Raw genomic sequence first — 118,011 nt, 5'->3', positions numbered from 1 at the left:
ACTCTATTCATTATGTGTACGTGCACCTACGTGTAATATTAATAAAAACATATTTAATTTAGCAATCGGATTTAATTAATAACTATTATTAATTGCTCACAATTACTCTAAATATTTACTATATTACCAATGATATATAAAATAAATAATAAAAATATATAACAATTTATTTATTAATGAAATGGACATAAAATTATTAATTTATTATATAACATATATAATAATGAAAAATATAAATTTTAATAATTTATTAGTATTGAAATTTAATTTAAACAATTTGTAATTAATTAATCAATGTTAAAAAGTAATGTAATCTATCTAAAATATAACATCAACTACTAACTCGTGAAAAGAGCTGATACAAATAGACATTGTAACATTCACTGAATACTAACAGTTAATAATTATAGAGCAGATGCGAATAAACAATCTTATCATTCATCCTATACTCTAATTCAACTGTTTGAATATTTATAAGCTATAAATTAAATTCAACAAGAAACTAATAACAAAATAAAACATTTGCCCCCCAAACTCTTAAAATTAAAATAAGTTCATACTATAATTTTCACAACATAAAATAATAATTGATTATTAAACTAAATCTGATAACAGGGACAAGAAAATGATAAAAGCAATAGCGAAAAATAACCCTAAATCTATCCACGGAATAAGAGTGCCGAAACAATCACCGATCCAATAAAAGGGGAGAGAATGGCAATTGTTCACACTGGAAGACAAATTTACTCCCACACTCCCTAGTTTAACAGCTTCAAATACGAGCTTTACAGCCATACATTTGCCCACTCGTCTTAAAAATATATCGAACTACTCAGAAAATATCATATTGTCAAAAAACAGTTAAACAATAGGGGAAAAAAATGAATTACTTCTCATTATGCCAAAAATAAATAAATTCATATTTGATTGCAGAGCTGAAGATTTATGTACAAGTCAGTAAAAGTCAACAAATGCCTCCAGTATTCTGAGTATTGTTGTACAAAACCTGTACTCTCCGTCCTTTTTCTGTACATAAATTATAGGAGTATTCCATCTGTTGCAGGCATGTCCCTTGCCTCCCCTTCAAAAAAAAACATCTGGACGTAAAGAATGTTTGGTTAACAGTTCATTATCTTACATGCATCCTACTACATTTTAACATCCAAAGAATGTGCCTACAATCTTTCATACACCAACTCCAGGTTAAAGTGCACCTACTCTCAAAGAATTGACAACCATAGAGTAGCTTTCGCCCTTCAAAGAATAAATCTAGATGCCAGATACAGAATTACATGACTGGGAAGCCTCCCGACACCCCACCTCAACTGGAGACGTAAGAGAAAAAATGTCAATATGGGGTGGGTGAGCTCTATCACAAGAATGTTGCATCTCATATTCTTAATGGTCAAAGCTTCTTGATGCCACCAATCTATTCCTGGTATTCATAACATATCCACCATCCAGTGATCAGCAGACATTCAAGTTAGATCGCACGTTAATTGCACACTACAGAATAATTTCTTACCTCCAAATGGAAAGATGGTGGATTAAGGTGCCCACAACTTACTCAAAGCGCCCATCTCCCAGCAAAAAATCACAGGAACTGATCCAACTAGAACAGATATATTGCAAAAGCAGTATATCTGTTCATCCAGTCCAAGCATCCAACATAGACGCAGCACTTCAAGCTTGTTTAGTGTTCTGTTTAGCAAATGCAGTCAGTGCAGTTGGAGTTACAGTTGCGCACTTGTTTCATATTGTGTTTTAGCAGATGCAATCGAAGCATAAGAAGCCAACGATCAAGGACTTCCTGGCACTAAGAGACAGCATCACAACTGTCCAGACTCAATGACATTGGGCGGCTGTCCCAAATACCAAAAGAATTATCACATATTTATCAAGACGCCTAGGAGTCTCTCTTAATCCCAGAAAAACTTTGTTTCTTTTGCACACCATAATGCCAGGCATCTCTTGATTTATCACCTGATTGATCAAAATCATCTAATGAATTGTCCATCAGCGGCTTGAAGGGCCTATAACTCCCATTCCTAGAAATTGCAGGTGCACCTGAACTATCATCATCTTCTGATGGCGTTCCTGATCTGGACTCCACATGGATATCCACAGATCTATGTCTTGGCCCACCTAATCTCGAACCCCTTGTATTGATGGATTTTCCCTGCATTCCTTTTGCAACAAGAAATTCTTTGGGGAGAGAGTCCATGTCCATATAGCAATTTCTTGCTTTAGCATCATCTATCAATGCAGCCCAATCATCAGACTGGACCAGAGAATTTGCGTTCCCCATAACCTGTTGGCACATCAGTTTAAAACTTAAAACAACTAGAGAACATTAGGTTGCATGTGTGTGTGGGTTTTTTTTTTGGTGTGTGTGTATGTGGGTGGGTGGGGGGTGGGGGAGGGGAGGGAATAACTCAAGGCAATGTTTGTTAGGCCATAATGCAATTAAATCTGTTATTGAATTCAATAAAAAAAATGACTGCATTCTAACACTGCAACCAACAATTTAATAATAAGGGAATACTTAAAAAAATAGAATTCCATACCCATAATGCCCTTCTTGCACGTGTGAGAGCAACATTCATTCGGCGGATATCAGCAACAAAGCCAACACCATGATTTGAGGCACGTACGCAAGACATAATAATGACATCACGTTCCTGGCCTTGAAAAGCATCTACAGTATTGATATAGATATCTTTCCCTTCTTCCGACTTTAAAATCGCTGAAAATTCATGTTGAAGGCATTTCAATTGCAGCTTGTATGGCGTGATTATGCCAACCGAGATTCTTCCCAGACCAAAGGACTTCAGAGTTTTCTGAAGATGCTCATACAACTGAAGACATAACTGTGCTTCATGTATGTTCTGATATGATACGGATCCACCCCTGTGGGACTCTCGTCCATAAGTAACATCATAGAAAACATATGGTCTAAGTAAAGGGTCCTTGTAATATATCTCATCAGGCAAGTTAACAACACTTTCACTGTCAGTAAGACGACCCTGGTAGAAGTGCCTCGAAGGGAAATCTCGAATTTGAGGATGCATCCTATACTGCACAGATAATAACATCGTTGGACATCCAGCTTGTTGAAATCTTTCAAAAAGACTTCTACTATACATCAAGGTACCAGCTGCCTTGCTGATAACAGTCGCAGGCAGCTGCTGGGGATCTCCTACAAGAACACAACGTGGAGCACCAAGAGCTAGGGGAGGAAGAACACCTACTTCACTGGCTTGGGCAGCCTCATCAATAACTACCATATCAAAACCATGTGTAAGTCGAGAGAACAACTTGCGACCACTGCTTGAGACAGTAGTGAAAACAATTTCAGCCTCGTTGGCAAAACTTGCCTCCAGACTTGAGCGGGCTTCATCCAGATTGAAGTTGCTACCACCACGGAACCTGGCCTCTAAAATGAGAAGGCGAGAAATCTCAATTAGAACTTTATCTCTGCTTTCAACAGCAGCTGCAAGGTTCTGAAGCAATGCATCTCGGTTTTGATCACGAGCCATAAGAACATCAGGATCAACACCAACCGATCCTTGGAAACGACCATCAGCAGCTGCCATGGTAAGTTTGTTTTGAAGGTCAGCTATTTGCCCAGAGAAATATGCCTCCTGACCTCTTAAATCTTGCATCCATTTTGAGACTTCCTCACGACTCTTGATTAACAACTGCTCAGTTCTCCTCTCAACTGAAACTGCCTGTGCAGCACGCGATTGTGAATCAACCCCAACTCTAGCCACATCAGGTCGATAAACTTTCATCTCACCATCAATAAAACCACGATCAAGAACACGAGCAAGAAGCTCATCTGTTGCAGCATTAGACGGCGCACAAACTAACATCCTGGGTTTTGGACACAGCTTTGAAAGAGAATGGAAGAGATTCTGATCCATGTTATGAAGAACTTCATCAATTGAACCTATTGTAATGTTGTTAGAATTGCTCTCATTGGCTTGCTTGTAGCTGTGGGGTGCTAGTTTCTTAAGCAAAGAAGTGTAGTAATGTTGATATTGAACCAAATGGATGACATTTAGCATCCCCCAGACCGTGTGCGTCTTACCTGTTCCGGGAGGCCCTTGAACAAGAGTAAAGGGCCATGGATCTTGCCTCTTTGTCATACCACTACTTGTACCAGCTGCTGTATGCATTGCAGCCCATTGTATTGCTGCCAGCTGAGGTCCATTAAACGTCCTATGCAAATGATCAACAAAATTCTGTGTGAAGCATTCAGGCATGGCAGGAGTCTGTTGCTCATATTTTGGAAAGTGTTCAGGACTTGGCTTCAAGATTGCAGTTTGCATCTACACAAACAGAAAATAAAACTTTTAGGCTTCTCATGATACAAGTCTCATTAACTAGAACAAAAGGTTAGAGCAATTGAAAGAAAATTTACCACCTGTGGATTGAGACGGCAAAATGCATGCAAGGCAACATACTCTCGCTGTGTGGTAGCAAGAGAACCAAGCACAGTTAGATACCAGGTGCCCCTGGGCTGGAGTTTCCTCAGAATATGATCTTCATCAGCCTTACTGTTGAAAACAAATAAATAATGAAAATGTATTTAACAATAGAGTACAAAAATACAAAATCTACTTAAAATATTGCAGGAGAGTTGGTTAGAGCGAAATCAAGGGTAGAATGTGGATGTTAACCCTTAACCTCATTTGTAAGTATTTTAGGATGTGAATGAAAATTAATGAAGGTTAAATATTTATAACCATTAAACTTCAAATACTAATTTTCCTTAAACACCGATTTGGTAGTTAAAGGGTGGAAAGATTTAAAGGTTGTAGATCCATTAACCTCCTGTTTAGGATAATATAAAATAGATCTCCAACAAACATGGTGAAGTTAATTAACCTCCCTAACATTTCATTTCATACCCTTCCTCACTTCCATTTTCATTCCAACATTTTATACTGCCATGCACTGTGTATTTAAAAGAAAATTAGATATTGATCAAACAATTCTGGAAGAAATTATAATTTATGAAGTAACCTGTAAGGGTCATACGAATCTCCAACAAAAAAATGAAGGATGGCCCCAGGAGGATCACGAGTATCCAAAGGGATATGCCGTCTAACAGTACCAGCTACACGTCCACTAATTTCAGGTTCATCATCATTTTCATTTGATGAGGTGTTGCTTCTCTTGGATCTGACTGCTTGACATGAAGAGAATTAATATTTGTGGACTACGAAGCCAAATGAAGTTAAAAAGATAAACGAATCATAATGACACATATGCAACTCTTATAACAAACCTGTTCCAGGCCTAGGGGTTGAAAGAACAGCAACATCACCCTCTTTGAATGTAAATTTGTACTCGCTCACTGGAAGCACTACAACATCGTACCATCCTACATATTCATAAGAAAAAATTTCAAGCAGTCAAGCAAACTGAAATAAAAATGTAAACTGATATACAGAGAATAAATTATCCTCATACCTCTTTCTCGTCTTTCAATGCTCTTTACACGAACCATTACATGTGCATTTGTTTCAGTCAACTCTTCCCATGTGCTATAAAGTTGTGCTCGGCATTCTTCAAAAAGCAAAGGCTCAAATACCTTGACATATTCTTCAACAGATTCAAACCGTCCAGGAACACATTGAAGCTCAGACTCCTCTGATGTACATCAACATTAACATATCAGATCAGTTACTAATGCCAAACAATGAAAGAGAAAAAGAGAAAAAGAAAATAGCTCTCATGTAAGAGAGAAACATAAATCATTAAGAACAACATAGTGTGTGAAACAATTGCAAAAAGAAACAACTACTACAACAAAGTAAAGTACAATCATGGATGTATATAGTGATAAAACTCAAATTACTCGCACAATAGAAGCAAAAGCTAAAGGTACACACAATGATCACATCCTAAAACATGCTAATTGGCTAGCAAACCAATTCCTAACTTGTTTACAATTTATACAACCAAATGAAGACGTGAGGCTTTTTGTATGTAGCAAACAAAAAATATCTAAAATTAGAGGTAAACCATGCTACAGAATTAGAGAAAGCGATGAAAATTTTGAATGGCAATAACTTAAAATCACAAGCTTATTTCATCTTGCATCCAACAAGCTCTCCGGACGGTTGAATGCCGCCCACCACATGTAGCTGTAGGAATCTCCTCTGCTATGCATGGGCCTGAGCAATACAAACATCAGCTTTTACTTATTGAAGGAAAAGCAAAAGAAATCGCAAGTGACCCACAATTGCTCTCCTATAGAAACCAATGATATAAAATGAAACATAGCTGTCCTAAGTTTTCAATTAACTAGCTGACTATATCTACTGCCAGTAATATCTCTACTCTGTTCTCTACTATTCTGTTATGAGGTTACCATGTTCTTGGCAATTAATTGCAAAACCTCCTTTCCTCAAATGATAGATCCACAAGACCCAAAAAAAAGGCAGGATGTGAAATAGTCACTGTAACACATAGAAAAGAATAGACACATGCATATTCTATATATAATACCTGGGTGATGCCAAAACTTCTCATTAGTCACCTCCCTTATGAGACGTTCCACTGATGTGTCTTGATATGGGGTACTCACTAGAGCTGGCTTCTTGGCAGGGAGGTGCTTCTTGTTTCCCAACTTCGAATCTATGGAGCTTTGGCTCATCAGAGCTGGCTTCCTATTAGGATATTGTGAGTTTTTTGGCTGCCTCAAGTCGGAAGGCTGCTTCCACGAACTCTGTCTTGGAATGGGCGGTGGGTATCCTTCTCCAGAAAAATCAGCATCACTGTTCAGCCTCCTAGGCTTCACTTGTTGTCCAGAACTTACATCACCATTACTTTCATTTTTGGCCTGGCAGGACTCCAACGAAGTACCCCCTTCATTGCATGATAGGTCAACTTGCTTCTGATCTTTAATCATCGGATTGACATGCTTTTCCCCAACATGTTCAACAGGTGGAAGGACAGTGCGAACTTCCTTCACAGTACGAATTGTAGTTGGCTGCCTTCTTGGTGTTGAAGATTTCATAGGGCCTGCTTGCTTGACTTCATCTATATTAATTAACATGGTCTGTCTATTCCGCTTCTTTCCTAGCATTGCTTCTTTATGTTGGTCCATCTTCCTCTTGCCCATATTATTGGCACACTTGAGTGCATGATTTGCTTCAACACCTTTAACTTCTCTTGCTTTTGGAACTAATGCAGTTTCTTCCTGAACATCCGTGGATGCATGACCATTAACATTGCTATCTGAATTTCTAGTGCTGTTACTTTTCTGATCATTCAGATCCTGATCCAGCACCTGTGAAGCATGCCCACTGATTTCAAACCTGTTATTATCAGTAACCCTTGTACTGCCAGAACTGTTCTCAAAACCCATACCAGAAGCACTACATTGCATCAACTCAGACTTGCCTTGATCTTGTGAAGCTTTGCCCAGCTCATAGAGACAATTGCCAGCAGATGCATCAGCAGAGCCTTCTCTGTCAGACCACTCACCTTCTTCTCTTTCCACAGCTACAGGAACTGCAGAACCTGAAACTAATGATGAAGACGTTTTTGCATCATCACCATAATTTGACTTTAAAGATGATGCCAACTTGGAATTCTGATCCTGTGTTTGCTTTTGTTCAGAACCTGCTTCAGGGCCATGGTCAACTTTGGACCTCACGAAAGGCTGAAAGCCTGACCCAGAAGACGCATGGGAGAAAGCATTGCAAATTTTTATTCCTTGGGGAACTACTGATTCTGCAAACAAGTCAGAAGGGTTTGGATTTATAGAGGGAAGTGCCTTCTGTGGCTGCATGCAGATGACTCGATCAGCCTCCTCATCATCCTCAGCAGGGGGTTCATTAAGATCAAATAGTGGCCTTCCTCGAGAACCCATTTCATATGTAAATGCACACAAAATAGGATGTCCACCAAAGAGTATATAACTGTCTGTATTTGTATTTTCTTCTCAGCAAAAAATGCCGAACTTAAAGACATAAAATAATTCTCCAACAAACCAACCGACAAAGTCCTAAACACTTCCTTAGCTCTGCGAATAGAGGTAACAAAGGCAATATCTTAATAAAGAACTGCAATAAATGCAAACAAATGAGATAAGTATGACATGCAAAGAGGCACTTCAAACAAAGAGCTGGCATATAAGTTCAGAAATAAGTCCCCAAGAAAAATAACTCTAACAACTCACTCAATCTGATAAGCAAAAGATGTACATCTCATGCACTTACTCCCAAAATATGCATACAATCAATGAAGCTCCGGACTCCAGAGAGCCTAGGATGCTAGACATTGAAAAGAGATGTGCATATTTTAGGCTTAGCACATGAATAGATCAAATAAAAAAAACAAATCAAAACAAAATGCAAGGTTTACAAGGTACAGTCTCCAAGGATCTATTTCTTTCAATATTGATCTGCAATATTATGATTTAACACCACCAACAGCATCTAGCAAATTTTTCACCCGCAAAAATGAAAAAGAAAGCATGCCATAATGTGACCAATGGCCTTCTTTTTCCCTTTCCAGTCAACAATCAACCAAAGGCAAGTGATTACAGCACTCAACAACATTACTTCATTGGCATAATCTACATTCAAAAAAAGAAATATTCATTACAGAACAAAAATACTCATCAATGGCTCTCCACAAACAGATTCATTTCAATGAAAAATTGACATAAACTGATAAAAACTGTAAGTATAAAGCAAACCAATTACCTCATCAACAAATCATGCAGCAAAACAGCACTCATTACCTTGATAATATAACATTGAAAATGAAACCATATTAAGACGTTTAATTCCAAACCAAACAAAACAAATCTACAATTCCAAGCGCATAATCCTTGAGGTAATTCCATGCAGTTTTTAGGGTTTGAATAAAAGAAAAAACTTATCCTCAAAATAATCCATTAATCTCTCCTTAAAAAAAATAAACATAGAACCAATCAACGCTATCTAACATACTAATCCTTCAAATATTAATGATTTGTCTTCACATTAATAGTAAAATACTCATTTTACTCTTCAGTCTTCACATCATTTTTAAATATTTTTCCTTAACTTTTGTAGTTCTAACTAGAAAATAAATAAATAATATTTAAGAATTTAATATAGGAAAGCAATCTGATACTTGTTTGGAAGCTACTTAAATCTCTAGAAAAGAAAATGCAAATATGAAGGGAGAGAGGATGTGGTTTTGGATTGATTTCCTCTTAACGAGCCACAACCATAGGCTGCTTTTGCTTGCAATGTTGAATTAAACCACTAAAGCGGCTCACTATTACCTATATAAACCTAAAACCACAGCCTCTCTTCCTTCATATTTGAATCTACCTTTTCCTCTCTCTACTGAATGTCTCTATAGATATTCAAGTAGCTTCTAGACACATAACAAACTTCCTCTCCAACACAATTATCTTAAATATTATTTAATATTATCTATTACTATTTATTTTTGAAAGAGTAAAAACCATGGGGAATTTAAAAAAGAGAAAGGATGTAAAATACTTAATCAACTGTTTGACTATGAGATTAATGCAAAAGAATAATTACTGATTTAGATAAAAATTAATCGGCTATGTGATTTTTCACATTTTTTTAGTGTTATGTGTAGAGATTTAGTTGATTATTTTGAGTGTTCCACATAGGATTAGCTTAGGGATTGTATGGTTAGATGTTGAAGTCTTATTTTGGTTTCAATTTGTGATGTTATATAATCAAAATAGTGAGTGTTGTTTTGTAACATCAACAGAATAATAATGAAGTTATTGATTTGTTAATAAAGTAATTGATTTTGTTCATACTTAAAGTTTTGGTCAAGTTTGGGTTGAAATTAAGGAATATCAATCTGACTTTATAGTCAAAGCAATGAATGTTTTCTTTTCTATGGTAAAGAAGTTATTGGTTTGTTGATGAAATAAGTGGTTTGATTTATGCCTGTAGTGCTGATCAGGTTCTCTCTAAATAGAATATGTCATTAGATTATGCCAATATGAAGGATATTGCTTTCTCAAGCAATGCAACCACGTGCATATAGTCAGTTCTAGAAAAAAATTATTGATGACATTTTTTGTTTTTAGGCTTTCTCAATTTTGGGAGTGGAAAATTGTTGGATGTAGAATTTACAAGATACTTGTTAATTTTGAATCATAGAATTGGAGACCACACCGAGAGAAATAGACTATGGAGTTGGTTATGTTGAGAGTATTTGTTACCAATGTCTAGCGTGCTAGGCTGTATAGGGCTTCATCGCATGCATATATATGTTGAGAGTATTTGCATGACATGTGAATCTTTTAATTCTCAAATTCAGATAATAATTACAATTTTTTTTTTTTGAAAATATAGTAGGTCGTTGTTAACTGTATCTGCATGTACACATTTTAAATCAGATTTTTGCTATTTTTAAGGTTTTACACATTTTTAATATTTCCGATAAAATACACAAGAACCAGGGACGTCCTTTTAGATCTCCATAGAAGATAAAGACACTAAGCAAGGATGCATTTGATTTGTGATCATCATACAGCAAGCAACATTCACATTTATACCCAACAACAAAGACAGATTTTTTTTTCCAAATAATAAAAGACAGATTTGTACTGATGATTCCCATTAAATCCCTAACCTAGTGAATAGGTGTAGAATCTGTACATACGAATTCTTCCATCTAGTTAACGGATTAGACAATCAAATAGATGATCAACTTTCAAATCTATGCTAGGCAGTTGATAGCTTAGCTCAACCACAACCAAAACTCATAAAAACTCAAATCACAAACCAAACCCCAAAAAATTCAAAATCAGAAGACAAAAACTCAATGTTGCATCGGCTAATCCAATCTATAGCTAATTGCAAATAAAAATAAATAAATAAAACTCATAACCGAACAAAATAATATTCACAGATCTAAAACGAATTCGCAACAATAACACAGCATCAGAGCTCCGATCGAGCCAAAACCATTTGAATAAAAAAGAGACACGCTACAGAACTCTAACAAATACAAACAAACGAAGAAGATAACCAAAAAACAATAAGAAATAAAAAACGATTAAAATAAAAACCGAATTTAATCGATTGACTCAGAAATTTACCTTAGAATGTAGAGAAACTATGAGTTCACAGAAGGATGAGTCTCTGTTTCTGCGTGCGTTTCGCGTGAGAGATTGAAGGATGCGTTGTGGGAGTGCAGGGCTTTCATAGCGCAATGAGGTAGAGAGAGAGTGGGTTTCTAGGTCAAACTTGGCCTCTCTCTCTCTTTCTTTCTTTTTTTCCTTTTTTCCTTTTTCTGATTTTCTCCAACCGACTTGTATGTCTATTAAAAATATATGTTATTAATAAAAAAAATGTGTATATTAAAATTAAATTAAATTATATAATCATTTCATTGTTTTTGTTTTGTTATCAATTACATATATTAAAAAATATTTAAAATGTTGCTTTTATTATATATTAATTTTAAAAATACAATAGAAAAATAAAAGTATATATTTCTCAGGTATGATGACCATATATTAATTTTTATTATAGTATTAAAGTTGGAAAATAAATCAATTAATTACCATTATATCTATAATTATTTCTGTCCTAATAATAAAGATTTATATACATATTCAAAAAATGATTTATATACTTTTATACAATAATTATATTAGCTTAACATTCTAATTTTAGATAAAAATTAAAAAACAGTTTAAATTTAAGATAATTTAAATTTTATTTATCAAACTTATAAAATTTAAAATTTTATTATCCAAATCCATAAAAAAAATCAGGTAAATGAGTAAAATTTTATTCTTAATTATTAATTTATTAAGTTTTTTAGAATATTTAATTACCATAATTGGTTTTTTCTATAATTATATTGGGTACAAAATTTTGATTAAAATAAACACAATCTTTTTTTTCAAATTATTAATTTTAATTTCATAATTAATTATATTTAGCTCCTATTTTATTATTTATATTCAAAATTATAAGTAATGATATATGAATTTATACAAATTTTCATGGTATTATAGTTATTTATGATTACTTATCAGTCTAATAAAAATGTTAAATTTATGTGGCAAAAATAAAATAAACTTTATTTTTAAATAAATCACTATTTGAAATAAATTTGTAATAATATGTATTTGCATCATGAAAATATTTATTTATTTTATATATTACACAATTTATTTATATTTTTATAATATAAATTTATTTTGCTAATTTATTATATTGTGCATGATATTTTATAGTATATATATATATATATATATTATATATGAAACTTAATTTCAAGAAGTAGAATAAATATCTTTAATTTTTTAAAAAATATGAAAAAAATGTATATTTTCAAAATTAAAATAATTTTTATTTAATTCACAATTTTAGCTGTGAAAAAAAATTATTACTATTATTTTATATATAGAAATATTTTGATTGGGTGGAGGCATTTGTGGAAGATGATCCAAATAGGATAATTTGAGTGATGAGGCAATCAAGTATATTCTTGGTGTTGGGGAAAAGAGAAGGTTCAAATTATAAAAAGCTTGATGAGTGGAGGTCATTCTTTAGCCAATCATTAAAATTCTTTTTATTTATAAGAAAATAATTTAAATAAAATTTTAGAAAATTATTTTTTTAAGTTATAAAAGAATCGATTAAATTAAATTTTTAGAAAATTATTAACTCTAAAAAAGAGAATAATGGCAGTAGAGATCTTGAAATGTGGAATCATTTAATCCTCTCAAGAACTAAGAGAGAGACTCACATCCTATTTGACATTGTAATTAAAATTAAAAACTTTTTAAATTATTGTTTCATGAGAATAATTTTATTATTTAATTTTTTTGATTAAGATAAAATAAATGAATTAATAATTTTTTTAATAAAAAGACTAAATAGTTAATTTTATAAAATATAAAAATAGTTTAATTGATTGATTTTGAAATAGGAAAAATAATGAATTTGCTAAAATTTAAAAAGCCCATATTTACATCTAGCAAAGGCCAGTTGCTGTTATTGATCTCTCTGGGCTTTGGGCTGCGGCCTCCGATCAGAGTATGCCAGAAAAAGAATTCTTCATTTGCTTGTAAAACTGTGCAAGAAATTATTTTCCAGGAAAAATTATTGATTCAAGCATTCGGCATTCTTAAGCAGAGGATTATTTGGGGATTTTTTTGGATTAAACCTCAAATTCACCTCCCTTTTTGCTGGAAAATCCACCAACCATCCAAGCGAGTAAAAACACTGAAAAGGCGGCATGTCATCAAGATCTCTAAATCTCACTCAAATCAACCTCAAGGTAAAGGGCTTTTACAAATCACAAAAAACCGGCCAAGAGTGGAAGGAAATCCATACTCCATACAATTCAATTAAGAGAAAACTTACTTACACGATAGAAACGTAAGAGACGAGGCTCCCAGAAAAACGAAAGAAGGAGAAGAAGGTTGTGGTTGAAATCACCGCACAAGCTTCCCGGTTTAACACGCCCACTGTTTCTGATTTTGGCTTCACATTCGTTGTTTGAATTTTAAATTCCTCCTTTAATTTTTATTCTTAAGAAGCATGTGGCCATATACAAGACATATTCAGATTTGCATACATTGATATGAGCTGCCTTGGTTGCATCAAACTGACATTGTAATTCTATCTTGAGATTGGTAATTGTCTTAGAAAAATGAGATTAACATAGCTTATATCCTATGTTTTTTGTTTTTAATCCCTTCACATGCTAAGCTCTTCATCTATTGAAATATTTGCAGTTTATATTGTATTTTTTTTATAATTATCATTGTCCAAGTCTATATTTTTATGAACATTAAGAATCTATTTGATATTAAAAAATATTTTCGTTTCATTTTTATAATTCAGTTTTCATTTATTTCAATAAAATTACACAATTTTACTATTTTTTAATAAAAAATATTTTTAAAAATTTAGAAAAATATTAAAATGAGTAATTTGACGCTTTTAATTTTTAAATAAAATTAAAAATTTTATTTTTGTAAATAAAATAAATATTTATTAAAAATATTTTATTTTTTAATAGATTGATTAGTTTAAACCGACTAAATGAAAAAAAAAAAGTAATTTACTGTAATCAAAATAATCCTAATTCCCAAAACACCAAAATCTCAATGTCCCCTTCACATTCTACGTTGTAGCTTTCAAAAGCAGTAAGGGATCCCAGGGATAGAATGAAGCTATTTATTTATGGTATAAAAATAAATGAGACTACCAACAAAGTCACGAGACCTCCCATGGCCATAGCCAAATTCAATGCCTACTCTCAACCGGTTTGGCTGGTAAAGGCATAATATTCCAAGTACAGTAGTGGTGCATGTGTTCTCTGTCTGCCATTATTACAAATATTCTCTTTTTCTTGTTTCAGAAATACCCATTATGCTCTTATTATGAGCCTTCTTTTAGAACAAATCCTTTCCTTTTTCTCTTTTTTTTTCTTTGCAGAAAAAGTGGAAAGCAGTGATTTCATTTCTCTAGTCTCCATGACATCAAGATATTCTTACTAAAACTGAAATACACACTCACATCACTCGCTGGCTTTTTCAGGCAAATCTGCTAAAAAGCCAAATCTAAATCAAAGATTCACAAGTACACCACTCGACTGCTCTCTAGACCAGAACAAAATACCTAATAAAGTCTAGGGCTTAGTAGAGATTATCAATGAAATTGGTCCCAGCCCCCAGCACCAGCACCAGAGGTTAAAAAGGGCAGTACCCATCTTGTCTCTGCTAGAATGGAATCCATTTCAGACTTGCTGCCCAAGATCTTATCAGAAAATACTTAAAAGCAATATAATGAATTAACTCTCCTGTTGTGCTCTTAAGGTAATGACTAATTACAAAAAACAAAAAAGAAAAGATAAATCGTTTGAGAAAGATAAGTAAACAACACCACACAGACAGAAACCTTAAAACACCATCATCATTTTCAAGAACTTAAATGCCTAGCAGTAGCAGTATTTCAACCCAAAGCCTATTCAGATTGGGGACCCTAGACACCGCTCAGTTGTAGAGAGCTCGGGAGAAACGAGAATTTTACCATTTTAGCTGAAGACGAGTAGTGACATCCTCACCCATATATCGGGGGTCAAATTCAGGAAGGGCGGCCTCTCTCTGAAAGAGGACACTGGCATATCCCCCCACTGCGGAAACGCCAAATATATCAGGACAAAGGAACCAAAACTACTTCTCTTAGATCTCTGCTTTTCAACTTAGCATAGTAGTTTTGCATGTCACGCAATGGAATGCATGCGAGGATATCGAAGATTTTGACAGTCCAAATTAATATAAAATGTCAGAAGATGTATTATATTATGAACAAGAACATTAAAACTAAACAAATTGACAAATGGACATTAATTTAATTACTTGCAGCATTAAACAAATGAGTTGGGTAGGGAGGGACCATCCTTGTTGAGAATCAAATGCACAAATAGACAAACAGAGTTGCAATAAATAGAGGGGGAAAAGGGGAAAAAAAGAAGAAAGTAAAGATAGCCTCATCAAACCCAACTTGTCAAATCTGCTACAGCATCCTCCACAAGCTCTGTCAGCAATTTATCTTCTATTTCCTTCCCCAAATTATCTAATTCCGCTCTCATATTATCAGACCACCCTTTTCCCACCACCTCCTTTCTCACCACCCGCTCCACCGCCAGCCTGGAGCTGTCCCCACTGTCCTCCAAAGTACACCTCACTTCACCACAAAACCATTCCTTCATTTGGGCCCACAAGTGCTCCACTAGCATGGGCGATGCCCCTTGTGCAAGCCTGGTGTTAGCCCCAGTACATGGCATGCCCATTGGGTTCCTGTCCGATCCACAACCAGCAATTTCCATGAGTGCTGCATTGACACAGTCAAACACAAGTTTCCTACTTGATCTCCTTTGCCTTCTCTTCGCCTCATGCAGAAGTTCTTTGTCATTTAGGCTAGCATACTTGTTTCTCAATGCTTTGTCTAATGGGCTTTCAAGTGAATGCCATCTGACAAAAAATGAATCTAGTTGCATGTTGCCATCAAGGCCAGCTGCTGATAACAGCAATTGGATGAAGGCAGGCCAGTCCTCCTGTTCTTCTTCCTCGGCACAGGAAGAGATTGATGAGGGTTTTAATGAATATGGTGTGGCCGTCTCTACACAAGAATCATCCCATGACAAAGTCCTCGCAATTGATTCTATAGGTGGTGACTTGTCGATCAAATTTGACTTAAGAGGCACCTCTGCTCCTGTTTTAATAAAAGATAATAATAAAATGAAAAACTCATGAGTTTAAGATGGCCAAGGCTGTGGTAAAATGTAACGAAAATTACTCGAGTTCTACAAGGAAATATACCATGGCGATTTAGCCTGAAATTGCTAGAAAGCTCCGGAACTGTGTTGTCATCCTCTTCAAATGGGGGTTCTAAAACTGAGATTGGACTTGGCTGATCTTGGTTCTCACTCAAATTCCCAGGCCCTGCAGTCTTTGCCACTGACAAGGGTGCCTGCAAATAGTTGATTTTGTCACCAGTTATTCAAGGTTCAACAGTCGGTTACTAAGATAAAATAAATAGGGATATTCAAACACTTAAAATCAGAAGCATCTGGCTTATTGTTGCCATAAGCTGGTTAAAAAGGACACTGAAGAACTCCCAACATTACTCTGGTTAACACAAGGATTTTTTTTTTAAAAAAACAGGATAACGAAATATGGCTTAGGAGAGGCATCTCAGTTCAATAATTCATTTTCCAGACTATAGTTTCAAGGGTCAGGGCAGAACCATGTCAAATAAGGACATATACAAAGGAAGCTCAAGGATTTTGGCACCTACAAGGCCATTTTCAGCTTACATGGTCTACATACTCCATAGGAATTACTGTTGCATCAACCGCACCTATTTAGCAAACCAAAGGGACTCAGAAATAGAAGAGGGATTTGGCAGGGAACACGTCCCTCAAGCATTTATTAATATATTTATATTCCTCAAATGAAGCAGATAAAACTGCCTAGTGTAGAACTTTGACAACAAGTAAGAAACTACCGGCATCGCCCACAAATCAACAAATAATAACAACTAGGAAAATCAGGGAAGAAAGAAGAAGAATGAGCAATATGTACCTCCCGGGAAACCAACCCTTGCTTTGTTGCCATGTCAATCAAATCTGGACAAGTAGTTTTATTTGATGGTCCTCGTGAACCAGAAGATAAACAATCTTCAAGGCCATTGCTATTGGTACACTGAGATGAATCATCACCGACCTTTCCAGGAAGAGGTATTGGTGAACCTGGTGTTTCAGGAGTAGGAGAATGATTCTCATCTTTAGATTGAGATCCACCAGATTTTTCTTTATTGGATTTCTTACTTCTTGAGAAAAATAAACTAGAAACTTTTCCCTTTAAAGATGATGACGTGCTTTTTGCCTTCCTTAGCTCTTTGGAAACTTCTTTTCTGCCTGCCTGTGAATCTGAAACCTCAACATTGAGCCCAGCACCATATACCGTGGACGACACAGGCACAGACCTGGACCTCAGGAGGCTTTTAGGCGAATCAACCATGCCTTCTTCCTTGTTTAAATTACCAGTTAGGCATGAAGTAGATCCCCTCAGATCTTGTTCCATGTTAGAAGCCTCTTCCTCAGACCTCACTGATTTCTTTGTATCTGAAAGGGCAAGCATCTCACCCAATGTGCTAGAGCTTCTTCGATTATTTTTTTGTTCCTGAAAACTCCCATTTGAGGTCATCATGGCCCATCTTTCAGAAAGACGCTTTTTTGCTTCTCTGCAAACAGAAGACTCTGGAGAACATGATGCACGGCTGAAAGAGGAACAAGAATAGGGGCTACCAAACCTGTTGATATAATCCCATGAGTGCCTGGAAGTTGGTGACATGAGTTCTGAATCACTGAGATTTCCCACAGCATACTCATTTTCTGATTTGTTAAAGGAACTATCATCACCAATATAGCCGTTAGAAAAAACAGAAGAAAGGAGAGTTTCATCCCTCCGATGACCCAAAAGATTTTCACGCATCTGCAGTGTGATCTCCTTGGCAACCTCTCTTGATTCTTGTCCTTCATCATGTTCGGGTTCATCATAAAACTCTTCACCCTGTAATATGCTTGGTGATGAAATAGGTGGTGAAACCCCAGCCTTAATGTCATGAGTCTTCCCAGGGCTAGGCTTCAATACTACAATTCGTGTTGGCTGAGCAGGATACTCTTCAAACCTCTCATTAGCAAAAGTAGGAGAACATCCAGTGTTATTTTTGTCACACAAAGTAACTTGGCCAGCATGAACTGGTTTATTTGCCTGCTTATCATACTTCGCTCCTGATCCTGCAAACTTTTCATTATCAACAGCCTTAGAAGGTCTTAGGACAGTGATGCGCTTTGTCTCAGGAGGCGGATGGATAGAGTGCATATCATACAGACGTGGAGAGAACATGGAATTAGGTTCTTGCAGAAACTTGAGGAATAGATCTCTATTGGAACTTAAAATTTCTAATGCATCTTGGAATTCTTTGGACTGGCGGCCTTTCTCATCTGTGGCCAAACGCTTTGCTTCCATGAACTTCTGGCGAACAATGACCATCTTTTTCTCATTTGTACTTTCATTATGCCTTCCTTTGTGTGGTGAACTATCTCTTACATTTGTCTTTTGAGATTGCTGCCAGATCTCATATACATCTTTGTATTCATTTTGTTGTTCATGCTGCGTTCGCTTGTCCAAATAACCATGATCTTGCTCCCAGCAACCCACTAGTATCTCTGAGTGACTTAAAGAACGTCTTGAATAACCTTTTGAATGGCTTCTTTCTGCAGCTGAATTAGACTGTTGCCGTGGGAGAGTATCTAGTCCCATCAACTTGGCAACAACATTTGGTGGATTATGTCTGGAATCCACTTCTTTGGACATTTCTTGGGCTATGAGTGTCTTCATTGGTGTTCCACTCGCTTTCTTGTTTGAGGAGCTTCTCCTCAACTCGGACACGATCTACAAACCAACATACCCCCTGTTAGGACACTATACATGCTCCAATGCATATAAATTCTGCATAGAATTTGTTTCACAACTATCTATAATTAGTATTGCCAATAAACAATTATTTTACCATTTTATCTTCAATCTGATCTGCAAAGGGTGCACTTGGCATCCTTGCCACATCTGACCGACTCCTTGGGAGTAAAGAACCTACCAACAACCAGATCCACATGAATTACAGCTGCCAGGATGATATTTAAAAACACACACAGCTAGAAATACCATGAAGCAGATGTCATCATTATTGCTAAACAGGAAGAAAGATGAATCTTCATTTTAGTTTTTCTAGAAAATTTACAAGAGAACACAGAAATGAGAAGACTGATCATTTTGAACGTCATTTTAGCTAGAAAGACTAAATACTAGCAGAGAAGACTCAATTTGACAGGGCAAAGAAACCTGTGCAAGGAGGGAGTGAACATCAACCAGAAGAAATTCAAGCCCTAAAAATAGGCAATTAGAGAGATTTATCGAACTCGAGATGCTAAATAATTGTTACGAAATTGGAAATGTATATGTCCCCCATATGTGAGCCTAATGAAGCTTCTCTGCGTTAGCTTCCCTAATCAACATAGTATAGTCCTGGTGATGGGAAAATAGTGACCAGCCACACAAATGAATTTAAACAGATGGCACGTATGCTAAACGATCAATTTCAATAGCCACAAAGTTTCTATAATCACAAAAGTAACGGATTACTAAAGCTCTTTCACAGCAGACAACATTTACATTCTGAAAGGACCTAAAAAACTAAGCAACAAGTATCATACATAGTGCCTAAAGAGACCAAAACATTTTTTCCCTAAAAAGTAAATAATGAAGATATAGACAAGGAAATCACCATGACCATGTGGTTTATCTGTAAGCAGCCTGTTTCCAGTTGCACCATTGCTTAAATCAAAAAGGTTTACCATTCTACCCAAGCATCCCGGAATTGGTTTCTCTATATTTTGAGCCTGACTGCCCTGGATCACATTCATCTCGACACCTGTTGTCCAACAATTCACAAGTATGAGGTCAATTTCACCTCAGAGAGAGAGAGAGAGAGAGAGAGAGAGAGAGAGGAAGGGGCGCCTCTAAAGCAAATTTTCTTTGGAGAGAGAGAAACCGTATAGAAAGAAAGAAATGTTCCTAAAAGAAGATGCAGAAAAACTATACAACAGCAAAACTAATTACAACAAGAAACAAAAGCAGAAAACCAGAACCGAGCTCTACAAGAAGACAAAGCACGCCAGGAAATGGTTAAATAGGAGTGCATTTCACAAAAGGATGAACCCTGTCAAAACTAATATAGTAATACATCAAAAGTAAACACAAGAAAAAAGGGGGAGGAAGAAGAAAGAAAGGGTAAAAAGGTACCTAACTCTAGATCACCCCAAAAACATGTACACATCAAAACCAGACCCACAGTACACTGCAAAAGAACTTGAAGCTAAACACAAATTCAAAAAAAATGAGATAAAAATAAGACCCCATACCCTTTTCTCCTTTCCTTGCCCCCACCCCACCCCAAGCAAGATGCATAAATTTGAGAGGTTAAAGGATATTGATCCTTGAGTGAAAAAATGGGTAAAAATTGGCACGAGAATCTAAAGAGGGAAACCTTAAGTAAAAGGGAAAACCTTTTCTTAAGAAAGCAGAAGAAGCCAATAAATCGTAACAAAGGCCTTGATTAAAGAGAAAGAAGAGAATAAATGGATACTATTCTTGTTAATACAGAGTGTGACTCCAACATATTCTCTTATGATAAATCACATCAAGTGTGTCCAAATGTTAGCACAATTAAACTCAACAAACTTCCATTTTTGCTTTTGCTTTTGCTTTTGATTTGATTTTTTAAAAAATTAAATTTAAATTTAGTGATCAAAGTCTCTATGAACTATCACTCATTTAACCTAAACCAATTGCCATCAAAATTCAAAAGCACAAAAGTTGTTGCGCAAAGGCGAAATAAAAGCCGGAAAATAGCAGAGAGAAAATCCCAACTGAAAACTTAAAAATAGCCTCAAATCGCTGAAATCAGAAGAGCAATTAAAATACTATAAGAGCACAAAAAGATCAAAGCTTTTGGATTCAAAATCAGTACCAGCAGAGCTGAGATCAAAGTGCACATTAAAAACAAAAAGAAAATGTGCTTATAACAAGCATAAACAACTCCCAAAAAGCTCCACTTTTCACTGTGAGGAAAATCTAGCAAGTGAAAGAGGAGGCAGCAGGAATTAGATTCTATTACCAATTCAAGGGAGCTACAAAGAGGAAATCCATTCCTTAAAAAAAAAAAACCGAAAGGGCATTGAAGTGAGCGAGATCGGAGAAAGGACGCAAAAAGTTGAGAGCCAAGAAAAGTGATCATGTACTCTATTGAACAGAAGCAGAACCATCCAAAACAACTGATGCGAAAATGGAAACAGAGAAAAAGGGAGTTATATTAGCTGAGGCAATTTTGAGAGAGAAAGTGCAGAGAGAAGGAAAAAATGAGGGTAGATAAGGGACCTGGTGGCCGGAATCTGACATTCCGGTGGGAATGTGGCCGAAGATTCGCCGTGGACTGACGTCGTTTGGAGATCTGCAGGTCTGTGTAGTCGTTCAGTGCGCGTTTGGGGGAGAGAGAGTTAGTGAGAGCTGTGCTTTGTTTTTCTTCACCGACAGAGTGTCGGACTTGAAAAGGAATTTGTTTAATTATGATTTATTTACGTGTTACGATTACGCTGAGAGGGAGAGGGGAGAGAAGATAAACATACTGAGGGAGAAATTGTACATATAAAATAATTATTTATTTTTATATTTATCACTCATTTTTAAATAATATTTCACCGACTATAATTCTACGGAAAACTGATTTTTTTTTTAATTTATGATAAAAATTTTAATAGGTATAAATTAATTTCTCCTTCACTTTAAATATGAAAATTAAACTAGATCTATTTTATTAATAATTTTTAGAAAGCGGTGATTTTTGAAAATTTTTTTTTATAAAAATTAAAAAATTAAAATATAATATCTCTTATATTTATTTAATTATCATCGTATTAAATTTAATATATTTTTAAAATTAAAATTTTCAAATACTCTTATAGTAGAAAAAATCAAAATTTATGATATAATTTTTGTAAGTACTATATTGTAATGATGAGTTACTTTACTAGTAGAGACATTATTTGAAATTTCAGAATAATTTAATTTAAAAACTTTGAAATTTCAAGAAGCATTAAATTTCACTTATTTAATTGATATTTTTTATTTTTTTTTAAATAATTTTCCCACTTTCCCTATTAATTTTTTTAAAAAATAATATTTAATTGTTATATTTATTTTTAATTTTTTTAAAAGGAATTTAAAATTTGCTCAACATTGATAAATTGTGAGTTTCATGATTGAATTCTAACAATAAAGTTTTTGTTGCTTTTAAAGTTTTATTCCTCTTTGGAATTATAGTTGAAATGATGACATGTCATTTTTCTCATTTAAATTATTTTCCATAAGTCAATATGGAAAAGCAAGAGGAGCCAAAATATTCAACATCAACATTTGCTGCTGCTTTTTTTTTCCCTCTGTTTGGAAACATGTAAGAGAGGAAAAGAAAATAAATAGGAAAAATAATAAAATTTCCCTCTGTTATTTTCTTACTTTATTTGGATTGGAGATAAATAAAATAAATAAAAGAAATAAGAAATATTTTATAAATTTACTACTACACCCTTCATATTTCTAAATATACTTTAAAATACAATGAAGAAATAATATAATTTCTCTTCATTTACTTTTTATTTCCTCTCTAAATTAAAAAGATAAAAAAAATAAATTTATTTTTATAGATTAAGGAAGAATCCCAATCCACCCATTATTTTTCTTTCCTCTAATGGAAAAAATATCAATACCACTTTTGTGCATGACTTGGAAAAAGCTATGAATTATCAATCTATAAGCTGGCCAAATCACATAATTAGAATAATTTACGATTAACATCATCTTTCCTTATGGATAATTACATAATTTATTGGAAAAGCTAGCCTAGCTAGCATTAATAACACTAGTGACTTTTTTGAAAAAAAAGCTAACAATTTTTTGAGATTCAATGTTGGCTGGGCCTTTGTCAGTCAGCTGCAGGTCAGTCCTAGTAGAAAAGTGAGTCTGTAATTCATAAAGGTTCAACTTAAATTTATCATCACGTTTGAATTGGAATGATCGAATCTAGACCTGATAAAAAAAATTCAGCTCATCTGACTTAATGAATCAGTAAGAGAACAGATTTGTTTATTTTCAAAATCCTGTTAGCATGAATGCCAGAAGAAATTAAATAGTTATCTGACTATAAAAAAATAGTACGTATAATTTTATATATTATAACAGAATAACAGTTATATATTATTAAAGGATAAATAAAAAAATAAATAAAAAAAACATAAATTATTTAAATTAAGATCACTCACGCATATTAAAATACTACTCTCGTATGCATCTCAAATCATGAAGGTTAAATACAGAAATTTGATACTTGAAATTTTGATTTTTTTTAATTTTTTATTGATATTTATAAAATATAACTACTTAATCTATAAAATTTAATATTGTATAAGTCAATTCGCATAAATAAATAAATAAATATAATTTTATAAAAATGAAGTGTCCAAAATTAATAATGAAAAAGTCAGAATGTTAACTGATTTTTTCTATAAAAATTAAAAATCAAATTATATATTCAATTTTTTATATACTCATATTAATTATATTCTTTTATTTTTTTTATTTTTAAAATAAACTCACACCCATTATAATAATTGGAAGTTGTAGCATGATTGGCATCTTATAATATATATATATATAAAGTATACAATGGTCTTGCCCTATAATGTTTAGGTATACTGCCTCTTCACTGTAGCTTTCCACCTTGTCCCTCGACTCACAATAAAATAAATAAAATAAAATAAAATATTCCACCTCCTTTATAATTAGATATAAAAAAAGTAAAAATAAGAATATATTATAGTTTTATTAATTTTTTTAAAAAAATCCAATAGCAATTCTCCTAAATAAAATAATATTTTTACCAAATTTTAGTCTTAATTTGTAACATTCTTAAATGCTTTAATAAGTTTGAATGTTTATTTTGTTCAAAGAATTTTCTCTATAAAACTTGAAAGTATGACACTAGTTTAATCAAGCAATAAATAAAATTTCGCCATCTCAGTGTTATTTTCTTCTTTTTGTTTAAATGGGTGCTATGAATAGTTAGATAAAGCACAATGGATCAGAGTTCCGTAATTAGGGCGAGTAGTATTCGGTTCAAATTGAAAAAATCGATCGAACCGAATTAATTTTAAAATTCGGTTCAGTTTTTTATTCAATTCGGTTCGATTCGGTTTTTAATTTTAAAAATTTTGATTATTTAAGTTTGGTTCTGTTTTAATCATAAAAAAATCGAAAAAATCGAACCGAATCGATTAGTAATAATAATATGTTATTTTTAATAATATAGAGAAATTAAATTATATTAAAGTTAAAATATTTTAATTAAATTTTAAAATATAAAAAATAAAGTGTAAAAAATAAAAAAATTATTAAAAATCGAAATCGATGAAACCGAACTGAATCGAACCGAAACAGACCGGTTCGATTCAATTCGGTTTTGACCAAAATCGATTCGATTCAGTTTTTATAAATACTAAAATTTCAATTTTCGATTTATTTAGTTCGATTTGGTTTTAAATCGAACTGACGGAATGCTCACCTCTAGCCGTAATGTTAATACTGAATTAAAAAATTTTAATAAATAAATTAAATCAAATAAATTAAATAATTTAATTTAATTAAAATTAATTCTACTTATAGATTTAAATCGAAAACTGCTCAATAATGATAACCTCCAAAGGTTGGATTTGTTGAGTGATGAAATTGACTATACAACACAAGCAAAAGATATATAATATCTTGAGATTTAGAGAGGTGGAAGAGACGTATGACCAACCTCCATGGCCATGGCCTCACAGCAAAATCTTCCTTGTCCAAAATTAAAGGAGAAGGTGACTAATTCAATTCACCCCCCCAACCACTTTATATTTTCTTTGGACATCTCTCTTTCATGGATTTTGACTTTCCTTAGGGCCAAGCTATTGTGGAGGAAGTTGAATTTCATTCTACCTACATTGTTAGTAACTAATTAATCTCATTAAATCACTAATTAGTACTTTAATTTAAGAAAAAATTAATATTTAGTCATTATAATATAATAAAATTCACTAATTGATCCAACAATTTTAAAAAATATATTAAAATATCTTTAAAATTTTAAAAATTTTACTAATTAGTCTATCCATTAGTTTTGATCGTTAAATATTAAAAAAATCTAAAATATTAATTAATATTTTTTTAAAATTTCTAAAACATAAAGTGATAAAATTTTTAAAATTATAGGAATTGAATAGTAAAATATTTAATAAAAAATTAATAAAGAGATTAATTAATAAAAATTTTAAAATGTTATTGGTTAGAAATATTTTAATATAATTTTTAAAATTGAGAATTAATTAGTAAATTTTTTGGATTAAATATTATGTTTTTTTTTAATATAAGAGATTGAGAGAGTGGTTATTAAAATTTGGATCAACACAATTAATTATAAATATTTATTAGTAAAAATAAAAAGTTATTATTTAATTTTTATAATTTAATGAAATTAATTATTTAATATTTATATTTAAAAAATACTTTAGTTAGTCCCTGCTTTTGTAAACAATTAATTGTTTAGTCTATCACCTAAATTACAATTTACAAAGACAGAGTAATTATTATTTCAAAATTACAAGATTATTGTGATTTTAAAATTATAAAAATTAAATAATTATAATTTTAAATTAAAAAATTAAATTTTAAAATTATGTAAATTAATTAGATATAAAAGATATTTTAGTTATTTTATAAATTATTAAAAATTTAAATAAATAAATAAAAATTAAATAATTAACTGGTTGAAAAAACACAAATTAAACCTTTAACGATAATAAAATGAAAATAATTGAATTTCATTTTTTTAATAATTAATATTAAATTATAATGGATAAGTGGTAATAAATTATATTAAATATATTTTAGATATTCGGTATATTATGTTGATATTAATAAAATATTAATTTATTATAAAATATATATGAAATAATTTAAATCATAATTTTTAAAATATAATTAATTTTCATGCATTTATATATTTTTTCTTCTATACTAATGAGTATCGTAGCTAATTTAATTATTATTTTATAGTATTTTTAATTTATTTAATATGTTTAATAATTTTAAATAATTTATTAATGTAATTGTAATTTAAAAATTACAATTAGTAAGTTTTAAAATGGTAATATAATCTAAATATAAAATTAAAGTCAAATTAGCTATTAATACAAAATGTTTTGAATCAATCAATTATTATTATTTTTTTAAATTTACCAAACACTTTAATTTAACGTCTTTCAATTATTTAATGCTAAACCTAATACCTTTTAAAATGAATAAAAATAATTTTTTCAATATTCAAATAATTGTTTTGATAATTTAATTTCTTATAAAAAATATATTTTAAAAAATTTTATTTAGAGTAAATTCAAACGAATATTTTAATTGTTTTTATGGTATAAATTCACGGACAATTTTGACCATTAGAAAAAAAAAAAAAAAATCTTGGATGGACCATTCAACAACTCCATTATCTTGGTCGAATGAGTGCACATGCAAATGAAAACGACACGAAACGTTTCTTTCCATTGCTTGACTTGTAATTTCTTTTAAAAAGGAATTTTTACTTACCAATAATACTAAAAAAAAAGAAAAAATTATAATGAAGGAAATGGACAAACTAAACTCATTAAAAAAGAAATTAGAAGAAAAAGTCTATATCTTATGATTACATAAATCTGTTAATGATATGAAAATTGCACAAATTACAATTGCATATGCATCCAAAGTTTGGAAAGAAAAGAGGAACTAGCTCCACTAATTGCTATTCTGTAATTGTCTTTACATGTTATTTTCAATATCCTTTTCTTGTATTACCAAATCTAGCAAACTTACAAAATCTATTACCTGCATTAAATATAAAGAAAAATTACTATTTACTCTTTATAGTATGAAAAAATTTACTAATTGATTCATCAGTTTTGCAAATTCATCAGTTTTGCAAAATACATTAAAGTGTTGATAATATTTTAAAAAATCTACTAATTAGTCGCTCCATTAGTTTTACCCATTAAATATTATAAAAAAATTAAAAAAATTAATTAATAAATCTTTTAAAATTATAAAAACTAAATAATAAAATATTTAATGATAAAATTAATAAATAAACTAATTACTAAATTTTATTTAATATTTTAATATATTTTTTAAAATTGAGTAATTAAGTAATGAGTTTTATTATATTATAAAAATTAAATAATAATTTTTTTAATATGATTGATAAATTGTACAGCTAAAGATAACCACTATGAAAAATAAATATCTAAAAAATAAGTATATCAAATGTATTTAATAATTTTTTAAAAATATATATTTTTTAAAATAAAAGTTCCAAACTCAATAGTATGATCTCAATGAAGAATTTAGATATATGTCTCAGAGAAAAACTTATCTATACTCCAAAACATAATAAAATGATAAAATTTATATAAAAATTAAATAAAGTCCACTTATTTATATATTGAATTTTCTATAAACAGTGTTTAAGAAGAATCGACATTTGTGTCTCATCCCATAGCCGTGACAAATCATTCCAATTCGGAAATTCTATCAATTTCTTACATAAACACAAACGAGTTACGAAAGAAACAGACAGAAATTAGGTAAAGCTATTAAATGTCCTTCACCTAATTTGTTGATGAGGAAACATAACATCCACACCATTTTTAAAATTACCCGATATATATAACTCATTTTTCCTACCTAAAAAAATTTTAAAATATTAAGGCCTAGTTTAATTTAAAATTACCTATTTTCAGATAACTTAATTTTCTGAGAAATATATTTCCGCGAAAGTTAATTTTTAGAAATATAATTTAGATGTGTATGGTTGATATGTTGTTTTTTAAAAAGTAAATAGAATATAACTATAAAAATAATATAAATATTTCCAATCTAAATATATGTATAATAATTAAAATATAATATTTAATTTAATAAAAAAATTATATATCGACAAATATTCAAATTTTAAAAATTAAATATTCAACTCACATAATAATTAATATATAATTTTTTTATGATAATAATAAAAAATATTTATGTTTAATTTAATTAATTTCTTTCTTTATTTGAATGAATATATAACTTAAATAAAAATTTTCACATATTATTATTCATCAATAAATATAATTTTCAATTTTCTACTAATTTTTATTTAAATATTTAATTATAAAAAAATAAAAAATAAAGAAAATAACTTAAAATTATTTTAATTGGAGAGGAGAATTTAGTTTTCTTATAAAAAGAAAGTAACACAAATCAATTTTTCGAAAATTATAAAATCACACAAACCAAACAAATCAATATTTTATATTTTTTGAAAGGTTAAATTTTCCTTACTAAATTATTCCGACTAAACATAGCCTAAAATTGAGTATGCAAAGGATAATCAACTTAGAGGCAGCGAGGGACCTAACACCTAAGGAAAAGGGCAGTGAGCAGTGAGGGAAGATTCGTCGGGTGATGGGAACAAGTGAAGGTGGGTAGTTACTAGTTAATGCAAGTAACAGACAGAAAAAGTGGAAACTATGACGTGGCAAACAGAGATCACCGAGGTTGGAACAAGTTAACGTAACAACTGCCGGGTTTTGAGGAAGTGGGCTGTTACGGATGGAGAAATTGGTGAAGATTCGAGAGGTAGCTGGAAAAGAAGGAAAAGAATCACCGAGGCCGAGACTTGGGCCTGGGGTGGTCAGTGGGGCTGGAGCCAGGTGTCTTTGTCTTTTTTTATGATGATTTTAGGTATAGTTTAATGCAACTTATTTAGGACATTGATTGTGGAATCATTAGTTTTTGGTGAAATGCACTTTTAATTTGCATATCAGGCCACGAGACAAAATATTCTATTTGTACTGGGCTATTAAGTGTGGACAACAATAAAGGCCATTTGCATTTAAAGATCGATGGTTAGGTGACCATAATCCATAAGCAATTCCATCTACCCAATGGAAAAATTAGACTTCTTAACTAACCTTGTTAAATGTTAAACAAATAAGTTTCTATGTGGAGTTATGTGAGAGGCAAAAGAAAGAAAGAAATCCCAAGCAAATGGATTCGGTAATAAGATTGTAGAGTAAAATTGTTACTATTGATATTCAAATTATAAATTATCCTCATGCAGGAACAAAAAATAGTACTCAAGTCGATGTGATAATGAAATTACCTTAATTTTGTTCACAAAATTGTACGAATAGAACTTTATGGCTTGGTGCTTAATTGCACAGAATTGGGCTTACCATGAATGCGCCATTTTCATGCTGGCTTCTATGCTCATGACCTTGCCTCCGAATCTTCTTTCATCCTTGTGTTTGCCAAACAAAGAACCAATGTAATTTAGATTGGTAGCTGAACATAAAATGCCAAGCCCCACAACGCATTGGCTCGAAGGTATAGCAATAAATCATGCATTTAAGCTTCCTTTTTGAGCTTTAAGAATATTGAAATTTAGTTGAAATGACTAGCCAACTATCAGACCCAGAAACTCTCCATCAAAGCAAGGACCACCATACACAAAAGGGAAGCATCAAATTTTCACTTTATTCTCATAAGAATGTGTTTCTCCTTCAGATCCATCAAGCAGCAAGGGAAATATCTTCTCTTTGTCGACAGACATCTGAAAATAAAAGGGTGACCAGTCATTGATATCAATCATATCTTCATGATTCATGACTCCTTTGTGACTTGCAACTTCTAAAAATAATTCACATTCTCATCTCACATAAACAAACCGTGACCAAGCCTTTGCTTTTGGGTAATTCAAGAGCATAAGTTTATGGACGATGATAGCCTGAGGAGCCACTTACTGGTATTTGTGTTTTGGCCCTAAATAAAAATTAAGACCAGAGGAAAAGACGGCATCCGTGCCAGGGCAAATTAATGCTGCTCCTCATTCAGAACCTCTCATAAACCAAAGGAGATCTTGAAGGAGAAAGGACAATTTTTAAGAAAGGTTCGCATATGGTGTCAGTCTGAATATTCATCCAAATTTAGATGGTTGCCGTGTTTTTTATGGAAAAAAAAAGAAAAAGAAAATTCGTAATAAGCCGTGTTTTTTATGGAAAAAAAAAAGAAGAAAATTCGTAATAACTGCAACTATATCATCCTTGACTTCAAAAAAACATTCTACAAAACCATGGCTCCTGATTCTAGGTGAACGGGACAACTCAAGTGAGGGTAGAAATGGAGGACATTATGAAAAGAAGGAATTTAATCCACTCTCAGTAAGACCGTTATCCAGCCTCAGTTTCCAATTGCCCTGTATTTAAATCCTCAAAACTCTGCAAGAGAATTACCATGGCTATATTACTAACATAGCAAAAATTCATTTCATCTCAGAAGCTAAAAGAATCATACCTTCTCTTGGCTGCTCACAGGAACAGCTTACTGAGCAGCAAAAATTTCTTATCCAGTCCATTATTACAAAACAAAGAAAATGAAAAGGCTTGCCTAACATTGATGTGTCTAACCCCTTAGGACAGAGTTCATCAAACTTCAGGAATTGAGATATTTGCAACCAACTGATGCGTTTTCCTCTTCTTTTCAGACAAAATGACAGCAATCTATTAAAATATAGAAACTAACGATATATTATGAACTGTACACAAATAGCCATAGTTGCAAATCCAATTCAGCACTGAATTCAAATCCAATTTAGCATTGAATTGGCCAGAGGTCTGGGGCTCCAAAGGCGGGCTTAGGGCAAGAGCCCAAATTTTTTAAAGACTATTTTATTTTTTTGTATTTTAACTGAACTTAATATTTTTCTAATATATTCTATTTGAAAACTCACATAGAATTTTTCTAATATATTCTATTTAAAAACTCAAAAAAAAAAAAGAAATCTAACCATCGTGGATATAGCCAAATTGGTAAACAAAATTAAATTTGTGTATTGGTTGTGTTGATTTTTTTTCGTACTTATTTTTTGAATTATATAATTGTTCGATTCTTAACACAATCTTGGCTGGGTACCAGAAGATTCGATACAGTAACTGGCATAGCAACTGGCATAGCAAATGATATAATCTTGTTATATTTAAGATGATTGCATGCGTAGCAAAAGGAGAAACGGAAACAGCAAGAAGAATGTTGCAGGTTTGGAAAATGATTTCAGCCAGCTAATACGGTTTTAAACTTGTAAAACGAAAGAGAATATTAAGATCAGAATTTTCAACATATTGACTATTTCAAATATACTCTAGCATGGTCACTTGATATGAACTAGTAAATGAGGTAGATATGACCTGCATCTCCCTTTAACTTCATAAAGAAAGCATAATCTGATATTTTGAGGTCACCAACAACATTTTATGTCAACTTATTCCTCCAAATAAAAAATTTTATAAAAATTTAATTTAATTTATTTAATTTCTATAAATTTTCTTACTTGGAGTAAAAAAAGTAATTTATTTTTTAATTTGCAAGATTTCATTTTTAAAAAGACATAAAATAATGCATGATTTTATAAGATTCTTAATTTTTTTTTTTTTTTATAAAATGAATTATGCCAAAAGAAAAGAAGGGATTAGAAATCCAAACTCGAATTCAATTTTGGCATCAATAACAGTGTCCGCAGAAATAAAATTACATGTAGAGATGTAAAAGAGTACTTGGAAATTGTAAACTCACATCTTGGAGCATAATTTCTCTGTAGAGCAACCGTAGCAGATTCCTGTAATTTATCATTATCAAGATCTGTAAATCTTACTCTTACTTTGCAGCCGATCCTACAAGAAAAGTTGAAAACGAAATAAATTTATCTGGAATCAAATATATAAGTGGGCCTTTTTCAGTTCTAAACGAGGGAGGGTTCTACATCTGAGATTTTCAACTGATAAATTCCAGAGATTCTTTTTCCATGCCAAAAATCTCCACGGAGACCGACATTTGAATACAAACCTAAATAAGAATTCGCAATAAAATCGGAAATAACACAATTGAATTGTGCATATCAAATGGAATGAAATAGCGAGAATCCTTTGTTAAGTGCAGAAATTAGAAGGAAACGAAATGCCTTGGGTATCTCAAGATGCTTTAGCCTTGAATCGAGTTCTAGAGGGCCGAACACTGCAGAAACCTCTGGGAAACGAATGGCGGGTCGGAGATGGAAGTTCAGAGCTAATTTGAGAACTCATCCTCTTCATCGAAGTTTAGGCATATGAAATTGGCAGCTCCACCGATTGAGCCAAAATCGCAGCCTCCGGTGCAGGTGACTCTAGGTGGATTTCGTTGATCGAAATAGAGTAGAAGAAGAGAAAGCATCAAACTCTTTCAGGCGCCACAAATCGATTCAATTTGAACTTTTCGCGGAAAAATTAAAAAAAGTAGCTACTCATCTATAGCTAGCCACAAACCGACGTCGTCTCTTGAAGTAGGCTTTCGGAGTTCAAGCCCAGCCCACTATACCACTCCAGTTAGTAGATTTCTTTTTTCTTTCAACTTTAGCACTAAATATTTTTAATTTAAAATTTTAATTTTAAAATTGATAAAAAACTTATTATGAAGCCTATTATAGACATGGATGAGGTCTTGCTCCATCATAGGAATCGACTGAAGAGTTCTCTTTGAATTTAATTTCGATTTCTATTTAATTTGACCTATGTTAGTTTCATTAAGTTGATTAAATTAAACAATAAAATTTTTTATATTTTTTTAGAACTTAATTTCATTTAAAATTGTATTAAATCAATTGAAATTCACTTGCTACATTGGCTATGGTTAATAATTGTTTTTTAAAAGTATCACTATTATTTAAGAATTTAAAAATCTTCAATCTTCCATTGAAAATTGATGATATAATCTCTTATTTTAGCAACCAATTTCATAGCACGGTGAAGGCACTTATAAAGGTTGACAGTAGCCTTTTCTTCCTCTTTCACCGGCGTGGATGTCTAAGTATCCCTAGAGACGGAGCCCTCCTGTCTTGATTTGGCTTCCCTTCGCATATTTCTCGCCTGATAGCGTTGTCTGGGCGTGGTGGTTGTTTCGCTGCTCTAGTCTACTGGATCACAATTGGTGTTTTGGTGGTCGACACCTTGTGGCTGGATTGTTGGGTTGGTTTGTTTGCCCAGTTCTAGCTAGGGCTTCATTTTGTTATGGGTTGAGTTGTATTTTTTTGTGTCTGGAGTTTTGTAATGCTCTTTGGGCTTTTTAAGCCTTTATTAATGAATTGTTTACCTTTGGCCAAAAAAAAAAAAAAATCGCAGCACATGCCAGAATTAATTAAAGGGGATTAAAAGATTTTTTCTAGGCAAAGAAGGGACCAAGTTCAAGAATGAAACCTGAGAGAAGTACATAGGTGTGGGTACTCAGTTTGCCCAATGCCCATCATCCGAAATATAGAAGAGGATGACTTGTGATCACATTATCCAAACAAATGGGATATGGTGCATATGTGGCAACACCCTAGTGGATGAAACTACTGGCATTGTTTTCCAAGATGAGATAATTTTCCCAAAATCAAAAAAGAAAGAAAGAAAATTCTGTGTTCATTAATTCAAAGCCTCTCAATCTCTCAGTCGCTGTCTTTCCTTTAACTCATTAACTTTTGTTTGCCATTAGAGAGGAGGGAGAGAGAGTGAGTAGTGAGGCAGAACATGGCTAGCTGCAGCATGGCATCTGCTGCTTCAGGTTTCTTGTTAACTCCTAATGTTGCAGCCAATACCAATTCAGGTTCTAGGAGCAGCAACTTGGTATTCTTCCCTTCAAAGAACAATAATCCAAGGCTTGTTGTGAGGGCAGCTGAGGAGGATGCAACACCAGCACCACCTGCCACCGCCGCAGCAACACCTACTACCACCACAAAACCAGCTGAAGGTGAAGCTCCAAAACCTAAGCCACCACCGATTGGACCCAAGAGAGGAACCAAGGTAAGTTCAATGGTTCAGTCTTAAATATAAAATCCTGCTGCCACCAATAGACAACTTCCATAGAACAGTCAAGGATGATTCCCAATTTACAAAACAATAGTACACCACTTGAACTTCTCTGGTTGAACGATTACACTGCATAAGAAGGGTCGAACTCGAGCTCTTCCAGCTCCAGAGATGACTCTAGTACTAATAAGATTTGCTTGTTGAATGATTACGCTGCATAAGAAGGACAAAGAAGATGCATATTACAACCACATAGTCTAGCAAATAACATGAAACTGATGTTTAAATGTGTCTGAATACACAGGTGAAGATTCTGAGGAGGGAATCTTACTGGTACAATGGCATAGGATCTGTTGTAGCTGTTGATCAGGTTAAGCTCTCTTCCTCTCCCTTTTTTGCTGTAAAATTTTAGTTTTGGTGTAGTTATTTACTGCTGATATTGCATTGGACAGGATCCCAAAACTCGCTACCCAGTTGTGGTTCGATTCGACAAAGTTAATTATGCTAATGTATCAACAAACAACTATGCATTGGATGAAATTGAAGAAGTTAAATGAGCGTTATGTGTTCTTACTGTAATTTTGATTTTTCATATTACTCCATTGTCTAGCTTAAGCTTTGTCTATGTCATGAATCTGTATCATATACTCACTAGCGATTCTGTGTTTTTTCCTTTGTTATGTTGCATTTCCTGCTGCTGCTGCCAACTCAAATAGAGAACTGCTTAATTAGGGACCTAATTGAACAAGGTTTACCGTTTTTTTTTATGCAACCTCTCAAAAGAATTGAATGGAAAAGCTTGCAAAACTAGTAACTCTAAATTTGGATAAAGGGATTGATGTAGGAAAACTAGGAATACTATAAAACATTTACAGTACAAAATTTGTAAGTTCTTGTTCATGTTTATTGCAGAAAACTAGGATGTGCTTGATTGTGCTTCACAATAAATTTGTGAGATATTGTTCATGTTAATTGAAGAAATCATGGCCTAAGTCTCTAAAGGATGCTCTAGAAGCATATGTTTGAGTATCAGGAAGTCATGATATAGTCAAAATTCTGCTAGGATTGAGTTAGGATGGGCTTTACAGTATATGGAAGACCGACTTTTTTTTTTTTCCGACTATATTGAAATTTGACATCTCTCTGCCCCCGAGATGACTCTAGTTCTAATGACCCAAAGCCCATTGGTCCTAAAAGGGAGTGCAATATAAGAACTTCTTAAAGAGGTCACGATTTTATTACTTGCCCAAACATGTTTAACTTCAAAATTTTGTTATGGATTAAAAATTTTCCTATAACCCACCTGCTAAGAAAGGATATGTTGAAGCTATTCCATCAAGTGGGTTGAGGTCGATTATCTAAAAAAAGAGTGATTAATATAATGAATTAATTATAAAATTTGGAGGCTCTGTAATTCTCTAAAGCCATAGACTATGCAGTGTGCTGTTTGAATATCAAAAAATTTCTTCAACTGCTGAGTAGGCTCTCTCTTCTCAACAAGATGGTATGGAGACCTATGTGTCTGTTTTGCACAAGTACATGGTCAGTGCCGTGGGGAAGTTGCATTGATAATAACCTAACGCCTCCATTTTAAATTTCTGTTCAAACGTACTCTTTTTCTCGTCAACCAAGCCTCCATTTTAGACTGTCAAAGCCATCAGCAATCCACTAGACAGTCAAAGTAGTCTATCAGAAGGAAAATGAATATGATTCTTCCAACCAAAGCTCCTAGACACAAGTATAAAATTGAGGTTGGCAAGGGAGAGAGGAGAAGAACAAACATCTGCTTCCACAAAATGGAAGCAGTCAAGCTACTGGGAGCTTGGCCAAGTCCCTTTAGTTACAGAGTCATTTGGGCTCTGAAACTCAAGGGAGTGAGCTATGAATACATTGATGAGAATATCTTTAACAAAAGTGAGATGCTTCTACGGTACAACCCAGTTCACAAGAAGATTCCTGTGTTGGTTCATGGTGGGAAGCCGGTGGCTGAGTCCATTGTCATTCTTGAGTACATAGAAGATACTTGGCCTCAGAATCCCTTGCTCCCAGAAGACCCTCATGAGAGAGCAATGGCTAGATTCTGGACCAAGTTTGAAGAGGACAAGGTAATTATTTTTTCTAATAAATTAGAATTCCTGAGCCTTGAATGATCTGAAATCAGCTAATTTATTAGTAATTTGAGTGTTGCAGACCCCAACTTTCTTTGCTTTCTTTCGAACTGTGGGAGAGGAGCAAGAGAAGGCTGTAAAAGAAGCAAAAGAACTGCTGGAAATCGTGGAAGAGAATGCTCTTGGGGATAAGAAATTTTTTGGTGGTGACAAGATTGGATTGGCTGATATAGCATTTGGATGGATAGCTGGCTGGCTTGAAGTCATGCAAAAAGCAGTCGGTGTAGAGTTACTGGAAGCTGACAGGTTCCCTCGTTTACAAGCTTGGATGAAGAATTTCAGGGAAGTTCCTGTCATCAAGCAAAACCTTCCTGACTATGATGGAATGCTAGCTTATTTCAGATGTCGACGAGAAATGTTTATCGCATCAGCAAGATCACATACAATGTGATTATTTCACAAACAAATTAATCTTTTATCATCTCGATGGGTAAAATGCATGTGGGATAGAATCACTCTCAATATGAGACAATGACTTCTATGTGTTTGATAAAATTCTAATATAACTATTCGTTGTGATTATAGCTTTGTGTTCTGCAGCCCCTTTTTGACATTCTAATGTTATCAAGAATTTTCTATCATTTCCGTTTTACGAAATAAGGGTTAATTTCATTTATTAAGTATTCAATGCCTCTAACCCTTCTTGATCATTGCATCCATTGATTTTGGTTTCTGCCGAAGTGACAATAAACATCTTATAAGGTTCTTTCTCAACGTTGTTCAAACTGTGAACAATAAGTAAATTCTAAATTTGTCAAGTTTTAGTACTTGAAGCTGTCCCTGTTTTTTACATCAATAATTAGGTAAATTATAATTTAATCTCTAAAGTTTAAAATAATTAATAAATTGATCTTTATATTTTTAAAATTAAATACTTAAAATTTTAAAATTTTATCGGAGCTAATACTCATGCAATTTTGAGAGGTAATTTTTCACAATAAAGACTAATTTTTTTATTTTCCATATTTTGCCGATATGGGACGAGGAATGTGGAAAAGCAATTAAATATCCTGCTAAATTTGTAATGTTCTATATTAAATCGGATACAATTATTAAGTCAAAATCGAATCCTTTCGAATACAATTGTCAAGTTAAGACTGAACTCTCGAATATTATGGTTCACTAGTATTTTAGATAGTTTTTTTCAGAGTTTCACTAGCTCTACATAATTTTAGGTGGTTTTAATATCAATTAAAACAGTGTAGCCCAAACTTACTTAAATAATTTTTAAACATATTTTTCACTTAGTGTAAAATCATTAATTCAAATTATTTAATATTTTTTTTGCTAGTTATTATATATAATTTTAATTTTTTATACTTTTATCAATTTTAATTTTTCCTACTTTTCGTGCGGTGGCCAAGCAGCCGGTAACTATTATATATAATTTTAATTTTTTATATTTTGCAAAAACGTGGAATATGAGTAAACAGCAGAATAGCAGAATATCACATAATGTATTAAACAAAATTATGTTATATAATTTACAAAAGTATTTATTGTTTATACTTAAAATTGCATATTTTGACCCTCAATTGCTATATAATGTGATTTGGCTTGATACATTTGTAAAATTTTAGTATTAAAATTATATAAACAACAAATACATGTCGTGCGATATAATATAATTAAATTTCAATATATTTGAATGTAAAAAGTTAAAAGTAATAGGTAATATGCAAATTGAGTGATTATCTTATAATTTAATAAGAAATATTCATGAAAACAAAATATTTAAAATAACAAAATCATTTTAAGGAAAATAGAAAAATATGTATTTAAAAATTTTTATTTTGAAAAATATGATTTCACCTCATACCATAACAAGCTTAATAATTGTTATATTAAATAATTATATCAAAATATATACATAATTAATGCTATGTTCACATGAAAAACTTCTTTCCAAATTGTTGCTTTCAATTGTCGCTTCCAATTCTGAAAAAAATGCAGGTGGTCCAGAAGTATTTATTTATACGCTCAAGAGACTAATAAAGGATGCCAATAATTAAGAAACAAAAATGGAGAGTTACGTTCAATGTGGAACATCATCCTTGCTGCTTCCTTTGTCCTTCACTGTCTTAGCGCTATGCTTCATCATCTTCTTGTTGAACCGATCTCCACTAAGAAGCAAGAAAACCTTACCACCATCTCCACCCGACTTTCCAATTATCGAAAACCTCCACCAAATTGGGTTGCACCCTCATCGCTCTCTTTGATCCTTAGCTCAAAACCATAGCGACGTCATGTTGCTTCACTTCGGTAGAGTTCCAGTTCTTGTTATCTCATAAGTTGAAATGGCACGCGAGATTACGAAAATCCATGATTTTGTGTCTGCAAATAGACCTAAAACAAAAATGAAAGAGAAACTTCTCTATGACCATAAGGATGTGGCTGCAGCTCCTTATGATGAGTATTGGAGATAGATGAAAAGCTTATGTGCTCTGCATCTACTGAGTATTAAAAGGGTGCAATCGTTTAGGGGCGTGAGGGAAGAAGAGAAGGCTTATATGATTGAGAGCTTGTTCTTCTTCACCCATCAATTTAAGGATGTTTTTGTCTTTTCATTTATTTTTAATGGTTTCTAGTATCAGAAAAATTCTGTGAAGGATATTTTAATATATTTTTAAAAATTCAGAAATTAAATAATAAAATTTTCTAGTAAAAATTAAATAATAATTTTTCTAAAATATAAATATTATATTTTTTTTAAGTTAAAGGATTAAATAAGCCTGTATGCTAAATAGCTAGCTTATAATTAGCTTAGCACGTAGCATTTACTTCGAGCGAATTTGATTTTTTTAAAAAAAAATTTACATTTATATTTATATATATATTTATTGCGGATCCTATTTCATCTAATAACCTTCTTATAATTTCGTTAAAAATTCGATAAATATAAACTTTACGAGCTTAATTAAATTTAAAAAAGTATTATGGGCTAAATTGACAATTGAAATAACATGCAGGGCTTTTTCGTTTTGAGAAAAGCTTGGGCCGTTGAAGGCGAGGATTCACAACAGGAATAGAATGGGCTTTAAGAAGCGTTGGGCTGAAGAGGCTGAACCGAAAGAGCAATGAGGATTCGGTCCATTTCCCAATTTCATTTCCCGCGAAAGTTCGAAGCCGAAGTCTTGGCGCCACCACTCGCGGCCGAAGAGCCTCCGCTGTCAGATTATGCGACGCCCACCGGCAAATCTGTGCGCCTCATTCTTCTTCTGCTTACGTTTCTGTTCTATTTTTATCACTTATTAGGTTTAAATTCTATTCCAGTTTCTCAATCTCTTAGGTTTAGGAGATCAAGTGATCTTTAGATTTTGTTCTAATTACATGTCACATTGAGTTGATCTCATTCTAATTTCCATATCAAAATTTTATGTGTAAACCTACGACATCTAGTTAGGTTTTGATTGCTTATGGGCAGGCAATTATCGAGTCCAATTGCATAAACTTTGTTAGCATCTAATGCTTTGTTGTGATTTCTAATTTTAAGATAGTTCATGGGATGCTAGATCTTCGTTTTAGGTTCCTTTCTCAATTTATGTTTACCTAAGCTTCATTCTCAGCATTGGGTTTGTTTCAAGTGGAGAGAAACTAGAAACTGAGGATAGGTTTGAAGTTTGAAACTTGACATCGGGGAGGTACTTAATTCATAGTCTGTCTCGTGGCTCAGTAGACAGGGGCGAGTTCATGTTCAATTTTTATCACTGCCATTGTATTTTAAATGTCCCAAATTTCCATATGAAATTTACTCTTAACATTACTCTTTTGTTCCTTTTCTCCCTCTTTTCTGTATTGTCACATCCTATCCTGCTTAGTACCCACTCTGTGAATTATTCGAACCTGTGATGATCTGAAATCATTCTATCTATTTCATGATTCCATTTAGATTTTCCTTCACTTGTATCTTTCCCAGTATTTGCAGTATTATTAGAGACATGTCCTAGTGGCTTTGCAGTTTCTCTTGCCTAGTAATTTTAAACCAAAACCCTGAAATAATGCACTTATGTACTTTTTTGACAAGACAAGAGATCTCCGAGGCTAGACTGGTTGCTTGGTCGTAGCTGGCTTGTTTTGAGTTTAGCAAGCACCTTCATGCTTTTAACTGTACATATTGTCCACCTGAACACAGCTTGTGATTCAGCGATATATAATATCAGTCCGCTGTCCTATCTGTACAAGAGGTGGCCTTTTACAACTTGGCATGTCAAAGAGGCTATGGCGGCCTTGATTGAAGGGGTTCAAGTTTGTCGATTTGCCTATTTGTACTTTGCATTGCAATATTTAGTGTTAGAATACTGGATTATGACATCTCAAATACAGTAGGCTGGGCATCATATGTTCGACCACAGTGACCAAATCAAGGTTCTTGATTCACTTGTCATCAGAATTAAGAATAACCTAGATGAATTTTCCCCCCTTTTCTCGATGGAAAAAATAAGTAGAGATGTTAAAATTTTTGGAATAAAGTGTTGCCCGTGAAGAATTGATAAACAAGAAGATGTAGATGTTGAAAAAATAAGATAAAATAATAAAATTTGAGTCGTGTTCAGTCTTAAGGATTTATTTTGTAATCTCTAAGGATTAAACATATCATTTTGAAATTTAATTTTCAGGATCAGGACAACAATTTATCCCTACTTTATAACCCAACAGAAAAAAATGAAAAAAAAAAAAAAAAAATAAAGTAGAAAAATAAAAATCAGATGGAGGTTACCGACCATTATAAACGGTTATAAAAATCTTGAAATAATATAATAAAATCATAATTATTAAATTTAATATTATATTTAAATTTTATAAATAAAATTTTTAATAATCATAAAATCTTTAACACTATAAAAATTTTAACTACCATAAAAATTTTAATTATTATAAAATTTTCAATTATCATAAAATTTTCGGTTACCATAAAATATTTAATGATTATAAAATTTTTAACCAACATCAAATCTTCAACTATCATGAAAGTTTTCAAAATTTAAACTAATTTTACAATATAAGCTTTTGACTCTTCTCCTCCTCTCCATATAAGTTAATTGAAAATTACATTAATGGGTAATCCAAAAACGGACAACAAAGAAATTTCAAGCAGTACGTCCATATATAATTTAGTTTGTCAATGTATTTTTATGGAAAAACATAACCATTAAAATAGATAATCCTACTACACTTAAAAGTACCATAAGATTATTGTACTGCGGTAGTCCTAACAGAGTACAATGGCCTTCAGGGAAACATGATACGTATTTCTAATAAAAAATATTATAAAAGAGTCTTGTTTGTAATAGATAAAGGTTAGGTTTTTCTGAATTATCATGAAGTAGATCAACCATGAAGGTCTGCAAATGAGTTTGTTGCGTCACATGTTTGTGTCTAGTAGGGACTTGGGCAAGTGGACCTGGAGCCTGGAGGATCCCTAGGTTAAGTAAAATCAGAAATGCGATTACTACATAAGCTGAAGCAGTTGGGCCCGTGGTGATGATACTGTGTTAAGGGAGGATGGTGACCATCCCATGTGTTCCATTTACTTTTGTAAGTAATGCTCAGATGAGTAGGAGTTGAAATTATACACATGATCCCAAGGAGAAACGGACACAAAACTGGAGCTGTGAGAGGCTGCCAGGTTTTGGAAAAAACTGAGTTGCTGACTTGAGGAGGTGGTGGTGGAAAGAATGAATGGTATCGACTATCGAGTGGGAGAAACCCTTTTGTAATTTCTGAATCATTGACATGGGGCTCATGTGCGCTGTTTTTAGGCTCTGACAAGTTCGAACTCAGTGGACTATCTGTGGGCTTTTCTTTCCCAATCCTGTTTCTCTAGGATGACCCATAATATACTGATTGGTGTTTGGTGACCTTACTGAAACTCTGGTTTCGTTTTGATAGAGGCTAGTCGGAACTTCTTGATAATATCTGTGATAAGTCATTTACAATCTTAAATATTTGACTGACAACTGGAAACTAGCTAGTTTTTGCACTGGAATTTGAGATACAAAACTGGTTGCTCACTCAAACTAGGACCTAGTCCACTATGCTTCTTGAGTTTCAGTTTAAACTTCAGAGACACCAATAATGCCAGTAATAGGCTTTGGGAATTGGGATCGTGTTTTTGTGGGACTTGAATTGCTGAACCTGCTAGCTCTTGGAGTATGAAAATAGTCATCACCCACATAATAGATAATACATTATTAGAATGATTCATTAAAGCAGAATTTGCTAGTGAAACCTGAGCTTTCCTCTCATTGAGTGGGTGATGTAATTTAATTTGTAGTTTGGTATTTTACAAGTGATGATTGTGTAGAAAATATGATATGATAGAATTAGAATTTTTCTACCTGCTAGAATGACAGAGGAAGATAAGTTGGACTTGTCTTTGAATGAAACAGAATTTCAGGGTTGGTTTAGTTGGTACACCTAGAAAGTTGGAACTAAGACATAAATTATCACATAAAGCCCCCTAGAACAACTGGCTCCTCTGTCTAGCCATCCCCTCAGACTCTACACACAGTTACCCTAAATCTAATACTTGTAGTTGTAGATGGTTGCAGACGCCTCTGTCAGGCAAATATGCCGCTAATTTAGGCATTAACATCCCCTAAACATTTGTTAAGAGTAGAATTTTGCTGATGATCACATTCCCCCTAGCCATGCCTTTTTCAACTCTTCTTTTTCTTCCTCTACTTTAGGCTGCTGTTCGTGTCGCGTTCAGTAAAAACGGTATTTTGTTTTTGCTTTGGAACAGATATCAGTGGTGTCGTGGTGTAGTTGGTTATCACGTCAGTCTAACACACTGAAGGTCTCCGGTTCGAGTCCGGGCGACGCCATTCTCTTTTTTTAAATTTTCTTTTTCCTTTCAGTCTGAGAGTTTATTTTACTTTTTATCTGATATAATACATTGTAATATTATTATTCCTCCTGTGAACAGAAAAGCCTGTGATTTCTTCATGGAGAGCTTTGCGGCTGTATCCATGTGCAAGGCATTTAAGTATTATTATTAATCATAAGTCAAACTAAAAAAATAATGTTAAAGGGAATAGTTGTGTGAGAATGAGTTGGATGTATACACTATTAATAATGCAATAAATTAATATATAATTTAAAATTAAGTATTAAAATTATATTCTACTAGCTAATATATATATATAGTAGTTTTAAGATAAATTTAAATTTATTAAATTTTATTCTTTTACTAAAATTATTAATAAATTTTACTATTATTAACTAGGTGTATCAACTTTCGATGACGAGATAATACAGATTCGTATAATAATAGCAGTAGTAATAGTATTTTGGATTCATATAATAATTTCCCTTAGCGCATCTTGGAACTAGCTATCAATATCATTAAAAGTGGGGGATAAAAGCAAGGTGGTGGAGCTAGGTTTCATTGCCCTTCATGGACCCTACCCATCTGATGATTGAAGTTGATGGGCAAGTTGCTAACCACAACATCTGAATCAGTGGGCCTGTTGCTGGCAAAACTGTGATTGGTTTGGGAAGAATAGGTAAAAAATGTCATGTACCTTAAAAAAGCTATAATACTTGAGGCCGTTTTTTAATTTGAGGATGATAGAACTGAAACACAATTAACATGGGAGGTCTAGTTTCCCTGTAATTAGAGTAAAATAGACAGAATATTCTTTCTTATTTGTTTAAACTGTTTGTCAAACGAAGAGTGGATTTGATTCTTGAATTATTAATGTTCAATTTATGAAATTTAATGATAACTAGGAGAATAGGAAATTCAAATTTCCTGGCGTAATTTGATCCTATTACCTTTAATTGTGTAATAAACATCCTTAGTTTCATCTTTGGCCTTAGTAGCAGTAGAGAATTGGCAAGTTGAGCTTTTATTCCGAGTATGGTGCTTGAAACTTATAGAAAATAGGAGAGCAATTGATTTAAAAGATAAAAAAAAAGAGTCATTTAATTTGCTAACTACAATACAAAAAAAAAAAAAAAAAGAAGCCTCGTCATCCTAAGTTTCAAAAATCAAAATGCCCAAAAATATCAAAACTTTGGGCCTTCGGAGAGGGCTCTGTCTCTGTGCTATCTGTTTTCTTTTGTTTTTTTTGGCTTGTGTATCATGTAATTATTATTTTTTTTACAGCAAGGAAACTCCTGTCTGGTTAGAAACTTTTCTTTTCTCTCTCTTGGGTAGATGATTTAGAACTGTGAAATGCAACGTCTATGGCAAGCTGTTGTTCTCTTCTTTTGGTGCTTAGTTTCATCCTTCCACACCTTGCCAATATCTTGTGCTATTCTCATGGCATCAGAGGATGCACCAGAAAGCCCTCTCCTATTGAACCCAACTGCATACAGCCCAGCATTTCCTTTCCAGCCATTAGGGAATGGTGCCTTTGGGAACCCATTCTTTGAGAAGAATTCACCTTCCTGTACATTATAGAACCAAAGCTAGATTAGTTCATTTATTCAAATAATATTAGAAGAAGCTTCTAAAAACAGTTTTTCTTCTTTTAAAAATGTCAGGGAAATAGGACAAGATTCTGACATTTTTCTGATTATGGGTATTCAAATTTTTGAAAGAAAAGGAGATATCAATATGTTTTTTTTTTTTTCAAAGTCTTCTATCATTATCTCTGAACAGAAGAATTACAACATATTCTCACCTGAAGCCAAGAAGGGACATTGCTGCGGTATCCAGTAGCCAAAACAACTGAATCGATATCAAGAGTTTCACCATTAACAAGTTCAACTTGTCCACGTGAAAACCTCTTGATTCCAGGAACCACCTTAATATCTCCAGATCTGATTTTCTTCAATGCACCAACATCCAGTACAGGGGTCTTCCCCATGGTGTTCTTCAGCTCCAAAGGACCCATGGATGGCCTCTTCAGCCCATATTTTTCTAGGCTTCCGAGAAATATCCATGCTAAAATCAACAAGATCTTATCAACCAGCCAAAGGGGTAGCCATTGCATTAACAGAACAGCCAACTCAAAGGTCGATTTCCCAAGCACTTCTCTTGGCAAAACATGTACCTGGAAACCAAAAACATTAGAACATTCCTGTTAGAATCCTCACTTGGAAGCCACTTTTTTTTTTCTTCATTCACATATATTATTGACAAAAAAAAGAACTAATTTGATAACCTACCGAGCTTCGAACTACCATTGATGGAGAGGCATTGTGGTTGCTAAGATCAAGAGAAACTTCCATGCCAGAATTTCCACAACCCACAACTAACACTCTCTTTCCACGGAATTTCTCACCGGATTTATAAGAACAAGCATGAATAACATCACCTCGGAATTCATTCAATCCTTCAATATCAGGCATTACACACTCTGCATTCTCGCCGGTAGCCACCACTAGCCACCTGCAAATGTACTCAAACTCGGTACGAGCGGAACCACTTGTGGTCTTGACCCTCCACAAGCCACTGGTCTCATCGTACCTAGCTGATTGTACACACTCATTGAATCTTGGGTTGATCTCAAATTGCTTGGCATATGACTCGAGGTACTCAATGAACTGTTTCTTAGTAGGGTATTCAGGGAAGTCTTCAGGGAATGGGAGCTTTGGAAGCTGGCAGAATTGTTTAGGTAGGTGAAGTTTCAGCCTGTCATAGGTTCGTTTTTGCCATAGAGAGGCTATACATTCTTCTCTGTCGAGGACAACGAAGGGTACGCCCTGCTCTCTAAGGCAAGCAGCTGTGGCGAGCCCTGATGGTCCAGCACCTACTATGACCGGACCATTAACCCAAATGCATCGACGAGAGAAGAAATCTTCATGATCAGCTAGGCGAAACAAGTTCTCCATAGTGAAGACTATTACTAAAGATTAACTAGCACAAGGGGTAGGTTGAGAAAACAGTATGGTTTCTGAAAGTGAGTAGGTTTGGAGGATCAAAGAAGAGTTGCAGATAGAAATGATTGTTGGTTATTGTTGTTGCTGTTGTGAAGTGAAATGAGTAAGTTTGGTATGAAAGGAGAAGAGGGAGGTGGGGTGTCCTTAAATAGGGGAGGTAGGATAGAGAGGGTGGGTTCATGTGATGGGAAGTGGAGAGAGAATGCTTTTTGGGGAACTCAAATCATAAGCCTATAGCTGCCTTTTATTATTTTATCAAGGTCTGGTATTATATATTATTGGATCTTATTGTATTATAAATGTACAAGGATTAGCATCTTTTCTGAGTATTATTTTATTCTTTACACAAAATGTGGGTATTTCAATGGTTTTCTTCCTCTCCTTGAATTTCTTTTTCACAATCGTTATTTGCATAATAATAATAATTTAAAAATTAAGTCTTTATTTTGTTCATAATCCATCATCTCCTGGAATTTATGTGCTCAAAAGAGAGAAATGCAGTAAGAATCTTGGACAAATTGATGCTCTTGTTTTGTGTTTTATGAGGGTAAGTGGCAATGGAGCGAATTGGGAGATTGCTCCCCTATTTGAAAGTGACAAACTTTCATCTTATCTGATCTTCGATTTTATCAGACCCACAAAGAGCTAGCAAGTATTGAAAGCTCGATACAATAAATAAATATTTTTTAATGAAAAATCTACTAGAAATAGACATCATGGCAGATGGGAAATGCTGACTAGGACATGCATGATACGCCCACGTGGAGAAGATCAGCCTAGTTGATAAAATGGGGGCCTCATGTGTCAACATCTTGGACCCAAGCATTGGGATTGCAACCTGAAAGGCTGTTTCGGCCCACAAAGCCCATTCTGCCAACCACTCTTACCACACCAAACTGATGCCATGTGGCTCTATATTCTTACAAATTCTATTTTTTATTATTATTAATTTTTACTAGTGTTGTCATTATCATTATTATAATACATAGATATATATCTTTTCTACCTTTCAACCAAACAAACTGTTCTACTTTTTATTTGCGAGTGCCCTCAAGCCTCAGGCCTGTAAAAGTAAAACCCTAATCTTTACACTTGCAAGCTAACTAGGGTTTGTCATTTTGTTTTCAAAAGCTTAAAAGCTAAAGTTCTATGGATAGGGATTTTCCTCAATCAAAATTTTTTAACATTTTTGAAATAACAATTAATGGAATTAAATTAAATTATAAAAAATAAAAACACAATTAAGATCAAAATATTAAATAGTTATAACTGTAATTAAATTAATAGGAAAATACAATATTTTGCAATAATAAAAAAAAGTATATACATATATTTTTTCTTTTATGCTAAAAAAATAAATATTATAGTTTTTAAAAAATAATTATCAATTAAATATACTGCAAAAATTAATAAAATTATTAATATATTGTTAATGCAATTATAATTTGTATTTATAATTCTTAAAAATTTTAATTAGTAGATGTAACTGAATCAATAACAATAATCTTTAAAAATCGTTAATTAAAGCAAATCAAAATGATTAGTATTTAATTTATCAAAATAATTTTGGTTTAATTATTTAATTATAATTGGACAATGTACACACTAATTCCTTTTGTTTTTCTTGTCAATATTAATTGTTTAAGTAATTAAGATTGTGAAAAGATTCATCTTACCTTTTCTAAATTGTAATTAATTATTAGATGATATTAATCGCAAAATAAATATCAATTAAGTAAATTTTTTTGTTGAAATCAATTAAGTAATATTCACAGACTCTTCAGAAGATTTCTAAATATATGATCTTAGAATTTAACTATGACCAATGTTGAGGCCTCTCTCTCTCATGGGTAGTTTTAGGGTTGATGAATTCTCTTAAGACATGTCACGATCATAGTCTATTATAATAATGTAAATAACTTTTAATGGATGAGGATTTTAGGTTGATTTAAGATTAAAATAATAAATTTCGAGAGCTATCTCTACGGATAAAAGCTCAGTTAAGTACTTGACAACAAGGTTGGCAAATATATAAATTCTCTTTTAATTGAAGTGTTAGGATTAAAAGAGAGAATCCTAACAGAAATATTTTAAACTGTAAATAATCAAGAAGGTGTGCATAACTCTTAACTCAAAACAATGAACCAAAGTGCATTATGTTATTCACAAAACCTTGATGTCTGTTCTTCTCTCTTTATATATATATACATACATGGAAGTTGCTAATTTGCTTTCGGTAATCCACAGAAGAGAAGCCTTATCCCCTTTTGGACACGTGTCCTCATCATTTACAAGTAAAGTGGGTTGTTTGCTAGTTATATATATATTAGGGTTAGGGTTAGGGTTAGGGTTAGGGTTTTGTGTACTTTTGAGACGTGAAAGTACAAAAACTTGGAGATAGGGATAGTGCATGATAGAGCTTCGAGTTGGAAAAATGAGAGATGATGATGAATGAGTGCCCCCACCAGTACCAAGGCCACTTGCTGCTGCATGCTCTGAGCATGTGCATGAAACCCTATTCAATCTCTTAAAGAATTCTCTCCTTTTCAGAAAAGATTTGGAGCTATGGTTTTGGAGTTTCTTCTTTTTTTCTCTTTGGAATGAGCAGCAGCACTGTACATGTCATTCTTCCTCTTTCGTATCAAAATTCTTTCATTTTCTTTAAAGAAACAAAGAAAAGAAAAGAAAAGCTCCAAATGGAAAATGACAAGTGGATATGATTGAGAAAGAGGATATGCGCAGAGAGTTATTATCCCATGCATGAATGCTTAATTTATATAAATCTCTCATGGATAGAATAAAATGATACGAGTTTATTTTACTTTAATCAGAAATTTATATTCCAATTTTAAATATAAAATATTTTTAAAAATATTTTATTTTTAATAAATTTATATTTTTAAATAAATTTATCGGTACAAATCTAAATTAGTCCAACTAATAAATTTAAAATACTGAATAATTTATACTATATATATATGACCACTCCACAGTCACCACCAGCCTTGCACTGCTCCACAGCCAGCTTGGTAGCAATTGATGAGACTTATTTTCTCTCTTTTTCAGGATGAGATGGAATAATTTTCTCTCTTTTTCCTTGATTTTCTGTGTAGTCGGCGCTAGCTATACTCGCTAGGAAGGAGAGATAAAAAGGAAGAGAGCCTGCAATTAATTAATGAAATTATAATTTTTTTATTAAAATAGTACTAAATAAATAAATAAGTAGTGATTATGCAAAAGTTTTTGAGTATATACATATTGAATCAGTCACGCGTTGAAGAAAAGTTTAGAAAGGCCAAATCATTACCATATCAGAGAATTTTAATTAAATAAACAATTCTTCTAAGAAAAATTAGGTATTAATAACTAAAATAAAAGTAAATTAAGAAATTAAATTTTTTTAAAAAAAATTAAAAAATATAACAATGTTAATATAATAATATAAATTAAATAATGAATTGCCCAACTTAATGAGAACAAAGAGTTTTTAAGTTCTAAGACATTCTGGAAAAACGTAACGGTTGGCTAATAAAGTAGCAGAAAGTTAAATCTTTGGTTGGAATAAGCAAATTGGCGGTGCCACTTTATATTTTATATTTCCCACTCCTCTCTCTCCTATCTCACTATTTTTTTTTTCTCTATAAATCAGTATCCAAAATTTATTTATTTATTTTCAAAATGAGATTGAAAATTGAGATTTTAGACGTAAAACTATATTTATTATCAGATGAGTATTATAAGAAATTTATTATTTTTAATTTTGAACAAATTTATTAAAAAATTTTAAAGTTAAAAAATTATATTTAATTTTTATAACTGCTTTAAATAAAATAAATAAATATTTATATATATACGACTCAAAAATATGTATGAAGAATAAAAATATTGGATTGATTCATTGATTATTATTTACATGATTATTGGCATATGTAGGAATCTATGAAGAATAAATTTGTAAGATGATGAGAAGTCTGGCTGGCTAAATATTCTCCATTATTAATTTGTCCTTTATACAAGATTAGCTACTCGTCTGTATCATCCTTCTATATATATTGGCAGATTTTTTTATTAATATTAAAAATAAATATATTAAGTTAATTTCAAGTATTATTAGAGCATAACATTAAAATTGACTTAATTTAATTAATATTTTTATTAAAAAATAATCAAATTCAAGCAACACTGATACTTTAAAATAATTATAATTAATCACTATTAAAAAATTAATATTTTTATTTCTATTATCGCAATTGTTTATTTATTTTTTTTATAATAGATTAAAAATACAGCTAATATTATCATTATTATTTTTATTAAAATATATTATTATATATAAAAAATAAAATTTTTTATAATAATTTTAAATTATTATTAAATTATTATTTTAATACTATTAAAATAAAAATTTCACCGCTACTGCTAAAATACTGATATCTAAACTCTAAAATATAATAATATAACTAAGCTAAATAAATAAATAACTTAAATTTTTTAAGTGGAATTCATTAATTTAAATTCGCGCCGGACATACCTATTACGAAGATTTTCTCTCAAGTTTTAAAAGTATTCCATATCTAGAATTTAAATTCGTACATTTTTAGGCAAAACGATCTCCCTCAAGTTTTAAAAATGTTTCGTATTTAGAGTTGAAATTTGAGATTTCTGAGAGAGAAAAAAATTCATACTATCCATTTAAATATAAAGAGCTTAATTTTAAATGTGATTAAAATGTAATGGTTGAGTAATCAATTAATGAATATAATGAGAAAAATTACAAAATACACATCCATATATAAAAGATTTAGTTATGAAAAAATGAGACAAAAATCCAGGTAACTAATTAAATGTTGCTATTTCTAAATCCATAGAAGTCGGCAGTCCATTGTTTGGTCAACCATGGAGAATTAATGAACATCCTTAATTAGGTGAGAAAATATAATTAAAATTTTAGGGTTAGGTTCAATTCATGATTAAAAGAGGGCCCCATAACATTGCAAAGATGTTTTATGTATATAATAATATAAATAAACTTTGTCCTAAAAAATCAAGTTATGACTCATTGCAGCCATACAACTGAATATTTAAAACCCTAGTTATCATTTAGCTAGCTTTTTTTTTCAAAGTAATAAAAGATAGAAAATTAAAAAAATTAAACTTTTAGATATTCTAAATTTATTTTAATATATTTATTATTAAAATAAGTCTGCGAGTTCTGTGACAATTAAAGGAATAAGAAATAAAATTATAAATGAAAGAAATAAAATATTGGAAAATATATTCTATAGGAAAGCAAATGTATATATATAAGCTTTTTAAAAAAAAAAAAAATTGATGGAATAAGTGGAAAATTAGAAGCATAGAAAGATTTTGGAGATCTTTGTATTGAGAAAATTTTATTTCCTCTTGTTTATCTCATGTTACTCACTACTAAATATGTCTCATTTATATGCAAGAAAAATAATTAATCATTAATTATATATAATGTTTTTGGAATATTTCTTGGCATGTGTTGGGATTTTTGTTCTGATATGAGACCATAAAATCTTAGTCAATATGATTGGAACCATATATTACTGATTATTTTTTTATATTTATAAATATATATATATGGGATTCTTGTCAAGGACAAGAATTTATCATATGTTTTTGTTTAGATATTCTTTTCCATTTAATTAACTCTATTTTCTTTTTATCCATAAAGTGGTGTTACATTAAATTTTAACCTAATTTTTATTATAAAATTAGTTTAAATTTTAAAAAATTTTATATTCCTTATGATCGTTAAAAATTTTGTTTGTGAGAATTTTTGCTATTATAAATTTAATATTTAAATTTAATATTAAATTTAATAATTATAATTTTATTATATTATCTTAAAATTTTTATAACTACTTACTATACCTTTTTTTTCGCTAAAAATAGCTTTCATTTTTATAAATTAAAAAAAAACACTTTCATTTTTTACTTTATTCTTTCAAATTAAAGATAAATTCTTTTTATTTTGATTCTGAAAAATTAAATTTAAAAAAATCTATTTAATTTTAGAAATTACAAAATAAATTCTTACGAATATATTAACCCAATTCAAATTTTATTATTTTATTTTACTTTTTTAATGATTTTAATTGGTTTAGTGTACTCGGTAAAGGTCACGGCACTCGATTTTTTTAAATGTATTTTATTTAAGTTTTAAATAATAAATGGCATGATTATTTTTTAAAAAAATTTATTGATTAAGAAAAAGGGTTAATTTTTTTTTAAAAAATATTAACTATTGATTAAACAAAAATGATTGATATTAAAGATCCCAATAACAATATTTATATGGGAATCACATGGAGTAATAAATAAATAATAATAATAAATAAATAGCAATAATAGAGAATAACCCATTAATGAAATGCATGTAAATCATTGAAAGAAGAGAGAAGAGAAAGTGGGTGACCTCATTTCCTTCAACTTTGTTCATTACAAATTAAGAACATTTCCCAACGGCTATATTCGGTTGACGAGGTCGGTAAAACAGTTTGATTGGCTGTAGTTGCAAGTCATCATCCCAGCTAGGATCATTGCACCTGGCACAACCTTAGCCTTGCATGTGGCAAAAATTAGGACAATAGAATTTGCATTAATTATTGATTATTTTTGAAGTTAAAAAAAAATTAATTAAAACCCCTTTTTCTCTTAAAACTAGGTGCCGCCCCCTTCCATTGTTGTAGAGTCGAGCACAATTGCAAAAGCCAACCACACTTATTTATAGATATATTTAGTCTTCCAAGTAAAAGAGATAGAAAATGGTCAGGTGGGTTTTTGAAATTTTTATTAAAGAAAGAGAATTAAGAGATGAACATGTGGTGCCTCTTAATTTCACAATTTCTTCTTATTTTTCTTAATTATACACATGCCACATGATTTTATTAATTCTATAATAGTTTAGATTATGAGTTATTTAATTTCTAATGAAGTAATATACAAATGAAAAATATATTAAAAAATTAAATAAAAATGATTATTAATTTATGATGACGTAATGTCATTTGGATCCTGAGTCCAAACCAGTGAATATTGTCCGCTTTAATTTAAGGCCGCACGATTTTGCTTAAAACGCGTTCACTGGAGTTTCAAGGGCAGAAACTTATAAAGCCTTCTCCCTTTCAACCTCTTTCCGATGTGAGATACTTTTTGATCCACCCGCATAGGGGATCCTTCCCCCATACAGGCCTTAGCGTATACGCTCAGCGCACTGTACTCATGAGGACCAGGGTTGTTTCCCCACAGACGGCCATTTGATGACGTAATGTCATCTGGGTCCTAGATCCACACCAGTAAATATTGTCTGTTTTAACTCAAGACCGCACGGTTTTGCTTAAAACGCGTCCACTGTGATTTCAAGGGCAGAGACTTATAAGGCCTTCTCCCTTTCAACCTCTTTCCGATGTGGGATACCTTTTGATCCATTTGCATAACGGGTCTTTTCCCCATACAGGCCTGAGCGTACTCGCTTAGTGCACCGTACTCGTGAGGATCAGGGTTGTTTTCCCACATACGGCGCCAAATGATGATCTGAGATCCTGAAAAATATGATTTTATAAGAATTTTGTAAGCTTGAGGAAAAATTTAGACCTAAAGGGGAGTATTTCTCTTTTGTTCGTGGGCCGGCCTGATTGAGGAAATTGATGGGAGTCCGGTCTTCAGACTGAGTGGACCGGACTTGATGCATGTATGAGACTTGAGGGCCTCTAGATAATGGGCTGGTATCGTGGGTCTGGCCCCAGACCGGAGTAAAAAAATTCAGCGGTCATCAGTTTATATTTTTTTTTAAATTATTTATTATTTTGAGAATTTCAAAATAATATTAATTTTTAATTTTTATATATACTCTCATTAGACTTTAAGAGTTATTTAATATTAATATGTGAAAAAAATGATCATTTAAAATATATTTTTAGATAAACATTATAATTTTTTAAAATTAAAATTATTATGACTTAATTAAACTGCTTAGACCAATCTTCATTGTGATTTAATTAATCGATAGATAATTGTTTACAGCATTATTTAGGTAAAAAAAATTAATAAAAATTCCTCCCACATTCTGGTATTTGTGGGTTAATTCTCCTTAATTGCTATTAGTTTTCTTAATGCCATGGATGGTTTGACCAGAACTACTAGGGGAAAAAAAATCTTAAAAGCAATCAATAATATTTATATGCTTGTTTGACTCCAATATTAATTAATTAATTAATTAATCAATGAATGCCTGATTATCTATATAGATATATAGGAATAAAATTATTTGTGTCAAATGTATTTCCAGTCTTTTCAATGGCATTTGCTTGCCATGTGCATAGGGTATATATAAATATCCATGGCAGATCATAGTAGGTCACCAACACAAAATATATTTTTTATTTGAAAAAGCTACAAAAATTAAGTATAATAATGAATTATATAATAAAAAATATTTTTTTATATCTTAAAATATGTAGATTAAGTAATTCAAATTTTAATTTTATCTATTTTTTTTTAAATAAAACTATTTATTATATTAATAAAATTTCATTAAATAAAAAAAAATTATCCCAAATAAAAAAACGATCATATCTAATATATTGACTAGAAAAATAAAACTACTTATTATATTAATAAAATTTTATCAAACAAAAAGAATATCATCCCAAGACGATTATATCTAATAGATTCTTTAGTCAAAGTATAAACAGTTAGAGTGACATGATAACGAATTCATCTTATAGAAATATCAGTTTTAAAATCTAACAAAAATTTACAATTTTTCAAAATTAAATTCAATTCAGAAATATTTAAATGTATAGACCGAAAAATTTAAAGTATCTGCAAATAGTTTATAAGAATATAGCCATTAAAAGACAAACAGTACAGAAATTTTATCTATTTTCTATATTTTAAAAATAAATATTTCTATATTTTAATTTAAATACATAAATTTTAAATGACATATATTATAAAACAAAACTAATAATTATTGACACTGTATTTTCCCAAGAACTTTCTGGGGAGTATAGCTAGGCATATGCATGATCTAAATTTAAAACCCATATATTAGAATCTCAAGGTTCCTGTGAGAAGCCATGAAGCTGGAAGTTTTTTTTTTTTTTTTTTAAAAATGCATATTCAAGTGGGTTTTTCTTTTTCTTGGTAGAAGATTCATTGCACACTCCCTCACCCATCAAACTATTATCGATCCCTTCAGAACTGGCAAGAGTCGGATAAACACACATGGATTTTCACAAATTTTTCCTTGAAATTAGTAGAAGAAATGTTTGGAGAATGTAGTTTTGTTTCCAATGAATAATTCTATATCTTGTAGTAATTAATTAATTAATTAATTAATTAGTTTTAATTGTGATTTGTGTGAAACCCAAACCATGTGATTACCCATCTAAAATGGCATCCCATTTAATTCCTTTTTTCAGAATTTAAAATTTAATTAATTAATTAAGTTGCTTAATGTTGGCATTTTGCGTTTATTACAACAACCTCTACGGTGCCGTTTTTAGTTGACAAATTAAAAAGTCAACCATATTGGTGCGAACCATTTCTCCCCTAATAATCATCTAGATTTTTCAATAATATAAATTTAATTATTTTATTTGTTTAATAGCACCAACAATTTTTTTAAAAATATGTCGAAATTCGAATGTCAACTTTTATATTATTAGATGAATAATTTTTTTAAATTAAATTCAAATTCAAAACCTTATAATTATGAGATTATTTTAACACAATTAATTAATAAATAAATAATATTTTTTATTTATAAAAGTTTTTCATAGCTTATGACCACGAGACTTTCTTAGCTAGAGAGCGACACCTGATTTTGAAGAAATTTACGGGACTAAAACTCATTAAGCTTTACGCAGATAAGTCGGTCCAGCATTGCATGACCGCCCTGTGATGAAAGGTAGATCGGATCAATTACGTGCTCGAGTCTACTTATGAAAAGTCCATCCTGGTATTGTGACATAAGTTAAGAGAAGTAAGTCCAATCATTTTGCAATCCTGTCAGCATGCGCGCCAGAAGAAATTAAATAGTCGCCTGGCGTGGGAAGTACTCTGACGTATTCATACGTACGGATCTGAATGATAAAAATAGATAGTACTAGAGAGGTGATTAGACGTCACTAGCAGAAAAAAATAAAAAAAATAAAATGAAGGGAGCGTCTTACACACCTACTATAAACTCTATTTTCTGAATTTTAGAATATTAATATCTCATTATTTTTTTTTAATTTAAATATTTTATTAATTTGAGTCTTAAAATGTGTTTTTTTTTTTTTTGCAAATTAAAGAACAAACTCGAGAGAATTCCAGCTAGTTCTATATGCAAAATTTATGTAATCTTCAAAACAATTAACTATATATATACAATACAAAATTGTTAATTATGAAGAGCAAGTCTAAGGTTGTAGTTTGAAATATATTTAAATAATTGAGTCTAACTAACTTTGTAACTATAATAACTGCATTAATAAAAAGGAATATTTATTAACAAGAGGGAATCAATATCTTGAAGAACATGAGCAAATGTTTACCAAAAGAAACAAGAACATGACTCAAGATTAGATATGCTTACTTTACGTCATAAAAATGGGTTTAATTAATTAATTAATTAATTAATATTGTGGAAGAGAAGAATATATATGTATGGAAACACATGAGACCACATGGAGAGCAACCCTCAGGTTTTTTCCAATATTAATTAAGATTATATACTAATCTTCAGTAATTAGTCAAATCAGAGGAGTTCTGCTTTTAATTAATTTTTTTTCTGCAAACTAACATTACATGTGCAACTATTCTTTGCTCATTATCAATAATTCTCTGCTTCCCCATCTCATTTATTAAGCTCTTATGTATATGCCACTTACACCCATTTTAGATGCATATGCTTCATTTTTACCATTATTTATTTAGTTAGATAATTTAAAATTGGGATTTGTTGACAAGTGGCAAAAGCATCATATCTCATTCAGCAAAGAGAGTGACAGTTAGGCTAAGAAAGACATGCATTGTGCATTTAGATGGTTTTGCCAATTATGCAAACGCAAATAGGGAGTGGCAGTTTTCGTTGCAAAATTGACTTTGAATTTTGAAACTAACTCAACCCAATGACCCAATTGCCAATAGGTTTGGGCCTCACTTAAAATTTCTTATATTCACACTTTAAATCAATTGTCCCACATATATTAATGTTATCTAACCCACCAAAAACTACACTAATATTTATTTTTTCCTTTAGAAAAAATTAAAATCCTTAACACACCCAACACATATCAATCATGAGGAAAATCAAAATTAGGAAGTTTGGACAGAAACTGAATGTAGCATGTGGGTTGTGAAAGTGACTAACTAGGGTTTCTTTCTTCTTTTGGGTCCACTTCATCTTCATTCCCAATTAAGATTTGACAATTAACTATTAATTTTAGATATGATTTAATTGAATTCTTATAAAAAAAAATAAACGTTATTTTAATTTTTTTTATTTCAAATCAGTTTTCAATTAAATTTTTTGAAATTCTTAATTATAAATAGTAAATTTTGTTTATGATTGTGATTTTTTTTTTAACAATAATTCATTATTGTTTTGATATTAATTTGGAATATGAATAATATAAATCGAAATTCAAATTTGAATTTCCTAACATGGACAAATATCCATTTCAAAGGTAGAAAATAGAAGCACATAGAAAATGAAAGGAGTAGAAAGTAATTATGAATCCTAATGTAATGTGGGTAACCCATATGCATATGGACCAATCACAGGTTGTTAAACAAATCCATCAAAATCTATCCATTCATTTCTGTTTTAATCCACATTTTCAATTTTTTTGACTTCTCTACCCACTTGTACAACTTACAAATCTTGGATTTTTTTTTTTTAAATTAGGGATTAGAAATCGAAAAAATAAAATCTAAAATCTCTCGAATTTATTGAGATGCATTTACTATCATATTAAGTCTGTAAGTACAAAACTTGAACCTTTATGCCCTTATCGATTAGATATATTTTTAAAAAATTAATATCACGTATTAAAAGAAAATATTATCTTAAATAATTCTAAGAATATAAACCACTATGTTTTTCATATTGACTGCAGAATATTTTTAACTGATAAGTATAAAATTATTATAGCTTAAATTTGATTTTTTTTTTTTAGGTTAAATATTACAAGGGGGGAAAATGGTCCATTAAAGAGTTGATATGAATCTCTGGTCCATAGTTTATAGGGTATAGGGGGGTAGGTTATGTGGTAGAGAAGAGAAGGGTGTGGTGAGGATTGGATTTTCATAGGCATCCATGTGATTTCCTCATGATCATTCATGGGTTACCATTACAATATTTTCTATTTGATTTGATTTTCAGATACTTGTCACTTCTCATTTATATATATTTTTTCTTCTTAATTAAAATAAAGATTTTTTTTTTTGTCGGTAGAGGTTTGAGGGAAGGAGGAATCAAAACTCATTACCACGGAATTCTCAAATATGGTTTTTCACACAAGAGTAGACCCTGTGATAAATACAAGTTAAAATCTTAAAAAAATTATTATATATATATATATATATTTTAAAAATAACCTTAAATATATATTTTTTAACTTTTTAATAATAATTTAAAAATATTTTTTTAAAAAATAAAATATGATATTTTCTGCTCTTACTGTACAATTAAAAGACAAATTTAGCTTTTTAACCAAAAAAAAATTATGCTGCAAAGAAGTAATATATACATTTATATATAAAGCAAGAGAAAATATTACATTGGAAAAAAAAAAGAGTGAAATCTGTGAACTCATTGAGATTATTAAGTGGATAATAAGATTTTTTTTTTAAAAAAAAAAAAGAAAAGAAAATGATAGGATGGATATCAGGGCAAGCAAACTTGGTTGGTCAGCGAAAAACATAAAATAAAATTTCATCAGAATTTCTTGAAAATAAAGAGTGAAAAATAAAACATTCTCATATGCTTCTCATTACTGTGTATTAATGTTCAAATGTGTTGTTTCTTTATACAATAAAAATTGAGTGGAGAAGCAATGCTTCAACCACATCACCAATCAACAAAAATGACACTGCATTTTTTCCTATAGAATTTGCTGCCCATTATGGCAAAAAGGGCAAAATGTCAAAAAAAATAATAATAATAAAACAAATATTGGTATCACTAAAGAAGAAAAAACCCACAAAGATATCACCTTTGCCCTTCACATGGATGGATTTTACAGATTTAAATTTCAAAAAAAAGAAATAAATTAATGAAAGATTTTACCTGGCAGGGATGAAGAAAAGAATATGGAAAAAAAAAGATGGAACTTTACAAGCCTGATATCTCTGACCAGAGATTGATTTAATAGCTTCCCTACTTCAGACAAAAAGGATGAGAAGCTTGAGCTTACATAGCCTCACTCTTGTAAAAACTGGAAGGCTGGATTCCCAATTAATTCCTCTGCTGGTTCAACATCCATAAAATCTTTCTCTTGCAGTGAATTAGACAGGTCTTCAATAGAGAATGGGATTCTGTTTCAAAATTTTCAAATTAGACAAGAAGTATGATGAGAAAATTACAGAAGGCAAATTTTCTTGATGGATTAACAAATATTGACAGTTTGCCTCATTTCATTTTATGTGCACCAAACTCTTATAATCTCATAAAGAACATCACACTTCCAGTCCATTTTGTAACATGCATGGAAATTTCTGTGATGCCAAATTGAAAATATATGTGAAGTGAAGGAACTCTCACCCAGAATTGTCATCCAACAAAAAGGAACTGCTAGCAGCATCATTGGAGTCTTCTATCATAAGCACCCTCATGCTCGAAATGACCTGAAGAGAGATTAAAGTTACACATATTCGAATGTGCTTGATAGGAAAACAAACTCCAAAACACCATCGCTTAAATCGTTCTTAAACAAACTTACACCAGGAGACACGCTTCGGGTGTTATAGTTGTCATCCCAGTATAATGTACAGATTCGGTACAGCTGTTGCACGCTCAGGATCTGAAAAAATAAAGCATAGTGAGGAAAGGGAGAGGCATGTGTACAACAATAAACTTAATTCTCCAGCAAAATGAAGGGAAAACATTGGGCAGATAATCTATGAAATTGAGGGGGAAACTTACCTAGGCTAGGTCTACATGTAGGGGTGTAAACGAACCAGACCGTTCGTGAGCTATTCGAGACTCGGCTAGATAAAAACTCGATTGGGCTCGGCTCGTTTTCTAAACGAACTGAACTCGAGCTCACTTTTTAGACTCGTTTAATAAACGAGCCGAGATTTAGCTTAACAGTATTTGGCTCGTTTAGGCTCGCGAACTCGGCTCGTTTTCAAATTTATGAACAAGTTTGCAAGCCAACTCGTGAACAGACTTGCGAACAAGTTCGTGAACATACTCGTTTGCCAACACCAATCCCACATTGAAAGTTGAAGGGATATGGAGGATTGTGACTTCTCCGTAAAAGGGCAATCCTTCTACATTCTTTTTCATTAGTTTTGGATTAGAGAGATTTCAATTAAATAAAAAATTTAATTTAAAAGTTTCTTAATGACCTTATAATTTAAATTTATTTATAATTTAAATGAATTTGAATTATATTGAACTTGTTTATAATATAATCAAATTCAAATTCGAGTTTAAATGATAGGAATCCAGCTACAACTCCAGGGGCATATTGGGTATACACTAGAAGAGGTAAAGCTGCCAAGAGAATCACCCTTGGGAATCAAGAAAAAGGAGGAGACACGTCACCACCAAGTTAGTTAGGAAATGTCAGTATAAATAGTATGTATGAGGAGGGAGGAACCATCTTTTTGGAATCCATTATATCAGCAGAATTTCCTCTGCTCGGGCTTGTCCTGGGGTCTGGCTTACACCAGTCATCATTTTTTATCTTTTGTTCATTCTCTGTTTTCCCTACCTGCTGTAATTCCATTTTTGATTAATATAATCACAAATATTCCTCTCCATATTCTCTTCTCCTTATTCCCTGTTTATTGTTGGTTAACGTTCTCGTTTCTCCATCATTAAATGAGTTCAAATTCAAACTTTTTGAGTGGAATTTGAATTGACTCATTAATGTGATAAATGAGCTTATTACGAATCCAGTTCGAACCGAACTCGAGTTTAATATTTATTTTATGAATCGAGCTCGACCTTATAAATAAAACTCGAGCTCAAACTCATAAATGAAGCTCGAGCTCGAACTCGAACTTTTAAATTTATTTTCTAATCGAGTCAGAACTTATCAAAACTCGGCTCAACTCGGTTCGATTACAGCCCTATCTATATGGAACCGTAATATAAAATCATAATGGAGTCCACATAAAACCTCATAGAGTATGTCCATGTAGACCCGGTCTATGCAAGAACATCTATATTATTAAGGTAAAAAATTTATCACCCAATGCAAAGAACAAATGCACAAAACCTTCTTCTAATAAATTAAAGCCCCCTGTACAAATCAAGTCCCTGATCCTGCTTCACTAAGATAAAGCATACAATATGAGAGGACAGGCATGCACTTGCATGTTCACAATATGGAAGAGATACTTACCGGGCATAGATCATTAGTGATTTCATCATAGGATATTCTATACTTTTGATGTATAACCTGACAGCCAAGACGAGAAAATATCATTAACAACACCGAACAAAATTACCATCATGTTGGGAGTAGTACTAAAATAGAAAATAATAAATAAAGTATTTAGCATACCAAAAACCCGACAGCTTGTCTTATGTGCTTTAGTTCATCCCAAGATGCACCAGCATACTGCAATCAAAGGAGTGAAGGAATGAGAATCAAGGAATATAGAGAATATAAAGCATTTGCTAATGAAACAATAAGCTTTCTACAAAAAGAACTAAGCACTAATTCCAAAGCATTCTACAAGAACTATGCGTTAGTTCCAAACTTGTCGTGAAACAATAAGCATATCAAGAAAAAATAAGCCAATAGCTCAAGGACAAGTTAAAGCAAAGGAATCACCTCCTCTTTTGCTTGACAACACCATAGCTCTAGCTCAGCCAATCCCGCTTTCACATACTCACCATTGCTAAATGTACAACACTCACGTCGCAAAAGAAGACTGAACACAGTAGAATCTCCATATAAGGAATCCTTTTGACATCTGATAATATCACATGAATAAGATGACTCATTACCTGTTGAATAATTGTACGTTGATGTATGAGAACGTTTGAGTAAAAATCTTCTGGATAAGAACTGGAGGCACCTGAAGTAACAATAACTTCTAAGAATTTTTGTGCATTTAAAAGACAATGAGAAGAGGTAACAGTAAAGCTCATACAATCTGGAAAAAAAGAAAAAAGTAAAGCTCATACAAAATTTTGTTTCAACGTGCTGAGAAGAATGTTGAGACTATCAATTATGTTCTGCCAATGACTTGCAGGAGAATCTTTACCAAAGGAACGCCCAGATCTTAGTACACCTCCCTTAGATGTTCTAGGTGCCTAAAGTCGACATTAAACATAAAGTTGCTGAGATTTTCATGAATAACTGAGGCTAAAACACAAGGAGTTCAACTTCAACAAGGTAACAAAGTGAAGTGCAATATACCTGGATGCATAATGAAAGCAAAGACGATAATTCCTTCTTCAAGTTGTCTCGAATAATTCCATAAATTTTCTCAACAAATGCAGCAAGCTGTTGCTTGAAAAGCAAGGCTGGGTATTTAGCCTCTACTTGGCGCACTACTGATAGAGAAGCAGCAAGGTTGGAAGAGGAGGATGAAGAACGAAAACCCTAGAATTGACCAAGAATACATTTAGAACTCACAAACATATATAAGACTGAAAGCATCAAATGCCATAAAAAATGAATAGAAAATTTTAATACCATGGTCATCCTCCCAAACAAGGATGTCGCAGAGGATGGCTTCCTATTTGGAGTTGTACCACTAGCATTAGCTGCCTTCAGACTTCTTTGCAGCAAAAACAATAAAGTTGATGTATTTGATAACCAGTAAGCCATATGATCATTGTTATCTTCATTCTGTAATCAAGAACATAGTTATCATTGGCAATCCTTGTTCAACGTATCATTGTACTCCACTGTGCTTTTAATAGAATGAACTACCAACAAAATAATGCACCCAGTTACCTCAATTGCAGAACCAATCATTTGAATTAGACGATCAAACACACTGGTCCTTTCTGCTTCAAAGGATTTCCAGTGGAGAAGACATTTGTATATGGTAAATGCTGCAACAGGCTTTCCGTGACTAAACCCAATGTTATTTGTAACACAGTTGATAAGAGCATCAATATTCTCCTGTTGCAAGAATAAGATTCAAAATTCTGGAGTTTTACAGCCAATGTTTCAAGAAACACTATAGATGAATCAAATCCTAATTTTGTAAGCACATACATGTTGACGTTCAATGTGAGATCTTCTCAACTTGCTATCTGAATCCGAGCCAAACACCTTTACAGGTGTTGCACTCTGTGGTTCCTGCAAAAAGAAATCCCATCCACCATCAGTGAACAGAAACCAAACAATGAATGCACATATTCAAATTGCTATACGTAGATGATCAGGTAAATTGATTACTTTTGCTTTGTGCTCTTCATTCACATGGTGACCATTTTCTGCACTCTGAAAGTAAAAGGAGGGTTAATATGGGGGGGAGAGGGAGGGAATGGAGGATCTATACAATTTTTCTTTACAGAAATGAATACCTGAGTTGCTGGAATAGGTGGCCGTTCTGAAGTCTTCTTTACCGGTGTCTGAAGCAAAGATTTTTGCCTAAGAATTTGGTTCTCATTTTCCATGTCAGAAAATTTTTCTTCCAGCCTGGACAAGTCAAAAGGGATTTCAGGGGAAAAGAATGTAAGCATCAATTATTAACAGGACACAGAACAACCAACTCCACATTTTATTAAATTAATGACTATCTACTGAAATCACTGCTCCCCCTGAGTAATGCAGATTAAACATAACAACAACCTATACATAGCAGTCTTCAGTTCGACTATTCTTGACTCTGCCTCCAGAGCTTGCTTCAATCTTTCTTCGCTTATTTTGGTAGTCTCTTCAAACTTTTTCTCTGTTTCATCAATTTTTTGTTCCAATGAACCAACCAGAGCCTGAAATTAATCACAATAACATAATTAGTAGGCAAACAACGAAACCAAAGAGCTGCTGTCACAGGTTTGGAGAACACTTCTTAGATGCCTGCTTTAAATTCATGGAACCGGTACCACTAATTATCAGGCTCCCACCTTTAGTTTCTCATTTTCTGTTTTAAGCTTATCCAACATTTCGTGATCAACTACAGGAACCTCCTGTATAACAGGGACAATCTCTTTCGCCTTTTTGGCAGCCTCACGTTCCTTTATGAGGATTTCTTTAGTTTCTTTGAACTGGATTTGCATTTCTTGTAAAGCAGACTGCAGTTTTGCATTCTCTTGTGTTTTAGCTTCTTCCATATCAGCCTACAAACATAACATGATATAAATATGAGAAAAGAAAACAAGAGAGAATGAAAGAATTCTTGATGAATTATCAGGTGAGAGACCAATAACATGAATTGATTCCATGTAAAACTATAAGAGCTATCAAATAACTCTTTCACAGAGGTCTTTTAGTTCTATGTTTCAGTGTCTATACTAAATCCAAACCGAAGCATGCTTCACCCAACAAAAATAAAAAAAACACTTTGGTGAAAGTATGACCATGATGAAAAGACTGAATAAGTAGTTTAAGATATGAATAAACTAAAGCAAATAGCTAACCAAACCTAGTGAGCTTTGACGAGATAAACATTATTTTTCCTACCCTCATGCGTTTCTCCAGCTGAAGTCTCCATGTCAATTCTTCAACCTGCTTTTCCAACTTGTTTTTGGCAGCTTGAAGGGCACCAGTTTCCCTTGCAGCCTGTAAAAAAGAACAACGCAAAGGTGACATACAAAGACCTAAAGAAGAACCAGTTACTGCTTCAGAAAAACTGAATAATTTCAGAAAACAAATTAACATTCATAAAATGAAAGGGAATTACTAGCAGTCAAAAGTCTGTATAATATGAACAAGTGCAAGTAGCCATCTCTTAATTATTTAATAGAAAGCAATTTTTCATTCAAAACTACCAATACAAATGCAATTTTAAGTGTTTGTAAGTTTTTCCTAAAACAAAGCATATGCAATACCACATGTAGGAAAAACTTGCAAACACGCTTTTTGGCATCATTAACAAGTACACTGAACAGCTTGCTCTTGCAGTATCACCCCTTGTTTGGAGTAAAAAATTTTTGCAGGAATTCAATTCTATTGATTTCTTCTTTTATCAATTTTCTTGTTTAGAATGAGAGAATCCAATTCTTTTAACCTAGAAAATTTTCATTCTAGAAGGAATTCAAATCATGCATGATTTCACAATAACTCATTTTAATTCTTTTCCTGCAAACTGAATTATTCCAAACAAAAGATTAATGCAAGGGTTGATAATTATTAGTGATTACAGTTTTAGAGAATAAAAGATTAAAACCTGGAATTCTCCCTAAAAAAATAAGCAGAACAAAAATTTCCTACTGTAGACCCTGTTTTGGCAAAAGAATTGTCTGCATAAAGCTTTCTAATATATAGCAGAAAATCCATGCATTAGAACTAATAAAAGAGATGTGATGAAGAGAAGGCTTCCATCCTAGCTATTTCTTAAACAATTTCACAACAATGAGAAATGAAAGTGCGGAAGTGGGAGAAGAAGAAGAAGCTCACCATTTTAAGTTTCCGCAGTTCCTTACGAGCAACTCTCCCTCTCCATGCACATTGTGTCACAATTGCTGCTTTCTTTAACTCCATATAGTGCAACCGGGCCAAGTATTTGCGACATTGGCTCTGGGGAATAAGGGGAAAGGCATATAAACTTATGTACAGACAATTTAAGAACAGGAAAATTGTTGAAACAAGTCCTTGCAACATACAAAAAAATAACAGAAAATAAATTGTTTAAAATATTTACAAATCCGGTGATGAATTTTTCCAGCAATAATCTTACCTGAATTACAATTGCTGCTTTAGTCTGCCTTCTGAAGCGTAAGTCATTCCTAGCAGCCATACCCCGCATACCTGTTTGAATAGAAATAGCAGAGCAACGCAATTCTGTATACACTTTCCTAGCAAAATACATTCGCAAACATCTTTGGATCCTTAGGGAAGCAGCCTCTCTCCTCATGTTCTCGTAAACTTGCCGAGCAAGTTGTCCTAAATTGAGCATAGGCGAAATCAACAGAGTTATTCATAATCCTCATTGCCTAAGCAAATAGAACAGCTAGCTAACATAAGGTCCAACCATCCAAGAATGCGACAACGCACCTCTGCATGCTGCTTGAATCTGTATTGCAGACCGACGTGCCATGATAAAACTTCTACGAGACAAATAAGACCGCACTTTCCTCTGAATAATGCTTGCTGATCTTCCTAACACCTCACTCCTACGAGCATCCAGTTCTGCCATTTGACCAGCCCTAAGGAATACCTTTGTTTTACCAATCTTCAAAAATCACATGTAAGGATAGTATCAGCACAAAAAAGAACAAAAACAAAAATAAAAGACACATGTCCATCTCATTTGATGATTTAGTTGACAGTTGACACTCAAGAGAAGAGTTATTAAGAAAATGATGTAGCCTCTCATCAAGCTACATGTTATATCAGATTGAAAAGGAAAAGCAACAGCGTTATATAATAGAAATAATATCTCCTCCTCCAAAAAACAATAGTTACAATGAATAATGAATCAGCAAGTCAAATAACTAAGATAAACAGGATTTATTCACTTCTCAGAAAATAACCTGATAGCCTTTAAGTCCAACTTTCTCCAGAAGGCTCTTGCAAGCAGTAACCTCATTAGAACTAACACAAATGATATTATAAAAAGAGTCAGAAACTTCAATGCTTGAACAGAAAAGGCCACTGCTAAGAGAGAGAATTGAAATACCTCTCATCCAAAACGTCTGGTGCAAGGATGCTAAAACGATCTACAAATTCAACAAATGACCTTCTAGTAGGGTATCCTGCACAACTAATCCTAATTGCTTCCATAACTCCCTGAATGAGACACATCATAGATTAAGATTAGCACATAGTTAAGTTCCAGTCACAATTTTAACATATTTAATAACCAGATCTAATGAATCTTAAAAATCTTACCCCACATCGTAATTGTTGGAGAACATTTTTATTCTCAAAAATTGCTGGCTTAAGAAGATTGTTGGGCTTTACACAGCGAATGTAATGTGGCTCAGTTGCATTGAGAGTTTCAAGCAATGCTTGCAGTTGTTGCTGCATAAAGCGTAAAACAGCAATTCACACCCAAAAGTATATAAATTGTTAAAAAGAAATGAAAAGAAAATACATTATACCTTAAATCGAGAACCTATTGAAGAGAACTTTGACTGTTTAGATGATTCTTCAGCTAAAGGAGGAAACAATCCCGAGACAAAGGAACATTTGGAAGCATTTAAGAGTGCCTGATGTTCAGCAACAACATAGTCTTTGTTCTTGTCCAGAAATAGTTCAGTTTGATATGTAACCTGATCAATAAATTAAAAGTTTTGTCAATACAATTCAAAATCCAAAAATTATTATTTTTGGACAACACATGTCAAACCACAAATAAAAAGAGAATAAACCCACATCACCAGCATAATGACAAATTGTGAAGTCACTTCGAGCTAATTTTGGCTTGCTGAACCGTTTATGATTTTTAAATGTCTGGTACAACTTCTGAGCAAAAGTTTCATGTGTTGACCTTGGAAACATGCTACAAAAAACAAGTCACAGCGATGTTACCTTGCAGAATGATCATGAATAATTGAAAATAACACATGCATTAGCTCAAAGAATTTTCAACTAATTGATACAAATGCCAATAGCAATAGCGATAACATGCTTACCAGGCTTCATCTAGTAGAGCAATTATACCACCAGGTTTCTGGAAATTAATAGGAATTGACAAAAAGTAAGCATGAGGGTTTAACACAAAATAACAACATTTTGAAGTCAAAAAGGAAAAAGAAACTATTATGAACACGAGGAAAAGAACACCAATTAGTCTACAGTTATATTTGTGACATAAGTTTCACCTACTGTTGGACAGTTAGCAATATATCTTATATAAAAACAAAATGTCAAGCCAGGATTTACAGTAGTTACAATAGAACAGACCAAGTACCCAGTAAAACTTGGTGCAGAGGTAGGAGAAAAATAAACCTTTTCTATCAGATCCAGAACATCTTTATTGTCCACAAAATCAATGTAGCTCCAGTCAATTTCTTCTTTTGTATACTCTTCTTGCTCCATTTTGAAGACATGCTGCACAAGAGATACTTGTGGTAAATAATATCCGGTAAGAGTGAAGAAATGCAAAGATGTCTAAAGAGAGTACTACTGTATTTTCAAATGTACCTGATTAAAATGTTGCTGAAGTTTCTCATTTGTCAAGTTGATGCAAAATTGCTCAAAACTGCAAGAATGATGTAATACCAATGATCAGATGAAAGAATCAAACAAGCATACTCCAGTGTTCATCTAATTGTGACAGACACAATTAGTACAATCCCCTCTGTTGAGAGTCATAGAAACAACTATGGCCGCTATACTCTCCACAAAATCCTCCAAATAGTACTAGCTTATATGTTCTAGGAGAACCTAAAAGTGACAAGCAGATTAACCAGGAGATGAGCTATTCCGTTGATGCCCACACCAGGAAATAAACCTACACAATAATGGCACATCAAGGAACCAAATATGCTCAATGGAGTTTCATGAACTGGTATGATCAAGGAAGCAGTAATGCTAAAACCGCAAGGTAATGATCTCAAACTGTTATAATCTAGAATCTCACCACATATTTCAGCATCAATCAAATCCAAATTCTCCTCCATGCTAAGTATCCAACCGAGGAACTTGAATAGCACAATTGTTCTCTTAAAGAGCCAATCCCTCTCAATAATGGGGCTGAGCACACATTCGTTTATCTGCTAAACCGATCCTAACTTATTCAATTCAGTTTTTGGGTAATCACTTTGGTTTCGCTAGTACTTTCAGAGAAGTTAGGTTTCTCAGTTCCATTCAGTTATTGAGATTAAAGAGCAAAACAACAGAACCAAGCCTCCACAGATATAAAAAATCTTGCGCCATACTACTCATATGCACACACACACTCTTCATTTCACAGTTTCAGTTCTTTAGCTTCCTCTTCCCTTTCATTATTTTCTCTTCACCTCACAAATGATGCATTGTTTTACCAATCCTAACTCATTTAATTCAGGTTTTTGGTAAAATCGCTTTGATTTCAGTTAGTACTTCCAGAAAAGTTAGGTTCCTTGGTTCAATTCAGTTGTTGAGATTCAAAAGCAAAAAAACAGAACCAAACCTCCACAGATATAAAATCTTGAGCCATGCTACTATAGATAGATAGATAGATAGATAGAGAGAGAGAGAGAGAGAGAGAGAGACCCGCGAACAAACTCTTCATGTCACAAATTTCAGTTCTTTAGCCAACCCTCTGCCCTTCTCACCTCATAAATGATGCATTGTTTCACTCTAGTTCTCCTAGATGAAGACGAAGCGTTGCTTGAGTGTTGGCTATTGTTTCTTCTCTTGACGAACCCAGGTCTCCATTCTCCATTTTCAGATCTTCTTCTTCATTTTGTCTTGGTTAAATTGATCTTTAGTGGATTTTAGTTTGAACAATTAGGTTGAATTTGATTGGGATCAATTTGACTCTTCTTCTTCTTCTTCTTCATTTAGTCTTGGTTAAATTGATTTTTTAGTCTTGGTTAAATTGTTTTTTGGTGGATTTTAATTTGAACAATTAGGTTGAATTTAACTGGGATCAATTTGGTTATGTTGAAATTTATCTCTTCTCTGATTAAAATTTATCAATTGTTTGATTGGATTGGATGAAATGACTGGGCAAAAGGATGATTTCTCTGTTTTGTTGATGTTGTTAAATTCAGCGATGTTTTTATCTGTGTTTTAATGGATCATGTTCTGTATGCCATTTGACTGTTGAAATCAGAAACAATGGACAAAAATGATTTATTTCGGTTTAACTCGGTTTGGTTATGTTCTTAATTGCGGTTTGATTTAGTTCTTAGTCACAAAATGGTTCAGTTTTTAATTTCTGTTTGTTTGGTTGTCTGAAATATGCTACTCGTTTTTATTTCCATTCAGTTCAGATTGGAACTGATTGATTACATGCCCCTAGTCAATAATGTAAACAAAAGGCATACTGGCTAAGCACCTGTTTGTCTTGAAACTTTCAAATCCATAAATATCCAGCACACCGATCAAGAACTTTGACTCAGGGTCTTGACCAATTGAACTATTAATGTTATCAACAAGCCTGCAGAAATAAAGGAAATATTAGATCTATACTGAATGACACATTCAATGCTTTATCCCAAATTTAACATGAGCAATGCAACAACTTATTTGCAAGCAAGGAAACAAAACAGCTTCATCAGACTATGGAAGTGAACTTACCAATCAAACAACCTTGAGTACACAATTTTAGCTAATGCATCTCTACTAACAGCAGCAGATGCTGGATCCAAACATTTTGTAATGGTTTCATCACGAGTTACAATTACACGTTTGCAGAGAGAGTCTTCTAGTGCCCTCACATCACACCTACATAAAGTTCAGGTTTCAGAAGCTGCATTTCCTTCCATTTCAAGAGCATAAAAGGTGGACATTTTCAAAATAGAATATATACTATTGTAAATAAGGGTAAACGAAATTGCTTCTTTATTTACATTAACAGCTCAGCAGCAGTTTTTAGATGAAACCGAGATTTTTCATCTTTAGGCATGGATGAGTCTATTTCCTTCCCTTTTGCAAATTCAATATTTCCAAGATGCAGGATTGCAGCCACCACTCGAAATATGGCATCCTGAAAATGCAACAGAGTAAGATGAACATTTTTACAAGATTTTAGAACTTGAATGACTAAATTTTTTTGCATAATAAATTATAAATACCTGCTCATCAGAACTTATTCCAACAATTTCCATTGCCCTCCTTGTTTCAAGATACTCTTTAGAATCATCAACACCATCCAATTCATAGCAATTAGATTGATTTAGATAGTGAAATGATCTTGGGTTTCCCAATTTGTATCTCTGAAGATCCTGACAAATGATAAAGGAAAGATATTATGAGGCATGTTTGGAAGTCGGAAAATGAGCAATGGATGCTCTTAGTTGACCACAGATGGTAACTTAGCTACTGCAATAAATGGTTTTAACCATGATGAGGTCCAATAAGTATGGAGCAAGAACATTATTCGTTTAAACACTAGTTGCATATTGTATATAAATAAGCAAAATATAACACCAGTATAAATAAGCAAGGAACTTGTTTCTTTAAACACTAGTTGCATGATATATATAAATAAGCAAACTATAAAAACAGTATAAATCCAGCTCGAAAAAGCACCTGATATTTACACACAAAAATTCCTTTTTCCATGAAGTCACGATCAGTAATCCAAGACTCATTACCTCTGATGGTGCAGCGCAAAGCATGTAGAAGCAGTGATAATTTCTTTCAGGATCAGAAACCTGACACACACGTGATCTTTCTAGCAAATAAGTTCTGATAGCAGCTCCTGAAATCCTTCCACTCTGATCAAACTGGATCTCCACAAACTTACCAAAACGACTGCAGGGTACATGGTATGCAAAGAAGAACACAAGCCAATCAACACATCATATAAATTCACAACTATATAAAGGATTTATTGTAAACCTTCCCACCTAGAGTTATTGTTTCTGACAGTCTTGGCATTGCCGAATGCTTCTAAAACAGGATTCGACTGCAAAATGATGAAAATAATACAAATGCAAATATGCGGTCAATCATCAAATGGCATCAGATTTCTTGAATTTTTATATCTGCCAGTCACAGACGTAAATCATAAGCCTAGTTCACCTCCAAGACTTGCTGCTCAACAGTTCTCCCCTCAGCAGCAGCTCTCCCTCCCATGTAGGCAAGATAACGCATAAGCAATTTTGTGCTTTCTGTTTTACCAGCCCCACTTTCACCACTAACTAAAATTGACTGACTTACTCCATCATTGATCATTAGCCTACATCCAAAAGCAATGGCATCTCCCATAATCAAAATTGAGTAAAGAAATAAAATTAAATAAAATAGACGCGTACCAGTTGCTAGAATTTTATACCTGTATGCAGCATCTGCAACAGCAAAGGGATGTGGACTCAGCTCACCAAAGGCTGCCCCTTTATACTGTGCCATCATATGACTATCATAGAGATGCGGCAACTTTCTAAAAGGATTCACAGCAATTAATATATTCCCTGTGTAAGTCTGGAGGCAACATTTAGTACATCAGCCTTGATAGGTGAAAAAAAAGTGCTGAAAATGTAAAGGAAAACAATAAAGATATCCCAACATCCATCTAAACATAGCATAAATATATGGAAGCATAAAATAGCACATCCAGACATATCTAACTACGCATCATCCGCCCTCCAAACAAGAAGCATAAGAAGGAAAATTATCTATTGCTTGCAAATACTCACATAAATTTCGTTCATATCATATCTTGATCTTAAATTCTGCAAGACTCCTGGTTCATGCAAATAAGCCAGTTTTGTCATATCATCCACTCCACATGGTGGGGCTTCAGTGTCTTTAGCATAAACATTCGAAGCTTTAACAACAACCTGCAGTTTTTTTCCAAAATTGAGAGGGGGGGGGGGGGGTAACAAGTCAGCATATCTCCAATCATCATGTTATAAATTCTCAGGCGAGAAAAACAACATTAGCATCAGACTAAAGTTCCATGCAGTAAGAAGCAAAAGCAACTAGACATGACAACAAGATATAAATAGCGAATTGTCACTTAACATTTGACAACTATAACCAATTGAAGATGACATCCATATTAAATATAGCCATTGAGAAGTGTCAACAAAAGCACTCACTGTCTTTCCCGATGTGCAGAGGACCTTAATGTCACCACCTTTAATTTCCACAACTTCACCATCAACCCAAGCTTCAACAGGATCTTCCAACCAAACATGAGATCCAACGACCAGACCAACACCAGCAGCCTGCAAACCCATAGTGTTTAGGGTTTTTGCTTCAGTGCAATTTTTCATTTTGTAACACATATATGACTTGCAGTTATCCATGTCAATTATTGAAATAGAAAATTATGTCACAACTTGGGAGTAATGTAAGACTCCAGGAACTGTTCCACCAGAAACATAGCAGCATAACAATCATGACCAAAAAAATGAAGAGACCCTCTTCACCAACAGAGAAGAGGTTAGTAAAAGGAAATGCAGTGATGAGAAATGTTTTATAAGCAAGAAAACAAGTAGCCAAAAAAAGGTAATAAGAATATGGTGCTGCCAAATGTTCTCTATGCAATATTTCCAAACCTACTCAGTCAATTAATCATGAATATTTTCAATTTAATCAGTCAGTTTATTTGAGCAGCCATCTGAATTGACAAACTTTTAGAGTTTTTTTGAATGGAGGAAGCAATTTTCAATAACTTTGGTCATGATTTTGAAATCACAGAAAAATGAAAAAGTTTTATAAGAGGTGCAAAACCATTCACATGACCAACCAGATTTGGTTGGATTTCCCTCAAGTCACAATAGAGTCATGGCCAATGCTTTAATTTGTATCAACCATATACATAACCATTCGCTTCATATATATGCAGAATTGGGAGCAAATGTGCCAACATTCCCAAATTTCTTACATATCATAATATAGAAAAGCAGAGAATTTCAGTTCCTGTATCAAAACATTAGATGCACATATGATTAACAAAAAATTAAAGCATTGACTATAAAGATTTAGATATTTCATTTGCCGGTCATTAACACATATCATAAACATAAAATATCTCCAGTTTCATTGCATGCTTCAAATGCAAGACTATTTTACTATGCAATATAACATAACTGAATTCAGCTTTGTTGCCTATTTAAGCTACAATCATAAACTGTTGATCAATACTGGATGGGAGCAAACACTACAACTAGACTATCATCGGTAACTCACAGATGGAGGAATGATAAAGGATAATCTGTCTGGAACAAAAACTTAGGTCCAAACATTCCAATTTCATTGTTCCATAAAAAGCTTAGATCAGAATAGTAAACATAGAAGTTCAATTCTGTACTGCTACTTTAAAAACTAAGAAAGGCATATCCACAAAAACACACCAGGTCCAAATATATCAACTAGATCACATCATCTAAGCACAAAGGAAAGAAAAGGGCAATATGAAACTGGCATACTTATAGCTCCAAGTTAAGCACAGATCAGTCAACCAACGAAGTAAAACAACAACCACGAGAAATAAGAATTAAACATCATTTTCAACAAACAAGGCCTTAAAATTCCCCACAATCAAAACAAAAAGGAGATAAAAACTGAAAACAAGAGTCATAAAGTATACCATTGTCACCGAGATTGATCAGATCAGAAACTTGGGTTGCTCCTCGATCTACTTCTACAGCCTTCAGCAACAATCATTCAAATTGCAGAACCCAAAGAAGGGGGAAATTAAAACTTCCCTTTCCCTTTTCCTTCTTGGGTACCTTCTAAAGTTGATTTATATCAATAACCCAATAAGCAAAAAAGGAAATGAAAACAATTGAGAAGCTTAAACTCTTCAACAAGAGGAAATATTTTCTGAAGAAGAGAATAAGCTCCTCTCTATCTGTCTCTCTGGCTTTCTTTGATGTGGAAATCAAAACTATTGCAGTTCTTTTGTTTTCTTGTTATTGTTTTTGCTTGGTATGATTCCTTAACGTGTGTGTTCTTTTCTTCCCTCCCACCTGATTTGGGTTATGGGTCAAGAATCGAGATTATTAACAAAGTCATCTTAATTGCTTTAATTTAATTAAGAAAATTAAAGCGTTTTCGTTAAACGCGGGTTTGAATTCCTATGCTGCCCTTGTTTATCGGCTGTAATTACGAGAGCTTAGAGTGAGAAGCTGACAACGAAGACTGTGGTCAGATTTTAGTCCACCTGGGGTAAGGGCTGTCCGAATCTTACACAGCAACAGAACCATAAATCAAAATGGCTGTGGCGCCATTATCCTGTTAGAACTTCCCTTTCCATGCAAATTTAACTTCTTTTGTCAAAAGTTTTTATTTTTCATTATAATAAAAAATATTTTTTTCTTTTTATTTTACTTTTTACATATATCAAAAAATAAAATTTTTTATTAATTTTTTTAATTGTATACATTTTAAATATATTAAAAATTATTAAATATTAAAAAATATTTTAACAAATTTATTATAAATTAAATAAAATATAATAGTCAATTTATATATTATTATAATTTTAAAAAATGAATAATAATTTTTAAATAATAAAATTAGATAAAAAATTTATGAAAAGAGCATAAAATATAATCTAGTAAAAATTTAAATATGTATATAAAATATAATCTATTAAAAAATAAATATGTATATATAAGTAGTTGGACAAAATTAGAATTACCATGCAGATTTATTTTATTTTAAAAAAATAAAAATTTACATATATTTACTTATCATTACTTCTTCGTGGCATAATTACTTGACAAAAAAGTGTTAAAAAGGTTTTCAATTTCTTCAAACACAATTGAGACCATTGGTTGTTGAGGGAAAATAATTTTATAAATTTTATTCAATCCAGTAATATGATTTAAATAATAAAATTATATTTAATTTTATACAATCACTAAAATTAAAATGTTAATTTTAAATTTACATGCATTTATTTATTTTATAGGTAAAAATTGTTTTTTATTTTAAAAAATAATTTAAAAGAAAAGAATCATTAATTTAGATTATTTCTTACTAGAGATGGGTATATGGTTTGACAATAGAATATGCTATCATGGCTTTTTTGGTAAACAATCAAAAGGAAACTTGGAGTATATTTGCTATAATTAAATTTCCATTTCTTTATAATTAATTTAAATATGGTGGGGACTATGTGTTCTTCAGATTAGATCCAAGGTCTAATCTCACCCTTTTCCATAACTATTTGGATTTGAATTTTTTTTTTCTTTCCTACTTTTTATATAAATTAATTAATTTTTTTAAAGTGAAAATCAATATCAATTTTTATCCTGCAAATCAATATTTATACAAACCAATATTTATACAGTGATATTCTTAAATTTAAAAGATAAAATTTTAGAGTATGTATGTAAATTTAGTTTGAGAAAAGTAGGTCCCTCATTTGTATTTTTTTTTTTATTCTCTAATGACGCATAATCGTCATTTTATTATAGTATCACCTATTTCTGTCACTCACAAATATGCCAACGTATTTTTTTCTGTAAGACGGCTATTTAATTATACATGTTGATAGGGGTATGAGGTGACTGGACCTGCTCTTCTACCCTTTATCATGTTAATAGACTGACTATTTTCTAATGGACCTACGGGTGTAATCAGTTCGGCCTGCTTCATGTCATCAGGTTGGGGCGCACAATATTAAACCGATTCGCTTGAGAATAGTTTAATGAGTTTTGGGTTTCTATTTTTCTTCAGAATTCAATCTTACTCTAAAATATAAAAAGTCCGGCAATAATTAAATAGAAATGTAAATTTAAAAATGAGAACGACTATCCATCCCATGATAAAATTTTATTTAAATAAATTTAATCATTATATCTGTACAATAATATTTAATTAATGATTAATTAAAAATAATCAAGAATAATAAATTATTTGAAATGAGAGAAAAAATATTAAGAATAATTATAATCAAAGTCTTAAATTTTTAAATTATAGAAAATAACATCCATAAAAATATTATATACGATAATTTAATCAATTTTTTATATAATAAATTAAAATTTTATATTATATGTCATTTTAATCGCTGCGAATAGAGCTTTTGCGTCTCTCTTTGTAACAAATAAATACTATTTTTATATAATAATTAATTTTATCTGTATTATCTCTGATTATTATAACAATAACAATGGTAGAAAATTGATCTAGCATACCATATCACTTACCTACAATATTTAATATGGGGCAATAATTTAATATTACTAACAAAATAATAAAAAGAAGTTCCCATCAGGATATATGTAGATTTATTATAAGCAAATGATTTATAATATAAGATAGTATGGACTTATTATTTTTCAACGATATGATTGGATGCAAATATATTATTATACCACAATTAATTTTTATATTTTTAATAAATCAGTGATTTTATATATAAAAGTGTTGTTTTTCTCATTTGAATACTTTAATGAAAATATATTTATTTTATTTCAAGTTTGTGATAAGAAGTAATCACATCATTAAACAAAAGTTTATAATTTATTCTATAAATTTTCAATATTATGCATTTAATTAAATGCCAATTTTAGTATATACCCATATAAACAAAATTATGACAAAGAAATAATTTTTAAAATAAATGGGAATAATATATGATTTAAATTTTGATATTTATGCACATTTTCTTTTGTGGATAACATTCTATATGAGAATATTTTCTTTGTATTCTTTTTGGCGTTTGGAGATATTTTAAATTTTGAAAATTTTATCAAATATTACTGAACCTTTTATACATATATGAATTTAATAAACAATCTTTATTTTTTATATTTTATTAAATAACAAAATTTTTCTTTTTATTTTTTACAAAACATGTCCACCAGCTTTTTTAACAAAATAACTGAAGTTTTAATTAATTTAATTTTTTTTGTAATAATCTAATTATTTGAGATTTTAATTAGATTAAATATATATTATACTATATAATATACTTAATTCTTTATTATACATATTAAAATAAAATAAAATGTAATATTAAAAAATTAAAATAAACTCTCATTCAATTTAGTTATATTTTATTGTGTATATTAACAAATTTTAATTATTAATTATGATTAAATTCACATATTAGACCCACTGGCCATTACTCTAATTTCGCAGCTAACGGTTTGATCGTTTTTGCTTTTTCTTCTTTAAAAACTTTTTCTTATGTGTTAAGGTGGTACCGTCGTAATACCTATTAAAAATATGGAGATTAAGGTAAATGCATAAATCACTACTACTCGTCGATTGTCTTTCCGTGTTAGAAAACCGACGGTGAGGATTTAGTCTCGACGGAAAGGGAATATGCAGGAAAATAAATCCAGCTGGAAAGCGGGGGACAAAAGTGCAAAACAGCCCAATATGAATCAGCCACGTATCCAACATACTTCATTCATGTCCCACGCGCCCATGGGTAACACCGGGAGTTGCTCTGCCTCTGCTCGGTGAGCCCCACTTAAGAAAGCAATGACATTGAGAGTGGTTTTTTACGAGAGTGGGCTTAGACTAGAAGTGATTGACACGTTGTAAGCGCGTGAAGAACACCCAGTTTAGTAATGACGCATGATGACTTAGGACGTGGGATGTGAGAAGGGAATCGACGGATGAGATGAGGGGGAGGGGTGAACGGTGAAATTGTAAGCGTTGGATGGTGCAGAGACTTCGATTGAATTTTGCCTGGGGAGACGAGCGCGAGTCAAAATGCTTAAGAAAGTGGAGAAAGTAATGAGACCAAAATATATTCACCCTAATTTCTATATTAAAAAAACATCTTTTGTTGAATTTTTTATTTTAAAATTTATTATTTAATTTATATTAAAATTATATTTGTATATTTTAAGATATTATTAAAAAATTATTTTGAAAATTATATTGCGATTTATTAATGAGATTAAATTATAATTTAAAAAAAATTATAAGATATTTTTTTTATAATTTATTTTTTCAATTAATAATTATATTATATTTATTATATTAATATTTTTAATAATATTTAAAAATTATTATTATTTATTAATAATAATATGAAATATTATTTTAATACAATAAATTTTAGGATTTAAAATCAAAATAGATTGAAATCTCTTTTTTTTTTTACAATTTTTTCTTAAAAAATTCTTTAAATTCTAATGGATAATATTTAATGTATTATTTTTATAAAGTTATTTTCAATTAATTTTAAATTTTATAAAACATAATGACTAAATTATGAATTTATAAAAATTCAATAAAAAATGGTATCACAGTCGAGTAAAATAATTAAATAATTATTCTTATAAACATTAGATATTAAATATTAATAATTGAAAAGTTAGGATATTAATTGATATTTTGTATAATAGTTATAAATTAAATAGTGATTTACATTTTTTATAAAATTATAAATGATTTTATGAAAACTTATAAATTTAAAAAATAAAATTATAATTTTTTTTTAATAGAATGAATCGTTTGAAAGAATTTATAATAAGAGAAGAGAAGGATCGGGTGAATAGGGGATGGATTGGATGGCCTCCAATCCATCACCATTCAATGAGATTCAGTTTCACAAAGCCCAACAGAAAACATTTCATGGCCCACTTATCTAATCCAATGGCCAAGTTTTATATAGGCCTGCCTTGCATCTTTCAATAATAGCCATTGATTCTTCAGCCATCATTTTGATCCTTTCCAAATTGGACCAAGCAAATTATTGTATAATACAAGAAAATCCCACCAATAGACCTTTTCTTTATTATTTGTGTAGACCCACTCTTGTGATCCTAAATTGTAATAAATGGTTGATATCATCTTTTTCCTGACTTTTCTACTTAAATTTCTAATGATTGTTTGGTTGGATTGTCACCAACTTAGGTCTAATTGGACTTGGGAATACATATTTTTGCAATTTTAGAGCTGACTATCTTCTAATATTTTAGCTAAAAAATCAAATTCTCTATTTTTTTTATCAGAATTATTTTAAGTTTTTCTATGCAGATTCATAAATTTATTTTAATATTTTAATATTTAGATAATAAAATTTACAGTAATTGTGTAAGTTTTAATGGAAGTTTTAATGGAAGAGAAAGACGTTTATTTATTTTTATCCTTTGTTTTATCTGTTAGTGACGTCTAATTGTCTCTCTGCTATATGCTACAGTATCACTTGTTTTTGTCATTCAGATCCGTACGTATAGATGTATCAGAGCCACTTTCCACGTCAGGTGACTATTTAATTCTCCTTACCGCACATGCGAATGGAACTGTAAAGTGACTGGACCAACTATTCTCTCTCATATCACATCACTGGACTGAATTATCCCCCGTTGAATATGGGCTTGAATGGATTCGGTCTGCCCCGCATATCCGGATCAAAACTTGTAATGCTGGACCGATCAATCAAAGAGAGACTTCATGGACTTTGAATCAACATTATTCTATTAGGTTCGGCATTACCAAAATAAAGAAAATCCGGCGATAATCACGTTTGAATATTTTTACTTAAAGAGACATGAATTTATATTTGCTTGATTTAGATTTTCCTTATACCTAATGATCTGAGTGTAAATATATAGGATTTTATATAAATTTTATTATTATTTTACACAATAAATTTATATAAATTCTGTATAGATAAATTTTGACTGTATCTATACTTTGAGAGACATTTATTTAACTTAGCTTGCAAATTATAAACCACCTACACCTTCCATAATACAACTTAAAGATTACTTTGCTGTGAGAATGGAGACAAACTGCATCTGCCTATTATTGTCTGTCTGTCTGTCAGTCCTCAAAATCCCTTGCATTATACTCAAATATTCTATCGACCTTTATGTTTACAAATATATATCGATGAATATAATTAAAAAATTATATTTTTTAATATAAAATAAATAAAAATTAAAAGACGAAGAGAATATAGGCTAACATCATCATATTTTAATTGAAAAAATATGTAATTATGAAGATAATTGCTTGAAATTACACAAACTATTTTGTAAATATTTTTCGAATATGTTAAAAGGGAAAGTAAATCCAGCTAACACTTAAATTAACCTTGTAGTTTAATTTACTTAGAATATGGGCTATTGTATTATTTTTAATATTTTATGGATTTTTTTCAACCTTCACTTCTAGAAAAATTAAAAAAATAATTATGAAAATTACCAACAATAAGTATTTTATCAACAATTTTTAATATTTTATTCACGTTTAAAGATTAACACAAAAATTAAAATATGGAATACGATAAAAAAAAATCTATGAAATCATTATTAGTAACATTAGAGATCAATATATAAAATTAAATCATCAGTAATTACTGAAAATTTATTTTTCGTTCGTGGTTGGTACTAATAATAATAAATGTTGAAGTTATTTTGAATACAGGATTGCCTAAAGCATAAATTTTATTGGTGATATTTATAAAAAAAATCAAAAGACAATAATAAACATAAATAAAAAATTACTTAAAAAATTATTGGTGATTACTTATTGATACTAGTATAGGAATCATCGGAAAAAAAAGGTCAAAAAAATTTGGGTGAACTAATCCTTTTCAAAGTAAGACCGAATCTGACTCTCTTTAGATTCATTCAAAACTAAGTCCTAAAAAATAGGAATCTTTGTGCTATCAGAAATTAATCATAGAATATAAATTCCACCAAAATAAAACTATCTATAAACTATTTAAAGGGAACCTCCAGATATGTGGGTTATTTTATTATTTAATTTTTTTTCCTCTAAATTCGTTTTAAATCTCTTATTAATTTGAGTATTGAAAGTTTTGCTCACCAAAATACTAGTAATTTTATTATTTTATAGATTCATTACGTCAAGAAATGACCAAAATACAATCACGTACTACAAACTCTAATAAAACTTGCGTATTAAACCTATTAACATAAATTATATATAACCTTTATATATGATGAGACACTTAACTATACTGAATTCTATTTACAATAACTTTACAAAAATAAGACTTTTTTCTATTTACATTAAATTAACTATATTTAAAATACAATATTTATCCCATTATTTTCCCTCAAGTTTACAGATCTAAGAAGAGATAGTCAACTTGTTTTTGAGATCTTAAAACCGTATCAGTATTAATGGACCTGCAATCTAATCTTTCGTGGATATATAACGAACTTGAATTTCATTTGCCGTAACTTTTTTACGAATGAAATGAAAATAAATTTGTATATGTTTTATACGACTGTGATAGAATGAATTGACCGTAAGACACGTAACTCTCAAATTATTACACCACAAAACTGAAATTATTAGTTTTATACCTAATTCACACAATAAATTATAAAGCCAAAGTACCTCAGACTTTATATTTGATACAGTACGATATTCTGCCTTCGTAGAAGATCCAAAAACTATGTTTTGCTTTTTTAAACTCCAAGAAACAATATTGCAATCAAGATAAATTGCAAAACTAATGGTGAATTTTCGATACTCTATACTTTTAGCCCAATCCACATAACTATAAGCCGAGATATTGGATGTGTTGGTTGGTTTGAGCAGCAGTCCATAAGTAGAAGTCTCTTGCAAGTAATGAAGAACTCGCTTTACCTCTTATCAGTGGCTTTCAGTTAGTTCTTTCATATTATCAATACTGCTACGATATGAAATATCAGGTCCGAATAAGAAATATTAGGTCTTATAAAGGAGAGGTATTGAAGATTATTAATACTGCTACGATATGATGTAACATAAGCAAATTTACTGAATTTACTGATACTAGATTTTAGCAAAGCAACTGGAGTTGAAATTGGCTTAGATGTATGCATGTTGATATGTTTTAAAATATTTAAAATATACTTGATTTGTATGAGCAGTAAAATATTTTCGACTAGTGCTCTTGAATTTTAAAAAAGCACTGAAACTTCTCTAAGTTATTTAATAAAAATGGTTTTACCAAATACCATTGCCCTGCTGAATTAATTTGAAACTCTTATCTACTAAAATGAGATCATATATATAAACTAAATAATACATAATATGTTTATTTAATCGAAAGATGAATATCGAGATCATATATATATAAACTAAATAATACATAATATATCTATTAGATATATTAATTAAAAGATAAATAAGTGATTTAACTTGAATCGAGTAAAATCAAATAAAAGGAGAGAATCATTTAAATAAGGATAATTTACGATTTAGTCCCTGGGTATTACCATTATTAATAAGTCGTCCCTGTATTTTTAAAAACCTATTAAAACGTCATTATGTTTTATTTCCGTCAACGAAATAGTCCTTCCGTCCTATTTTTCGTTAAAATTAGATAAAGGAGGAGAGAGAAAATTTTTAAAATCCAATTTTACCCTCAAATAAAATCATTTATTTAGTCCTTGTATATTACAATTATTAACAAGTTAGTCCTTACATTTTCAAAAATCTATTAAAATATTTTTATCTTTTTTCATATCTATTAAAACGTCCTTATCGTTTTTTTATGTCAACTAAATAGTCCCTATCTTTTCTCAGATCTATTAAAATGTCCTTATCGTTTCTTTTTGTCAACGAAATAGTCATTGTCTTTTCTTTCGTCCTCCTCCTCCTCCTCCTCCTCCGAAAAAGAAGAAGAAGAAAAAGAAGAAGAAGAAGAAGAGAAAGAAGAAGAAGAAGAAAAAGAAGAAGAAGAAGAAGAGAAAGAAGAAGAAGAAGAAGAAGAAGAAGAAGAAGAAGGAGGAGGAGGAGGAGGAGGAGGAGGAGGAGGAGGAGGAGGAGGAGGAGGAGGAGGAGGAGGAGGAGGAGGAGAAGAAGAAGAAGAAGAAGAAGAAGAAGAAGGAGGAGGAGAAGAAGAAGAAGAAGAAGAAGAAGAAGAATAAGAAGAAGAAGAAGAAGAAGAAGAAGAAGAGAAAGAAGAAAAAGAAGAAGAAGAAGAATGAGAAGAAGAAGAAGAAGAGAAAGAAGAAAAAGAAGCAAAAGAAGAAGAAGGAGAAGAAGCAGGAGAAGGAGGAGAAGAAGGAGAAGAAGAAGAAGAAGGAGAAGAAGAAGAAGCAGAAGAAGAATTGATGAAGAAGAAAAGGAAGGAGGAGGAGGAGAAAAATAATGGGGGTAATATAGTCTTTTACTATATTTTTAACGGCAAAAATAGACAGAAGGACTATTTCGTTGACGGAGAGAAAATATAAGGACGTTTTAATAGATTTCTAAAAATACAGGGACTGACTTGTTAATAATGGTAATACTCAGGGACTAAATCGTAAATTACCCTTTAAATAATTATATCATTTTCTTGGACGTTATGATTTAGAACACATCTTTGATAATAAGTTTTTTAATATTTTGTTAATAATTTTATATTTTGAGGAAAAAAAAAATCCCCTGTTGGAGAAAAACAAACCAGCGAAAGCGTGGAGTGTGGTCTCGTCAGCCGTACAACCAACCACGCGTGTGAAATAATGTAAAAGATCTACGCCTCAAAAGAATTTGTGGGACCACACCTATGACACGCTGGGCAGTTTTCATCACTTCATACTTTTAAAATAATAATAATAATAATATTATTATTATTATTAAATATACTTTATAATTATGAATAATCGAATTTAAAATTTATTATTTTTTAAGCATAATGCATGTTTTTTTTAGCACAAATCACTTTCAAGACTAATGAAATTCAAGCATTTTTAGGTATATGGGTTAAAAGAAATAATTTATTTCCCTATAGTAAATGAAGAAAAAATTATAATTTTTCAAGAAGTCAATAAAAAATAATAAATTAAAAAAATAAAATTTTTTCACTTTTTAAAAATTTAAAAATCCAAAATAAGACATATATTTGAGTTTTTTTTTTTTTAAATATTTAGAATTATATAAATTGCGGCTTTGTATTTCTAAAAATAAAAATTTTAGGCTATGACTATAATTTGTAATAAAAACAGATAAAGCAGGAGATGGGACCCAAACGGCAGGGATGGGTGCTGACAAGGTGCGCCATTACCTGGATCCGTGTTGCACGCGCCTAAGAAGCAGCGAACAGACAAAAGAAAACATTCTCAAATAAAAAACAAGAGAAAAATTCAAAACCCAAAATGTATTACTATTATTATTTTCCGTCAAAAGAAATTTTCCGTCTAAACAAACAAAAAAGAAAAATAGTGGGAAAAGAAAAAGAGTAAAAACCTCGGAGTTGGAGACAAGTGAACAGTGATTTAGGTGTTTTCTGGGATTTTCTGTAAGGATTCTTTCTTGTGGCATGCTCTCTGTTGACCAATTCTTTCAAGGCTCTGACTTTCCTTGAAATACTTTAAATTTCAATTTGTGTATACCACGCGCTCTTCTCCCCTTTCCATGTCTATAATTTATTCATTATTACTCTTGGATTGTGTTTATGTAATCCTTTCATGCTTATCTTAATCTTACTAAATGTTTAATTTTCCTCTAAATTAATATTTAAATTTTATTTAATTTAAAAATCACAATTTTTTAGCAAAATTTTTTGTTCAAGGAACTCATTTTCTTAATTTTCAAATTATTTTTTATATGCATAATAAAATAATTTTTTAAATTTTAATTATTAATAATTATCAGATATTCCACGCTTGAGACAAGATCAAACTTTATTAAAAAAATTAGAGTCAAAACCTATCAAACTCTTATTGAAGTGAGTCAGCTCAGATTGCAGGTCCTAACCATCTAATTGAGAAAGCAGGTCAGACAAACCTCACACGCAACCCCTTTCAAAAATATCTAGTCTAATAATGTGATCAGAAGAAAGAGAGCAGTCCAATCACTTTACGGCGCATTAAATGATCATTTGGCGTGAAAAGAGATTTTAATATGTCCTTATGTACAAACTTGAGTGATAGAAATAGATGATACTGTAATAAAAATGTAGTTAGACGTCACTAACAGACAGAAAAAAAAAGATAAAAAAAAACATCTTCCTCTTTATCTAAACTCACATAATTATATTAAAAATTTTATTTTTTGAGCCTCAAAACATCAATTATCAATAAATTTTTACATATATTCAATTCATTTAATGGGCTACAGACTTGAATGACTCCATTAAACGAATAAGAACATAGTGATAGTTAAAAAACCAATACTCTTTAAAATATAAATGGAGAGTGAAATTGAGATATTAAAACTAAGGGAGCATATAGGCTGAGAACACAAGAAGACACGACAGTTAGAGGCTTTATTACAACGCAGGTTAACGTTAAGAATGTTTTGTGAGTCCCCACTTTATCCAATCTGGCACAACGATGATCCATTGGTGCGTATTCACACGCGCCCAGTTTAACAGTACAGCTTCCAGTTTTCTCACCATCACAAATTCATCTGCTACAAAATTTTCTCCCTCTTGAAAACTGTCATGCACGGCACAACTCTCTGCTACACCTCTGCTCTCTCTTCTGATTCACTGCTCAATTGTTTTTAGCTTTCCTTGAGCCTCCCAATTTGTCTCCATTCTCTCTTTTTACCTTTGTCTGCTCACTTCATCATCTTCTTTAGTCTCCTTCTGCAAGGAACCACGTTCAACCATGGACGCAACAGCAGGCAAAGAGAAGCTGGTGGTGGAGGTGGTAGCAGCCCACAACTTAATGCCCAAAGATGGTGAAGGCTCGTCTTCCCCATTTGTAGAGATAGAGTTTGAGAACCAAAGACTCAGAACTCAAGTCAAGTACAAAGACTTGAACCCCATTTGGAATGAAAAGCTCGTTTTCAACATTAAGGATGTTGCAGATCTTCCTTACAGAGCCATAGAGGTTAATGTCTTTAATGAAAAAAGATCGAGCAACAGCAGAAACTTTCTGGGCAAAGTTCGAATTTCTGGTTCCAGTATTGCTAAAGAAGGTGAAGAAATGGTGCAGTTGCATACTCTGGATAAAAGAAGTTTGTTTTCTCATGTAAGAGGGGAGATAAGTTTGAAGCTTTATGTCTCTGCAAGAGAAGAGGTTAAAGAAGTTGTGGGTTTTGGTAATGGAGCCGTTGTCTCTGGCTCTTCTGGTCCCGGGTCTGCTTCTTTAAAGAAGAGCAAGAAGTTGCAGCAGCAGCAGAGTCCGGCTATAGTGCAGCAACAGCAGCAGTTGACGCAAGAGCACAACAAGCAAATGAAACAGCAAGGCCAAAACAATGCAAAGCCTGTGGAGCCAAACTCAGGTGAGATCAAACCTGTTGTTATTACAACTGGTCCTGGTCCTGTTGTTTCTGGGTCTGGTGGTGGACTTATCACTACAGGAGGTGGTGGTGGTGTTGTTGTTGGCGGCGGCGGCGGCGGTGGGGTCAGTTTGTACACAAATGTTTCTAGTGATTTCTCTCTTAAAGAGACAAGTCCACACCTTGGTGGTGGTCCTTTAAACAAAGACAAATCCAGTGCAACTTATGATCTTGTAGAGCAAATGCAGTATCTTTACGTAAGAGTTGTAAAGGCTAAAGATATTATGTTGTTTGGTGGTGGTGAGATTGTGGGTGAGGTGAAGCTAGGGAACTACAGGGGGATCACAAAAAGGGCAGGTTCTAGCAATATGGAGTGGAACCAAGTTTTTGCATTCTCTAAAGATTGCATACAGTCATCAATGGTGGAGATTTTTGTCAAAGAAGGCAATAAAGATGATTTCTTGGGCCGTGTTTGGTTTGATTTGAGTGAGATTCCAAGAAGGGTACCGCCAGATAGCCAATTAGCTCCACAATGGCATAGAATGGAAGACAAGAAAGGGGATAAAGCTAAAGGTGGTGAAGTTATGGTTTCAATATGGTTTGGGACTCAAGCAGACGAGGCTTTTGCAGAGGCTTGGCATTCAAAGGCAGCAAATGTGCATTTTGATGGGCTTTGCTCTATCAAATCCAAGGTTTATCTATCACCTAAGCTGTGGTATTTAAGGGTATCTGTTATTGAAGCACAAGATATTGTTCCTGGGGACAAAGGGTCTGCAATGATGAGGTTTCCGGAGCTTTTCGCCAAAATCCTTGTGGGAAACCAGATTTTGAGGACTAAAATTGCAGGGCCTAACCCCAACAGGAGCATGTCTAATCCATATTGGAATGAAGATATGGTGTTCGTAGTTGCAGAGCCATTTGAGGAATACTTGGTGGTTTCTGTAGAGGACCGTGTTGGCCCAGGAAGAGAGGAAACAGTGGGCAGAGTTTTGCTTCCAATGACTGCAGTTGAGAAGCGAAATGATGACAAACAAGTGGTTTCGAGGTGGTTCAATCTTGATAATCACCTTGGCAATGCAGTTGATTCGAAAATTATGACTAGATTTGGGTCCAGAATTCACCTCAGAATGTCTCTTGATGGGGGTTACCATGTGCTTGATGAGGCTACAATGTATAGCAGTGATGTTAAAGCGACTGCGAAACACTTGTGGAAGCCTCACATTGGTGTGCTTGAGATGGGAATCTTGGGAGCATCAGGACTTATGCCAACCAAAATCAAGGAAGGCAAAAGAGAGTCTGCAGATGCTTATTGTGTAGCAAAGTATGGTCAGAAATGGGTGAGAACTCGCACGGTTGTAGATAGCTTATCGCCGAAATGGAATGAGCAGTACACTTGGGAAGTGTTTGATCCTTGCACAGTTATCACAATTGGGGTGTTTGATAATTGCCGAGTCGAAAAGAATGCTGTCAACAATGCTTGTGATTCTCGAATTGGGAAAGTTAGAATTCGGCTATCAACTCTTGAATCAGACAGGGTTTATACTCACTCTTACCCCCTCCTTATGCTTCATCCGACCGGCTTAAAGAAGATGGGGGAGCTTCATTTAGCAGTAAGGTTCTCTTGTGCTAATATGGTTAACATGTTTCACATGTACACACTGCCACTTCTACCAAAGATGCACTATGTGCAACCATTAAGTGTGAATCAATTGGAGGCCTTAAGGTATCAAGCAATGAATGTGGTGGCATCAAGGCTTAGCCGATCGGAGCCACCGCTGGGACGAGAAGTGGTGGAGTATATGCTTGATCATGACTCTCATATGTGGAGCATGAGAAGAAGCAAAGCGAACTTTGCTAGACTAATAAATGTACTCTCAGGAATGGTTGCAATGTGTCGATGGATAGAGTCGATGCGAAATTGGCACAAACCGGTGTACTCAGCCTTGTTGCTTATAGTTTTCGTTCTACTAGTTACAATGCCTGAGCTCATTATCCCTGCCATTTTGCTTTACATGGCTTTTCTAGGGCTGTGGAGATATCGGTCTCGGCCTCGACACCCACCCCACATGGATACAAGGCTGTCTCATGCTGAGAATGTTTATCCTGATGAGTTGGATGAAGAATTTGATTCTTTCCCAACTAGTAGAAGTGCAGAGATAGTGAGAATGAGGTATGATAGGCTGAGGAGTGTGGCAGGGAGGATTCAGACGGTGGTTGGGGATATGGCTACACAGGGGGAACGTGCACAAGCATTGCTAAGTTGGAGAGACCCAAGAGCTACATTCTTGTTTGTTGTGATGTGTTTGTTAGCTGCTGTTGTTTTCTATGCTGTGCCTATCAGGGTTGCTGTGGGCTTGTGGGGACTTTACATGCTGAGGCCGCCAAGATTCAGGAATAGGTTGCCTTGCTGGCCTTTGAATTTCTTCAGGAGACTGCCTGCCAAGGCTGATGGTTTGTTATAGATTCATGATTTTTAGTATGTTGTGTGTAATGTGTAGGGTTCACGTGGGACAGACATAAGAACGTAGTGCCTTTGCGTAGCTAGCTAATCTTTATTTTTCATCCATTTTTCTAGTAGCCTTCTCTCTCTCTCTCTATATATATATGCACACACATTTAACATGACATATAAATTAGACATGAGGTTTAGTGCTAAAACTTGACAAGGTTAAAGCCAATGAAAACATAAAATGTCTTTTTAGTTGATACCAATAATTTATTTATTTACTTATTTTATATTTAGTATTAGGAATCACTGTAAAATTAACTTAAAGATCAAACCTTCAAGCTCAACCATACACGTTAAGCGGACTAGAAATTTTCGGACTGTTAGTTCTTACTAAGATGAGGAAGTTTTGATATTTTATTGGAAAAAAAATTTGATATTTTACCTTAGAATAATTTGCTTTGCGTTACTGAGATGGGCCGAGGATTCAAGCCATAAAAGGGTAACTTAATGGAGCTCAAACCCATTCTCTGTCACCCATGGCCATTGGGAGCTTACGATCTCCTTTCTCCACCATCAACCTCTCCCATGTAGTTTGAAATTTTAGATCGAGTAGTTTAATATCGTATCAAAATTCTCTTGGATCAAATTCAACTTCAAACTCGGGCGCCATGTTAGTTAATATTTGATTGATTATACATTTATTTATATTTTCAAATATACTTAATGAACTTGTTTTTTTTATACATTTTAAGTAATTAAGAAAGAAAAATGTTAATTATTTATGGAGAAAAATAACTGAGTTTCAATGTTGCGAAGTTTCATAATTTACAAAGCACAATGGGGACCATTAAGATGGAAAAATGGCTTCTCACCACCATTACAACAAGCTAACCACTGCTAAAAAGGGGCCAAAGGCAATGTATATAAAAAACGAAGGCTCATAAACGCCACAGCTAGAGATGATATTTTACGATTAGAGAACTTTAATCTAGAAAAGGTGCCAAGCGAGGGTCTGAGCGGTGTGGAATACCAGTTCGAGCTCCTAAGGCTCTGCAGCTTGCAGCTGCCTGCAATCAGCCCCACAATAAAAAAATTGTCATACATAACTTGTTAGATCCACTAAAGAAAGGGCTTTGGGGGTGGGGGAGAAAAGTTGAAGGTATTGCTTTTGAGGAGGTTTAACTGCCTCTTCAAGGAGATATGCTTACCACTTGAGCAGCAAATGGCAACATTTTCTCTGGTGGCATGTCGGCACAGATAGCTAGAAGAAAGACAATTAAGAATTATGAGTGTTCCAAATTCTCCAGGACCACATCAATCACGTGTAATTAATTGAAACAAAATGATAATCAAAGACGCATGCACAGTTATGAAAGGAGATATGGGCCCAAACACGTAAGAGTCCCCCCCCCCCCCCCCCCTTCCTTTATGCATACAGAAGAACAATTGTTTACAATTTCACATGCATAAAACATACCATAAAGGACTGCTCCAATAAAGGCATCTCCAGCACCGGTTGTATCAACAAGTTCTGGTGGAGGTATCTTCTCCACTGTTCCCACAAACAACCTGCCATTAATCGTTCCTATCCCATTTGCTCTTAGCTTTGTAAATGACTGGACAGAGAAGATGCAGAACTACATTATTTCTAATCAAATGCAAACAATATGATGCTGAATGAGCTTATATCAGAAAATAAGCAAGTTTATGACTTTTATCATCATTTCTTTGGCTGGTTGGATACGCAAATACCTTTGCCTCTTAGTAAGGAAAACACTATTAATCAATCGCTTTCAGTGGTCCAACAAAGTTGCAAACAACACAACATTGCAGTTCAGCACTCATTTCAGGTTGTCCAAGTAAAAAAATTGAAAAGGATTCAATTATAGTAAAACATCCATAAGCACAAATACACAAAATTGGTCAGCGGATCTTCAAAGCAGTCGAGTTAATATCTAAACATATGAAGAGTTGTGTTATCCTCAATGATCCTTGATAAAGAAATATCCCGTTGCTGGAGAAGGAGCATTCATTTAATCTTTTATTGACACAGCACATATGCGATTGTTTTCCTCCAATTTGATTTACCTACAGAAATCATTTATCAATAAATGGTGGTGGTATGAGGGCCGCCTCTCATGACAGTGAGCCTTAATAACGCTCCTAAGTTAGCTAAACCTGTCCTACATTAGATGTTGTTCATAATCAAAGACCATTGACTGCACTGCCATGGGGGACCAACAAAAGCAGGCCAAGATCAACAAGAATAGGAAGAGTCTTGTCTTGCTGCTGATGTTAGAAACAGAAATAAGATCAATCCAGGCTTCCTCTTTTACTTTCGATGCCAAAACTTTCAAGAGAAAAACATGAGTTCTGATTGTTGCCATACTGAAAAAAGGAAACAAGAAAGTAACTTACTGACGAGAAACATTTGGGGATGGAAATTGTATCATCCTTTCTCTGATTCAGTGACTCTAACAAACTATTCACATCAGTTTCCTCTGTTGTAGGAGCCTCTACCAGAAAAAAGAATAATAACATGAATTACATGATCATCCTCCTCAGCATTAAGTCACAAACACTCACCAATTGTACTTCTCTCAAGCATTATGCATCCATCTTCACCCAAGGTCACAATGACAAATTTAATATTTGGCAACCTCAGAAGCATAGAAACAAGTGCACTTGGAATAGATGGTGCTTCGGTCCATTGCTGCCACATCAGCAATTCATGTGTTCAGTTAAGACTACCTGAGAAGCTAAATTCTGCAGCAGCAAGCAGATGCATATTGAAGGCAGATAGGATTAAACTTAAGCTTCACATGTCCTCAAAAGTTTAAAAGATGATAAGGAGTGCTCAAAAGTGAAACAGACATCAAAGGACCCAGTCCAATAGTCTGGCTAACTATCTTCAGTACCCCCCCCCCCCCCCCTTTTTTTCTCACTTCTCTCTCCTCAGCTCTAATTAAAAGAAAGGACTTCACAGTTGGAGCACAAAAAGAAGAATAGAAACACTTAGCTAGTGAGCAACAGTGCAGATTTAATGTTAAGTAGTCAAATTTCGACATCCCTGTGAAAATAATGGATCTATGAATTACCTGAGACATGCACATCATAAGTTCCTCCACAAAGAGAAAGCAGGAGAGATGCTAATGACGTGGTAGGTTTTTTATTTTTTTATCTTCTATTATTTTGCGTTGAAAAGGGGGGAGGGGGTGGATAATAGGTTTGAACACCTAGTTGCATATTTCAAATAATACCCGGCAAAGAGAGTCCAGTATGTATGCAAGTTCATCAAATAATAAACTTGCCTGTGGAAAGTTTGCAGAGCATACAACATAACTAGCCAATTTCAGAAGATCATCCAAACCTTCCCTTTTCCTTTCTGCATCAACTAAAATGGGTATATTTTTGTGACATGCCTGCAGTGGAAAAATCAAATGAATTGTGGATCCTCCCATCCCAATGGTTGATACTAAAAATTATGTTTCTCTCCCAAATGAAAAACCAAGAGCGGAAAACCAACAGTAAATGATAAAATTTTATGCTTTTTCCGCAAAATGACAACAAATAGTGGCACAACATTTGTTAGACAACTCTTGATAAAGAAAATAAAAAACTAAGATTACAATAAAATATTACAATAATTAAGTATTATCAATATAAATATTAATAAATAAGAATGGAGGAATATAAGCAAGAATGGAAAATTTCACATGTATATTGCAACAGTATTGTGATTTAAACAACTATGATTCTAATGGCTAACATAAAACCCTAAGATTAGAGAATGACTGAAAATTTTAGGCATATGCTTGATTGCTTTGGCCAATTAGAAGATTCTAGGAGGCTACTACCTGCATGTTTGAATGTTAAATTCAAACCCACATAAAGATACATATGTTAAGCAAATGAAATTGCTAAATGCAATGATGTTCCTGAGATCTAAGGAACAATTGGCAGGATGCAGGTGTTGCCTGCATGCACACAAATTGGAAAGGAGAAAATAATAGGCATCCACATGATGTAAAAAATGAGACAATAATACTAATTAAATAAGAGGAATTCCATCCATAATAATCAAAGTCCTAATAGAACACTGTTAAAAAGATAACATATAAACTTACAAGTGAATAGGAATTCAGTAATGGAACAACAAAATGATAACTGTTACCTCTTGTGCAACGACTAAAGCAACTTCAGGCAATCTTCCATCAGAATAGACAATCCTTACTCCATCCAATGCAGATAATAAGCTTGATTGTGATAAATCATGCACTACCGTGGGAGGATATCCTGGAGTATGGATACAAGTACGAGTTTTCCTGAAAATATCTCATACAATAATCATCACAAGCAAAACAACTTTCAAAATAACCTTTCAAAACCATTCATTCTAAAGTCAAGCATATATTCCTATATATTCCATAAAATGATTAAATCATAATGCATTATCAGTGTCAAAATACGGACAAGGGGACGCTCTCTTCAGCCAGCCAACGTTCTTAATGCCTAATCTGGAACCATAACACTGTCACTCATAGCAAAACAACAGTATTCCGAGTGCATCACTGAAACTCTGGGATAAGTTGCCAAAAACAGTTGGCAATAAACAAAAATGGTATGTTATATCGTGACCAAGTACACCTCTAGAGTCTAGAGTGCAGAGACCAATTCCTCATAAATGACACTATGCTCAGCCACTGGAGAAACATCACAGGAATCTCCGTAAAAAGGTGATGTGTATTACCAAGATAAATCCCCCACTACAATTCTGTAAGTTAAGAAAACCTCGAATTTTGATGCAATCAACCTTCCAGAAATCCCGTCATTATTTTTTACAGAGGGAAGCAATATTTTGAGCTCCTAAACTGTAAAATAACAATAGACACCACAGACACAAACATACCCACACACACACACAGACAGAGAGAGAGAGAGAGAGAGAGACCAAAGTATTCAAGTAAAGAACCTCACGTTTGGCTGTCAACAATAATATAGGTAAATGGTGAATTACCATCCTTGGAAACCTACAAACAAAACAGCACAAGAAAAAATAGAAGACGTCAGATATACATGCTGCCAGTCATACAAAACTGCCAGTAGAGATTGAGTATATTATTCTGAAAAAACAAAAGCAGTTCTACTGGAAGTTTAATAGAACACAAATGTGCAACTTTTGAAATCGCAAAAGAGAAAAGAATACATAAAAAATAAAAGGCAAACCCTGCAGATATTGCACTCTTGGCAATCAACAAGATAACACCATGGTTGAATAGAACAGAGGAAGAGATGCCACAAAAATGTTTAGGTTAGGATGCCTTTGGTCATGAATATAGCAAAAACTAATTGAATCATCCCATCCGTTTCTACCCATACAGGAAGACAACCTCATTTCAGATATTTCAATACAAAATTCTAAGCAGCCTAGAACAACAAAATGGTAGCAGAGGAACAAAAAATTAAAAACACGTACAATTAAATGATATGTTTGAAGAAGTAACAATTCTCTTTTAATGGTATAAAGATCCTATAAAAACAATACAAGTCAACAATGACTTTGGATCTTCCATCCCAATACATGCATAACGGTCTTCTTGTCACAAAAAACCAAAAAAAAGAACTACGACTAAAACTTGAGAGGCAACATTTCAAACGGTAAAGTAAAGCATGACTGCATAAATTCAATCTTAATTGTCAAGATAATTATAATGCCATATCGGTGCAGGAGTTGGAGCTAACCACAAGAAAAGAAGTATTCACACCGTCAGCCTCCAGTTCCTCCAAAATACTCCTGCCTTGAGAATCATCAGCAATCTACTCCAATTTTGCAATCCATAAAATTGATTAAAAAGACCCCCCAAAAGAAAAAGCTAAGAATCGGTCAATCAAGTTTTGGACCAGTTTTTCAAAGTCAAACCTTGGAAATTATCCTCGGATTTAAGCCCAAACGAGCTGCGCAAGTCATAGCATTCCCAGCATTTCCACCTCCTTGAACCTGAGCAACACTATCACATTTACTACACATTCACTCGAATGCTTATTCTAACCAAAACATAGGGAAATATGAAGAGAAGACCTTCAAGCTTGTACTTCTGATCTTATCATCAGGCTTAGGATAAGCAGCGACAGCCGCCAAAAAATCCACCGATATTCCTCCACATCCTAGCTGCTCATATTAATAATCACATACAAAATTTAGCACTAAAAATCGAGGAAATGGCAATACTACCTGAAAGGAAACTCAAATACTCACAACGATGCGGGATTCAGGAAGAGGAGGAAGCGAATCCGACGACATTTTGAACCTGAGAGACTTCTCCAAGCATCAAATAAAAAATTTCAATCAGGAATTCGAAATAAAGCAATCAACAATAGAAAAACGTAGGTTAGGAGGCAACAGAGAAGATAAACTTGCCGGACCTGGCAGCGGAGACGTTGCTTGAGGTTGCTGTGGCTGAGAGGAGACGAGAAGAAGCGGAGAATCTTAGGCGAGAGCAAGCGAGGGGATGAGGAGAAGTCGCATTGGGAAGGGTAGAGTGTGAGAAGAGCATCTTTTCGATTCCCTTTTTTTAAAATTTTTTTTTTTTTGTTTCACTGGTGCATGAAAACGAAGCTGAGCTGTTGACGCTACAGGAGATTAGGAGAACCGTGGCTGTGGTGGTTTTTTGGTTCTTGGCATGAGAAGACGACAAGCAAGACGCTGAGCTGGAGGTGATGTGTTGGCGTGTTTGGGACGAGGACATATCATACCCCATTCCGGAATTTGTTTGTCACTGACTGGATTATTGTGCTAGTGTACTTTGCATTGCACGTTACGTTGATTTACTCTCGTTACCAATTAAAAAAAACTATAATTAAAAATAAATATTCACCCATTGCATAAAATTTATCTGTTATATAATGTAGTAAAACAGTAACCATTAATTACTATTTTCCAATATTTGGTAATCAATTAATATATATATATATATATATGAGCTTGACTTTATATAAAACATATTTATTGCATATAATAAATAAAAATATATTAAATACAAAATTTAAATTAATAAATTATTTATAAGTAATCAAACGTTTAAATTTGAGCTCATGGAATTTGGACATTTAAATAGTAATTTAATTTAATAAAAAATTAATAAATTATGTTAATTTAAAAAAAATAAATGATAATAATAAATGAGAATTAGTTAGTCTATACTGTACACGTAATATTAATGTTGTTCTCTACATGTATATTTAAGACTCTGTTCTAGTATAAATTTAAAAAGACTTACTTTTTCATTCTAGACTTTAGTAAGATCAAATTAATATGGTATTTCATAAATTAGACTTTTTATTCTCTGTCAAATCAGATAAAACAAATTTTTTAGAATTTATATTGTAATTTTGACGGACTATTTTATTTATGTTTTATATTTTTTTATAAAAATATTTTTTAATATTTAGAGCATTTAAAAAATTTAGTTGAAGAAAAATATTTTTTAATTAAAAATAAAATATTTTAATTATTTAATAAAAATATTTTTTTAATTAAAAAGTAAGATATTTTAATTATTCTCCGCACTTTAACATTTTTTAAAATGTTTATATATAATTTTTTAAATTAAAATTAAACAATTAAAAATAAATTATCTCATTAAAAAATATTTTTTAAAATATAATTTTTTAAAATATAAATTATTTTTCATAAAATAAACAAAAACAATAAATAAAATTTTAAACACTATTACTAAATAAGTTGGTTTAACCCTTTAATTAAAATTAAAAGGTTCAATTTTATCGTAAGTTATTAAAATTTTTTTACTATAAACATAAATTTACATAAATATTTAAATTTTTAATTCAATTATAATTGTCAATTTTACATTACACTCTTAATTTCTCCTCTTATATTATAAATCCAGTTGTTGTTTGTCTGTGGAATTGAAAATTTTTTACTGCCAGAATTTTTTATTAATTTCAGTTTTACATTTCCTATATTGGATTCTAATAAGTTTGTGAAAAATCAGTTTTATGATTTTTATAAAGATTGATTTTAGTAGCTTTGCGAAAATAAATTCTTATAGATGACGGAGCAAATCCAAAAGAATATAAGAAAAAAAAAATCAGAACATTATTAGTGGCTGAATTAGGTTAAACGAGATATAACTTTCAATGCAAAACTTCAACACTTATCTTCAAATTGAGGTTGAATGTAAGTTTATTATCTTTGACTTTCTTCAACGTTCACTCTCCTATTTTAGAGATCACTTTCATATGAGACATGATTTGCTAATTCTTTTGTTTATACTTTAAAAAAAGTTGTATTTTCAAAAACTATTGCCAACATATTACTAAAATTATTCTCTAAATAGTCTTATTTGCTTGTTATAATTTTAATCGCTGCAATTTGCAATTATATAATGTAAGTTTTATTGTAGGTTAAAAAAACTTCCAACACACCTAATGAACTGGAACCAAAAGTCTCCTTCCCAACCAATCAAAAGACAGTCAAAATAATAAACTTGAATCACCTCATTCACTAATTCTCAAAACAGACAACAAATATCACATCTTTTCGTTACAAACCACTCATCAGTGGTCTTCCAAAATCATTTCATGAGAAAACCTTCGATACACGGACAAATAATAAAAAAGAAAAATACAAGATAAAACGAGTCATGACATTATGTTTGCCACATAAACCATCCGCGATCCTGACAAATATTAATTTACATGTAGTTATGACTTTCACAAATTTAAGTACTCAATAAATAAAACACAATACATTATTCAGCCAAAAAAACAAAGGCCCCTATTACAAAGCCAATGGAAAATGTCAGTCATCAACACGCCAATGGAAGACTCATCTCTTCCCTGGCAGTAAACGAACACTGTTCATGACCCAACCAGTTGAAAATTTATTTGTCAAAAAAAGTTTACTACTACAGGAAACTGCTAGTAAAAAGTTCAAAATATCAGGCGGTGAAATAAGGTAGCTGTCAACAATTAGAATTGATTCCAGCTAAATAAGTGGAGCCAAAGTCGCACTGCAACGATTGATACAAGCAGCAGGCCTTAGGAAACAATGAAACAGATATACAACACAAAGAAGTGTTGATCTTACATTTTCCAATTTCGTGTATTAATGAATCAAGATTTTCAAAATCAGAAGGAAAAGCATGTAAAGCAACATAAGATCCCAACCAGCTAAACTACACCAATCAAGACCGCTTAGAAAAGCCCGGTCCTGGGAACTGTACACTTTGCAACCACTCTCGAATGTAACCTCATACCCAATATCCATCATTCGATGTCCGCCTTGAAAGGAGCCCACCATGCTCGCTCATGCTCCCTCTTAATCTATAGAAAGCTGGTTTACTTCGTACTGTTCTCAAGGGACCTGATCTGTTTTCCTGCTTAACAGCTAAAGACAACCGATCCCCAAACAAACTTGAAGCTGAAAACGGTCTGTTTTCTGTCTCATCAAGTGGACCTGAACTGTAATCCATTGTGATGAAAGAAGAGGCTTGTCCATAAGTTATTCGAGGGGAGACCCCAGCAGCATTCCACCAACTACTATCAGAAGGAGCAAGATCACCCTTAATGTCAGAATCCAGAGCAGAAGAATCCTTTTGACTACAGTAGTCTCCACAAGTCTCATCCATGTCGTTGTATATTAGCTTGAGAGCCTGAACTACTTCACCCATAAAGGGTCTGTTAGTCACCTCTGGATGAACACACATTGAAGCAATAGCTGCCACCTTAGCCATGTCATCAAAGTCATAAGTTCCCGCCAAGGAAGGATCGACCAACTGCTCCAATCCTTCTCTACTGCTTAGCAAGGGACGTGCCCAAGTTACCAAATTTTCCTCTCCAGGACGTTGGGACATGTCCACAGGTTTTCTTCCAGATAGAAGCTCAAGCAACACAACCCCATAACTGTAAACATCACTCTTGACAAGCAGATGCCCTGTCATTGCATATTCCGGGGCAACGTACCTGCAAAATGGAAAATTTTAGACGTGTTATCGTTGGTAGCATTTTTGCATGTTAGCAAATTTTGAATTTAAGAGAGCCTTTTTTATCATGACTTTCCAAGTATTAGAAAAACAAAAGCCAAAGGCTGATGCTTGGTAGTAACACTCTTGGGAAAACTCATGAAAAATATAATGAATAAATTTAGACAGCCAGAAGAAAGTTTTGGTAATCTATTGAGCCTTCTAAAGAAACAAGTATAATGTAACAAGACTAATATATTACCCAAAAGTCCCCATGACCCTAGTAGAAATATGATGACTTCCTTCAGTTGCTTCCCTTGCCAGGCCAAAATCAGAGACCTTGGGAGTGAAGTCCTCTTCTAGTAAGACATTGCTGGCCTTGAAATCTCGATGAATTACACGAGGGTTAGAATCTTCATGAAGATAGGCCAATCCTCTAGCTGCTCCAAGGGCAATTTTTAACCGTGCATCCCAGTCAAGAGGTCCACTTCTCTTGTCAAAGCCTGAGACAAATAAAGGGCCATCAAACAATATTTAAATTTGTATATGCTTATTTGCATGGAAAATATAATATAGAAAAGGGGCTCCAGTTCAATATGATAAAAAAGTAGCAGAAAAATATTACACAACATAAATCTCAAAGTTCCCAAGCAAACATACCATGCAAGTGGGACTCAACACTGCCATTGGGAACAAGTTCATAGACCAAACACCGAGTGCGTCCTTCTATGCATATACCAATCAATTTCACAAGATTGCGGTGATGCAATCTACTTAACATCTCAACTTCTGCAATAAATTCACGGTCTCCATTCTGATTATCCCGTGTAAGCACCTTAACTGCAGCCTCACTTCCATCTTCCATAATCCCACAGTAAACACGCCCAAACCCCCCTTCACCCAAAATCCTCTTTGAACTGAACTTCTCTGTTGCTTTCTCAAGTTCAGTGTATGAAAATGTTTTAACAGAAAGCATACAAGTAGCCATGGTTGACATGAGAGACATTGATGTTGAGCTTGCAATACTGCCCGACAAGAAAGACCCAATGCCTACATTACACATGGCGAAACAAAATATTACGAACTTGGTATTTGATTTGTTTCAATTGATAACACACTTATTTAGAGGACATCATCAATTGAACAGCATGCTTCTTCAGATGTCATGCAAACTAGTCCTAACAAAGCAAGACTATTACTCTACTAGAATAGAGTGTTCCATTCCCAAAAGGATCCTCTGAGAAATAAAGGTCATGGTACCACACATTTTTACCAATTGCTTTCTTCATTAGAGACTACAAAAGAAGCTATCCATGAGAACATATTAAGAAATGGAAGCAATCTCATAATAATACTAATAATGATAATCATGATAATAATATGATGATGGCGATGATGATGTTATGAAATTGACCTTACAGGTGTTAAGGCAATCATCTGACATTATTTCACTAATTTCAAGTTCACACTAGTGATGACAACAAAAAAATGTTCTCAGAAATTTTCTATTGAGATGAACAAAGCCAAACAAATTAGCAGGTAGTACTAATTGGAATGAGGTGCATAAACAGTGCATGGCATGGCACTTGGCCGTAGCAACATGTACACGTAAAATAAAATGATTATAAAATGGACATACCAGATCTTTTATTTATGGATGAGGTGAATGTAGGACCAACTGCACTCGATGGTCTTCCAAAGTTTCTCCATCTTATAAAGATGAAGACAGCCCCAATGAAAACCAGTAAGACCACAAATGCTGATAAAGCAATTATTGCAATGGTCCTAAGATTCATCTTCTGGCTCTTGCTCACAAAATGTGCACTGATGGGAAGATCTCCAGCACTTCCACTAGGACCACTCCCCATGTAATTTGGGTATGGTGGTGAAGAAGGAATCCCTGCTGCATACCCTTCAGTCATAACCGTCCATTGCACAGTAATACAATGGTAAAGCAGTATAAACAGGGATAAGTGAGGTTATTACCTGGATAACTAATTGATAACACTTCATAATCACCAAAAAGCGTCTTATTTAGAGGTACCTTCTTATGCCATAATCTCTCATATGTTAGTATTGCAGTGGTATTATCAAACTTATCTCCCAGTGGAACCAAGTTAATATCAACTACAGTTTTCCCCTGGTTTTGACTATCAGCACTGGCACCCATTATTTTCACTTGACTTTGTTCCAAATATGTACCTGCTGCTACTTCAATCTCTAGCTGATCCATTACAGGAAATATAGAATAGGGAGCCACATCTAAAAGAAGTCTGACTTTCATAGGAAAAACACAACCACACGGTGAGCCAAAAGGAGCTGCCGTAAGTGGCTCGATGCAAACTTGATCACAACCTGCAAATGATTCTTGTCAGAATTATAGAGTTAGAAGCATCTGACAGGGATATAGAACTAGGATTAGTGTGCAAAATTTACTTTGGTCTTTGGAAGGAGAGGGAGTAACCACAACAGGTTTCACACGGTGACGATGATGATGATGACCATGATGCCTTGGTAAGGGAACGCCGTGAGGACCAGAGGCAGAAGCTGCAATAGAAGAGATAATATCAGCAAATGCCAGCAACAATGGTATGGTTAGATGCCATAATTGTGATTATGAGGAGTACCCTGATAAGCTGGAGGAAGTGCAGGTGCAACAGAGGGATTAAACATGTGCATCTGAGGTGGCTGTGATTGAGTGAATGGTGCAGTCATTGAATCCAACCTTGCTGTGAGCAATAAAGCAAACTCACATGTGTTATGTGTTATCCGTTAACAACGATTAATCTATAAAATGAAATTAAGTAAAGAAGCCTACAAATGATACATGATTGACTTGATGCTTCCTATTTTAAACATGATGCATTTGTTATGGGTTTTAAATTAACACAATCTCCTAGCCTAAGCTCTTTAAATCATAAGTAAACCAAAGAAATCACCCACAAAAAAATATAAATGAAATATTTTCCTTTCATCTATATATAATCCATAATATTTACAACCTTACCATGTTCCAACAAAATTTTCTTTGTAGACAATTGCCAATTGGCTGAGAAGGAGACAAGTGTATATGCAGTAATGGATGCCCAGAAAAAAATGTGAGCTAAAATGTCAGTTTTTCTCAATGAAGTGAATTACAGGAACTTTGCTATGAAAAATTTTGGACATTGTGCATGAAAAATGATACAAGTAATGATAATGTAACACGTCATACCATATCTAGTCAAGCATAGATATGCATGTAATGTGCGCATGATAGGAAACTTAAAAAATTTAAAAACCCATGTTGATCATTTCTTAATTTGGGGAAATGCAGAAAAAAAAAAAAGGAAAGTTATATAGTTAATTTATATTAATAATGTAAATGGCAGCAGCCATTTCATTTTGTACTGAATACCTAAAAAAGTAAAACAACTTTTTTCCCATTTGGAGCAAAAATTCTGAAGCAGATGATATGTGCTCCATCAAGTAACAACTCATAGCTATACACTCCTTGAAATTCAAGGTGCATAAATTTTAAGCTTAAAGAAAACTAGTTGTGGGTAAAACTTATAAGGGAACTCACTACAACTACCAACTTATCCTACAAAATCATAATAGATACCAAAGATTTCTTTAGCCACATGAAATACATGATGCAAATGCTCATTGCCAGGACGAACATAATTATTAACTTAAAATAGTAAGATGAGCCTACTACCTACCTCACCTAGTCCCAATCTCAAGCCATCAATTTTTCAGTTCCCTTCAGTTTAGGGCAATTAAATTCCAAACAAGGCCATGTCTTTTTCTACATTTCTAATATTATGTTCCATCTCTGTATGTATATCCTCCAGGACCTCCCAACTCTAGTAGTCAGCAATAAGATGGGGATAAACAAGCAATCAACGGGGTCATAATAGGTATATCATGGGCATTTATCGAAATTGATGATAACTGAATGAAAAAAACAAAATTGCGCAGCTAAATTTCTGTATAAATATAATAATTCCAATCTAAGTTCTAAACTCTCCAGATCAATAATGCTTTTGAAAAAGAAACAATAAGCCAAACAACTTAACCTATTAAAAGCTTCAAATCACTTATTTCCATAAATGCAGGAAATTAAAGCAGTACCTAAACAAGTAAAAACAAAACTAAGCAAGCAAAGAAACATCAGCATTGGCCTAGAGAATATCATCATCCCTCAAGCCAAACCAAAATCCAACGCCATTGTCAAAAACCAAGATGACCTTGAAGCTGAACAGCAGCTTGATCAAGAAAGCACCGGAAGTTGCTAGGGTTCCAGCAAGCCTCTCCATGGCATTGTGGAGTCACATTCAGAGAATGCATAGCTAAGAGTAAACAGCAAAAGGTGTGTAGTAAACCGGAAAACCCTAGGAGAGAGACAAAAAAGGAGAACAATGCCGCGTGCGGTGCTGCAGATCCATAAATTGCGCTGAAGATCTACAAATCCATGTCCAAGCGCAGACTCTGCACACTCTATGAAGTGTGACTCGCTGAGTTGCGGCGAGACCAAGAAATGGAGCGCCACAGAGAGAGGAAGAGAGACTAAATCTGAAATGATAGTTTCGTTTCAGAGGATTTAGAATTTGGTTGAGAGAGAGATGGAGAGAGAGATTGAGGGTAGGAGGGAAGAGGAGCCTTTAATGCTACTGTTAGTGTGGTAGTGTGTTGCTGTGGCAAATACACGATGCTTTTGGAGAAATGATGATGGCTGTCTGCTTCACGCATACTTCGGACGCGTGATTTCCACGCCCTTATTAAACAACAATCTAGGAACCGTTTCTTTTCGTCGTCATTGTGGAAACCGTTTTCCGCTTCCACAAAACGCCAAATTTGAAAATGACATTTTTCTCTCATTTATATTTAATATCGTTTAATCTTACAAAACTGATAAATTAAATACTTAAATTTTTTGTTTCAAAAAAATACTTAGATTTTTTTTATCAAATTTAAATATTTTACTCATTTATTTATAAAAAATAATTTATTTTTTATTTTAGAGTTTAAAGTTTAGCTGTAATAGTTTAAAAGAATTCTTATGATATTGTTTAGCTGTAATAGTTTAAAAGAATTCTTATGATATTTTTATTTGTGAATACCCTACTCACTTTATTGATACGATTATATTTAGTTTTAATAATTTTATACGGTGAATTATTGATTTTTATGATTGTCTTGAACATAGCAGAGTCGTGTGATATTTTACATGATCTTGCTAGACACTTTGCTTTCTTAAATATTCTCGAATATTTTAATATTTTACTGAATTCTAATGACAAACGAGATGATAGACTACACTCTGAGTATCTCTCTAATAAGTTTATGCAAACTATTGATAAATGTCATCTAGCTAAAATATTTTTACAAAAGTATAGTTTTATTTGGATAATGTATTGATTGCATTTGAATTTATCCATCATATGAAAAGTAAAACGTGGAGTCATAAGGGTGATGTAGCTCTGAAAATAGACATTAATAAAGCTTATGATACAGTGGATTGGAAATACTTAAAGTTATGTCTATTGAGATTAGGTTTTGCAGCTATGCCTATTGAGATTAGGTTTTTGCAGTTTAACGGGGAAACTAAATGATGTGTATTGGCTCTGTTAGCTACTCTATATTGTTTAATGGTGTTAAGGTTGGCCCAACCCATCCTCATAGCAGTCTCAAACATGAGATCCCCTCTCTCTCCTTTCGGGTTTGATTTTTGTGCAAAGGGCTTATCGGCTCTTTTTGGAAGGGCTGATTCTAAAGGGTTCATTCATGGTGCTAAAATTTGCAGTAGGAACCTTTTGTATTTCGTTTACTATTTTTGCTCTATGCAAAAAAATGTAGAGTTATGAAGGATATTCTTCAGATTTATGAGAACGCTTCAGGTAAGCTATTAATTTTCATAAATCTAACACTTTTTTTCAGCTAATGTCACAGTGGAGGTCCACTCTTCTGTTTCTAGTATGTTTGGAATCTCTTTACCTTTAGATCATAAGAGATATTTTGGTCTACCATCCCTTATTAAAAGGAATAAAGAGCAAATTTTCTCTTTTTTAAGGGAGTGTGTTTAAAGGCACATTAGTAGTTGAAAAGGGAAATTCCTCTCTCGAGAAGATAATGAAGTATTATAAAATCCGTGTCCAAGCTATACCTTCTTACTATATGAGTATCTTTCTCCTACCAATGTCATTATGCAATGAGATTTAGAGAATGATGAACTCCTTCTATTAGGGTTCGAATAGTCATTGTAACAGCCCGGAAACCGAACTGCTACCGGCACTAGGATCCAGATCGACTTAAGGTCGCCGGGACCCGTAGTAAGCCTGCTATTCTGTCTGTATACCTGTGAAATCCCATACATGATCATACATTTGCTGTAAAAACATAAAACTTTTCTTCATTCCAAGGCTTAACCTGTGCATGCACTCTCTCTGTTCTCTACTAATCCCTACTAGAGCTCCTCATGGCCCTAGGCGGATCAAACTCATAATGTTAAGCCTGGTTTTGCTCATAAACATACCACAATAAAGAAACATGCATAAACTGATCATGTGACTCCACAAAGGGATGACAAGTCTTATAAATCAAGCACCATTCTATACACTATACATATACATTATCTCTATACATTTACATTATCTCTATACATTTACATTATCTCTATACATGTACATGTCCACACTAGCTATTACAATACTCTGTACTCTTCCTGTACCCTGCTGAGTTCTCTCTGACCTCTGAACCTGCACAACTGAAGTTAGGGGAGAGGGATGAGCTACGATAGCCCAGTGAGTAGAATAGGCAAATAACAGGTGATAAAACATGCTCTCATGGAATGCAACACATAAGCACATCACCTCGGCCGGACGGATCAAAACTCCCTCTATATCATCTGGGGTACCTAAGTACCATGTGCCTGGTCCCCGTAGGGCTGTTCCAGGTCTTTGTGTGCCTGATCCCCGTAGGGCTGTTCCAGGTCTTTCCTCTGAGGGCTAATGAATCCTCACGAAGTCCGTGCCGTCTCACATAAGCAATGTACAAGGAGCCATGCCAAGTACAAGGATACATGCAATGCGTCATATTCGTGTACTCTAATGCACTCACCCTATTGCATAGTCATGATGCATGAAGCATGATAAAATATTTAGTTGTCATATTAAAATATTAAGTTAAATTCCACTCACCTGGTTATCTCTGCACTGACTCTGCAGGTTCTGACACTGGACTCACTGCTGACCTCCCTGATTCCTCTGGTCCGTACCTACACAGGTGGACTCAAATGAGGGACCAAACTCACTCAAGCACATCTCTAAGAAACTCCCCAAAACCCCTCTAAACAATCCTAAAACCATCACATAAACCATGCAAAAGAAAGCTGGACAGGGCACTTTCGGCGGCAGGTTCGGCGGCCGAAACCCCACTCCAAAGACGAAACTCATGCATGTTCGGCGGCACCTTCGGCGGCCGAAGGTCTCGTCCAGAGACGAAACTCACACCCTTTCGGCGACCGAACTCCCTCTTTCGGCGGCCGAAAGTCTCTTTCTAAACCGAAAGCCTAGCTTTCGGGGGCAACCTTTGGCAGCCGAACTGCCTCCACAAGGGGTTCGGCGGCCGAACCTTCCTTCGGCGGCCGAACCTGGTTTTGCCCGAAGGACAGAACCCTGCTCTGTTTCATGCAAACTTTGCCCAAAAACCTACCAACATGCATATCAACTACTCCCAACTAGCATATACACATATATATGCACAAAGGGGTCTAAAACTACCCTAAAACCCCAAACAAACAGAGCACATAACACTTAAACATGCTGGAACACCACAAATCACCAAAAACCTCACCTAAACCTAAACATGCATACTACCCATACAAACTTCATAAAACCTTTCAAAATCATCAAAGAAGCTCAGGATCTTCACTCACCTCTTAAAGAACTTGAGGATGAAGGATCCTAACGTGGAGATATGAAGAAAAGCTCTTCCAAAGCTCCAAGCTTCAAAACTTGGTTCTTTTGCTCAAAACCTTCACAAGTCATCAAAACTCTTAAAACTCTTGAAAGATTTGATGAAAATCATGGAAAACATGAAAGTCAACGTAGGAGAGGCTGGAACTCACCTATGGCTGCAAGTGGAGGAGAAATACCCTCCTTCCACCGACCCTTGGCCCTTTTATAGGTGGCTGGCCAGACCACCTTCGGCAGCCGAACGTGAAGCCGCAACCATGCAATGTTCGGCGGCCGAAAGTTACCTTCGGTGGCCGAACCTTTGCATTTCTCCCTTGTTGCTTTTCTTTCAAACCTCAAGTCTTTTAACACTTCAAAACATGAAAACAAGTGAAAATACCTTGGAAAACATATGTATTACCCTTCTCGAGGATTCCGACACCCGAGATTCCACCGGACTACAGGAATGCCGATGCCGGACTCGAGCCGGGTATTACATTCTCCCCCCCCTTAAGAACATTCGTCCCCGAATGTCCCTAACACAACATAAACACATAGAAAAAAAAAAAAAAAACTAACCTTAAAACAGATATGGGTATTGCTGGAGCATGGACTCCCGAGTCTCCCAAGTGCACTCTTCTAGGTTGTGGTGGTTCCACAGAACTTTCACCATTGGTATCTCCTTGTTTCTCAGCTTTCTGATCTAGGTGTCAAGGATCCGCACTGGCTGCTCTACATAGGTGAGATCACTTAAGATTTCCACCTCAGGTTCACTAAGAACCTTCTCTGGATCTGACACAAACTTCCGCAACATAGAAACATGGAATACCGGGTGAATTCGTTCCATAGAAGCCGGTAAATCTAGCTTATACGACACAGGCCCGATCTTCTGCAAGATCTCAAAGGGACCAATGTACCGTGGGGCCAATTTACCCTTCTTTCCAAACCGAACCACTCCCTTCATCGGAGACACCTTGAGCAATACCATATCCCTCTCCTGGAACTCTATCTGCTTCCTACGGATGTCTGCATAGCTTTTCTGCCTGCTTACTGCTGTTCTGATCCTCTCTCTGATCACAGGCACCAACTTGCTGGTTATCTCAACTAACTCTGGCCCTGCAAGAGTTTTCTCTCCTACCTCTTCCCAGCAAACAGGTGTTCGGCACTTCCTCCCATACAAAGCTTCATAAGGAGCCATCCCTATGCTAGCATGATGGCTGTTGTTGTAGGCAAACTCCACCAGAGGTAGATGCTGCCTCCAAGAACCACCAAAGTCTAACACACACATTCTCAGCATATCTTCAATGGTCTGGATGGTTCTCTCTGACTGACCGTTTGTCTGTGGATGGAAAGCAGTGCTGAAATCCAACCTTGTGCCCATTTCATTTTGCAGACTCCGCCAAAACCTGGAGGTGAACTGAGGTCCTCGATCTGATACGATCGACACTGGAACTCCATGCAACCTTACTATCTCGTCTACATACACCTGTGCCAACTTGTCCACAGAGTAGTTACTCCTGACTGGAAGAAAGTGAGCAGATTTAGTGAGTCTATCCACAATCACCCATATGGAGTCTAGTCTGTTAGACGTCGCCGGTAACCCCACTACAAAATCCATAGCGATGTTCTCCCATTTCCATTCTGGAATCGGCAGGGGGTTAAGCATTCCAGCCGGCTTTTGGTGTTCTAGCTTCACCCTTTGACATATCTCGCAGGCTGACACGAACTGTGCCACTTCTCTCTTCATTGCTGGCCACCAATACACCCTTCTCAGATCTTGATACATCTTGGTGGCTCCCGGGTGAATGCTATACCGCGTATTATGAGCTTCCCTCATAATGTCTGCCTTCAAACTGCTATCATCTGGTACACATAACCTCTTACCGTGCCGAAGAATCCCCTCTCCGTCAAATCTGAACTCTGCACTGTTGCCCGACTGAACAGTCCTGGCAATCTTCACTAACTCGGGGTCTTCGTGCTGTTTCAGAGCCACTTGCTCTAGAAACACTGGTGTCACTCTCATCTGTGCGATCAAAGCACCTGTACCAGATAACTGCAACTGTAACCCTTCTTCCATGAGCTTGTAGAAATCCTTCACCACCGGTCTTCTCTCGACTGCAATGTGGGATAAACTGCCAAGTGACTTTCGGCTTAAGGCATCAGCTACAACATTAGCCTTGCCCGGATGATACTGGATCGTACAATCATAATCACTGAGCAATTCTACCCACCGTCTCTGCCTCAAGTTTAACTCTCTCTGACTTAAGATGTGCTGCAGGCTCTTATGATCCGTATAGATCTCACATTTTACCCCATAGAGGTAATGCCTCCACATCTTAAGTGCAAAGATAACAGCTGCCATCTCAAGATCGTGTGTCGGGTAATTCAGCTCGTGCTTCTTCAGCTGTCTAGAAGCATAAGCTATCACTCGGTCATTTTGCATCAACACACAACCTAATCCCACTCGGGATGCATCACAGAACACTGTGAAATCTTCATCACTGATCGGCAGAGCTAACACCGGTGCTGAAGTTAACCGTCTCTTCAACTCTGCAAAACTCTCCTCACATTCCTCTGACCACACAAACTTCTGATTCTTTCTGGTCAGTCTGGTCATAGGAGCAGCTATCTTCGAGAAGTCCTGAACAAACCTCCGATAGTAGCCTGCCAAACCCAGAAAACTCTTGATCTCTGTCACTGTAGTGGGTATAGGCCAGTTGGCTACTGCTTCTACCTTTTTGGGATCTACTGCTATACCATCCTCTGATACAACATGTCCCAAAAAGGAAATGCTCCTTAGCCAGAACTCGCACTTGGAGAACTTGGCATATAAGTCATGCTCTCTCAAGGTTTGCAACACTATCCGCAGATGCTGGGCATGATCCTCTGCAGTCCTGGAGTACACCAAGATATCATCAATAAAGACGATTACAAAACGATCCAAGTACTCCCTGAAAACCCTGTTCATGAGATCCATGAATGCTGCAGGGGCGTTAGTCAACCCGAACGGCATCACAAGGAACTCATAATGCCCATATCTGGTTCGGAAAGCAGTCTTGGATACATCTCCTTCCTTGATCTTCAACTGGTGGTATCCAGATCTCAGATCTATTTTCGAAAAACAACCTGCTCCTGACAGCTGGTCGAAGAGATCATCGATCCTGGGTAAGGGATACTTGTTTTTGATCGTGACTTTGTTCAACTGTCTATAGTCGACACAAAGTCTAAGAGGTCCATCCTTCTTTCTGACAAATAATACTGGAGCACCCCAGGGTGAGGTACTCGGGCGGATGAAACCCTTAGCTACCAAATCTTGTAACTGCTCTTTCAACTCTCGCAACTCTGCTGGTGCCATCCGGTAGGGAGGAATAGAGATCGGTCTGGCATTGGGCATCAACTCAATCTCGAACTCTATTTCCCTATCCGGTGGTAGTCCTGGAAGCTCTTCAGGAAACAAATCTGGGAAGTCTCTAACAACTGGTACTGAGGATGGTTCCCTAACCTGACTGTCTAGCTCTCTCACATAAGCTAGGAACCCCTGACACCCCTTCCTTAACATTCTACGAGCCTGGAGGGCTGATATCAAACCCCTAGGTGTCCCTCTCCTGTCTCCTCTGAAGACACACTCTGACCCATCCTGGTCTCTGACACTGACTACCTTGTCTCTACAGTTCAGGGTAGCATCATACGTAGATAACCAGTCCATCCCTAGAATGACATCAAAATCTGTCAACTCTAGAACCACCAGGTCAGCTGGAAGGTATCTACCCTCTATGCACACTGGACTGAACCGACAGACTGACTCTGCCAAAGATGGATCACATTTGGGTCCACTGACCCATAGAGGACACTCTAACTCAGACACTATCAGACCCAACCTCTCTGCCGCTCGAGAAGAAATGAAAGAGTGAGAAGCACCGGGGTCCATTAAAGCATACACCTCTGAACACCCAATGATGAGATTACCTGACACCACCGTGTTCGACGTGTCTGCCTCCTGCTGAGTCAGGGTGAAAATCCGTGCTGGGGCTGACGGACCTGCACCTCGGGAACCCATCCCTGATGAAGAGGCTGCCCCTCTTCCTCTTCCTCTGCCACTGCTTGGTGGTATGGCTGAAGCTACTGGCTGGACTACACTGCCCGTACTCATCTGCTGGGATGGTGCAACTAAAGTCGCCTGAGGACATTCTCGTGCATAATGTCCCTCCTGCCCACATCTATAGCAGGCTGTGGATCCCAACTGACAAGCTCCTCTATGCTGTTTGCCACACCTCTTGCACACTGGAAAATCTGCGCCAGAACTGGAGCCACTACTCATTCCCAGACCCGATTTAAGCCTGTTCCAGAACTTGCCTCTCTTTCCTCTGAATTTCTCCCATCTCTTCTTACTTGCACTTACTGTACCCTGTGAGGAGGAACCTGGTTTAACACCAGAAGACTGTGCCTTGACTACACCTTGACTTATAGCACTGGCCTCCATCTTTCTAGCAGCATCCACAATAGAGTGGAAACTTTCCTTCTCCGCATGAAGAATTAAAGAGAAATACCTGGGATGAAGCCTTGTGGCATATCTCTTTGCCTTCTTCTGATCTGTATCATATGCCTGACCGACATATGGCAACAATTCCAGGAACTTATCTGTATATTCATCAACACTCATCTCCTCCGTCTGTTGCAACTGCTCAAACTCCACAACCTTTAGTTCCCTGGAACTGTCAGGAAAAGCCCATCCAGCAAATTCGTTGGCGAACTCTTCCCATGTCATACTCTCAAGTCTCGGGTCCACATAGTTCTTGAACCATTCTCTAGCTTTCTTACACTTTAACGTGAACCCTGCCATCTCAATGGCTCTACCATCATCTGCTCCCAACTCACTTGTTATCATTCTGACTGCACTGAGATACTCAAAGGGATCATCTCCTGTATTGAATTTAGGAGCATCCAACTTTAAGTACTCGGTCATTTTCACCTTACTTCCCCCTGAAGAACTGGGTTGATGTGCTTCCACAACAGGGGCTACTGGTTCAGGAGGTGGTGGTGGAGGAACTGGTTCCCTCACTTCAGGCTGTACTGGACTTGGATGAACAGGTGGGGGTGGATACATATGATATGGTGGATAAAAGGAAGGATAGGGCATATAGGGCATGTAGGGTGGATATGGGGCAAAGCTGGAGTAATCCGACGTGCCTCCCATCGGATACTCTGGACCCTGTGGAAAGGGTGGATAGCCAAATCCCGAGGCCTGCATGCCTCCCTGGGATTCCCCCATACCTTCTTCTGACCTTCCTACACCCATGCTTACATCTCTACTCTGACCCTCTTCCATCACACCTCTTTCTTCTACTGATCTTCCCCCTCTGCTTACTCCTCTCCTGCTCTCGTCAGAAGACCTTCTAGGGTCTCGTGACATTCCTTCCCTGCTTGACCTATGAGATCTTGCCCTTGGCAAGGCAGGTGGACGAGCAGCTGTACCCTCACTTACAGGTGGGACTCCAGTCAATCTCGCGGATCGACGAGTTCCTCGCATCTTCACTCTCTGGGAAAACAACAAATCACATAACACATCAGCAACACATCAAAAACATGCACATGCATAACTCAGGGCATTGCACATCTGCATATAACGACAGGACTGCCATCCTATCCTAGTGGACATGTTTTTCCCTATGGTGCTTGACCTGCTAAACCTCTCTATGAGCCCAACTCTCTCTCTATAGGTCCGACCATGTGAACCTAGGGCTCTGATACCAATCTGTAACAGCCCGGAAACCGAACTGCCACCGGCACTAGGATCCAGATCGACTTAAGGTCGCCGGGACCCGTAGTAAGCCTGCTATTCTGTCTGTATACCTGTGAAATCCCATACATGATCATACATTTGCTGTAAAAACATAAAACTTTTCTTCATTCCAAGGCTTAACCTGTGCATGCACTCTCTCTGTTCTCTACTAATCCCTACTAGAGCTCCTCATGGCCCTAGGCGGATCAAACTCATAATGTTAAGCCTGGTTTTGCTCATAAACATACCACAATAAAGAAACATGCATAAACTGATCATGTGACTCCGCAAAGGGATGACAAGTCTTATAAATCAAGCACCATTCTATACACTATACATATACATTATCTCTATACATTTACATTATCTCTATACATGTACATGTCCACACTAGCTATTACAATACTCTGTACTCTTCCTGTACCCTGCTGAGTTCTCTCTGACCTCTGAACCTGCACAACTGAAGTTAGGGGAGAGGGATGAGCTACGATAGCCCAGTGAGTAGAATAGGCAAATAACAGGTGATAAAACATGCTCTCATAGAATGCAACACATAAGCACATCACCTCGGCCGGACGGATCAAAACTCCCTCTATATCATCTGGGGTACCTAAGTACCATGTGCCTGGTCCCCGTAGGGCTGTTCCAGGTCTTTGTGTGCCTGGTCCCCGTAGGGCTGTTCCAGGTCTTTCCTCTGAGGGCTAATGAATCCTCACGAAGTCCGTGCCGTCTCACATAAGCAATGTACAAGGAGCCATGCCAAGTACAAGGATACATGCAATGCGTCATATTCGTGTACTCTAATGCACTCACCCTATTGCATAGTCATGATGCATGAAGCATGATAAAATATTTAGTTGTCATATTAAAACATTAAGTTAAATTCCACTCACCTGGTTATCTCTGCACTGACTCTGCAGGTTCTGACACTGGACTCACTGCTGACCTCCCTGATTCCTCTGGTCCGTACCTACACAGGTGGACTCAAATGAGGGACCAAACTCACTCAAGCACATCTCTAAGAAACTCCCCAAAACCCCTCTAAACAATCCTAAAACCATCACATAAACCATGCAAAAGAAAGCTGGACAGGGCACTTTCGGCGGCAGGTTCGGCAGCCGAAACCCCACTCCAAAGACGAAACTCATGCATGTTCGGCGGCACCTTCGGCGGCCGAAGGTCTCGTCCAGAGACGAAACTCACACCCTTTCGGCGACCGAACTCCCTCTTTCGGCGGCCGAAAGTCTCTTTCTAAATCGAAAGCCTAGCTTTCGGGGGCAACCTTTGGCAGCCGAACTGCCTTCACAAGGGGTTCGGCGGCCGAACCTTCCTTCGGCGGCCGAACCTGGTTTTGCCCGAAGGACAGAACCCTGCTCTGTTTCATGCAAACTTTGCCCAAAAACCTACCAACATGCATATCAACTACTCCCAACTAGCATATACACATATATATGCACAAAGGGGTCTAAAACTACCCTAAAACCCCAAACAAACAGAGCACATAACACTTAAACATGCTAGAACACCACAAATCACCAAAAACCTCACCTAAACCTAAACATGCATACTACCCATACAAACTTCATAAAACCTTTCAAAATCATCAAAGAAGCTCAGGATCTTCACTCACCTCTTAAAGAACTTGAGGATGAAGGATCCTAACGTGGAGATATGAAGAAAAGCTCTTCCAAAGCTCAAAGCTTCAAAACTTGGTTCTTTTGCTCAAAACCTTCACAAGTCATCAAAACTCTTAAAACTCTTGAAAGATTTGATGAAAATCATGGAAAACATGAAAGTCAACGTAGGAGAGGCTGGAACTCACCTCTGGCTGCAAGTGGAGGAGAAATACCCTCCTTCCACCGACCCTTGGCCCTTTTATAGGTGGCTGGCCAGACCACCTTCGGCAGCCGAACGTGAAGCCGCAACCATGCAATGTTCGGCGGCCGAAAGTTACCTTCGGCGGCCGAACCTTTGCATTTCTCCCTTGTTGCTTTTCTTTCAAACCTCAAGTCTTTTAACACTTCAAAACATGAAAACAAGTGAAAATACCTTGGAAAACATATGTATTACCCTTCTCGAGGATTCCGACACCCGAGATTCCACCGGACTACAGGAATGCCGATGCCGGACTCGAGCCGGGTATTACAGTCATGGTAACAAAGGTATTTATTGGCTTTCTTGGCATAAAATATGTGTTGGAAAAGGTTATAGTAGATTTGGCTTCCATAATCTCCATTGCTTTAACTTAGCAATATTGGAAAAGCATGTTTGGGGGATTCTCTCTATTCCATAAGCTTTTGTGAGCTAGTTTTTCAAAGCTAGTTATTTTATAAGGACTAATTTGTTTAGTGTTGATTTAGATTCTAACCTGAGTTTTATTAGGAGTATTATTTTACAGGAAAGAGATCTACTAAATAAGGGCATTAGATGGAGGATTGGAGACGGAACAAATGTTTCCCCATGATGCTAATTTCTTTATGGATGCTCCTTCTATTGAGGAGCTTGAGGATTTCACAGTGGGCCTTTTTAATGATGATAAGTGACGTTGGAACCTAGATTTGCTTGATGAGCTTTTTACTCCATATGATATCATACATATTTGTAGAATTCCTCTCAAATTCTCTAAAAGAGTAGATAGTCACATTTAATATTTCACTATGTTAGGCATATACTATGCAAAAATAAGTTTTTTTTTTTGCAGTTATTAGTAGTCTTACTCTTTCAGTTAATGTTGTTATAGGTGACTAAAAAAAGTTGTGGAACATCATCTCCCACCTAAGGTGAAGAATTTTATTTGGCGGGCTGCTAGAGGCCTTTTTCCTTCTTGTGATAACTTGAGAGGAAGAGGTATAGACATGAATGCGTCATGTGTGTCTTGCAATGATATTGAGACTAACATCCATATTTTTTTTAGTGCTCTTTTTTCTAGGATTGTTGGAGGTTAACCGAGATTAATCTTTCGTGCCTCTAAATTCTTTATCGTTCTTTGAAGTCCTTATACTTTTTTTATATTTTGTTGGATAGGAATTCCTATAAATTATTTGTGTTACTTGTTGGAGTATTTGGAATTGTAAGAATAATCGCCTTTGGAATATAATGCTCCTAGTTGCACAGGATACCGTGCATTATGGCATAAAACTCTTAAATGAATGGTAATAGGATCATCTACTAGTCTAGTCAAATATGGATCACTTGAGTATCAAATCTAAGTTTGGTATTACCTTGAAGCTAGTAGAGCAAAATGTCATATAGATGCAATCCTATATGCTTAGAAATACTGTATATCTTATGCAATCGTTATTCGAGATGACCAGATAAATTTATGCACAGAAGTTTCAGGAGTTTTTTAGGATTTACTCACTCATTCAGCAGAGGTTGTTGCATTAAGAGAAGCCCTTTCTTGATTAAAATAACTTAATATACAAAGGGTTGATTTTCAAATAGATTCTAAAGTGGTGGTCGATGTTTTCTTCTCTTTAAAAAATGACTACTCTGAATTTAATCAACTTATCAATAATCATACAACTCTCTTTTACCAACATACTAATTGGATCTTATCTTGGATTCGATGACAAGTCAACATGGTTGCTCTCTGGCACATAGATTATTTAGAGTAATTATATGTTATACTAATTGTACTGTATGATCTGTTATTTTAGTGATGTTTTATTTATTTTAGCTACCGAGTGTCCTTGTAGTCGATGATGATATTTTCTATTGTTGTTCCATATAATTATCTGAGTTTTGAGATTAAAATAAATATTTATATTTAATTATTTCTTTGAAAATAATCAAAATTTTTAATTAATCTTCTTCGTTTATTATAAATGTTTAATTTTGAATATTTATAACTTTTTACTTAAAGTAATTCAAATTTTCAATATGAACACAATTTAAACGTAAAAGCAAAAGTTTGAAGTTAAATTTATTTATTAGTTGATTTAATCTATAAACTAAAGCATAAGTTTATTGACATTCTCTAATCTTAAAGTTAAATACATTTAAATTGAAACTTTTAAATTAATTTAAAAAACAATATTAAAAATAAATTACTCCCATCCCTAATAAACATTAATTAAAACAAAAATATAATTAAGTGTGATTTGGCTAAATAAATAATAGTCATAGTATTTTTCTTTGGTTTTATTAAAGAGAGAAATTCTCTCGCTTTTTTTTTTCTTTTTTTCTTTTACAATTCATCTATCATTTAGTTTAATAATATAAAAAACCTTATTAATTTTTTTATTTAATTTTAAAAAATATATTAAAATATTTGATATAAAAATTTTTGTAATTTATCATTTAATTTAATAAAAATATTTATTAATTATTTTTTTATACTAAAAATATTTTAATATTTTTAATATTTAATAATTAAAATTAATAGATAACTAATTAATAAAATTTTTAGAATTTTATAAATATTTTAACTTATTTTTTAAGATTAATTAAATAAATAATAAAATTTTCTATACGATACAATAGAAAGCAAATAATATATTTTTTTATAAATTATTCATGATAAATATATATTTTTAAAATAAAGTTACATAACGTTTGTTATTGTATGCATAAAACTTTTTTAAAAATTTAAAAAATGTGAATAATTAAAATAATATATTTCTCTAAAATTAGTTATTAACATTTGTTAGTTATTTTAATTAATAAATATAAGAAGGTATAAT

At 33.6% G+C, this 118,011-nt stretch overlaps 9 protein-coding genes and 1 non-coding gene across 18 annotated transcripts; 4 read left to right on the top strand and 6 right to left on the bottom strand.

Annotated features, from left to right (window-relative positions):
- Positions 1 to 869: 869 nt before the first annotated feature.
- Positions 870 to 11,322, bottom strand: LOC110628449 (uncharacterized ATP-dependent helicase C29A10.10c). Of its 4 annotated transcripts, none has more exons than XM_043949166.1 (9): positions 11,111 to 11,322; positions 6,523 to 8,084; positions 5,482 to 5,661; positions 5,297 to 5,392; positions 5,032 to 5,194; positions 4,427 to 4,562; positions 2,568 to 4,334; positions 1,526 to 2,311; positions 870 to 1,435 (listed from the first exon to the last, which is right to left on the bottom strand). In XM_043949166.1, the coding sequence occupies exons 2-8, from the start codon at positions 7,889 to 7,891 to the stop codon at positions 1,907 to 1,909; spliced, it is 4,116 nt and encodes a 1,371-aa protein (XP_043805101.1). In that variant the 5' UTR covers positions 7,892 to 8,084; positions 11,111 to 11,322; the 3' UTR covers positions 870 to 1,435; positions 1,526 to 1,906. The 4 variants fall into 4 exon arrangements, with proteins under 4 accessions (XP_043805101.1, XP_043805104.1, XP_043805103.1 ...); XM_043949169.1 differs by having other exon boundaries at positions 4,430 to 4,562; XM_043949168.1 differs by having other exon boundaries at positions 6,523 to 8,044.
- Positions 11,323 to 15,370: 4,048 nt separating this feature from the next.
- On the bottom strand, positions 15,371 to 21,754 carry LOC110628935. Of its 2 annotated transcripts, XM_043948717.1 has the most exons (6): positions 21,542 to 21,754; positions 19,890 to 20,036; positions 19,119 to 19,198; positions 17,126 to 19,000; positions 16,361 to 16,511; positions 15,371 to 16,253 (listed from the first exon to the last, which is right to left on the bottom strand). In XM_043948717.1, exons 2-6 carry the CDS (start codon positions 20,026 to 20,028, stop codon positions 15,532 to 15,534), a joined length of 2,967 nt encoding a protein of 988 aa, XP_043804652.1. In that variant the 5' UTR covers positions 20,029 to 20,036; positions 21,542 to 21,754; the 3' UTR covers positions 15,371 to 15,531. The 2 variants fall into 2 exon arrangements, with proteins under 2 accessions (XP_043804652.1, XP_043804653.1); XM_043948718.1 differs by lacking the exon at positions 19,890 to 20,036.
- Positions 21,755 to 33,702: 11,948 nt separating this feature from the next.
- LOC110628562 (photosystem I reaction center subunit IV A, chloroplastic) lies at positions 33,703 to 34,913 on the top strand. Its single transcript, XM_021775292.2, has 3 exons — positions 33,703 to 34,140; positions 34,451 to 34,516; positions 34,599 to 34,913. The coding sequence occupies exons 1-3, from the start codon at positions 33,868 to 33,870 to the stop codon at positions 34,701 to 34,703; spliced, it is 444 nt and encodes a 147-aa protein (XP_021630984.1). The 5' UTR covers positions 33,703 to 33,867; the 3' UTR covers positions 34,704 to 34,913.
- Positions 34,914 to 35,057: 144 nt separating this feature from the next.
- Positions 35,058 to 36,836, top strand: LOC110628561 (probable glutathione S-transferase). Its single transcript, XM_021775291.2, has 2 exons — positions 35,058 to 36,251; positions 36,337 to 36,836. The coding sequence occupies exons 1-2, from the start codon at positions 35,847 to 35,849 to the stop codon at positions 36,703 to 36,705; spliced, it is 774 nt and encodes a 257-aa protein (XP_021630983.1). The 5' UTR covers positions 35,058 to 35,846; the 3' UTR covers positions 36,706 to 36,836.
- Positions 36,837 to 43,067: 6,231 nt separating this feature from the next.
- On the top strand, positions 43,068 to 43,141 carry TRNAV-AAC. Its single transcript has one exon. It is a non-coding gene; the product is annotated as a tRNA-Val (tRNA).
- A 1,118-nt stretch (positions 43,142 to 44,259) lies between these two features.
- On the bottom strand, positions 44,260 to 46,286 carry LOC110628745 (probable indole-3-pyruvate monooxygenase YUCCA5). The gene is made up of 3 exons (XM_021775543.2): positions 45,435 to 46,286; positions 44,948 to 45,319; positions 44,260 to 44,711 (listed from the first exon to the last, which is right to left on the bottom strand). The coding sequence occupies exons 1-3, from the start codon at positions 46,098 to 46,100 to the stop codon at positions 44,484 to 44,486; spliced, it is 1,266 nt and encodes a 421-aa protein (XP_021631235.1). The 5' UTR covers positions 46,101 to 46,286; the 3' UTR covers positions 44,260 to 44,483.
- A 12,847-nt stretch (positions 46,287 to 59,133) lies between these two features.
- On the bottom strand, positions 59,134 to 75,081 carry LOC110628127 (myosin-6). 3 transcript variants are annotated; one of them, XM_021774633.2, is made up of 39 exons: positions 74,670 to 75,081; positions 73,174 to 73,302; positions 72,769 to 72,912; positions 72,408 to 72,553; positions 72,155 to 72,311; positions 71,980 to 72,038; positions 71,725 to 71,884; positions 71,203 to 71,352; positions 70,978 to 71,114; positions 70,706 to 70,852; positions 70,464 to 70,565; positions 68,621 to 68,678; positions 68,426 to 68,527; positions 68,110 to 68,147; positions 67,850 to 67,976; positions 67,576 to 67,746; positions 67,364 to 67,495; positions 67,152 to 67,261; positions 67,006 to 67,066; positions 66,527 to 66,704; positions 66,210 to 66,415; positions 65,930 to 66,049; positions 64,994 to 65,092; positions 64,438 to 64,650; positions 64,163 to 64,302; positions 63,895 to 64,009; positions 63,767 to 63,811; positions 63,584 to 63,667; positions 63,317 to 63,487; positions 63,053 to 63,208; positions 62,774 to 62,959; positions 62,539 to 62,667; positions 62,359 to 62,429; positions 62,183 to 62,282; positions 61,910 to 61,966; positions 61,748 to 61,804; positions 60,113 to 60,193; positions 59,935 to 60,017; positions 59,134 to 59,708 (listed from the first exon to the last, which is right to left on the bottom strand). In XM_021774633.2, exons 1-39 carry the CDS (start codon positions 74,670 to 74,672, stop codon positions 59,594 to 59,596), a joined length of 4,539 nt encoding a protein of 1,512 aa, XP_021630325.1. In that variant the 5' UTR covers positions 74,673 to 75,081; the 3' UTR covers positions 59,134 to 59,593. The 3 variants fall into 3 exon arrangements, with proteins under 3 accessions (XP_021630325.1, XP_021630324.2, XP_021630326.1); XM_021774632.2 differs by having other exon boundaries at positions 73,174 to 75,081; XM_021774634.2 differs by lacking the exons at positions 71,980 to 72,038; positions 72,155 to 72,311; positions 72,408 to 72,553; ... (1 more) ...; positions 73,174 to 73,302; positions 74,670 to 75,081 and having other exon boundaries at positions 71,660 to 71,793.
- A 10,992-nt stretch (positions 75,082 to 86,073) lies between these two features.
- On the top strand, positions 86,074 to 89,744 carry LOC110627964 (FT-interacting protein 4). The gene has a single exon (XM_021774383.2). It carries the CDS (start codon positions 86,563 to 86,565, stop codon positions 89,638 to 89,640), a length of 3,078 nt encoding a protein of 1,025 aa, XP_021630075.1. The 5' UTR covers positions 86,074 to 86,562; the 3' UTR covers positions 89,641 to 89,744.
- A 635-nt stretch (positions 89,745 to 90,379) lies between these two features.
- Positions 90,380 to 96,279, bottom strand: LOC110628572 (sulfofructose kinase). 2 transcript variants are annotated; one of them, XM_021775312.2, is made up of 13 exons: positions 96,051 to 96,277; positions 95,884 to 95,935; positions 95,707 to 95,796; positions 95,548 to 95,625; positions 95,370 to 95,444; positions 94,605 to 94,657; positions 93,802 to 93,952; positions 92,939 to 93,049; positions 92,214 to 92,340; positions 92,046 to 92,143; positions 91,105 to 91,243; positions 90,836 to 90,888; positions 90,380 to 90,694 (listed from the first exon to the last, which is right to left on the bottom strand). In XM_021775312.2, the coding sequence occupies exons 1-13, from the start codon at positions 96,179 to 96,181 to the stop codon at positions 90,611 to 90,613; spliced, it is 1,242 nt and encodes a 413-aa protein (XP_021631004.2). In that variant the 5' UTR covers positions 96,182 to 96,277; the 3' UTR covers positions 90,380 to 90,610. The 2 variants fall into 2 exon arrangements, with proteins under 2 accessions (XP_021631004.2, XP_021631005.1); XM_021775313.2 differs by lacking the exons at positions 90,380 to 90,694; positions 90,836 to 90,888; positions 91,105 to 91,243 and adding an exon at positions 91,250 to 91,715 and having other exon boundaries at positions 96,051 to 96,279.
- A 2,316-nt stretch (positions 96,280 to 98,595) lies between these two features.
- On the bottom strand, positions 98,596 to 104,286 carry LOC110628610 (receptor-like serine/threonine-protein kinase ALE2). 2 transcript variants are annotated; one of them, XM_021775373.2, is made up of 8 exons: positions 103,843 to 104,286; positions 102,238 to 102,339; positions 102,047 to 102,157; positions 101,597 to 101,965; positions 101,250 to 101,513; positions 100,271 to 100,660; positions 99,873 to 100,113; positions 98,596 to 99,611 (listed from the first exon to the last, which is right to left on the bottom strand). In XM_021775373.2, exons 1-8 carry the CDS (start codon positions 103,940 to 103,942, stop codon positions 98,900 to 98,902), a joined length of 2,289 nt encoding a protein of 762 aa, XP_021631065.1. In that variant the 5' UTR covers positions 103,943 to 104,286; the 3' UTR covers positions 98,596 to 98,899. The 2 variants fall into 2 exon arrangements, with proteins under 2 accessions (XP_021631065.1, XP_021631066.1); XM_021775374.2 differs by having other exon boundaries at positions 101,250 to 101,510; positions 103,843 to 104,285.
- Positions 104,287 to 118,011: the final 13,725 nt, after the last annotated feature.

This window comes from Manihot esculenta, chromosome 12 (assembly GCF_001659605.2).
Source record: "Manihot esculenta cultivar AM560-2 chromosome 12, M.esculenta_v8, whole genome shotgun sequence".
NCBI lineage: Eukaryota > Viridiplantae > Streptophyta > Magnoliopsida > Malpighiales > Euphorbiaceae > Manihot > Manihot esculenta.
The sequence above is the reverse complement of the archived record's forward strand: the minus strand, read 5'-3'. Positions and strand labels throughout refer to the sequence as shown.

Excerpts from the sequence above, each read along its gene's own strand:
- LOC110628449 (XM_043949167.1), bottom strand. The coding sequence starts at position 7,891 with ATGGGTTCTCGAGGAAGGCCACTATTTGATCTTAATGAACCCCCTGCT. Across the intron at positions 5,393-5,481 it reads CATTGAAAGACGAGAAAGAG|GATGGTACGATGTTGTAGTG; the intron begins GTATGAGGATAA and ends ATGAATATGTAG. Across the intron at positions 5,195-5,296 it reads AACCCCTAGGCCTGGAACAG|TCAGATCCAAGAGAAGCAAC; the intron begins GTTTGTTATAAG and ends CATGTCAAGCAG.
- LOC110628935 (XM_043948717.1), bottom strand. The coding sequence starts at position 20,028 with ATGAATGTGATCCAGGGCAGTCAGGCTCAAAATATAGAGAAACCAATT. Across the intron at positions 19,199-19,889 it reads AGATAAACCACATGGTCATG|GTTCTTTACTCCCAAGGAGT; the intron begins GTGATTTCCTTG and ends GGTTGTTGGTAG. Across the intron at positions 19,001-19,118 it reads ATCAGATTGAAGATAAAATG|ATCGTGTCCGAGTTGAGGAG; the intron begins GTAAAATAATTG and ends GTTGGTTTGTAG.
- LOC110628562 (XM_021775292.2), top strand. The coding sequence starts at position 33,868 with ATGGCTAGCTGCAGCATGGCATCTGCTGCTTCAGGTTTCTTGTTAACT. Across the intron at positions 34,141-34,450 it reads GACCCAAGAGAGGAACCAAG|GTGAAGATTCTGAGGAGGGA; the intron begins GTAAGTTCAATG and ends CTGAATACACAG. Across the intron at positions 34,517-34,598 it reads CTGTTGTAGCTGTTGATCAG|GATCCCAAAACTCGCTACCC; the intron begins GTTAAGCTCTCT and ends TGCATTGGACAG.
- LOC110628561 (XM_021775291.2), top strand. The coding sequence starts at position 35,847 with ATGAATATGATTCTTCCAACCAAAGCTCCTAGACACAAGTATAAAATT. Across the intron at positions 36,252-36,336 it reads CCAAGTTTGAAGAGGACAAG|ACCCCAACTTTCTTTGCTTT; the intron begins GTAATTATTTTT and ends TGAGTGTTGCAG.
- LOC110628745 (XM_021775543.2), bottom strand. The coding sequence starts at position 46,100 with ATGGAGAACTTGTTTCGCCTAGCTGATCATGAAGATTTCTTCTCTCGT. Across the intron at positions 45,320-45,434 it reads CAATGGTAGTTCGAAGCTCG|GTACATGTTTTGCCAAGAGA; the intron begins GTAGGTTATCAA and ends TTTGGTTTCCAG. Across the intron at positions 44,712-44,947 it reads ATGTCCCTTCTTGGCTTCAG|GAAGGTGAATTCTTCTCAAA; the intron begins GTGAGAATATGT and ends TATAATGTACAG.
- LOC110628127 (XM_021774632.2), bottom strand. The coding sequence starts at position 73,383 with ATGGATAACTGCAAGTCATATATGTGTTACAAAATGAAAAATTGCACT. Across the intron at positions 68,148-68,425 it reads TTCTGGATCTGATAGAAAAG|AAACCTGGTGGTATAATTGC; the intron begins GTTTATTTTTCT and ends ATTAATTTCCAG. Across the intron at positions 64,651-64,993 it reads AGCTGGAGAAACGCATGAGG|GCTGATATGGAAGAAGCTAA; the intron begins GTAGGAAAAATA and ends TTATGTTTGTAG.
- LOC110627964 (XM_021774383.2), top strand. The coding sequence starts at position 86,563 with ATGGACGCAACAGCAGGCAAAGAGAAGCTGGTGGTGGAGGTGGTAGCA.
- LOC110628572 (XM_021775312.2), bottom strand. The coding sequence starts at position 96,181 with ATGCTCTTCTCACACTCTACCCTTCCCAATGCGACTTCTCCTCATCCC. Across the intron at positions 95,626-95,706 it reads TCAGAAGTACAAGCTTGAAG|GTTCAAGGAGGTGGAAATGC; the intron begins GTCTTCTCTTCA and ends AGTGTTGCTCAG. Across the intron at positions 92,144-92,213 it reads GCTTGAGAGAAGTACAATTG|AGGCTCCTACAACAGAGGAA; the intron begins GTGAGTGTTTGT and ends TTTTTCTGGTAG.
- LOC110628610 (XM_021775373.2), bottom strand. The coding sequence starts at position 103,942 with ATGCATTCTCTGAATGTGACTCCACAATGCCATGGAGAGGCTTGCTGG. Across the intron at positions 101,966-102,046 it reads CTCTCCTTCCAAAGACCAAA|GTTGTGATCAAGTTTGCATC; the intron begins GTAAATTTTGCA and ends AATCATTTGCAG. Across the intron at positions 99,612-99,872 it reads AGGGTCATGGGGACTTTTGG|GTACGTTGCCCCGGAATATG; the intron begins GTAATATATTAG and ends TCCATTTTGCAG.